The sequence below is a fragment of the Apis laboriosa genome, unplaced genomic scaffold (assembly GCF_014066325.1).
Source record: "Apis laboriosa isolate Shangri-la unplaced genomic scaffold, ASM1406632v1 scaffold38_cov145, whole genome shotgun sequence".
NCBI lineage: Eukaryota > Metazoa > Arthropoda > Insecta > Hymenoptera > Apidae > Apis > Apis laboriosa.
In genome coordinates, this window is record NW_025223092.1 from 2,873,429 (window position 1) to 3,016,421 (window position 142,993).

A 142,993-nucleotide genomic window follows, 5' to 3' on the forward strand; every position below is an offset into this window, starting at 1 on the left:
AAAATATTCAATTTCATCAAAAAGATTTTTCTCATAATGTATATATATACACACAAGATTTAATTAAAATTATAAAAGAATTTTCTTTTAAGAGTGTAAAGTTAATCGTAATTAATCATACGTATATATAAAATGATTATTGCATATAAAAAATATTTATCAATTTATTTTATTGGTATAATTAATTACGAATCTAAAACAATATATAATATCATGGATTATATTGTGTAATATTCCAATTTATTCTGAAAAAATAAACAGCAATCAGAAATGACCATCATTATAATATAATCCTAATAATTAATAAGGAAAAAATTCCATGTTCCTAAAAATTGAGCAAAAAAAATATGATATGCATATATTAATTTCAAGATGTGAGAAAACGACATTTCATATGCACCAATTTAAATTGACATTAATAAATACTAATTTTAAATCATCGATAAAACATTAGTAGTGAAAAAGTTAATGGTTTTTTTATTAATTCATTTTTCTTCAAAAATATATAGTTTGATGAAGAATATTGAAAAAAGTTTTGTTAATGGAAATGTTAATGTTTGTTATTGGAAAAATTATTTTATATAGGAAAATCGATTAACCATTAACTAATATATTTCATTTTATTAATAAATATTATATAATACCTCTGCCGAAGCCATGTCTTTAGTGAGGAATAAATTCAATGGATTACTGGCCAAAACTTTCGACTCCATTGCTTCAGTAAGTTTATCAGCAGCCCTTGTCAATCGGGATATTCCAATCCTAATACCCTCGTCTCTTGCTTTTAGCGCGCTAAATTTGATAAGCTTAGCTTTTTCAATTCTACCTAACAATTCTTTTTCTCTCGCCTCTAACGCAGAGGCCACTCTTCTGACACATAACATCACATCTGCAGCTGCCTGTCTTGCTTTTTGTTCCAATATTTCTGCAGCTATCTATAAAAATAAAAAATTCCAAAATTTGTAGATACGAATATAGAAATTATTTTGTAATATTAATAAACGTATTAATGTTAAATATTTCTCAAACATTCTAATCTTTTTTTATAACGTGTATCATAAATAATAACGAGTATAATAAATAAATTTTCGAAACAATAATATTATAAAAATAATATTAATAATTGTAATAGTAAAACTTACTTGAATAGCATCTAACTCTTCCCTGAGTATTGTTATTCCAAGTCTAGCTTCTTTTAATACTTGATTCGCTTGAATTCCAGCACCTTCTATAGCATCCATCAAATTTATAGTAACATGTACATGATGGAAATGAAATTCACAATCAACGCAAAAAGGCTTGCTACAAGTTTGGCAATAAAATTTTTGACCATCACGATGAAGATCGCAGTAAAATGGTAATCTTGGAGGAATCACGTTTGGTATGTTCATTATTGGACTCGATATTTCCGGTGTATTATAATTATATTCATTTTCTTGACTTAATTCCGAAGGATTCTGTAATTTATCAGAAAAAAATTGTTGAATTCAATTAATAATATCACGATAAATTCAATTTAAATCTTTTAATATTTTAATATGATCAATGATATAATTTGTCAATAGTTGTGAATTATTTTAAAATGGTCGAAAATTAAATTAAACAATTTAAAAATACAGGAAATATAACAATATCAGAAAAAAATTGTTGAACCGTTTTAAAAATAGTAAGCGTCAGTTTTATTCGGATTTTCTACATTATAATTAAACAATATTAATAAATAAAAGTATACTCACCAAAATTCGATTAGAACATGAATTACAAAGCGTGTCAGTACAATCACTACATTTATTGTTACATTTATTGTTAATTGGCATTCCATTTTGTGATAATTGAATGGCGTTTCCACAAGAATTTGGTGGATTAAAAGTATCACTGTTTACAACTTGTAATAATGTATTAATTAATGAGTCTACATTAAAATTTTCTGGGGATTGACTGCAACATTGAGAGTTACTACTACTTCTGGAGGAAGTGTCTGGTGAACTCGCATTAGAGTAACCAGATTTGGCGAGCGATTGATATTGATTATTCGCCTGAAATAAATCAAATATATATTGTAAATTTAATAAATTTCTTATTATTTAAAAAATAATAAAGTATAAATAAGATTTGTACCTGGTGTTGATCTGCGTTCGTATCTTGTTCCCTTTCTGGCGTGACATAATTTCCAAAGAAACTCATTCCCTGATTATAATTTTGGCTATTATTCATTGTAAATTGTGTAATTAAAAGCCGTACAGAAATTCGATGTTGAGATGTCTCGTTGTGATACTTTCACCTATAACAAAAATTTAAATCATCAATATAACTTTAAAGTTTATTTAATTTAACTCTTCATTTTCTTAAAATTTAGCTATCTATTTTAGATAGAATTCAAATAACTAATTACAAGATTCATAATGCTAAGAATATTTATCGATTTTAAAGATATAAAGCTCTATAAAAAAATTAAATCATATTAAATAATATAATATATATAATATATAATATAAATCATAATATAATAATTGATAAAAATTATTATTCTATAAAATAAATCGATTTTTCACTATTTTATTTTATAAAATGAATACAAAATTACTTGAAATAGTTATTTATAATATAATTCTAGTTTATTTGCAATAAATTAAAAAAAATTTATTATTATAATTGATATATCAATTTTAAAATAATTTTTTAATTTATATTATTTCATCTTTCTCTGAAATATTTACTTTGCAATTTTTGAAAATTATACAACACGAGAAATTAAATAGAAGTTTTATAATTTATTACGAAAAAACGATTTTTTATTATTTACTTTTTGTCAAATTGATAACTATCATATAATTTTATAATTTATTATATTACTATCTAATAATTAATCATCTTTATCCTATTTCAAGAAACTTTCATGATTTCACTATTATGAAAGTACGTTACCCTCAATGCATCCCCCAAAGGTAACCGAACTCTGTCTTACATATACATATATATTTCTATACTCATTCAGCAAATAATTCAAGAAAAATCAATAAGAAGATCATAAAAATAAATCTATAGAATCCTAACATTAATAATATACAAATTACATAATATACAATGATTTTTACATTATTCCTATAAAAATTATAAATATTTCTATAAATATTTTCCTCTTAAAATTATACAATATATATTTATTATATATAAATTTCAATTCTTTAAAAATCATAAAATCTATTAATTATGCCATAAGAAAAAATATTAAACATGTTGCAATGTTATAAATAATGAACTTAAATCAAAACCATTCATAAAAGAGTTAACGGAAAAGCATTTTGAATCGTACGGATGTCCCCTTGTTCCAGTTTCAAAGATGGAACACCCCTGCACAGCTGGTTCAAGGTCATCATACAAGTCCTGAACAGGGAAGAACCGTGATACCCTTTTCAGTTCAGGGATCGAGAAATGGGGTCCCGCTTCCATTGGTGGGACCTCGCAGAAATCAATAACAGTAGGAAATTCGACGTAAGTATACACACGTATGTGTAAGTATACACACGTGTACTATATACATTTCTATATATTTCTAAATGAATGTTTTAGTCTGCTTCTAATCGTAACATTCTTCATCTGTTCGAGTAGTTACTCGAATATCAAGACTTTTATAGAAGAGCAAGAATTTTGTTTGGAATGGAATTTTTTACTTTATACAATTCTCTACAAATCTATTTATACAATTCTAAATACGAATTTATTTTATTCTTAATTTGTAATATATATTTAAAAAATCTTCAAAATTTTTTTTTAATTCCTGTTATGAGTATTTTGTTAAACGAAATTAATAATAAGTATGGTGATGAAAAAGAAAAAAAATGAAATATTTTTATACGATACAATTTTTATCGATCTTTCAGGAAAGTATATAAAAATAATTCTATGGTAATCATTATTTTATATATATTTGTTGTTAAAGTGAAGCAACTGATATAAAAAAGAAATTTTACTTAGTTTTACACAATTGTTACGTGCCCCATAGTTTACCATTTAATTACTTAAGGATAGAATTTAAAAAATGTGAATTTAAAAAAAAACTAAAATACACATATAATTTATTCTTGTTTCAGTTTTAGAAATTAATATTAAAATTTCCTGAAACATACATACTATTTTTCATGTATAACTCAACATAGATAATTATTAAAACATTATAAAACAATTATTTTTATTATCATAAAAGCTAGTAATTAAATTTTAAAATATTAAATAATAAATTAATATAAAATATTAATTTATAATAATAAAAAATGTAATTCATTTAAATTGCGTTTAAAAATTTATTTCATTTTTATTTTAAATTTATATATGAGGAGAAATCTTTAATGAGATATAATAATATCATTTAAACAAAAATTTAACACACGCAAGCGTTTCCAGTTTTTTAATTTAATGTGCATTTCAAATTCAATATTAATATGGAAAGGAAATGACTCGTGTTGTCTTCATAAATGTGAAATCTCATATAACGAGCTCAATACTGACTGTGTGAATGAAACTTCACCGCTTGATAGATAGAACTTTATTAATTAGCTTTCAATTGTACATCTGTTTCCTTTATTATACACCCATATAACACTCATTAATTGATATATTATTTTTTCATCAAATATTTATATTATTTAATCATCAAAGTATTTTTTAGAAAATATATCTTAGATATAATGTACATTATTATAATTATAATTATTATAATTATAATTTAAGAATTTGTTAATGCATGTTGCGTGCATTTATTTTAAGTTATATTTTTAAATTTTTCACATAATGTAAATGTATCGATAGATTTTTCTTTTTAATTATTTAAAATTTATATTTATTCTACAATTGAAAAAAAAATTAAATATTTGATATAACAATCGACACAAAAAAAATATTTTATTTTAATATATAATTTGATTTTGAAATTATGATAAAAATTTAATTAATCAAAAATGTAAATTGCTATGCAAATGAAATAGATATATACGCATGTTTATATATTAGATATTTTTAATATATTATATATTAAATATTTTTTATATATTAAATATATCATATATGTAAAAAATTAAATTTATCAATATTTTATCTGTATATCAGAATAAATTTTTATTGCATTTCATATATTTTTCGTTATTTTTATATATATTTTTGTTTATATTATTGAATGTTTGGCAGAAAAGAGATCAATCACTTTCAAATATTAATGATTTATTAATAACTTACTCGATAATTTATAGAAAATTTGAATAAACAATAAAATGCATAATAAATTAAAAAGGTTATTAATATGCAAATATCTATATTATTTTATATTAAAAAAATAAAAGAATATTATATTAAAAATAAATTAATAAAAATTATTTTTGTATCATACAAAAAGTTTGATTAAAAAAATAAGAAATTATTTTTTTATTCTAAATGTATTAATAAATATTTAAGATTAAATAGAAAACAATATTTTTGAAAATTCAATTTTCAAAGTTTTAAATTGTAAAATTGGTCTTTAGATTATTATTAATGTACAATAATATTTTATTTCAATAAATTAATAACATGTCAATAAATTATAATAAATTAAAAAAATAAATAAATAAAATATCTTTAGATAAAATAAGAAAAATTATAAGAAATAAAAAGAAATAGAGAAGAATTGAGTAATTTAAAAATAGACACATGTTATGTCAACATCAATATATAAATATATTTAAATATATTTAATTATTATATTAGATTATATAAACAAAAATTTAAAAATATACTTCTAAATATAAAAAAAGAAATCAATAATGAATCAGATATAAAAATAACATATCAATTATAGAAAAAAATGAATTTAAAATAAATAATATTTACTAAATATTTTTTTAAATTATTATATGACTAATTTGAAACTTTGATGCAATATTAAAAATAATGTGAGTTTCTTGAAATTAAAAATTCGAAACTATTATTTTTATTAATTGTAATGAAATATTTGTATATTTAAATTTCAAAGATATTTCAAATACACGAAGAAATTCTTATGTAAATAAATTTTTTTTTCTCAAATATCCAATAACAAAATTTTAATTTCAATTATTGATATTTATATAATATTATGAAAATTAAATTTTAAATACAGAAATATAAATTTAAATTTTTTTTATTAATAAATGAAAATATTATATGACCTATATATGTTCTAATGTTTATATAATTAAATAGTTATATACTGAAATCTGAACTATTATTGAACTATTGTAAATAATATCGGATAAACAAATATCTTCGTTAAACTTTTCATTACATTTTAAAATTTAATTAGAGATTCAAAATATGAAGGCAAAAATAATAAACAATATTTATAAAAAATATATAATAAATAAATATATATATAATAATGAAAATAAAAAGTATATTAAAATAATATAGAAAGAAATTATTTTAAAATAATAATAATATTAAAAGTAAAACCATTTATCCTAAGCCTGCACAAATTTATCAACGTCCAAATGTCGGTTGGATCTTGTAACTATAGTATAGTAAGAATCACGGTTGGGTTTTTTACAATGGGATAAAGGCGTCTATCTTTACAGGCAGTTTCGAACGAAAATGCTACATTGGCCTGCAAACTTTTCCTTTTTCCGTTTTTCCAGCAGCTGGCCTGCAGCAGTTAGAGGGTGCTATCCTTGAAATCGCCATGGCGACCAAGGTTAGACCTGCTATTCTTTCCGAGGGTCAAAAAGAAAGAGAAAGTGAAGTATCTGTCATCCACCAATAATGTCTAACGTCTAGAAAAATCCTGAGGAAAAGCAGATAAGTAGCTGCTTGTCGCTATACCAAGAATTTGAAAAATTTGTTTGTGTAAGATTTGAATTTTAAACTGATATTTGAAACAATATAGAGGAAAGAAAATAGAAACAAGATTACCAAAATATTTTCTATTTGGGCTATTAAAAATATATATATAAAATATTTATTTTATGGAAAATATATCTATGAAAATATTTTATTTTTCTTATTTCGTGCAATTAACTTTTTTCTTTTAATTTTAATTAAATATAATTTTGTTATTTGTTAATAAAATCAGCTTATGAACATGTATTATTTATTTTTAATAATTAATAATAAAAATATAATACAAAAAATTTATTTTTGCTAAATTTTAATTTTTGATTTTAATTTTAAACTTATGTTTTCCTATTTTTATTACAATTTTCTATACGCATCGTATAGAATTTCTAGAAATGCTTAGAGTATAGCAAAAAGTAACTAGATATAGATATAGATAACATTTAGTTATCTACATAAATTCCGTGTTTTGTATTTTCGTTTCTGTGTATTTTTGATTTTGTTTAAGCAAAGTATATATTAAACATAATCCAATTTACAAATTTTTATTTAAATATGAAATATTATTTTTAACATATATTAAAAATTAAAATAGAAAAGGAATAAAACGAAAATATAATCGAAAAATATATAAATCGAAAAATTCCTACAGTAAAAAAGAGATTTAATATTTAGGTAAAGAAAAACTTATGGACATGCGTACCTATGAAATATTGTATGAATATATATAATTAAAATAAAAATTTTATGCAATTTCAAAATTTATCAAATTTCCAAGAATTTTTTATTTTATAAAATTTTGATACTTATACTTTAACATGCTTATACTTAAACATATAATTTTACTTTATTTAAAAAATAAAAATATAATAAATTTTAAAATTTTTAACAATTCATCTTGGACTTTTCTTCAAATTAAATATTATAGAAATTTCATTTATACATTATGTCTAAGTACTTTAAAATAAATAAATTGGATATGTATAAAATTGAAATATTCGATCAAAAAAAAATTAACGGTTAAATATTAGAAAGAAAATATCTACATAAATCGAGTGGCGTACTTGATGAACCGATGAAATGAACAAACTTTCCAAATTTCGTTTTCATCGTCGTCGGGCAACGCCGTCATAGATACTTTCCCTCTCGTTCGAATTTCAATGTCGTCCGAAAAGAGCACTTTACGACACAAATATACAAAAATGTAAACGAATATACGGTTTCGAACTGAGTGACAAGCGACCCACGATCTGCCTAATTATTGTCCTCTGTCGTTCTATTCTAGCTATCATAATATTTATAATAATACATTTAAACTGACCGGGAATCAAGAAATCGATGGGATCGTTTTCACTTTCGTTTCATTGCGAGCGTACGCTTTCTCATTTATTTTCAGCTATAGAGTGTATATCGTATTCATTTTATTCTGTTTAACGATCCAAAATAAATAAAGAAATAAATAAATAAAAACAAAAAAAAGAAAAAGATAATTATAATATAATAATAAAAAAAATTATATATATTTGATATAAAATATAAATACCTTTAATACGATGAAACTTCTTAGAAGATGTGTCGATCAAGAAAGCCAATTGGTTCTGGTATCGATAACAATTTACAAAAAGGGAAGAAAAGAAATGGAGAGCACGTGTTACGTAGACAAAATAAATTAATCTTTTGAAAAATTGTCCACTCGTTACATACCAATCAAATTCCCGTATCAGAATTCGATTAGATGTGTAGAAGCACTAGAGATATTATAGTTGGATAGTTGTGCTACTACACACGTGCTCTCCAAGATGGTAAACGAAATTGCTTAGAACGCGTCAAACTACTGATCCCTTGAAATTTAACCATCCAACTGAATCCCGTTTCAAACTCGAATCCCCAAGCACCCTTTGCCCCTCTCCTTCGCATCCTCCGCCGCCCCGCTCAGCCCCCGGCCGCTGGGTTTCGCCAGGCAAGCGAGCTTTCCTCGACCAATCGAGGGAATGCATTTTTACCCCCCAGATTCGAATCGGTGATTCACACCCCCGCGCACTATACTTTCCACGTTCGAATACGACCGATACACAAGAGTTTTCCTCCATTCTACCTACACGTTCTCCCTACCACCCCTTCTTTCTATTTTCACCGAATTCAACGTCTCTGCATTGAACAATTTGTGGACACAAGCAATTCTTAGAAGAATTCACAATGTATCGAGTTCACAGAATGAATAATTATCATTATGGTGATAATTTTCATCGAAATTTCTAATATTGAACATTATGTAGTGATAAATATGATAACTCACTGATTACGATAAATCAAATTTCAATGATTCCACGGGATGAATGATATCGTCATCGTGAAAATTTGTGAATTGATTTCATTTGGAATTAGAAATAGATCGGCGTTGTGGCTCTTTCCGGTGTCAACGTGACTACGCGGAAGTACTAGCGCGCAACAATATGTATCCATATGCAATGAGGATTGGGATCCAGTCGAACGTGTTATTCACCAGGTGCGGAATAAATGAATGAGCAAACAACGAGGAAGAATAAAATCCAGTTTCCTCCCTATAGATGATTCTAACGCGAGAATGATATATGTACTCGTGTGCGAACGAGATATGAAGGAAAAGTTAGAAGCACTATCACCAAAGCATGATCACTTATTCATATGGTTTATAACGATCAACTCGTGTATTATACGTACGTGCATTGGTAGATCGGTTATTCCCTGATGCGTTTTCTCTTACGAGGGATGAAGCTTATCCCCGTGCCGGCATTCCAGGAACGAGGATAGATCGTAGGCCACCTTTCTTCAGAGCGTACGTGTGCATGCAGCTACCGTAGTCCAGCAGCTACATAGTGGGCAGAGTTTTCCATGTTAAGGGGTGTAAGGGCGCGTGCGCCGCGAAATCATGAATGGAACCCACCGCTCAATGCGAGAGGAGTCCAGCTACACAGTCATACAGCCACTCTACTTTTATTTATATCCCTCCAACGACGACCTTCAGCCAAGGTAGGGTTGATCAGACAAATCAGGTTCCCCGTTCTACGGAGAAACAGGTGTCACTACGATTGTTTACGATGATCTTGAGATAATCATTATTTTGATTAAATGATGGGGGATGATTGTTAACGATTCATCTATGACTGATAGATGACTACAGAATCAAAGACTTAGAGTATATTTGAATGAAATCTCGTATAAATGATGCTTGGGATAAAAATAAAGGTAATAAATTGATAGTAAATTGTAAATAATTTCTAATTGGAATACAATTTTCTAATTTTCTAAAAGAAAATGATTCTTTGATTCTAAGAGAAAAAAATTTGGTTGATGACAATGATTTCTTTGTTATATATTACATTATATTAGATATTTTTATAATCTTTCAAATGTTTTTGAAATCATAATAAAAAAGAAATTTAAAAATCTGCTATAAAGGTCGAAAAATTGATCGTGTTTTAATTAAAAATTTTCGATATATAGATCAATGAGGATATATATAATAAAGAAATCATAATTATAATTATATGTATTTTTAAAAATGTACTATAAATCATAAAGATTCATATTTAAGATTCATATTTAATAAAGAAAATATGAAATCAAAAATTTAATTCAATCTATTATTTAACATAGTTTTATAAGATGTTATTTATAAAATTTTATTCATTTAGTAAATAAATGAATGATGAATGAAATGTTTACGATATGTTTTCATTTTCTTAATTTGATTTATCCAATGATCAATTAACAGAATGATAAATTACTAGTATAATAAAAATACTAATAATTAAATTTAAATAATTAAATTTACAAATTTTTTCATGAAAAATCAAAAAATCAAAAAAATAATTCCCATATATAATAAAATTATTTGTAGAGCTTGTTAAGTATCAAATTAATAATAGATAAAAATTAATAAATTTTATTTTTGATCAAATAAATAAATAAATTTTGAATTTAATAATTTTTTTTAATACTTATATTAATTATTAATTTATTTAAATAAAATAATAATAAACCAAATAATAAAAAAAAATACATAAAAAATATAAAAATCATTTATAAACTATCGCTAACAACGAATCAATAAAACAATAATATTCATATTTATAGTATTGTTAAATGAATAAAACTGTTGCATTTTTCTTATTCGAAACGAAAATTTATAATTAATTTAAAATAATTCTAATTAATTTAAATTAATTTAAAAAAATAATAAATATCGTAATTCATTTATTTAATATAATATCTTAATTCAAAATAAAAAATTTCTCTTATGACTTCACATTTGTAATCATATATATTAATGTATAAATGAAAATAGATATGAAAGTAATATGAGTGGAAAAGTATTTTAAGAGATTATTGCTATGATCAACTTACTCATTGATCGTGTTTTTTAAAAACTCGCCATTAATAATAAGTACATATATTGTTTGACGTATGAAGAATTAGTGCAGCCTCAGATTTATGAATGAGTACTTTGGGCGTGAGGATCACGTGGCGGGGCGCTGTGGCGCTTTAACGATCGAGAACATCCTGTCCCCTCCCTTCCTTGAGCTTTATCACACACCCCTCCTTTCTCCCCTCCTTTGATATGATCAAACTATACAGGATGTATCATTTATAGGATCTAGGTCGAACCAGGATTCAAGGAATGTGAAATATACTAAAGTTGTTCTGTAAATGAAACATGATATTTTTTAAGATTTGCATAATAAATAACTTCTGAAGAGTTAAAAGAATATTTTTTGTGAATCAAATTGTACAAAACATTAAATTCATATTATTTCTTTCTTATAGAATTTTTTGAATTTTTAATTATCTGTAACATTTTTAAATCTATTTGGATATAAGCAAAATTTTGAATGTTATTATTTTCAATGATTGAGATGTTACTAGTTTTGAATTTTTTTCAAAACTTTTAAAAAATTATATATAGAAAAAAATAAGATGTTAAAATTTAGCGACTTAATTAAAAAAAAAATTATTGCTTAAAAATTTACTAATTAAAAATTTTTTGTATCATTTATCAATTTTAAATTTTTATAAACTTCCTTATTTTTTTTTTTTTAATATAATATAATTCATATTATATCGTAGAATAGTTAACCGATGACATCTTAGATGTCGTCATCGCGTAATATCATTAATGGCTACGTATTATAGTCTATTGTTGGAAAGAAAATTCACATTTATGAATATAAATAACAATTACAATATATTTAAAAATTGCATTTAGTTAATATATTATGAAATATATGAAAATATTTTAAATTAAATAAATATTATTTTGTAAAAAAGAATAATCATTTATAAGTTTTTGCTATAAATTTTTTTCTCTTGAATAGCAAAGACAATATATTATATTATATTTGAAAAATTATACATTTATTGATTTATTTTATAATTCATTTTATAATTATTGATTTTAAATATAAAAAATAATTATACTTAAGATTAATTATTCTTAAAAGATAGAAATTATTGAATAATTTTAATTAATTCTCATAATAATCCATAATCTTGTTCATTTTTTATAATTCTTCGATTAATCTCAAGCATCAAAAGAAGATTTGATCAAAATTTTTTAGTAAAGGATGCAGAATAATACGTGGGTGTATGTATATAAGTACTTGAATGTAGGTGTAAATGTGGGCGGGCTAGAGAAGAATGGATTGGCTCATTTTTTTTTGGCAAATATATATATTCACAAAAATTTAATTTCTATATAACAAAATAATATAAAACTTATTATTATATTAATTATATATATATTTAAATGAACCGCGTCAATAAATGAATCATAATAAAATTCAATATCACAAATTTTTCTTTAAATACTGAACTTTCCATCAATAGACATCATTCTAAACCTCGATACAATGAAAAATATAATTTTTTGTTAATGATCAGTCACAACAAAATTCAATACTTCGATTTTTTTACGAGAAAAATTCAAAAAATTTTGGTTGACGAAGCGTACAATGACATTCAATGGATTATGAAATTTGAAGGCAAGAAAAATCGAAAAATTCTCGTGAATGGAGTAATTCGATGAATTGAAACGGCATGTAGCGATAGCTAAGTATACACATATATGTGTATTCTCCACCCACGCTTTATGCGCGGGCGTCGCGACGAAGGCGTCGTAGCAGTTTCGCTCTTCCGATGACCTTGGAAGCACCCACGCGCCAAAAGAGACCACACTGTGCGGGGGTGGTTCGTTCATCGACGTTCCTGCCACTCTTCTCGATTTTCCTCCCCATTCTCTCTCTATGTATTTCCTATACGCAATATAGAACGCGCGTGCGCAACTCAAGCGCGTAAATGCAATAGTTTACGTTAAATTCACAATTTTCATTTATGTAAATATTTTATTATTTTTCTTTCTCTCAAATTTATTCGTTTAAATTATTTCAAGTCTACTTGATAATGTTTTCAAAAATTGAATTATAAATTAATTAAATATCATGATTCAAAAAACTAAAATCAGTTGCAACTTTCCTATAAAAAAAAAAAAATGTAATATTTTGCAATAAAAATATTTGTTTTTGTGAAAAGAAATTAAATTATAAATTGTAAATTGAATGTAAAAAAGATTGTAATTGTTTCTATAATATATAAAATTATATAGCAAAATATGAAATTTAAAAAAAAATAATATTAAACAAATTAAACAAAATTTTTATAAATATAATTATATATAATTAAATTTTGTTATATATCTATTTATATTTATATTTATTATTACAATTAAAATTTATATTGCTATTTTGGAAATAAACATATTATTAAAAATATATATATAAATACAAAATTAAAAATTTATTATTTTATTACAATTTACAATATAACAATTTATTTTTCTTTTTAAAAATAAGTTTAATTTTATGTAAAAATTATTTTAAGGAATAAGTATAGCATTGTGACAGCTATGGAATAGTTTCTCTCTATGGTCTGCTTAATGGTTATCTACTGTCAGCCTGGCAATACAAAGAAAAAGGGCACAGTGGATGGTTAATTCGATAAGTGGTGGGGACAGGTAGTAAAGAAAGTTTGCTGATATTATTCGTAAACAGTTCTGAACTCATTCGTTAAGAAATGTTAGTTACTTACTATACATCGTTTCCAACAGGTTATTTCGAAATTTTTTTTTAAATATTACAAAAAAATAAATATTCTTTCTTCTTCATGAATATTTTTCATAAATATTCATAATCAATCATCAAGAATTTCTTTCTAAAAAAGACATTGAGTGATATTATTTAAAAATTTAAAAATAATTTTAAATATTAATTAAAAATTTAATTTATATTTAATATTATATAAATTAATAATAAAATTAAAAAAAAAAGTATAACTTTATATGATTAATATATGTATATGCATATATTATATATTTAAAAATTATTTTTTACTATGATTAAATTATATTTTAAAAAAACAAATTGAAAAATTATATAAATATTATATATAATATAATATCAAATAAATTTTTTTTCTAATTGAAAAAGAAAATTTTACAAATTTCTCACAAATTTATTATTAATAGATGCAAAAACATTTTAAGAGAAAAAAACTTTAGTAGAATTTTCACAAAATCAAGATTTTCACTAGATGCAGATGTGGATATTGTGCTTAATGCTATATCTATGGTGTAGGATTAGAAATTCTTATTTTCGTGAATGCATATATATCAAACTTCAAGAAAAAGATTTTTATAATTATAGAAATATTATGATTTTGTATTTCAATAATACATATTAATATAAATATGTTGAATTATATATATAATAAATAATAATATTTAAATTATATATAATAATTATAATTACAATAAATTAAAAATATGAATTTCAATTATGAATTTGAAATAAAATTATATTAATAAATATTGTTTCATTTATTATTAATTAATAAAATTTATAATATTGGATTCTATTTCAATTTTAATAAAATTATTTCATTTAAATAAAAACTAAATAATAAAATATAACAAAACTAAAATATCATCTTTTTTTTATCAAAGATATATAAATAAAAATTTACATATATATTATATTTATATATATATATAGCAATATATTGTATAGCAATATAATATATATATATAGCAATCGATTTATCATTCTGAATTGATCATTTTAAATAAATAAATAAATATATATATATTTGTACAATTGAGGTAGTAACTATAATATAAAAATTGAAACAAAAGAAATTAAAGTATATATTAAATGATAGTACATATATAAGTATATATATTAAATAAAAAATTATATAATCAATTTATTTAAATATATAATTCTATTTGAAAGGATCTTACTATGGTTTAAGCAATATATTAAATGCTAAGAAAGTATTTATTTTTACGATTATTGAATGTTGTGCATTTTTCTTAAGACATTCTTCTTTGAACTTTCCTTATACCTGTACATCTTTGTTCTCCTTTTATACTTATATTTCTTTATACCTCGTTGTATCTTTTTGTTCAAGAAAAAGAATTTTCCTGAAAATTCAACAAAAAATATCCTCAAAATTAAAAAAAATCTGTAAAATTCCTTTAAGTAAAAGTAAAATATAATTCTTAGGTTTGAAATATATTTTTTTTCAAAAGTGTCATAAATCATTTAAATATTATATTTCATTATTATTTATTTTCACTCAAAAATATTAAAAAATAATAATAAATTAAAAGTAATACTTAATTTTTTAAAAATTAATCTTGATATTACTAATTCATTAATTTACTTTGTACTGTTCAAACTATAGTTAAAATTATACTTTCTATCACGTGATTTGATTTGTTTCTAGTGATTTGTCTCAAATAATCTAGTACATAACTAGTTGTTAGTAAAAAAAAATATCCCTATATGGAATGTTTATATCTTCTGATTAGTTAAATCAAGTTTTTGACGAAAAACATATTGAACAATGATAATAAAATAAAGTATATTAAAATAATTTATTAAAAATTTATTAAATAATTATTATTTATATTAATTATAATTATAATATAATAATAATTTATTAAATAATTTACTTTTATATATATTACAACATATATGATATATAAGAAAACAATTAATTTTTATGTTATTATATATATTTTTTTAACTTATGTGTTATTTTTTTATATAAATAATAATAATATTTTGTTTTTAATAATACCGTATTATAAGTAATATTATAAAGAATTAGACTAAAATTTTAATATTTATTTAAATTTTTCATTAATTTAATTGTTATTGCTACTATATATTCTTTTTAAATGATATTATTTTTTAAAAAAATATTTTTATAAATACGTAAATTAAATTTATCATAAATTTATGGTAAATTTATGATAAATAATAAATGAACAAATCACAAATAAAATAATGATTTTAATGTATTTTATGCAATTTATGTCTAAAAAAATATAAATATTTAAAAAATATATAGATAAGAAATATAAAATTTAATATTCTATATATTATTATTCATGGAATGAATTTTAAAATTATGGAAACAACTGGAGAATTTGTTTTAAAAATGGTAAAACTAATATTTAATATTTATTAATAAATTTTTACTTTTATATAAAAAAAAAATTTTTTTATATAAAAAAATTATAAAATAATATTATATTTTAGACAAAATCATTGACAGTAGAAGAATTATCAAATTCACAAAATATAAATACAAATGTTTTACAAGATTCCGAAAAAGATAAAATTATATTAGAAGAAATAAAGAAAAATATACAAAAAATATCAGAAGTAAATGAAAATTACAATGAAAATTTGTTAAACATAATGAATGAAAATAAAGTTGTAAAAGAAAAAATAACAGAAGTACAAAATAATGCAAATTTATTAAATGTAATACAGGAAAATGAATCTGTAAAAGAAAAAATATTAGAAATACAAAACAATGAAAATTTACTAGATATAGTACAAGAAAATGAATCTATAAAAGAGAAAATATCAGACATTCAAAACAATGTAAAATCAATTAATATAGAACATGAAAATAAAGGGATGAAAGACAAAGAAATGACACAATCAAATCAATTTTATTGTAATTGGAATAATTCTCCAAGATTATTATGCGAAGCAACTGAGGAATATCAGTCAACAGAATCATATGAAAATTTTACAAAAGGCTGTCAATGGTCTCCAGATGGAACATGTTTATTAGTACCTTCTGAAGATTTTAGAATTCGAATTTATGAGCTTCCCAGAGAATTTTATTCTGAAAAATTTCCTTTAAATTTGTTATCCAAAAAATTTTCAGCAGCATTAACTGTAAAAGAAGGAGGACTTATATATGATACTTGTTGGTATCCTTTTATGAATTCATGGGAACCTGCAACTTGTTGTTTTTTAAGTACAAGTAGAGAAAGTCCTATACATTTATGGGATGCATTTAATGGTGAATTACGAGCAACATATCGTGCTTATAATCAGTTAGTAATATAAATATATATTAATAGTATAAATATATATTAATAGCATTATATTATAATATGTTACAATATTATAAATTATTATTTTCTATTTTATTATAATAGAGTTGATGAAGTAGAAGCTGCACTTAGTATTCAATTTATTGACTCTGCCAAGGAAATATGGGCTGGTTTTAAAAATACTTTAAGAATTTTTGATCTAGAACAACCAGGTCGTCAAATAAATACTATTCAATTTAAAAAAGATTTTCCAAATGTAATAGGATTAGTTTCTTGTATTCGAGAAAATCCAATTATGCCAAGATTAGTTGCTTTTGGTACTTATTCTAAATATATTGGTAAGTAAATATTATATAATAAATAATATATAACTATGAAAATAATGATAATATTAAAATATTAATAATTTAATTATGTGTTTATTTTGTCAGGTTTATATAAAGATGGTCCATTATGTACTTTCAAGACAGGAAATGGTGTAACTCAAATTGAATTTAGTCCATGTGGAACAAAATTATTTTCAGTAGTTAGACGTAGTAATGAATTTTTATGTTGGGATCTTCGTAATCCTGGTATTGTACTCTATTCCCTTGAAGGACGTCAATCCGACACAAATCAAAGAATTCAATTTGATATTAAACCTAATGGAAAGGAAATACTCTCAGGTATGTATGAATAATTATTAAGTATACTATATTGTTAAAAATATGATTTATTTATTATTTTTAATTGTTTAGGTAGTACAAATGGAGATCTTATAGTTTGGGAATTATCAGATTGTGAAAATCTTAATGCAAGATATAAAATAAAGTTATCTTGTGATTGTATAAATGGAATTAATTTACATAAAAATTTACCATTAGTTGCTACTAGTACCGGCCAAAGAATATATGATAGTACAATACAAAATAGAGATAATAGCGTTCGATTATGGTCATTTTTTTAATTGAATCATATAATAAATTATTGTAAATAAAGATGCAATTATTATTTTATAAGAGAAATTTATAAATAAATTATAAATTTTATATAATCATTTTTTATGATTCAATATACATATGATGTACATATGATGTTAAGAAGCATTTTTGAAATAAGTTTTGATTATAGATATCAAAATAAAATTTAATATGCAAAAATATGTGTTTTATATGTCTATCACAATTAATATAATTTTGTATGAAATGAAAGTTCTTTTAAACAAAAAGTTTAAAAAGAATGGACTTATTATTTTATATATATGAAAAGTTTTTAAATTTTTATATAATATGTACTTACATTATATATTAAGATGTATGCATCATTATAAAAAAAATGTCTTTTTATTTTTTATTTTATACATTTAATATAGTATAAATATAATTATACTCACTTTAAATATTTCATTGAAAGACTCACTTAGATAAAATTAGATATTATGGTATAATATTATTATAATATGTATATCAATCAAAACAAATCAAAACGAACAAAATTAATTCATTATATTTACATAATTAAATTCATTATATTTCGAAAAATAAATTTAAAATTTTGCATATTTTTTTTTTTAAAATCAATTATTTAAAGATATTTCATATATTTCTTAATATATACTAATATAAATATTTTGAAATAACATATTTACACTAATGAAAATAATTAATGAAAATAACACTATATGAAAATAAAAAAGTCAATAATATAATTAATATATAAACTATATTTCTAGTAAAAACGATATTTTTTTACGTCTTATATATTTTATATTTTTTATAATATATTTCTTTAATTTATGAATAGATTAGTATATTTATTTAATCTAATACAATCTAATATAAAAAATAGGAAATTTATTAAAATTTTAAATAATAACATATATTTATAAATAATCTATTATAAATAATATTAAAAAAACGATTAAGAAACATTTATAAACTTAATATAATTCTTGATTATTTAAAGAATAAATTAAATTTGAAATGTGTAATTTTATTTTATAAATATTTTATTTATATATATAAATATTTAAATTTAATTTTATTATTTCGAATTTTTTATTGACATTTAATTTAATTAATCTTAATTTATCGATATTATTAATAAATTATACATAATTATGTATATTTATAGTTCATAGTACATATCAAAAAGATATTCCCGCGTTTTATAATTTCATTATTATTAGATTATTACTAGATTAATTAATAAATAATTTATTAATAATTAAATTTTTCGTAATATTTTAAAAATGTTTTTAATTTGTTTAAATAAATAATTTATTATTAATAATTATAATTATTTAAAAAATATTTTTAATTAATGCAATGATATATAATTCATCTAAATGAAAAATCTATGATAGAAGAAAAATATTTACAATAAAAATAATTTTTAAAATTAATTTATATTGAAAAAATATAAAAATAAATATAAATATAAACAACAATAACTATAATTTAATGTATATTATACATATACACTAGGAAAAAGTTTTTCTTTTTCATTTTTATAATAATATATCTTTAAAAAATATAAATTAATATTCTAAAAATATTTTTTATAAATACGAAGTTAATTAAATTTTACATAATTTTTTATTTAATTTTTTATCTTTATTATAAATTAATGTAATTAAATTTTTAAAAAATTTGATAATATTTAAATGAATAATTTTAAATAATTTAATAATATTATTTATATGAATGAAAAATTATAATATTTCTAAACAAATTCAAATAAATATACAATATATACATAATTTATTCTTCATTTTGTTATTAAAATGTATATCATTAGTCACAGTATAGTTACAATCAAGTAGTCAACTTCAATTCAGCATTGAAATAACACATAATAGGAGTATATATTTTAAAAGATAAACAATTTATATTAATATATATTTTTCGAATTATATCATATAACAAATAAACTATATCTATAATTGAAATATGTGATAAACTAAATGTGAGAAAATAAATATTTTTATTTTTGTAATTAATATAATTATTTGATTAATAGTATTTTAAATTCATTGAAAACGGTATCTGAAGTTATATATGCACTTTGCAAACTCGCCGGGAATGTAAAACGTTAAACTGTTATATGATTATACTTCCAGTTGTATGTATCTCTTTTTAAAACAAACTCACTTTTGTTGCTTGCGTTGTGATATCTTGGCGGCAATAGAAAGGAGAGAGGGAAAAGAAGGTAGGAGAAAGGTAAAAGTAAACAGTGAAATGAAGAAAGAATTAAAGTAGAAGGTGTGTGCGAATATTTACTATATATTAATGCGTGCTAATACTTAATTATTGTTACTACAACCTGTTTTCTCGGTTGTTTGTAGGAGGATAGTTTTTAAAGATATTAAAACGTCTGTAAAAGACGATTTCCAAAAGGAATCAGTAAACGATTCCATTTTAATGTTCATGTAAAATATTAATAGTAAGGTTGTTGAAGACCTTATTGTAAATTTAAGATTTTCGCGAAAATTTTCTTTGTAGACACATTTGTGATGTGATGAACGAGATTTTATTGATGTAATTCTTTGCAATACAAAGACTTGCAGAATGGCTTCTAATATGCAATCTTTCCCGCGAATGCTGAAAATGTTGCGGGAAAATAGCAATATCAAGGAAAAACGTGAAGCTTTAACCTATATTCGCAGGTACTATTGTTGATATTTTTGCTTATAAATCGATATATATATATATATATATATATGTACGTGTATATATAAATTATTTAATAAAAACTAGACATTTCTATATTAAATTATGGATTCTTTTCAAAATATTTTTTAATTACATTAATATTATTCTTTAATTTCTATTCTTTAATGATGAATATATTATTGATTTCTTTATAAGAAAAAATTTTACTTAAATTTTATAATAATTATGTTTTTTTAGTAACAGCAAGAAATTAGAATCTACACAAATTATTAAAGAAGAACAATATAAAGAATTATGTAAACTAATTGTAGATGCATTTGCAAATGGAAATAATGATATACAAAATGAAGCATATGAAACATTAAATGTAGTTATCCAAGAGTTTAAAGACCATACTCTGAATCTATTTGAAGCTATATCACAGATAAGTCGAAAACATAGGTTTGTTCATATAAAATATTTAAATATTACAATTTTATTATTGATAAATTATAATTTTTTCATAAATTAATTTTTCATTCATAAATTATATTAGAAATATTATATTAAAATATTTATTAAAATATGTCTATTATATTTAGATATATATTATTTTCATTTTAAGATTATTTGTTAATGTTAAAATAATTTTTATTAATATTTCTACAATATTTCTCATATTTTATCTAGTTATAACACTTTTATTGTAATTTCAGATTAAAAATTCTAAAATTATTAGAAGTAGTTGAAGAAAATGCTATATCAACATTTGTACATGATCCACATGCTGTAAATTTTTTTAATAATTGTATGTGTGCAGTACAAACAAATACAATGCCATGGATTGCACCAACTGCATGTGTAGATAATCTTCAAGCATTAATAGATGCTGAAAGTAAACCATTATCAGATGACCAAAGATTAGAAGAAGAAACAGTTAATTATTGCATAACTTTTTTAAGAAGATTATATAAAGTGGCTGCAGTAACATCAGATATTAAAGTTCAAAGGGTATATTAAAATAATATTTGTAATAATATAAAAATTTAAAAATATTAAATTAGATATTTTTACAGTTTAATGCAATATTAATAGATAAAGTAATGGTATTAGCTTATATGGGACATAAACGACAACGAGGTCCTGCTTTAAAACTTTTACAACAAGCTCTAACTGCAAATATATTACCACATGTTCGTACCAAACTAGCATCTGCATGGACTCGATATATAGAAGCATTACAGTCTACATACTGCAAACGTATGTTACTTTTAGTATCTGCATGTGAATTAGATTGGGCTACACAGTGGAATGTTAGCATCCAGTTTCTTGGTGTGGATCTTCACCGTGGTGCTGGTTTAATAAATAATTTATTAAGTGTAGAAGAAAAGGCATTTAAATCTACTGATACAATTATACGCAGGTATGAATAAATGATTATATAAAAAGTGATACTATAAAAAGAAATGAAAAATAATAAAATATTTTATATTCTTTTAGACAAGCATTCCTTTCATGGAAATTATTGGTGGACAATTTCGCCTTAGATCCACATGAACTTGCTAGTGCTAGAAGAATAAAGTTATTATGTATTCCATTGAATGCTAAAAATAGTAAGACTGAATTAATAGCATTGACAAAATTGGAAGTCTGGTGGCATGTGATTATTAAACTTTATAAAGATATTTCTAAATTTGTTAATCCTGTAATCACACAATTCTTAAACTTTTGTTTTGGACCTCTTGGAGATACACCATTATTATCTTCGAAATTTGACATAGTAGCTTCTCCAGGAAAGAGATTCTTTAAAACAAAAGTTGTTGCAGTAGATGCTTTATATCAATTTCTTGTTTCAAAGCAAGAAAATCATACTGCTCCAGTATTGGAAGAAAGACTCCCATATCCTATATCTGATGCTATTTTTCAAGAATGTTATAAAAGTATAATTCACAGTGTAGGAGAAGTTTTACTTGTTTTTAGTCAACTTACAGATGAAGAAATGAAAAACAGATATCAAGTTGGTAAAATATTATGGAAAAGTTTAGTCAATTATATACGCGAATCAAAATTGGAAGATAAGGTTAGTTTAAATATTATTTGAAAGAATACTTCACAATTTAATATGTATAAATGATAAACAATATTATTTTACAGTCTATTATGTACAAGGATATAACATTAGTTATTACAGAATTAACAAATTATGCTAAAAATAAACCAATGATTAGAAATTTAATTCTTGATACAATTTTATTTGAAATTGCTGATTTAAGTACAGATTTTAATTTTCAAGATGATACATTATCAAAGTTAGTATTTAAACTTCTACAAATTCCAATTTTAAATGAAGCTAAAAAGTAAGTACTCATAAAATACATAAAAATATTTCAGATTTTAATTACGAATATATTGTGATTTTAAATAAGAAAAAAATGTTATATAAATCTAGATTGTTAAAAACTTAATTTTATTTTGTTTATAATTAATTATTTTATTTTCTTAATATAAAATGCATTAAAATGTTTTTTTAAGGGATCATTATAATGCATTAAAATGTCTTTTCTGGCAATGTATTAAATCTCAAAAGGAAAATATCTATTATTCACATGCATTTAATTGCTTAAAAGAAATGTATGAAAAATTACATGCACTATTAAATATAGCAAATAAAAACGAGTAAGTTTAAAATAATTTAAAATAATAATTAATATCAATTATAAAGTTAATTTTATTCTATATTTTTTTTAATTATATTATATTTTTCAGATCTATCATTTTTGAATTATGGCTTATGTTAGGAGATGTGTTAGGAAAATATATGAGTGATATTCAAGAAATTAATGAAGGAACTACTACAGAACATAATTTAAAAACTGTTCAATCTATTGTAGTATTTCCATTTATGTATATACATTTACAAGATCAAAAACAAGTTAGTTTTATTATGTTAAATAAGTTTCAATTCTTAAGTATTATGTATAGATTTTTTAATTATGATAAATTTAATAAATAATATGTATATCTTTATTTTAATTTTCATTATTATTATGACAGATTCAAGAATTGGCAAAAGCTTGGAAATATTTATATAAACATTTTGAAATGCGAACAGATCTTATAACAACTGTAAAATCTAACGAAATTTTATTAAATATTGCAAGTATTATGCAACATTCTATAACAAAAAACAAAGAATCTCCTTATCTTACTATATACTGTTTGGATATTTTGTTAAGTACTATCAATTATAAGTTATTGCTGGGTATGTCAATATTAATCAAAGAAATAATTATAATAAATATATAAGGTAATTATTTAATTTTTAATCTTCAGTAAATACAGAAATTCCATCTGTTATACATCTTATTGTGGATCTTGTATTATATTTTTTATCTGAAAAAGAAGCTAAAGAATGTGAACTTGCTCTTAAAGCAATGTCAGCCACAATTATTACTATTTATGGACATAATCCAGAAAAAATAACACCATATTTGCAAGTTTGTAAATCTGTAATCGAACTTATACTTCAATCTGAATTAGAAATGTTAAACAAAGAAGTATGTATCCTTTTTAATATATTTTAATTATATAACAAAAATATAATTAATTTTAAAATATTTCACTTATAGGTAGCAAATACATGGGAAAGTATAATTAGCATTTTTAAAGAACTTGGTAAAGTGATAAATTATGATCTTTTTTCATCTTATAAAAAACTTATTATTCAAGCTTTAAATCATTCAAATGTTGATATACAAATTCAAACTGCATCTCTCTTTGAATCAAAAAATGTATTCAGTGATAGCATTAAATTATTGTTGGAAGAGATAGAAAAAGAAATAGGGAAAGATAAAGTATTAAACATATCAGAAATCATAAAAAAGGAACATGCTCAAATTGAGAAATTACCAAACCAAATAAAAATAGTTGGTAGTTTTTTAAAAGGATCTAATAGCCCAAAGTTGATAGTTAAAGAATCAGATAAAAATGTGGATAAAAATATAGGAAAGAAAGCATCAATTGATTCTGATTCACAGGTACATATATATACATATATATATATATATATATATAATTTTAAAATTTTTATGCATACATTTTCCCTGTGCGCATAGTACATATAAGGCAATTTGATTATATATTCATTATTTGATTATAAATATATTTCGTTTATTTAACATTTAATATTTTTCAATTGTAGGATTATGTCTTTATTAAAACAGATTTAAAATTTGATGTTAATCGCTTAACGGAACATCAAAAAGAATCTTTAAAACGTAGAAGAGAAGATATACCAGCATTATATAATGATTTGTCGCAATCTTCTTCACAAGATACTCAAAATTTACAAGAATGGTTTGACAAAAAAAATAAAATTTTTGAAGAAACAGAAAAAGAACATAATAAAAAAGATAATATATCAAAAAATATCTTGGATGATGATGCAAATAAAGAAAACAAAATTGAAATACAAGAATTAGAAACAATTAATAAATCATTTATTGAAACAGATACAAAATCGATGGATAGTGTTGAACGAAATATAGCATTAGAATCTGTACAAAAAACAAAAGTTAATGTAGACAATAATGAAATTTTACTTATAGAAAAACAAACGGCAATAGTAGAAAATGCTTATGACAATGCGGAAGCAAAAACTTCAGCAGATTTTGTATCGAAAAACTTAGATACTAATATCCAAGAAGAATTGTTAAAAAATAAAGATGACCAAAGACTATCTCCGTCTGTGTTAGATAATAGTAAGCGGCGCAATCGTTTCAATATTACTGTAAAATCTACTTTGCCAAAATCGGAAGAAATTGTTAGTAATCAACCAGAACAATATTCAAGTACTACTGAAGTTTTGCAAAGAACATTAAGGACAAAAATAATTCAAAGTAAATCTGAAACAATCACTAAACAAAAAGCTTCGGAAAATATGGAAAATAAATCGACCAAAGAGGATAAAAGAGGTATTAAACGTAAATTGGATAATGAAAACGAAGGAACTAATCTGCGTCAACGGAGAAAATTGATGGATACGACTAGTGATGTTGATAGCTGTAAATCTTCAGAAAATGATAAAATTTCGATAGATGAAGCGAATTTGAGTCAACGTACAAGAAATGAGATATCTCGTTTACGTATAAATATGGTATTTGATAGTCCTTTATCAACTAGTCGTCGATCAAAGAGTCACGAAGATACTAATAAAGAATTCATTGCTAAAAAATATTCAATAGAAAATAAAGGTGCTAAATTAAAGGCTGGAGATATAAAAGTAAGTGATGTAAAGAAAATTCAAAAACTTAATGACAAAGAATTAAAAGTTAAAGCCAAACCAGGAAGAAAAAGATCTGATGAAAAATATTTAATAAAAAAGGATAAAAAAAATGAATCAGAAGAGCAAAAAAAAGTGGAAGAAAAGAAAAAAGAAGAAATTAAACATGTAGAAGTTATTTCCAAAAATATAACAGATAATAAATGCGATTCATTTGATATCGAAAAATCTATTGAATCTAATGATGATAAACTTAATGAAAGTAAAGGTCACACTCAGGATGATATGGAAGACATAATAGAAGATTCACAAGGATTATCAAAATTAGGCAGAAATAGATTGTTAAAAGTAAAACTTGAAATTAATAAAATTGAAGATATAAAAAAAATTTCACAGGATAATAAGAATGAATTAAAAGAAGATAAAGAAATAGATGAAAAAAAACAGAAAGAAACTATACAGACAGAAATTATTTCAAAAAATATAGATAATAAATGTGATTTACTTGATACAAAAAAATCTATTAAAATTAATGTTGAAATAGTTAATAATAATAACAATAACAACAACAACAACAATAACAACCATAATAATAACAATAATAATCATAATAATAATAATAATAATAATAATAATAATAATCATAATAATATAAATAATGATGATATTAAATCAGATAGTAATATACAAACTATGAATCAAGATCATGAATCCATTGAAGGAAAAAGTCAAATTCAGGATGATATGGAAGATATAATAGAGAATTCACAAGAATTATCTGAATTAGAGAAAAAATATGATGAAAAGCAATATTTCATAAAAATAAATAGAATTGAAGATATTTCTTCTTCAGTGAAATGTCATGAAATTACAATTGAAGATGAGGAAGTATCTGAAATTATTTTAAATAATTGTGATAATGACAATATTGAAGTTCCTAAAGATAATATTAAGGAATTTGAAGAAACCAATGAAATTAATATGATTGAACCAAAGATTTCCTCTTCTGTTATTGAAAATAATTTATGTGATAATGAAAAAGATACTACAGTTGATGTGCAAAAAGTAAATGATGGATTAGTATCTAAATCTTTGCTCGAATTTTCCTCACCTAAAAGTACTATGAAACGTCAGGCAAAATTTAAATCCTATTCATCTTATTCAACACAAGGACGTGCTGCTCATATGATAGGATTAGTAACAAAACAAGCTAGAATGGAAACTGAATCCTGTGTTATAAATTTAGATGATGAACTAGTAGGTAAAAAAATAAAATCCAAAGATACAGATAATGATATATTGCTTGGAAAGAAAGAACAAGGATCCGTATTGAAAGAGGCTGATAAAATAACAGCATTATGTAGTAGCAGACAAGAAAAAATTTTTAGTAATATGAGATCAACAGATTATTGTCCTTCACCTCCAATAAAATTATTTTCTAATTTGAAAAATGATGGAGAAAAAATTTTCTCAAAAACAGACAAATCAATAGATAATGTACTTATACAAAATGATATACAAACTGATAAAATAGGAGAAGAAACTCTTGAAGCAGATGAATTACCAATTTTGGAATGGTCAAATGCAAATCCACCTTCATTAAATGCAAGTCCAAGTGCAAGTATATTGAAACGTCAACGGCAATATTTTCCAGAATCTGATTCAGATATAACTCCTAATAAGGTAATTTTTTAAAATATTTTATATAAAATAATTTAATAAAATATAAAATAATTGTTTTGTTTCATATATTTTTTATAATATTTGATTTTTATATATTTAAATAATTTTTAATATAATTCAACTTTAATAAAATATACTAATTATAATATATTACATTTTATTATAGAGAAAAAGAGTAAGTTTTGCGGATCCTCCGGTTTCGAAAGAAATGGGATATGAGATTACATCTACTGATTCACCTCATAAAATTAATAAATTTACATCACGTGGATTATTAACACGTAAGGATTCGTCACTAAGATTAAAACAAATTAAACAAAAATTAACATCAGTTGATTCAGATAAATTAGAAAAAAGTGAAGAAATTGATATGACAAGTGTATCTGAAGTTGACTTACAATGTGAAAGAGAAAATGAATTATTAACAAAAATAGCTGAAGAATTAGAATATTCAGAGAATGTCACAATAGATAGTGATGTACAAACATCATGTGATTCTGTAGAAAATGAATCAATAAATACTGTTCCTATAATAGTTAATAAAGATAATAATATTAAAATTAATAATTTAAATGTTGAATTTGAAATTACTCAACATATAGAATCAACATCTATGAATAAAATAGATCAAAATAAAGAAGATAAAATTTTAGAAAAATCAAAAAATAGTATTAATTTAGAAAATAATGAGTTTAATGATTCAGCAACACAAACAGATATATTTGGAGTAGATGCAAAAGAAAGTAGTACAGAGACTTCTATTAATATTGACATAAGTGCTATACAAAACACATCTATTAAAAATAATACATTAGATCTGCTTAAATTCAATGTTGGGAATGATTCTATAATAGAACATTCATCAGAAAAATGTATAAATTCTGAAAATTTAGAAGATACAGCAGATGCAGCAAATCTTACTGAATTGAATTCTTCTGCAAATTTAGATGAAATCTTTTGTGGAAAATTAATAAGAACCAGTACACAATCAACAGAAAATTTACATGAACAAGATACTTTACCAGTCACAGATTCAGTATTTGGTAGTTTACCTTTGAGTCAAGATAGTCAATGTACAAACGAATTTAATGTAGAAATTCCACATCCAGAATTATTAGATTCAATTCAACCTATATATCCTACATTAATATCGTGTAAGGAACCTATAACATCTATCATTGAGCATTTGACTAATCCTCTTTGGGTGCAACATTTATCTACATATTTTATAAATAGAAATATTCAATCTATTGGTGATTTTGCACAATTATCTGAACGTGAAATAAATAGAATACCAGTTAAAGGTAATTCAAAAATTGAATTTGTAAAAAGTATATTAAAATACTTCGAAAAAAAATATATTTCAAAAGAATTAAATAATACAGTGGAAAATGTAGATAACGTTTTAAACAATGAAATATCACGTTCTGTAAATATTAATGTACTTTCATGTTCTACACTGAAAGTATCTCAAGATCAAGTATTAAAAGACATTACAACAAATATTGATGAAACACATAATAAAGTAAATCATAATGTAACATTAAATCAACCAAGTTCTAGTAGAACTTGTGACGTTGTTATAACCGACAAGAATACAGAAACGACTGTATCAAAATCAGATATAACATCTTCAGATATAATGTATGTTGATAATATTATATATTTTATTTTTTATCTTTTGACTTTAATATTAAAATATTATTATTATTTAAATTTAATATTTTTATTCAAAATATATTTTGTATTATATTATTTATTTTTATCTTTATATTTATTACTTTTTTAATATCAATATTTTTATTCGTTATATATTCAATTTTTTTTATAAATAATTTGAGAGTCACCAGGACTTAGTTAAAGTAGTACTAATATTGAGTTTATATTTTTCAGTCCTTTATCTTTCATCATGAATAGATTTAAAGCAATGAGCTTATAAATACTATAATCTATTTTTTGCTTATATAATAGAATGCATTTATATCACAAATTTATTAAATTTATTATAAAAATAAAATTATTTACATAGGAATATTTCTGTGAAGATAGAATTTATATGAAACACAAGTAACATTATTTAATATTTATATATTGTATAATAATAGCTTATTTTTTTTTAGACAAATTATAAATATACCAATATCACCTAAAATAGTTACTTCTACATCAGAAAGTATTATTGGAAATTCTACCCCTTTCATTAGAAGTGCAATATCATCTATACAAACAACAAAAACTGTTGGAACTTGTACTAGTAGTGATTCTATTTATCTATCTAAGACAGGAGTGAATAAAGCAACAAAATCGGTCGCAGCACAAATGGCTTTGGAAGATTTGTTAGATGAAATAGATGTTAATTTAGTGCTAGAAAGTGCAGCAAGAAGATGCACACCAGATAAACTTCTTATCCAATATAAGGTAACTTTAAAGTTTCATTTTAGCACATTTATATTTCAAATGTTGTTTTTAATTATTGTTAATGTAAATATATATTATTTGTTTTTTATTTTTTATCATATGAACTATAAAATTGTTACAGAGTATAGAACATAAATTTGATATTTTTTTTCCTGTAAATTTATAATAGAAAATTTTTTTTATTTTCAAATTATATTATTACTTATTAGTTTATAATTTATTAATAAAAAATTTTATAATTTTTATCTTTATCTAATAATAGAGATATGTGATAATTAATTTTTGAATTTTTATATTTTAACTAACATTTAATATTAAGAAAAAATTGGTTATGAATGCATTAATAAGTTATTATAGGCACAAATTATAAATATACTGGATTTATTTTTACTAATTATCCGATAATATATATATATATATATATATATATATATATATTATCGGATAAGAATGATAGAAAATATAGGAAAAATTATTATAGAAAAAATAAAATATTTGCAAAAATGATTGTTTGATAATAGGTTAACGTTTCATACGTATAAAAAATATTGGTGTATTAGTTTACATATATATTTAACTTTTTCAGTTTTGTATTATAGTAAAAAATTAGTATAAATATTGAAATAATGGTGAATTAAAAAGAAATTTCATTTCAATAATAATAATATATTTAATAATATGTTCAATAATTGTTATAGATTGACGTAGTTTGTTCGCGTATATAATTTATACAATTTTTCAATCATGTTTATTTTTTAATATCATAAAAGTATATGCATCATTCATCCAAAAAAGATATATAATAAAATATATTATAATAAAAAAGTTAAGATAGAAATTGAAATCAGATTATTTTCAAATATATTATAGAATTTTGACGGATGATGTAAAAAAAATTCTTTTAAACATATAAAATTTTAAATATAAAAGACATTCATTTATTTATTTGTTTTTTTGTTTCTATTTTTTTTATCTTAGAATTATATATCTAATCCAAAATTTATAAAATTAATATAATATCTTCAGATTTAAAAACAGTGGTTTTTAGATACAAAAAAATAATGTTGTATTAAATTTATATTTCTGAATTCATATTCTTTTTTATATTGTGCAATAAAACTATATATATTTTACCTGTATCAGTGCTTTTTCAATGTGTCGTTTTACTTTATATTAAAAAATAATTAAGATACTTGGCGATAAAATGGAATAATAAACATTTCGATATTAATTCTCATCGATCGAGATAAACTCTCGAAATTGATGATTAGACCATTGAATTAATTCATTGAATAAGAATTAAGTGCTATAGTTAGAATATTAATAAATTATAAGTTGATTGTTGTTAAATATATTGTTATTATTATTAATTATTAAGATAAAATTTGATTTTAGTTTTTTATTTTTTTATTTTTTTAATAGAAGAATTGAAAAAAATTACAAATAAATATTCATAAATATCGATATTTTCACATATTTTTATATTTTCTTTGCAATACGTAAATAATCAAAGAAAATTATAAACTTTCATAAATAAAAGTTATTTTATGAATTTTAAATTTTTAAATTAGTTCTTTTTTATAATTTTGTTATATATTAACTTTATTATAAAAATTCATCATCAAATATTTTAACAATTTTTTTGATTAATAAACGTTCTGAAACATCATCTATTTGTTAATAGATATTTTAAATTTATTTATTTATTGAAACTCTGATTATAAGGATTAAAAAATATCAATATCGATTAATTGTCAATGTTCGACTTGTGATTATTTCGATTTGTTTCGAGTAGAGAGTTCAGTCTTTCAGAATTAATAGATTATAATATATATATTAAATAAAAATATAATTTTTTTTTTTTTTACAGGATAAAATGAGACATGTATCGCAGGTAGAACTGGAAACTGAAACTATCAAAATACTTGGCGCTGAAAATAGAAAGAATTGTAATGAAATAACATTGAAAGCAGCATGTCGCGCTTGTGGAATAAACAAAGTTTTACTTCGACTTCCTGATATTTTCAGTACTGACAAACAATTTTTCGTAAAAGTATTAAATGCTTATAAAAAAAAGATAAAGACTAGTGATTGTATGGATATTCTTGATTTTAACGAAGTTAAGGACGCTGTTTGTCAAAAATGTACATCTTCAGAATTTGCTGAAATGTTATCCAAAAAATTAAAAGAAGAAGAGCAAGAAGGAATAAGAAAACCTATGACAGAGTTATCTAGTTTAGATGCAATGTTGAAAAGAATGCCAATGGATGTAATCATTAGTCATACAGTGGCAAATGATGAATTAATACCGTCACGTGTCGTTTTAGATATAGCTTTACAAAATAATAGTCCAACTGATATAATACAAGCTTTGGAATCTCAATCCTCTGTAGTTACTCAGAATGTTTTCAACAAACTTTGGTCTTCCCAATTTGCAGTCGAATATATTAATCAATGTAAATCTAAGGAGGATTTATTAAAGATTTTCAAAGCAATTAGTTTAAAACTCAGTCAGCAAGATCTTCTTCAAGCATTTTATGAATCTATGAATGTTAAATTAATGGTAAAGCAGGAAAATGATTAAAGTTCACATTTACATTTACAGATCCTTCTGTATAATAATTTTTATCATTAATATTGTTTATAAACGTAAGTTGATTCTCAATAATATGATCCTCGACATTAAAATGTATTATATACTATTTTTTTCTTCTCAAACTAAGTTTCATGAAGAAATCTTTTAGTGATATTATATTACAGTATAATGACAAATAATATGACATTTGTTAACAAGTACTAAAATGTAGAAGATATTTATTTAAAAAATGATTATTTTTTTTCATTATGATTTAACATTTTTAAATCTTAATTAAAATTATGTCGAATTTTGTTAATGTTCGACTTGATTAACTGTGTTCATTATATATTTATTATATTCTCATGTAAAGTTTATTACACAAAAAAAAATATCTAGTTTCATTTATATCAATTTGCATATGATTTATTTCATATAAAGATATAATATGTTTATAATTTGCTATCATTCTTACTTTTATTTTATAAAATATTATTGAAAAATTTTCCATCCAATGATATAATATATAATAGTCCCAATCATAATTAAAATTCACTTTTTATTAATGATTTTTGACTACAATTTTACAAGTGAAATAAAATAGTTATTCTTAATTATGTAATTATTAGTTCACTTATATAGAAAAGCACTTAATTACACATATAAATATATATACATGTGTAACAAATATTTTATTTGTTTTTTCTTTTATCCTTTGACGGATACATTATAAACAATTTAACGTTTATAATTGAATTAATAATTAGTAATTCTATTGAATAAAAATTCCTAGTAAAAAAATTGTATTCAATAAATTAAAATAATTTATTATGACTCAGAATATATATGCTTTCGCCGATGGATAAATATAAAAACATTTCTTATTTTAACTAATCATCATATCATTAGTTTATTTTTGACATTTTGAAATAAAAAATATTTTATTATATATTAATATTAATTGAAAAATTAAAATATTATTTCTGCAAAAATAAATTTTTTTAAATATACTATATATATATGTAACGTTTAGCAGATAATATTGTAAATATTACACATGTATATTAAAATAATTATTGAAAAATATCAATAATCATTTTGCTATGTATTGATTACTATATTATTAGATAATAATTTGTTCAAAATAGATATAGTCGAGGATCGGATATAAATGATTGTCATTTGATAATTGTTTTTCAATTGAGATATAATTTTCAAAATTAAATTTTTATTTCTTACAGAATTCTTGCTCTATCTTTTGTTTTGAATTAAAAAGAAAAAAAAGGTTAAAACAAAGTTAAAAAAAGGAAACTTATTATTTAATGTTTACTAATTTTTGCTTTAATGTAAAAAATTTCTTATGCAAATTATAAAATATTTTGCATAAACTGGTACAGATTATATATTTAAAATTTTTTTTTGCCTAAAGATAAAAATGTACCTTGTAAGTAATATTTTGCAATCATTTGTGTTGAAAATAAAAAACCATAAGATAATTCAAATATTTTCAAAAATGAATAGAGTCAAATAAGTTTATACTTTCTATTGAAATCTTGTTTGTAAAATATACTAAATTCATTTCTTCAATTATTATTGCTAATATTAAAATTATTTTATATATTGAATTTTATGTCTCTCATCATTAATTGTATTAAAATTTCCACTGGTTATAATAAGGGCCAGTTTTTTCATTGAATATTATATTATTTCTTAGGATGTTTAGTTTGTGTATACATATGTATAACACCTCAACATTATATAATATGTAAACAAGAAAATTATTATTTTTATATTATTATTGATTGCCAGTTATTTCTCAGTTCATTGTATGAATATGATAAATTTATTTCTTAAAATTTTTTTTATCGATACTTTGTTCGTTTACTATTGAATGATGAACAAGTACTTATTATTCATTGATTAAATTTTTATGTTGGGATGTTATATAATTTAAAAAAAAAAAATTTTTGTACATACGATATTTAATATTCATCATATCGCTATAAGAATATAAGAAAAATTATATATATAAAAAGAAAAATAAATAAAAAAAAAGGAATGTTAAATACACAATAGTAAATGGTTATTGTAAGTGGAACATTGAGTTATTATTAATTGTAAGAAATGATAAGCTTTAAATATTAGAAATAAGCATTTTTACAATGTTCTCGAGATATGGTGACTACATGTCAATCGTTATACATAAGTGAATGTTACGATCGATGTGAAATGTACGAGTGCCTCGAACGAACAAATATCTGTGCATTTTTGACTATCAAAGTTTCAAATTTAACTTTCATTTCATGAAGAATAAAATATAATAATAATTATTACAATAACACAATAATAATAATAATAATATCATAATGATAATAATTTCCATTAGCGAACGTAGCAAATTATGTGTTCATGATTAATCGCCATTTTTATATATGTGTTATAAATTAATTGTCTAATTCTAAGTAAATGTTTAAACAGCATAGTATGTTTTTTTAACACGAAGAATAATATTTCTTTCTTCATTTTTATTAATTAAGTTTTAAAATTAATTTCTTTGAACCTTTTGAATTTTTTAAATGAAAATATAAAAAAAAATTAGATATTAGTCAAATATTGTGTTTATTTTGGAAAAATAGTTCTTTTCAGTTAAAATTAGGAGAATAAATTTGCTTCATTTATTTTTTTAAAGAATTTTGATTTATTTAATAATTTTGCTGTTTTTAATCGTTTGATACGATATTGTTGATTAGAAAAATCTTATTTGTAATAAGAATATCTGTCTATGTATTTATTCGTGTGAATTTTAAATTTAAATTATTCGTAAATCGTACTTTTCTATTTAATCTGATTCAAAAAAGATATGAATACATATTTGCTAATTCATTAATATATAGATACATATACATATACGTATATAAATAATTTTAGTTAAATGACAGTATATAGATTTTCTTGGGTCTTAAATAACATAATACGCGTAGTAATAAGAAATTATGCAATAGCTTGTACACGTATCCATTGTGTGACCTGTAATGATAAATCAATATTTTATACAAAATTGATAAGATATAATAAATAAGTTTTATAGTCATTTTTTGCGTATTTTAACTCCTTTTTTAAAGTTTTTTCTAGTTATTTTATAAACAATTTTCAATTTATTTTCATTCTTATATTTTATCATAACAAAAATATATTAAATAGTTTTAAAAAATTAAGTTCACCTACAAAATTCAAATAGTAGTTGTTTTATTAATTGATGAATCAATTAAAATTAGGATTAATATTATTAGAATTAATATATTAGATATATTAATATGTTAGAATTATTATATTCTTTAGCCTAAATAGCGAATTCCAGATTTATTATTTTTGTTTATTAAACAAATTATTTTAATTATAATTAAAGAAATTATATTTTATTTTCTATATATGATATTTCTTAATATGTATATATATATATATATTTTCATATAATTATATTTATTAGATTATATTTATAGATATTTTGATAAATTTTGAATTAATAATTTGTCAAATTTTTGTTTAGCAGAATTTTTATATTTAAATATAGTTATTCATTTATTTTCATATAAAAATAATTGCATATTCGTCTTATTTGAGATGTTACGCTTATTGGATCGAAATCAGAGATGCTTTCAATTATATTTGAAATTGTATATTCCCAAAGAAACTTGTATCAAAATACGATGCCCGCTTTTCGACGTCAGGGATGCGCACCATATTCTGGTTTTTACAGCACGTGTAATCGATACACGAAATCTAAAGACTCCTGTATTTATTATTCACATTCTATTTTTCAATAAATTAATAGAAAAAAAAACTTTGATATTTAATTATAAAAATTGCTTAATCAAATGTATGATAAATTGTATTGATAATTTAGTATTTTTTTCTTAATTAATTATTTCTTTACGTTTTTAGCAATTTAAATTTTTCTGCTATTTTAGATTTTTAGATGGTATTCATTATAATTTTGTCAAAAAAATATAAAATTTTAAACATAAAATATTATTAATGATATTTATTTCATCATATTTATTGTATTTCATTCAATATATATCAGAAATTATTTTAATATCTCATATTTTTAAATATATTAGATTAAATATTTAATTTTTAATATAAATTATAATATAGAAACATAATTTTTTAAATTTTATATTTGCAGAAATGATTGAAAAAAAGTAAAGATTTTAAAAATTATTAAAAAAAAAATTAATTTTTTAATTGATATAAAAATATAGATAAATTATTATTATTACGAATATCAGTTTTGATTAATTATGATTTATTAATTTATTATTAATAAATAAACGTGATAAAAGAAAATTTTATGCATATAGCGAGTATAAATTTCAGAACTAAAAATTTATTCTGTAAACAGAATTCATTAAGAAAATTTAGTAGATTTAATTATTAAAATATTCACGTTTTTTTTATTTAAAATTACGTTTTTCATAAAATTATCGATATTTTTAGAATTCAATTTCCAATATCGAATAAGTGACCACGATAACCTCGGTATTTTTAATATATTACCATTGTATCGAGTTATATTTTTTATTATTAATTATTTATTATTTCATCAAATGATCATTAAATGATAAGAAAAGCAATAAGCAATTTAATTATGTAACATATTATATTTCAAAAAATAATGTCGTTTTATGAATAGAATATATCTTAAAACTTGTAATGAAAAAGCTTGTTTTATAAAAAAATTTTAATTTTTTACATTTTAATATTATTAAATGAATAAAAAGTAAAATAGTTAAGGATATATATAAAAAAAAATAGATATCCTTTTTACGTGAAACGTGAAATTTCAAGATTTGAGGAAAAGCATTTTCAAACTATTTTTAAAAGTATAGCACTACATTTGGATACTGCATCGATCCGTATAGTTTTGCACAGGTCAACATCGATGTAGCATGATTGCTTCTTTTTATGATTTTTTATTTTTTTTTTTTAACAATATTATTTCTGATAATCTAAATTTTTCAAAAAATATATTTATGTATTGTGCTATATTTTTTAATTTATCTTATTATTTTGTATTTTAATAAAAAAATTCTAAAATTTTTTGATGCAAAAAAAAATTTAAGCTTTTATGAATTGATATAATATTAAAATTAAATACATATATATGTGTGTGGAATATTATGATAAAATATTTAAATATTTAATAAAATACTATTCTGAAAATAAATAAACATATTAATGAATAATGAAAAAAATTTTATTAAAAGTTTTTTTTTATATTTTTATATTTTTTACACATTTTCATTCAAATAATTCTAATCTATTTATTATATACTTTGAAATTCTTAACAAATACAAAAATTTTTAAAAAATTTTTCCATTCTTACTAATTATGCAGAAGAATGAAATAAAATGCAAGATATAAAATATTATTATTATTTTATGTTATTTGTAATGAACACAAAAGTTTTCTTCTATAATGATCTTTAAATTATTAAAATTCGAATTTTTTATAAAAATTAATATTTTCATTAATTTGATGATTATTACAAAAATTCATAGTAAGTATGTTGTTTTTGGGAAATAATGTTTCATATTATATGATATATGATAATTTTAAATAAAACTTAGATATATTAGATTATTGAAAATTATAAAAAGTATTATTTTCCATATCTATATTGTATAATAATATACAATAAAATTATAATATAAAAATAAGCAATAAGAAATTATAATTAATATAACAAAAATTAAACAAAATTTTAAAATTTCAGAATCTTTGCAATATCTCTAATAAAATACTAAATGTCAATGCAAAATGGATAGAAAATGCAATGTAAATGGAAATGTAAAATGACAAATGTCAAATTTGTTTGGAACTCATCTGTATGCAAAATATAGAAGAATAGAAAAACATAGATAGATTTTCTTCATTGTTACAAAATAATCACATAATTTTAATTTCTTCTATTTTACCTTATTACGTAACCATTTCGCAACCAATTCCTTTTCCTTCGCCATCCATTCCCATTTTCCTCTGGAATAAGCATTACAAGCTAATTTTAGCCACTTTCAATCTCGATCCAGCTCAAAAATAAAACCGCGAAAAGTTACCGCGACAGCATTCGCATGCACACGTCTCTCGGTAACACCTCACCGGTATGATATATATCCCTCTATCCCCAACACGCTGCCTCAAATAAAGTCGCACAGAAGGTCTTTGTCCTCGATTCAATTATCAAGTGTCGGTGACAATGCGACTCCCTACAATGTCTCTGCTTCTTCAACTGGAGGGAGAATCAATGAGCTATCTTTCTCCGAGGGAGAACAAAAAGAAAAAAGAGGCGGGAATAAAAATAAACAGAACTAAAAAAAGAAACGAGAAAGGGAAGTTAAAAGTGCCAATAAAAAACGAGCAACCGAGTCATCCAGTTTTCCTCAATGGACACGCAATAATCCACGGGTATATTAACCGAGTCCTGCTTAAAAAATAGCCTGTCTCTCTCCTCTCTCTTTCTCTTCATCCACCTCGATCACTCTATTGCCCTTCTTCCTTTTTCCCCCCCCTCATTCTCTGTTTCTCTCTTTCTCTTTTTCTGTTCTTCTTTTTCAAAGTGGTCCATCGGATGAAGACGAGTTTTGCAGCATGGGTTCCTCGCATATTGCGTGGTTATCATCAACAGGAACCCTCATCGATGGTGTATATACAGCGTGTACCATTTGGTGTAGGTGTGCTCTATGGGGGTTGGAACGCCTGCGCATGGTTGAAATGGCCTATATAAGGAAGCTTACGCGTACACAGCCGGTACTCAGATTTGGAGAACTGCATTGCGAGGACATTAGTGATTTAGTTTGCGAAATGAGCCTGACTGGAAACCATCTCGTCACCCTTTTGCTCTACGTTGCAGTAATCAACGAGATACGGTTACCTTTGGTGAGTAGTTTTCTCTTAGTTTACGACCCTTTTCATCTTACCGCGTTTCATTCAATTGTTTCGTGCTACGACCTTGTTTCGCGGCAATTTTCCTTCTCATACGTGTTAGGAGTGAGGAAAGTTTGAAGGGTAGATTTTAAGATAGTCTTCCTGTTGCGACAACTTTTGTTGCGAATAGGATAGGTTGGTAGTTTCTTCGATAGATTATGCTAGAATCGGATGAATAGAGTAGGTTTTTGAATTATATTTTAAAATGTAAGTTAGCAGAATGACATTTAATTAATATTCATTAATTTTAACATTCGTTAAAAGAATACATAAATTTTATACAATTTTCATTTAAAAAAAGAAATATTTTAAGGGATGATAATATGATAATATGAAAGGATTATAGAAAGAATTTTATCGTTTTTTACATTTGATAAAATATTCATTAATTTATATTTATGTAATTTTTTTTTATCATTCATAAACATAATTTTTTTTATCTATTTTATTTTTAACATTTCTAAAAATATTAATTTTTTTTATTTTTAATAGTTTTATATATTAATAGTTTTATATATTTCTAATAAAAAAAATATTTAAATTCTACTATATTATAATATAATATAAAAAAATTGAGTATAAAAAAAGGATTATTATATAAACTATTTTCTCTTTTAAATTATAACAATTTTTTATATAATAAACTTTTATAAAATTCTATTTGTTCTTTGGCTAATAAGACAATTAAATTGTATAAATACGTATGTATTCTATTATTTGTTTTTAATAACTGATCCAAGAATATTAAGTTTTTTTCTGAAAGTATATTGATGATCATATTTTCTGAAACGGTGCTTATTAAAAATTTTTAAAGAATTTGATCATTAGAATTTGATCATTCAGTTATTAACGGCCTTAAAATTTCAAACCCGAGGAACAAAGGGAATTCTCTGATCAAATGGATTAGTTTGAAATTCGAGATACTTCGAACCGTACATACTAGTAATAATCAAGTTTCACAATTGAAAATTGACGATTTATTTATGATAAAAAATTTTTTTAAATGAATTAATTTAAAAATTTTTTTTTAATTTATTATAAATAAGTATATCATTCTTTAAACAAATTACTATTTAGATAAAAATAATTGTATTTATCTAATGAATCTCTGACAATATTTGATAATAAATTTGGTACATTTAATTATCCTAGTGAATATTATTTAAAATAAATTAAATATAGATTTAGATTATATTTAGTTTAGAATTTAAACTTTTGTATTTTTCTTTTAAAATATTTTTTTCAATCACTATAAATTTAGTTCTAAATTTTATTATTAGAAAATTATTAAAATTAAATTGAATTTCAACTAATATTTTATATATAGATATAATATTTGCATAATCAACTTTTATATTTGTTTGTTCTTTAAAATTGTCTTTCTGAAAGTATTTCACGAATATATTAATATTTTATACATATGTACATCGATGTAAATAAGTATGATCTATATTACACATACGTTAATAGAAAATTTAATAATTATTTTCTTTGAAAAACTTTAAAAATTAGAATGTTTCGTCAAAGAATTTAATTCGAAATATTTCTTTAAATCCGCATTTAACGAGAGTAATATAAGACACATTTTAAAGATCTAAAGATAAAATATAATAATATAAATTACATGTTTCAATAGTAATAATTTAAAACTAATTAAATTTTCACTAAGAAAAATTTATAAACACAAAAATATTATTTAAAAAAATATATCAATCTTAATAATTAATTTAATTGAAGGAACTTTTTACTTGAAAGAAAAAAAAAAATTGTTTCATTCGAAAAGTTGACATTTTTGTAATTACGATAGGAATTATTATTCTATGCTTTGAGGCGTAAATTATAGCTATTGATATATGACTAGCATACAATAAAAATCAGATAATTGAAACGATCAATCATGAAGGACATGGATATCAGTTATTGTGAAAGCTTATTCATATATATATATATACACTTTATTGTTTTTTTTCAATAGTGTATCTATATTTTGGATATAATGAAACACATGCTACTATATTGGTAAAAAAAAAATGAATCAAAATATTTTTTCATTAATTTTTTTTAATTCAAATATTTTTTTATAATCCTGCTTTTTTTTTATTAACTAATTATTTTATATTATTATATTTTATTAGAATATAAATGAAGTTGTAATCTGATATAAAATTAATCAAAATATAATAATCGTAATTTATTTTTTTTTAGAAGAATTTATATTAGAAATTCTTAAACTTAGGGACATTTAATTTTAATATTAAATTTTTAACATCAAAAAAAATAAATTTTTAACAATTTATATGATTCATTTATTTAATATTTCGTACTAAATATTTAATTATAAATATCGTAAAAATATTTAAAAATTTTATTTTAATTAATACCTAAATTAAATTGATTTAATTAAATTGATTAATAAATTTATAATATCTTGAATAATGTAATTCGTAAAAAAATATTTATAATCTAATAATAAAAAAATATTCTTCATTTATACACGAATGATTTTTATCATAGGAAACAAATAATTTTGTTAAATTTTAAAAAATTGAGAAAAATATTCTTTAAAAAAATATATCAATCTTAATAATTAATTTAATTGAAGGAACTTTTTGTAGTAATTATTTAGTTTATTTTGAAAAAAAAAACAATATTTCGATTCTATTAAAAATATTTAATCTTTGCTTTAAGAAGAAATTAAAAATATGATATTTTTTTATGCCATCACAAAATAAAGAAATAAGAACCAATCGATTTTCTGAGGGTGGTTGATAAGATGTTATTATTCTTTATACCAGCAGTTCCTACTTCCATTCATTGTTAAGTTTTATTTGTTGTCGCAAAACTTCACCAAGATCGCGACAACTTTTCAAATATGATAAGTTTTTTAATTTCACACTATAAATTTACCCAGAACACGGTTTACTCCCACTGGTTCATCAGAAAGTTTCATAATGCCATCGGCATCTTTATTTTTGCATCCATTACAATATTGTTTATTGATTTTTTTCTTTTATTCATGAAATTTTTTTTGAAAATTGTTTTTGAAAGTTTATATTCCTTATATTTATATTATTTATATTATTTATGTTAATCATATCACAGAAAAGATTATTTTTGTGAACTATGTTAATTTAAAATATTAATAAAATTGTTTTCTATTTCAAAATAATAATTTTTAACTAAAATAAATTTTATAATTGCATTCGTGTATGATAAATGAGGACTGAATATATGAAAGGATCCGTATATCAATCGCATGATATATGATATATGATAAAAAGATACGATTAAAATATTTTTATAATACAAAAAATTATTAAACAAATTTTCCATATTTTATTAGTAATTTTTTATTTTAGTATTATTTAATAAATATAAAATTTTATATTTATATCTATGTGTCTTGATAAATTCAATAAATCTAAATTATATTTCTTCTCGAATAAAAATATCAAAGATTCAATCTTTTCTATTTTTAAAACTTGTTGAAACTTTTTACGTATTAAAAAATGTAGATTTCCTATACACATTCTTTCTTTCTTATATGTTGTAGAATAAATTGAAAGAAAAAATTTCTATAATGCATATTTATTAGACAATTAACAAGGATAGTGCAAATGGATATTTCTGAAGGTGATTTCACTGCCTCGATTGTTTCACGGGATAATTTCCATCAAGGATATCCTTGCAGAAAATTTAATTAGTTCTCAAGGATGATTCCGTATTGTCTCTTTTATTCACTGCGATCTGTGGATGACACGTGCCAAACTTCATTTATATTCCATTTTCGAATATTATTTGGAAATAATCGAGACAATACATTCATGAACTATTCGATCATTACTAATAAATCGTTTGTTGAAATAAATATGTTTTTTATACAATTATTTTTATACAATTGACGATATTATACGATATTATTCAATGTTAGATAAAATTAGGAAAATTTGAAAAAGTTACTTGTTCAATTTTCACAATGACAATATAATATCTATTGCTTATATATCAATAAACATTTTGAAAATTCAAGTTCATGATATTAGAAATTGATATTTAGTAACAATTCAAAACTCTCTTAAGGAATAGTAAAGCGTGCAAAGTTTATCAAAGTGCGAATTCAAATACGATCTGCGATGAGGACCTTCTTTGAAACATCATGATTGCTTTTATCGTTGATCAGTAATTTCCGTTTCGAGAGAGAGAACATGACTTAAGAAAGTCGAATACATATTTGAAAACACTTATAATATATACGATATGTTCTTTGATATTTGAATAATAATTTGACTACTTAATCACATGTTGAATTATTGGCAAGAATATAAATAGAGAAATTTTTAATTTATATTATATAATATTATTTAGAAAAATTTAATTAGTAGATACAATTGAGAATGAAAAGATATTTTTTGTTGTATTGAATTAAATATAATTTTTATTTCGATTAATATGTAAATTTTCTTATTTATTAAAATGACATCTTTTTAAAAATAATATTAATGAATTTGTCAAAGAAATTAATAAAAACTAATAAAATAATATAATCATATTAAAAAATTTATTTTTATTGCTAATATTTATTTAATAGTTGATTAAATTAATATTTTATAATTTTTATAATTATTTTGTGATTTTTTCAATAGTTGCTCAAAATTATAATAATTTTTATTAATTTTTTAATTTTAAAATAATTAAAATATTAAAATATTAAATATAATTTGTATTTGTAATAATTTTCAGATTAAAATTAAAATTAGAATTAAAATGAAGCTTTTTAAATTTATTTTACGTTATTATCTTATGTCTTATATATATATCAAAATTAAAAAAAATTACTTTCATTTAATCAAATCATAAAGACTAACTGAAATTAATTAGAAATTATTTTTCTTATGAAACTTTCAATCCAAACTAAAATCCAAACTTTCTTTTTTTCATATATATATATATACATAAAAAACTATTACAAATAGATTTGCACATTTTTTGCAATAGGATCTTCAATTTTTTTGAACTAAAATACAAAAAACACAACAATTAAATTTATATTATTACACATATATAGAAATTTACATTCACAAAAGGAGTAAAAGAAGTTTTAAATAATCTTTTCACTCGATTTAATTCTACTCACGCAAAGTCTGTTATAGTTAATTCAAAATCATTTACAGCTAATCATTTCGTTAAAATCACGAAATATATATTCCTTGAACAACTCGATTTACAATTTCCAATGAACAGAAATATTTTCTGCGAAGCAACCCACCCGATGTCCTCAATCGTTCAAAACATTTCTAGCTGTTCAGATTCTCGTAGATTCGTGTCATCCTTCCGGAAATCAAATGATAACCAAAGGTCACGTCTTTCCCCGGATTATATTTGAGACTGATTCGTTGAGCTTTTCGTACGCGAAATTTTCGCATGAACGAGCAACCATTGAAGGTCTGCATATCCTATATCAATCCTTTCCTTTCAACCGATTTTCTTTTTCTTCTCTTTTTTATTCCTTTTTCTCCTTTTAAAAAAATTTCTGACAGTTTACACGTGATAAATAGAAATAAGAAATATATATAATTATGTATAATTCATATAGAAACAATATGCTAATAGTAGAGATCAAATATATCGGAAGTTAAAATATTGATAGATTTTATAATAATATTGATAAGTTTTTATAAATGAATTTAATAATTATATATATATAATAATAATAATAATATATAATAATAATAATATAATATAATAATTATATATTATTATATATATTTATATTATATTTTTATATTTTTTAATGGAAATATAATATATTGTAAATCTGTAAGTCAAATATTATTTTTGAAGATTTACAAATGGAAAAATGTTATTAAAACATGCTCAGAAAATAGAGAAAATCATACCATTGAAGTCTCTTTTTGATTTATTCCGATATCTCAATTGGTTGCCGAGATATAAGGATTCAAAGTTTCCATAATACTTAATACGGTACGAAGATTATGAATGGATCCGCCAGTCATTGACCTACATTTTTTCTTGGAAATGCGTACTACGTTCTTCTTGGAATCGCGCATTACGTTCTTCCAAGAATCGCGTCTGTCACTTGTCTGGAATTTGCGATAGATCAGTTAGAGGAGGTGCGAGTGAAAAGTTCGTATAAGTAACAAGGATAGTGATAGCGAACGATTAAAAATTATCTTTCTCTTTACACGACGATATCTCGGGAACCGGATGTCGTATCGAGATAAATGAAAAAACATTTTAAAGGGCAAGATTCCGCGTTTCCAACGATCATTCATTCGATGACCGGAAATCATTATCTTTGGAGTTATAGTCATTTAAAGTTTTTCGGATTTTAATAGAATTTAATCGGGTTTAAAGTAAATTTAAAAAATTACTCTTTTCTTTAAATGAAAATATCTCCGGAACCGGAAGTCACATTCGGATAAATGAAAAAACGTTTTAAAATGAAAGATTCCGCGTTTCTAATGGTTGTTTATTGGTTATTCAGAAGTTGTTATCTTTAGAATTATAACGATTCAAAGTTTTCTTAATTTTAATATGCTTTTAATCAAATTTTGAAACAAATTATGTGATAATTATTTATATTCAGAGGTATTTTTGTTGATTTTTAATTAATAATAATTAAAAATAATGTGAAAAACATTTTATTTTCTTCTTCTTTGATTTCTTTGATTTATTTTGAAATCTTTCTTTAAAGTTTTAGATACTTAGCATTATGTCGTTTATATAAAATATGTAAAATATATGTAATATAAAAAATATGCATTTGCATAAAAATTTGCAGTTTATTTATAATTTTTATATATTTATAAATTTTTTTATAAGAATTTTACAGGCGCATTTTTTAAATTTTCTTTTAATTTGATTATTATATATAAAAAGTTTTAATCATTCTGATATTCTGATATCTATTCTGATATAGGAATTTATAAAATAATCTCTTGTGAATTTTAAATAAATGAATTTGATTTGGATTTATAATATATTAAGCTTAATTCCATCACATCATATTCGATATTTACGGTTGAAAGATTTGGAAAATAATTTAAGAACAAATGGATTAGTTTATAATAAAATTAGTGAGAAAATTACAGAAGATTCGATTTGGGCGATAAATTTTTCATAGATTTTTTTTATTCTTTGTTATATTCTTATTTAAAGACTGAAAATGAAAGAAAATTAAAAAAAAAAATTAATGCTTTGTTTTGTTTCTTTGATATTAATTATTTAATTACTGATTGAAATTTTTTTAAAAAATTAATTATTATATAGATACATAATATAATAAATTTTTTAACTATAATTTGGCTATAGTTTAACTATAGTTTATAAAATTTTAATCCAGATTTTTGATTCATCTTTTTCACAAAGCATTGCATCTTTCTTTTGTAGATACTGTGCATATCTAAATTATTAAATATATCTGAAATAAAATTTTTTTACAAGTTAACAAAAAGTTTATTATTAATTAAAATTGTTTTTAAGATATATTAATCATAGTTATAGAATATATTAATTGCTTCTTGTTACTTATAACTCAATTTACGATTCGTACATATTACTATATGTATCGTGATTTATTCTTGTCATTTGCACCAACTTCACTACATATGCAACTAACGATGAAAATACCGACAAAATTGCTTAATGAACGGTAACACATGTCCCCTCGTGTAATTATCAGTGACCTACGTTTTGAATCTACATCCCAATAGATATTCTGAATAAGATAATATTCTGTGAAAATACCAAAGATATAAAGCTATATACAAACATATAGAAATTCATACTCGTTTTCTAACAGAAATTGAACTTTAGTTAATTAATCAATTACTAAAATAAATAATTAAATAATTTAAATAATTAAATAATTTTTTTTTTTTATTAACGATATATTGAAATTGAATTTGATTAGAAAAAAAATATCGAATAATTTAATTTCGTTATAAAAACTATGAAATCATCATTATATTAAATTATATAAAATATTGCATATTCTCTACGTATTTATTAAATATTCAAATACGCTTTAAAGTCTGTAGGATTTTTTCTTCTTAAAATGTTATTGTCAATCTTTCTTCAATTTTTTCTACATTTTTTTATAAATTTATTTTATCACTCATCAAAAAAAGATTTATTTTAAAATAATTAATAACTCGTTCTTTATATGTCATTGATGTCAATCTCATTTTGTCGATCTTATATCTAAAATATTAATACACTTCAGTTGCAGATTTAGAGGAGTATTAAATCAATTTGTATCTTTCGAATGATTTGTTAAAGGGATCATGCTATACGGTGTACAAGAAAGGTTATAAAATAAGAGGACAGATTACAGGCGAGAGAATTGGGTGGGTAATTGTATACGAAGGAAATAAAATACGTTGGTAGAATGCGAAATGTGTGGAACTTGGAAACTCTGTATCTCTCGAGTGACTGCTATCGAAACTTGTTCCGGCAAATTGGAAAACGCTTTGTCACTTGTCGTTACATTTTGTCTAGGCGATTTCCTTTGTCAATATATTGTATAGTAGAATTGTGGAAATTTCATATCGAGGAAGTCTTTATCGAATTCTGAATCAATTTTACGAATGGATAAACTTATAATATGATGTACTTGCAGATTATGGTATAATTTAATGTTTCAATGATTATTTTGAAATAGATTATATTTTAAAGTTAGTTAGATAGTTAATTTTATTTATATAGTATATCATATATTATTTATTTATTATAGTTTATTATTATTATTATTTAATGAAGAAAAAAATTTTTTAAATAATTAATTAATAAAATTTAGATGTATTATAATAATATGATAAAATCTTGTTATATATCTTGTTGTATGTATTATTTTGTTAACAAAAATATAATAAATCTAGATATATAAATATTTATAATACTAATTTTAAATATAATAAGAATTTTTGATTATTGTATTCATGGAACATATCATTTATAAATGTATTATATTTTCTGTTATCATTATTTATATTTCGATATAATTATTTCTTTATATATAAAAAAATTAGAAATATAAGTGATTATATATAAAGAAATTAGAATATAAAGTGAAATAGAACTTAATTTTACGAAAAAAGTAAAAAAAAAAAAAAAATAGAAATATCAAGATTCAATTGATGAAATTGGTTGTTTCCTTTGAGAGGAATATTTCCGCTCCATTAATTTTGTTCGAGTTTCCATCTGAGATGATTTTTGATTTATAACGAAACAAGAAACTCGATGAGAGAAGTAACTCCAAGGTAAACCACGAAATTACAACTTTGCTCTGACGAGCATCAAAAGGAACGAAGTCATCCGTCTTTTGGATTTTGGTATTCAAAGAACGTGGTATGGAATCTCATCTCTTTCGACGAATTGATATTCCTTTCGTCTTTAAATACACGTGATATTAGGCTTGTAAAGAATCTTATTCATTTTGGAAAGATGAGTAGGAAGTATATTTGTGATAGACAAGTTTGTACATTTTGTGTACAGGATATGAATTTTTTTTTTTTTGATATTTTTTTATTACATTGGCAATATAACACATGGAGAAAGAAAATTAATATTTATTTTTCTTAATAATTAAATTTTTGTTTATATTTTCACAGTTAAACTTATATTAAATTTATGAAATGAAAAATGGAAAATTTAATATTTAATATTTTAATAATAGTTAAATTCTTATATGTATGTATGTACTAATAGAAAATTTAATATGAAATTTTTAATTTTAATTTTTAATTAAAGAGACTTGTTAGTAATACTATTGAAATTGATTTTTTATTGAGTATTTTATGTAATTTTTTATATAATTTAATTAATAAATTTTTGCAAACAATAATTTTTACATAAAATTTATTTTTCAGAAATTAATATATAATTATATTAAAATACAATATAAGTCATTTAGTTGATCAATTAAGAAATAAAAATTAATATTAAAACTTCTCAGAAATCAAATAATCAGACAAGTTGATCAGTTTAGTTTCCCTAAAATTCAACTATACGTTCATGATGAATATATATTTATAGTAATGAACATAAAATTAAAAAATATTACAACTTATACAATTTTTAATCAAAATAATTAAATTAAATTTGATTAAACGAAGTTACTTTCAATTTGCAGAATAAATTGCTATGTCTATAGAGACAATTACTTATTCTTAAAATGAAGTGACAAGGTGAATAAGTGAGCTTAGCTTATTACACGGTGGCTTGATTAGGTAATTCGTTGAAATATTCGTTTAGCTTCTAATTTCGCTTTAGGAATGCAATTTAATCTACGTGGCCAAGGGCAACGTTGTTAAACCTGTACGAAGAAAAGGGGGTGAGTTGGGGATAGTTTAATGAGACAAGCTCTTGATTATCGATGACAATATTGCAAACAAAGATCTCTGTTAAAATTATAGAAATGATATATATATGATATGCATGTAATATTTTGCAATTAACAAAAATGTAAATTGCTTTCTGTTTTCAGAAAAATATTTTAAATTCTCCATTTCTTTGCCATTTTAATGTAAATTTTTTCAATGGGACAAAAATATAATATTTCTTATTTATATATATATTTCTTATTCGTATAACGAATATTTTAATTATAATATATATATCCATTTCTTTGCCATTTTAATGTAAATTTTTTCAATGGGACAAAAATATAATATTTCTTATTTATATATATATTTCTTATTCGTATAACGAATATTTTAATTATAATATGAAAATATAAAGTATTAAAAAAAATAATGCAAAATAAAATAAAGAAAATGTAAAACTATCTGTAATATAATTTGTATATTTCTGATCAAATATAATCATACATTTTTTATTTTGTGTAAAAATAAATTCTATTAATTTATGTAAAATATTTTGCTTATTATTTATTTATTATTAAACTCTTTTTAAGATTTCAGAAAAAAATATTCAAAAACATTTTATTTGTTTTTACAACAAAAAAATTAGATCTTATAGAATAATGATAGAGTATTAATGATGTTAAAGATTTTGTATCTTATCTAAAATCACTTAACTTGAATCATTCTGTATCTTAATTCGAATCGAATTTAAAAATCTAAAATTTTTAATTCGAATGATCTATGATCTATAAATCTGTTATCTTACACAAATTCATGTTTACCGATGAAAATTGATTATGAAATGCGACCAATACAATACTCTGTTCAGGTTAATTATGTTAAATGTCACGTACAAATCAACATTTCAATAGTATGATGTGACATGCGTATATACACCGCGTTTACGTACTATGCATTGAACTCGATGATATGCATTATTTATCAAGCTTTGTAAAATATTTATGAACTTTCGAGTTCGATTTAACTTTTCGTTTATTATTCAATCTTAATACATTATCAATCAAATTATATTAAAGAAACATTACTATAATCTCTATAATTTTTTAGAAATTTCGAAATTCTTAGGAATCTTGAAATTCTTGATTTCAAAATGTATTCGAGAATGTTTCTATTCTAAATTTTCGATTCGAAATTTTTGAGTTGTTGTTAAACTTATTTACATAATGCACGATATTTTTTTATTGATAAAAAAATGATACACTATAAACGTGTTAATTTATTCCAAATTAACTGTGATATAAATTATCATCTTGTTGTCGATATCTCATAATTTCGTGATAAATTCTCGTGTTTTGTTGTGGGTTCACGTACAATGAAGTTAATATAATTTATTGAGCAAGTCATCTGCACGCAACTGTTGTTCAGTTTTACGAGACGCAATTAACGTTCTCGATATTTGTTCAAGCATCATAAAATGTTCACACCCACAAAAGAATATAAACGCTGCGTAGCGTTTATTTCACCTCTTGGTTTTCTAATTAAATATATTTTATTATACACTTCATAATAAAAACTTTTTTAAGTAAATATATTATCATCACATTGATCTTTTTGCAAAATTAAATTTTACATTTGGTATTTTTTTGCATGTCATGTATAGATTTTTATTATATCTCAAATTTTGTATAAGTGCATAAACATATTTGCATATGTTACATAATAAATATCTTATACGTATTAATTCTTTGATACGTTAAAAAATATAAAATTTTATTTTTCTTATATTATTTTATGTTGTTATTAAAATGTTTCTTTCATTCATAATTTTCTTATTACTATTTCCATAAAACACTTGAATTTTTACATTCATTTTTCAACATTTCTCTGTAATTATTCATTTATCTTAAATTTTATGCAAATATAACAACGATTAATCAAAGCTAATTACATAGGTATATCATTAATATCATAGCAGTGTAATAATTTACGATAAAATTTTTGTTCAAATATTTCTCTATCGCGAATAAACCAAATTAATTTTTAATGACACGTTTAATTACGAAACAGCTGTCAACCATTTCACTATTACGCGCCGATTAATTTCCCTGTTGGCCGTGAATTTGAATCGAAAAATTTCTCTTCAATTTCTCGTCTCTTTCTCGGAAATATTTCGAATTAAACCTCGAAATATGACATTTAACACGCCAACGTATTTTCACTGTATACAAATTCTTTTCTGATTAATTTATTTTATAACTTCCAAAATGTTTTTTTCGTAAAAATTTTAATTGAGCGATTTATACAATTTAAATTAAATTTATAAAATTAGAAAAATATAGTTATTTTTAATTTTTTTAAGGAAAAAGAAAAATGTATGTGCACAAATGTAATTATTAAATGTTAAGATTAATTAAAAATTTTATTTTATACAATAAGAAATATTTATTCACAATAATATCTATTTTATTTTTTAAATTATAAAAAATTAAATATAAAAATTCTTGTTAAATCGATAATTTTTTAATTTGAATTTTAAGAATCTTTTTTAAATTTAAATATAATGTAAAATATATAAAATTAAGAAAAGTTTAAATCTTGATTTTATTAATTTGTTCTAATTTGTTTAAAAAATACAAGCTTTGAATTTTGCAATTTTTTCAGTTAATAATCAATTAAAAATTACATATTATATTATGTAATCCCTTTGAAATATATTTTGTATTTTTTTAATTAAAAAGTTTCAGTTCTTTTTACTTACTTAAATAATCTCAAAGTTTTGAACGGTAGTGTATAAAACATGAAATTTTCTTTCCTAATTTTTATGCATGGTGGATATCCGTTATCCAATAAGAAATTATACGATATTTTTCAAGGTAAATCATGTGACACGAAGCGTAAAATAAGTTTTCAGTGATCGATTATGTATCTTATTATGCAGTCTTACAATGAACTTCCAATATCTTCTAAAATAATTATTAATTTTCGGTTCTGTCGATGCGTCATATTAAAATATTCTGAAAAAATTGAACGATCGTTTATAACTATTTTAAACATAATTTACTTCGTTACTTTGACTTTTTATAATACTTTTTAGTTTGTAATTTTTTATATTATCATTTCGGTATAAGAAAATTTAAATATAATTTTTAATTGAAAAATATTTAATTATTAAAAAAACTTTTCAATAGTTCTATGAAATAAAGCATTTAAGTGTGATATTCCTTTAACACTTTATGATATTTCTTTAAAAAACGATACTTTGGAATCGAATTGGTATCGATATTGAAACAATTACACCTATTTAGAACCGATATAAATGTAAATGATATAATTAAAATCGTAAAAGGTGGTTTCCCAACTAAAGCTAATACTCATTAAAAAAATCGATTTCCAAGAATTAGCATAGAAATTTAAATGCTTTACGAAAAATCTTTCCAATATATTTAAGTAATGACAAATAAAACGACATTTATACATACATTTCTTTTTTGTTTGATTATATAATCTTAATAAATTTTTAAACTTTATTAAACTTTATTAAATTTTATTAATGAAATAAAATAAAATAAATTTACCAATTTAGACTAATTGTGAAGAAAAGCAAAAAAAGATCAATGCAATAAATCCAATCAACACTTACTTAAGAAATTACATTATGTTGCAGGTAACATGTCAAGACGAAGACAGCACTCAATGCATGCCTAAAACAGCTTTCTTGGCCCTCTTACGTCATCCGGAAGTGAGTTCGAGTTTGGCCGCCTACTCCAGAGCGGCAAGGGTGACTCAAGATACGAAAAGTCGTAACGACATGGCGCATCTGAGGGCTTTGACCGAAGAGGGCGACGACACCGAGATCTGTGTTCCTGGTCGTGTTTATTTGCAATTGTTGAAGGATCCTGTCGTACGTGGTGACCTCAGCGCAATCCTCAACGGAAGAACGCAGAAGGTGCCGGATCTTCTGGGACGTTTGATCGACGACACCGACGAGATGGATGCGAGGGAATATCCGTTTGAATATCAGAAAAGAAGCATCGCGACGCTGGCCAAGAACGATGATTTGCCGATTAACCTTCATGATCGAATGGCAGAAAATGAGGATGACGAAGAAAAGAGGACAGTAATTTCCAGGTATGAAAGATGTTATAATTTATTATTAATTATTCTTACTCGACACTTCTTATAGTTCCATTTTATACAAGATCTTATTTTACTTTTTAATAATCTTAATAATTTAAAAGGACGGACAAATCTTATTTTTTATCAATTTAAAAAATTTCTTATACTTTTAAAAAAAAATATACTTTCTTTCGCTAAGAAAGAAAAATCTTTCGATAAAAAAAATCTTCCGCAATTAAACCAAATTAAATTCTCCTTTTTAAATTTTCCAAGTTCTTCCATCTAATTCCCTTCCAAACTTCTTTCCAACAGCGATCATTCAATTCTCCGCGACTACCTTCCACCCAACGGCCGATCAGACGAGCAAGCCTTAAGGGATTTCTCGATGGAGAAGCGAAACGTCGGCACCCTGGCCCGCGATTTCGCCTTACCACCCGGTAGACGCAACATCGCTTCCCTGATCCGTGATTACGACCAGAGCAGAGAAAATCGCGTGTCGTTCCCTGGGAAAAGGAACGTCGCGTCCCTGGCAAGAACGTACACCCTGCCACAAAACGCTGGAAAAAGGAATGTGGGATCCGTGGCAAGAGAGCATGGACTGCCTTATGGGAAACGATACGTCGCCTCGTTGGCGAGAACGGGCGATCTTCCTATCCGTGGTCAAAGGAGCGTCTCCTCTTTGGCCAGAACGGGCGATCTTCCTGTCCGCGAGCAAAGGAGCGTCTCATCTTTGGCTAAGAATTCCGCTTGGCCTGTGTCGTTGAAGAGAGGAATCTTTCTGCCCGGGAGCGTGATCCTCAGGGCGCTCTCCCGCCAAGGTAGATCGTTCGACGCAGACACGAATGCGAGAAACGATCTGTTGGATCTTCAGGCGCTTGGCAACTTGCGACAGAGTCAGGAGAACGATTACGAAAGCGAGGAGAAGGTGAACGATTCGTTGAAGGTCGACTCGAATATTAGGAGATCCAAGAGGGAGATTGCTTTCTCCGATGAGTATCCGCTTCCTGTGATGCAGAACGCGAATATGTTCGATTACGAAGAGATGATGGAGGCGCTTGGTGGACAGTATCCTAATGCTGAGAAGAGGTTCATGGGTGAGTAACTTTGATTCGTTTTTTTATGGGTTTAATTAATTTGGAAGTTTTGGGAAAAGTAATATGACAAAGAAACGAAGAAAGAAGTTTATTTGATGATGGATATATATATGTTTACAAGTAAATTTCAAAATCTTGTTTAAGGAATGTTCAAACGATACGATTATTTCATATTTAATTCGTATAGTGTAATATTTGCGAAATCTTAAATTAGAAAGCTACAAATTCCTAATAATTAAGACAAGAATAATCGTTAATTTATACTTATATAATAAGTGTTTTATTATATTTTATGTAACGAAATATGGAATGATACAATTACTTCTTCTCTTCTTCAAGACATCGACAATTATTAATTAAAATGTATTAATATTTATATCACACGCGAGTGCAGTTCAAAGAAAAGAACGATTCAAGAATCGAGATAGAACTTTAGAAACTATTCCTTTTCCAAGAAATGTTCTTCGTAAATGTGATTACAGTCGAAAGCAAATCCAAAGAAATACTCAAAACACACATGGATCGAAGCCGTGAAATATCCCTTTTCCCCTTTCAAAAACGGTACTCTTCCATGCTTGAAACGCGAGGCGAGATTAATTAACTTTTCAACCGAATGACAGCGATACGGCACGCTATACCCTTCCGTAAGCACCCTCGATACCCGAGATCCGATAAAAGTAGACCTCGTTCGAGTTTGTGTATTTCATGTCGGCGGGAATGGACATGTCAACCGCGTAGTAATTGAACACGAAAGTCAGAGATCGAGCGTAAATCGAGCGAGTGTATCTGTGAATGTCAGGAACAGGTTCTGCACCGGAGATGCAGCCGGAGGTAGACCAGTTCGGCTACCCGGAAACGTTTCAAGCGAATAAAAGGCACATCGGGGCCCTGGCACGCCTTGGTTGGCTTCCATCTTTGAGGACCGCCAGATTTTCGCGGTCACCTCGGTATTTGGTTGACAGGTCAGACCATTAGGTTCTCACCTGTCATTTTATGTTCGATTGAACGGAAAGTTGTTGCCGTTTTTCTTGTCGATATATTTTATATATGTGTCATAAGTGATAATTTTTTTAATATTCAAATTTATACGAATTTAATCTTTTGATATTTATGGCTCGTCATTGAGTGAAATGTATTATGTAAAATAGAGTGAATTTTTTCATTGATATTATACATATTTCTTTAATTCATAGTTATAATTTTCTAAGTGAATAAGATGTTTCCATAATTTCTTGGTTAAATTAAAATTTTGTTGCATTAGATAATATATTATATATTTCTTGAAATGATGTATCTGATATGAAATAATTAAATTCTTTTTTAAAGTTGTGAATAGTTATTAACAAATTAAATATAGTAATACGAAATTTTATAGTAATATCATATAGAAAATGCAAAAACTTTCCATCTAATTTAACGATATGTATCATTCGTATGTCTCTTTGTGCCTCTTTTTCTTTCTTCTTTCTTTTTGTATATCGTCCGTCACTCTCTCATCATGCTAAAAATGTAGAAAAAAAAAAAAAAAAAAAAAAAAAGAAAACAGTATTGTCGATTCATCGAAAAATATATTCGAACAATTGGAGAGGAAGATTTTCGTAGTGGAAGCATTATTTAAAACGTCACCAATATTCATACTCCACTTTTATTTCTTCTATTTCTATGTGGACAATTCACGGTAGTTAGTAATTGTAAACTGGTAATAGGTGTCTCGATGTGGTGTTCTTACTTCTCGATGTTATAGAACTGATCTAATCCTGTTATCGATTTAGAGCATTGATGTGGTAGATTCATTGGCTGGCTGAAATATACAGGGTGTCTCGCAATTTAAGAAAAAAATTGTTAGGAACAAAATTTCTAAGTTTAGATTTTGAAAAAGAATATTACATATGTATATAATTGATAAATTATTTTTGGAAAATTTTTAATTATGATATAATTTATGCTTTTATATTATATTTATAGCAAAATGATTTCTCAAAATCATTTTTATAAAGATTTTTTAAGATTATTAATGTTTTTTTTAAACAGTACTATATATTTTTTTATTTAGTTACATTGTATGTTTGAGCTTGAAAATTTAGGATATTACTTTAAATAAGGATTTCATTTATTTTTCAGTTTACAGGACACCCTGTATAAATATAGATATTCTAGCGCGAATAATCGATAGCCAATAGATAGATTATACTTCTAGAGTTGTTCATTGTTAGATTATTGTGTGTTGATTCAACTTACAGGGTTATCTAATCGGAAAATTGTTACAATTGACCTTTCTTTCATTGTACTATAATTCGTCATTCTAATTGATATATCGATTTTGAAGAAAGATGAAAGAAATTATAACTTCTTTCATGAAGTATTTTATAACATTTTATCCAAATTTGTTAAAGAAAATATCTGATTTATTATTTGTAATCGTTTTAGATTCTCATTTTCTCAAATGGTGAAGTGTAAGTAATTTTGTATCTGTCATGTCGAAATTTGTTTTTATTCCAGAAAAATTGAATATTATAGATTACCCTGTTTTCCGTCTTTTAATCTATGGCAGACAATGTTTTATTTGTTAAATAAAGAATTCGTATTAGTATCACATTTTATTTAAATTTCTTAAAAAAGTGTTCTTAAAATGTATTATAATTATTATGTAGCAAAATCTATTTAAGATTTTCTCTATATTATTTAATATTTCGTCTATTTTTATAATTGAAGATTTTAACATTGTTAAAACATTGTACTGTCTTTAATGTTAAGTAGTTATTAAATGTTGAATATTAGATATGTGCTATATTTTCAAAATCATCGAATCTTCATTTCTATCAAAAAATAACATAAATGTCTTTATGCGCTTATATCTGTACAATTTTTTATGCGGCGATATCAATTATATATATGGTACAAGCTGCGAATACAATTATAGCGTTTGTTTTTTTCTTAGCGATAATGTCAGTGTTTAAAAATAATAAATCTATGTAGAAAAAAAATATATATATATATAAATTCTATGTGCTAAATAGACTAGTAACTTGCACTGTACAATTAGATGAAATTTTATTTCGTTATCTGACAAAAATTTAAATGATATATTTTAGGGAGAATCCCGCAGATGGGCCCTCGCCCAACTACTCCTCCAACTCGTCGACAAGGTCGTTAAGGCCTAATCTCAATCCAAGGACACGCTACATTCAAGCCTTACACGGGGATTGTCGACACGGCTTCAAAAGGTTTCTTCTATTACCGGCTACGGATAATAATTATTTTCATCAAAAACTTCCTAGCTCGTTGCGATCCAAATCGTTATAAATCGTTTTATCCAGAACACGATAAATATCGATAAAATAATCATTTTGTTAATAACTTTTGCTCATATATCTTTGAAATTGAATAGCATTTATAATATTTTGTTTTTAAAATTTGAATTTATTTAGGGATTTACGGAAGAATTTTTGATATTTATCTATAACTGATATAAAGTTATTTTTTTCTTGATATTATCTATAATAGATAAAACAATTTTAGTGAATTATATGTGGCTTTCTTATAATTATGTCATTGCTTTCTTTTAGATAAATTTTCAATTGATATTTTTGGATCTTATATAAATGATTCATTAGAATTTAAATCATTTAATTTTTAGAATATTTTAATTTAAAATATATTAAAATATATTGCATATTATTATTAATAATAATTCTTATTTAAATAATATACAATACAAATTTGAAAAAAAGATAAATGAAATTTAATAGAAAAAATGATATATGTTTATTTGTAATTATATATGACTTAATTAATCAAGGGTTAAATTATGAAACTCTTTCTTAACTCTTTCTTACCATTTAGAAAGATTTATAAAAATTGTTATATGTAATGGATTTTCCAATTAAGTATGATATTTTCGTATTTTAGCAGTTATTAATGTTCGATTTAATATATTGACTATTCTATCGTTAATTTTCACGGATCTATGCTACTAAATTTTTATCACTAACTGAAAATTTTATATGGTGAATTATTTACGCTTTCTATCGATGTACAATTTGACTCGTACTATTTTATATATATACATTTTAACGACTTTATACATATATTGTATTTAATTCAGTGCTTACTATCCTAATATTGTAAATGTATGTTTAAGGAAAATAACAGTCAATGCGAATTCTGAGCGACGTTCAATTTTTTATGAAATTTTAAGATTAGAAATCGATAATTATTTTAGTAATTTATATTTTATAATTTATATCAATTTACTATTAATTTAATTTCTTTTTGGTTTAACGAATATCATTTATAATCCAATTTTATAAATTTAATTTATTTTCATTTGAATTGACAAAATAGAAGTATAATTATTATAAATTTTTGACAAAATTGTACGCTGCTCGAACAATATTCATTCAATCTTAAATTAATAATTTTTCAAATTTAATCAAAATATTTTTATAATTTTAAGCGATTTCTATTAATGTTAAGAGACATTTTCGGAAATTATTATTTTTTTCCATAATTAATGTAATTAGACAATAATCAGCGACAATAATATTAAGAATAATAATTCTAACAATTCTATACTAATAATATCAAACATCCGATTCATATATCTATTTTGCATTATAACACGCGTTTTAAATTTAAATGCAGAAAAATCCTAACTAATGTTCCAAAGTCTTTCAAATTAATTTTGAAATTTTATATCTATTTATCTGATATTTTTAACACATTGTATTCTTTCTTGAATAGACATACAGTGGCGAGAATAGAAGCAGGGAAATTACTTTTAAATTACTTACTTCTAAATTCAATTCATTAATATTATAAAATATAATTCCAAAATGCAAACAATTTTATGCCTTTTAAATAGAATAATAATATAAGTTAATAAAATTTTCATTTCTATTTATTTATTTTAACACAATTAAAAATATATATATTGCTACATAATCTCAAAATAAAAACACTTTGCATAAGAATTTTCCCTATTTATATACTTGCTACTGTAACGTGCAAATATACTATTTATTCTAAATGTAAATGTAATTATTATATTATAAGCAACGTTAACAATCAAATAGTCTGAATAATCTGAATTTCTTCTGTATTCGAGTTTAAGAGTTCATCTTTCGATTGATGAGATTGTTCATCAAGATAATAGAAAATTTTTCGACAAATTTTCGATATTTCTATAGCCGCGATTCTAAGGATGAAACAAGATGGAGGAAGCCGTGAAGCGATCTTCGTATAGCAGTAGTCGGTGTAAAATTTTAGTGCTCAGGGCTTGCAGGCTCCGATAGTAATAAACGCAAAAATTCAGCTTTCTTTTGTCCATGATACATGTTTCAGTACTTATCGATAGATCATTGTGTAATAAGTGTAATATTAAATGTAACAAAAGATCGGGAAGAATAATTGCGAATAATTATGAATCGATCGATAATCATCGATTTGTCATTGATGCGAATGGCGTATACACTGTCTGTTCGATCGCCTTCGATTTTATGAGGATATATTGATGTTTTTGTCTAGACAATAACGAGTAAACGAGACGACAATAAAGCGATAATAATGAACGATGAAATAAATACCTTGTTTGTCATATTATCGATTCCAATAGTGGTTTTTATTCTCTTCTACGTTCCTGTAATTGAATGGAAGATTTTCTGAGATTTCTTTTCTTAACTTAATTGATAAACATAGATAGACATATTTTTTATACGTATTTTTTTTTCTATACGTTGCATAATGAGATTACATACAGATTTTATATATTATATATTTTTTATATTTTTATATTAATCATTATCAATATTAATGTTCAATACATCTTTTATTTTTATTATCTTCATTTTTCATGTGAAATAATCAGTTCGATATAAAAAACGATTATACTTTTAATGATAATTAATTGAAATTAAAGCTTAATTTTACACAAATATTCATTATTTATTAGTTAATATAAATTAACAATAAATGGTATTAATTATAGAGATATTCATAATATTTATATGATTCAATTATAGTTAGAAAAACTAAGTAATATAAATTAAGAATACGATTACATTTCTAAATCCTTTAAAATTAAAAAAAGAAATAGTTCAGAATTAAAAAAAGAAGAATATTTTAATTAATATTAATGTTATTTTACATATATTGATTCTACATATATTGATTTTACATATATTTTCATATAAAATTACAAATAAAAATTAAAACAAAAATTTTGTACAGAAATCATTGCTTATAAATTATTTTTAAACCGAGAATATATCTTTATTTGTTATATTAAAGATTAAAACGTAGTGTAGTTTTGAAAGAAAAATGATAAAAGTGCATCCAATTGATACTTTGTACTTCGTCTGTGATTACGCGCCAAGAATAAGTATAGACAAAGAGAGCAAATAGTGGGAAAAGGATAGAGATAGAGTAAAAATTGTGGAATCAGCGCCATCTTCAGAGTGCCGCAAATGAAACACATATAAACAAGGAGAGAAAATAATAGAAAAGGATAGAAATAGAATAAGAATTAACAATTAGCGCCATCTCTCATCATATCAACGAAACTCTTCGAAGAATCGTTTCTATCGTTTCTAAGAATATTTAAGAGATGGCGCTAGTCCTTCATTCTTACTCTACTTTATCTTACCTTTGACATCCAAGAGATGGCAGCACAAGTCTATTTCTACCCTATCTCTATCCTTTTCTTACTATTTGCTCTCTTTATTTATATGTGTTTCATTTGCGGCACTCTGAAGATGGCGCTGATTCCCGAATTTTTATCCTATCTCTGTCCTTTTTCCATTATTTGCTTTCCTTGTCTATACTAACTCTAGAATTGATGAGTTTAAGAAATGTTACCGATATTTAATCAACTTTATTATCTTCTTTGAATAATCTATCGATTAAAAATCTTAATAAAACTTATATTATAGAATTTAAATAAAAAAATATTCTTCAAGTATTGGAAGTTTTAAATAATTTATTAATATTATACTACTTAATAAATTTTTTTTTTTATTTTTTTTTTAATATTTTATATTTGTTTAGTATTCAATGTACAGTATTTCAAATTTTTCTTGATTAAAAAGATATATTCTATCTTTAAATAATCTTATTATAAACGAGATTAACTTATCTTATTATATATTCGCGAATATACATCTAATAAATAATACATATCATTTTTATTAAATTATATCTTGTTCTCGTATTGTGTTACTTCCGTATTTAATCATTGTTAAATTATGTCATGTGAAAAACGATATGATCCATTTCTACCGTACATGTGATTCACGACCTACCTGAATAGGAGATTAAAGATAATGTAATAATAGAATAGAGTAAGGTAAAGTTACATTTCCTCTCTTTCTCTTTCTCTTTCTTTCTTTTATTTTGTAAAGAGAGTTCTACAAAATGGGTTCATTTTATGAAGACATGTATATAGTATAATTTATGCAAGTATATTAATCATAAAGATTTATTTAGCACAGATTTAATATATAGATAATACTTTGATAAAGAACTTACCTTATTTGTAATTATTAAACAATCCATCTTACTTCATCTTCTTTCTTGAAGAAAATTATCAAAATTTTATAAGGGGATAATGAAGTGAAATGTTTTTAGAAAAGAATAAGATCAATAAAAATTAATAAAATATTTTCTTTGTATATCTACTTATAAAAAATATTCCTTACATCGATCAATGTTATTTATAATATTAAAAATATAAAAATATATTTATGTACATTGATTTATTTACAAAAATAGATAGTTACAATAGACAAAACTCGTGCGATCTGTAAATCTTCTCCTTTACCTAATTAATGAGCAATGAGGAAAATTTCTAGAGTTTCTACATTCACATATTTTCTCACCAAAAATTTATCTCCAACTAAATCTATTAACTAAAAATATAAAAATTAATTTCACGTTCAATATTCATTTCCTGAATAAAAACAATTAATAATTTAATAAATAATATCTCTCTATATCCTATACATTACTCTTTGATTCTAAAACATTATCAATTGAACCATTAGAAAATACGTCGTTATTCGAATCGTATTGCATCGAATTTTATAATTATTTACATTAAAAAATTTAATTATCCTCACATCGAATATTTTCCACGGAAAATAATTGCGCAAATAAAAATACATGCGGCCATCGTTCAAGAATTAGGTACTTTCCTTAGTCTGACTCACCGATTGGAAATCCACGAATTACATCCATCGAAGACCATCGAAAATGTTTACGCATTAAAATATAAGAAATAAAAAAAAAAAAAAAAAAAGAAAAAAATTCCACAAAATGTTTCGTCGACACGATAAAACCTATCACTTCTTTCTTAATTCCGTTTATATATAAAAATTCACATTTGCATAAACATCCACGATCCACTTGCCTATCATTCCCGTTACCATGACGATACTCCACTTCCACTTCCAAAGAAAACGGGATCGAAAGACGATATTAATTGTCGAAAGAATTGGAACCTGGCTAACTTACGAAAGATGAGTGGCGGAGAGGGATGGTGGAACCGTAAGTGAATTCATGAAACGAACGAGACGGGGATCGACCGATACCCCTGACTGACTTTTACTAATGCCCGTGCAATCATCGCCCCGTTAAAATATGCCGCCCACGCTTCGATGATAGTTGAGCTGAGCGTGTTGGGAATAATCGTAGCCCTGATCGTACCATTCCGCCGCCGATGCAGAATTCCCGGTACCAGAAGACGGTGTACCAGCATGACTCGCGTGCGAGGAATGCTGATGACTCGAATGACTCGACGTGTATTCACCTTGGAAGTGATTGAACTGTCCCCAACCGAGTTGCGCCCTGGACCAATCGGTGTTCCCTGTAATTGGGTCGAAATTCGGCCCGCGTTCAACATTAACACGCCTCGAAAACGAGAGAATCACCAGAGATGATTCGTTTGAGGTCGTCGTCGGGGTTGAGGTCGATAACATTTCATTCGAAGCAAAGATGATGAAAGAAGGAATGATCATATATGAACGTGCTCACCGAAGTTGCGTTCGTTTGCAATTCGATGAATTCTTTCTTTAAAAATTTTTATTTCAAAAATGGTGTCTAGAAGGATCGAGAGAAAAGATAAAAGTTTTCGTAGAAAAATATTGGTTCGTATAAATTTCTCGACACAGAAGAGACAAAAACTAATATATCTATGAAAAGGATTAATTAATTTGGACGATGGAAGAGAAAGATCGTGACTCAGGTTTGACTCTTCCTATCTAAAAATAATAAATTAATCCACATCTTATACAAATAATGAGAACGCAACTCACCTGGATTGTGAGAAAGGGTCGTGGGTGCCCCGTGAGCGGCAGGAGGTTGAATCGTTGGTACCTGTCCAAGCTGCATCGCGTGTCCCTGCAACGAGCTCAGGTGGCCGGAGATTGACACCGCGTGCCCTTGAAGAGCGCTACTGATCGTGGAGGGCACCTGGGCGGCTGAGGTCGTGGCCGACATCTGCGCGTTGCTTCCTGGCACTTGGTGAACACCGCCGCTCGTTTGTTGCAACGTGGTCGGGCTGTGGTGCAACGTGGTCGGTATTTGCGCTATTCCAGACGGTATTTGAGGTACCTGAGGTAATTGAGCGAGCTCGTGACTGGCGGCGTATTGGCAGGGTGTTAGAGGTAGGCTCGCCACCGAGTGAGCTATGCTTCCAGCGTGTTTTCGCAATCGTGCTCTGCGATTGCTGAACCATACCTGGAACAACGAAAAACGTTTTGTGTTTCAGTGTCAATTCACTTGTCATTTCATCGTTGTTTAATTGTCGTCGTAACCTTTTCCGCTTCGACGAAAAGAAAGGTTCGAGTCGTTTTCATCATTCACGAGTACAAAGATAGTTTTTATTAGCGATAGTTCTCTTTCTTTTTCAGGCCTTCGACATTTCATATAGGATGAAAAAGAAAAGGAAAGGAAAACAAGATTCGAAAATCTATGATTATTGTTAATCTACATTAATAAATGTAGAAGAGGAACGAAATATTTTAATTACTTGGATCCTTGCTTCCGTGAGACCTGTCCTCTGGGCCAATTCTTCCCTGGCGTAGACGTCCGGATACTGAGCACGTTGAAACGCTGTCTCCAGTTGCTCCAGTTGCTCTCCTGTAAACGTTGTCCTGCTTCTGCGTTGTTTTCGTTTCAAAGGAATACCCGGCTCGCTTTCGGTATCGGATTCATCGCCACACCGGCCTGCGGATCATGGAATTTATTATCATTATACTCGCCTCGTTATATCGATTTGTTCCACTTTCAACATCGAACAATTGATAAACTTTCACGGATGATTAATTTATTTTTCGTATTCCATGGAATTTTAATTTTAAATGGATTACACTTTCATAATTGGTTAATTTAAGAATTATATAGTAAATATTTCTTGAAATTTATCCATTCTTTTAACTCTTAGCATTGAAAAAAGAGGCATTAATCAAGAAAATATGTATTTCCTTTTTTCCACGTAGAGCCTTCGATTCTCTTTTACCGACGCACAACGTGAACAATAAGAAAAGTGATCAAATAACAAATCTGTCTCTCCCCTATCTCCACGAGATTCCTCCAATTCCTCCCTCATAAATCGATCGTATCACTATCAACTGATCGTATCCTCAGCCAAGACACTCGAACAGCCTTTCCTCGTCCGTTTAATTCCGCTCGACGAGACAAATCCGCAGGTAGCCAAACATCATAGTAATCTCCATCGAATGGAGGCAACAGCTCCTTGTCATAACAGACTTCCTCCTCTTCCATTTTCCCCGGCGTTCTCGCCGGCGAAAAGAGCACGCGAGCCACCAACCACGTTTGAAACGAAACGAAAACGCCTGAATTTCCACCGATATCCTTTCACGATGGAATCGTCGAACGTGTTCGAAACGAGCCTCTCTTCGCACAGAGAAATCGAGGATACAATAGAGCGTTGTGGACGCTCGATTGGACGATAATGGTGGACAATCGGCGGGACAATGGAGGAAGAGACTCGACTTAGGGGAGAAACTGTTCAAACTCGAGCGATCATTTCGAGATGGTCATCCCTTATTGGCTTATTTCGTGAGCCTGTTTATATTGTTGTTGCTGTGTCTTTTACAACAACGCAGATTGCAGAGAGTTGTGGACGCACGAGCTCTCTCGACCGAGTAAACACGAAACGGGGATGATTTGGCGAATCGAGACGCAACAATGAGCGGCGTATGTAAGAGGATATAAAAATTATAAAGAAGAGTGTTGTTGAATGGGAGACACATTTTTGTTAAACGCTCTTCTGTGTTTGGCTCGAAGGAAAATGTTTTGGGGATGGGTTTGGGAGAAAAGAAATTTTTACGCGATTAGAAATTGTTGGTTAACGATGGATCTTCTGGCTTCGTGGCCTGCCTTTGTTCTGGCGTGGTTCTGAGAAAAATGTAATGTAAAATGTAAGATTATTTTTGAATAAGTTGTTCATTCGAGCCGAGCCTTTTAAGTTTATTTATCAATATAATCAAAAGTTACGTTTTTATAATAATAAAGATACTGAAATATTTTAAAAAATTGTGCGACTATTATTAGGTGATCCTCATTTTCATTACAAATTGCATTAAAATTTTTACGGTATATAAAATTTGTATGGTTTTCTTTGGACGAAAAGAATACGTATCAATGAATTTTTAAAAAATTTTTTTATATATAAAGAAGCAAAAGATACGTCAAACACGAAAAATTTTAGGGCGTTATTCGATACACAGAAAGAATAAAACGCATGATTGCTCGTTAATAAATTGCAAGATTAATATCATGTAATATTTTATATTAAATCAACAATTTTTTATTAACAAAGGTTACTATAATTTACAAACTTTTATCGTGAATTCTCTCAAATATATGTTCTTTATCTCAATAAATCTTTGAATCTATGAAAACGCGGAAAAACCACAAAGGTACCGACATTGTGTCATTTGAGAAAAGAGGGAATTCTTCTTCTTCTTTTTCTTTCTTTCTTTTTTTTTTTTTTTTTTTTGTAAGAACGGCAACGGAGTCATGTTTTGCCTTTTCGACAGTAGAACCTGCCTCGAATCGTTGCCACGCAATGAACAATACCCCTCTTTTCCTGCGGTTTTTCACTTTGTGCCAAAGAAACGTCCAAGGATGCGACAGAAGTGTGCAATTTGCTTGCCGTATTCCCAGCGGCGGTCTTTTGAAGTGCCTCCACTTTCTAGGAGCCGCATCACATTTGTCAAAACTTGATCCCCTCTCCTCTCATATAGCCCAACAAGTTTTAAAATCTCTGATCAACAACAATTTTTCATTTCACATACTTATATAAATATAATAAATTAATTTCAAATATCAATCATTAAACGATCAATAAACACGCTCGTTCCTTAATTTTTCTAATTTTAAAAACCTTTTTAAAATTGATACACATTAAGATTATCACATCGACGTTCGTTTCTTCGTCGAATAAAACCGAGCAAACCTTCCACTTTTATTAATTTAAACTTAACCATCGAGTTTAAACAATTTAAACAATTGATTTATCGAAGAAAGTTCACTCTACGGTGTGTCATCACGAAAAATTTCGAGAGCAAGCCGTGGTAAGGTGATTATTATCGTTGCTAGTCATTGGCCAGGTGTCATCGTGATGCACGGGACGTGGCAACGGCTTCGATGATCGGTGGTGGTAGCTGTTTAATGGGTCGACGTGAAATATCGACGAGGATTTTTCGTGGCCCGTCCAAGTCTGGTCCGCGGTTCACCCGCGACGAGGTGACAGGAATTTAAACCGGGTGTCCGTCGGCTTTATTGTAAATGCAACTTGTCTCCGAGGCATTCTTCCATTCTTCCGTTTGTCATAGGAGAAATGCGTACGGTACGGCAAAGGTGCCGCCAAAGGGATCACCGTGGTCATCCTCTTGTCATTCGTGTTCAACGCGAGAACATTTTTTTTTTCTTCTTCTTCTTCTTCTTCTTCCTCCTTTTTTTTTTTTCTTCATCGCCCGACCGGTAGCCTTCGAATCGAATCACACATTTTCTTCTTCGACCGACTTGTCGAACGCGGATACGTATCTATTGTCTTCATCTATTCTCGATGTTATTCAAATTTTTGTTAAATCTTCTGTTATTCTAAGAGAATATTCATATTTGATCCATATCGTTCGTTTGTTGGAATCTTTTGTATCAAGGTAGTGCAAAACTTTTAATTTTTGTTAAGTTCGTTATTGCAATAATTATTAATTATATTAATGGTGCTTGGGTTGGTGAATTTATTTTAAACATAAAATTTGTTCGTTTTTCATTTATTAGTTTTATGATAAATCATAAGATATATCAATCGCAATTAATAATGGAAATTATTTTGGTTAAATAGCGAAGATATTGAGGATTTTAATTTCAAAAAACTACAGCTATATCTATTTCATATGTTTCGTTTCTTCTTTTGTCGTTAGAGCAACATCGAATCACAAAGATTTCCTCTTTGCTAACTTTTTTTTAAAATTTTGTTTCAGATGAGCTGGAAGCAAAAGGAGAAGGACGATTTCCTATCAAGAGATCGATTAATTGTATCCCATATGTTAAAGTTTTAACGAGAACTCGTTGATGAATCTCGTTTTATAAATTATCTTCGTTCCATTGTTCTAACATTCTAATTGTGGTTTGAATGTATCGGTGAATTGCGACTTTTGACGTTGACTGTCTCATCCTTCTATTAAATATTCAAATTTCTTTCTTGGGGATTAAATAAATAAACGCGCGTATAAAGATTTTCTTCTATTGTCTCGTTAAAGTATAATAATATTTTTAAACGATAATGTAATTTTCGAAATGATAATATAATTCAATAAAGATTGACTTAAAGAAATAATAATATATTACAAATACAATAAAATCTCCTATATATGTTTCGTATATAATAAAATAAAAGAGATACAACGGATAATAGAATAATCAAAAAAATTATTCAAATGCGATTCAGCAATATAAATATAAGTTTATTTATATGGAAATGCTATATCTATTTAGTAATTAACATGAATTTCTAAGCATGAATAATGTAAATAATTAAATAAAATACTTATTATCGTTTTCTACAACGACATTATAAATATCTAATTATTAAAAATCGTATTTCTTTTTTAATTTCGTTTTAATCAACGATTAACACGGTGATCCAAAAAAAAAAAAAAAAAAAAAAATACAAAAATACAAAAATCCAATTCCTTTTAGAAGCCTTCGTTTAACTCACGTTCCTCCCGTTTATCAAGGAATTTTATCAATTAATCCATCCTGCATCGTGTTTATTTTTCTTTCCTCTTCAAGGCAAACAGAGACGGAATATTCGATGTTGCACGATCAGAAGCTGATGTACGACGCTGGTTGACGCACGACAAATGCCTTGACCGGTGAATTACCCGGTTCATAGAGGGCGATCATTGGCTGTCGGTCGGGTTTACTCGTTGATAGGCACAATCAATATCGAGATGAAAAGAGAGGCGATTGGTTGAATAGAACGCGTGAAAAGATGCGTGTAATCAATTAGAGAGGGCCCGCGGTGTCGAGAGCAAATATCTCTTTCGAAGCAACGTCATCCTGAAATGTGCTGGTCAGCATCCCCGCTGAGCAAAGTTCTGTACGTTTACATATGAACGTAGGCTCTGTATATGTAACGAACCTCGTCGGTGCACACCAACTCTTGGAACACTTGTAAATGGCTAGATACCTAGACGTAGATCCGTGTACAGATTGTCTTGGATAATTTCGTTTCGACTTTAATCCTCGTTCTTCTCTCGTTCCAAAGGACAAAATTTTTATATAATATCGTTACTTGTAAAATGATAATTCGTCATTTCGTTTGTAGAAGAGATATTATTATTTTTCTTTTTTTTTTACATATATCTTGATGCATTGGATTTAATTCGATCGATATTTTTCTGTCAGAGATCCGAATTTAGTTACTCAATACTTGTATATCGGATGGATAAAAGTTAGAATTTCTGTTCTGATCAAATAGGTAAAAATAACTTGTAATATTCGCAGATTTATTGAAAACAAACAGTAAGCAGTCGTATAATTTCCTATAATACTTCATATACTCACATGCATTTCATATATTGTATCTGGAATTATAAATATTATAGGTACCTATTAAAATCCTCCGTTGAATAGATTTAATACTTGTTACTTCTTCTCAACAAGTTAAAATAACAGAATCAAACGAATCTTGTTTCGTTTCTCTTTCTTTAATAAATATACCTACCGATTTTCAAGAATGGATTCCCCTTTTAACGTCGTTTCTTAAATAATATACTACTCTACAACTGTGCATCTGTTACAACTACTCACTAACCTTGAATACAAATAAAATTTACATCACATCCGATCAACAATCCTTTTTTAGAATCTAAAAAAAAAAAAATAGAAATAGGAAATCGTATCGTTGAAATTGGCCAATATAATTTAATAATACCCAATAATAATTTTCCTCAACGAATTCGAATCTGATCAGAATCGAGATCGCGATGGAGGATTCGATCCGGAAAAACGGGGAGGAAACGTATCGTGGGCAAACAACATTGGTTCCTGTTCTGCATCCTGTTGTGTCGTAGGGGAGAGAGTGGCCGCTTTCCTGCGCCTCCCTTTTGCTTTCCGCGTGTCGAATCGCGGCCTGAATGGTGGAAAAGGTGCCGCACCTTCGTAGGTTATAAATCTAGCCGGTCCCTCCCTATCCCACCTTTCTCTCTTGGCGAGGTCCTAGGGGGTCTTAGTGCCGTGTGTGAGGTCCCCTAAATGGTAACAAATGTCTTCGAAATGCCAACAATGAGCCGCGAAGCGGTTGACATCCGAGAGCGCATTTTATTTTCCTGTCAACGGCTCTCCTCTCCCTCTCCCTCTTGCGGGACGAGGAGGGAAACAGGGGCTGTCATGGCAGCCTTGTATACGATTGTTTAATAGGGAACGCGATGTCTGATTATGGCGTATGGGGGTTGGTTGCCTGTGAGCTTTTGGATTTTTCTGTTCTGAAGCGAGAGTTTTAGTTCTATCTTTGCTTTTTGTGTCTGGCATTCATTTTGATAATTGTAGTTTTTCTTGGTTTATAGGCATTTACTTTATAAAATAAATTTATCGCAGGCAATGGTTTATCGGGTATTTAAAATCGTTTTATTTTTCTAATATTTATTCAATTATAATTATCGGATGGGAAATCATCAAATCACAAAATTTAAAGAATCCTACGAATCGCAAAAATTATACTTGATTTCGTAATAAATCAATTCTTTCTTCTCGCTCAAAATTGATTTTCACACCATGAAATCATTGATATAAAATAAAAATGTGTAAATAATTATCACTTCACCTCGAATAATAGTTGTAAAATATCGCAAAAATAACGAAAAATAATATTCCCGAGAAATCACACTAAACTCTCGAAATGGCATATAACCGCATGGAACGCTATAATTTGTCTTGTCAGCGTTCTTGCAAAGGAAGAAAGAAGAGGTCCAAATGGGACCAAACTGTCAACACGAACGATGATTCTTCTCGACGTATCGACCTGGCCGACCGTTTGCTACTTCTTCAAGTACAAATCAGAGCACGTAAGATATTCTTTGGAATTGTAAAGGAGTCACCGCCCAAGGATCATTAACCGCGAGCACGGTGGTCTGTCCACGGTGGAAATCGCACGAAGGAATTTTAAGCTCAGATCTTAGGATTATGCAGGGTCGTTTCCGTCTTTTGCCAGGAAAAAAGGGAAAAAATAACGAAACGAACTTTTTTTTTCTTTCTTTTTTCATTTACGTATCTTTTTAATATATATTTCTTAAGTTGTGAAATTATAAAGGTTCGGAGAAATAGAACGACGAAATTAGAAAAGTTTAAAAAATTATAATATGACTTAGTTATGTATTAAAAAATATTTTGAATATGCGAATATTATTTTATGTATAATACGATAAATTTCTTTTTATAATGATTGTATATTTGATTTTAAATAAACGAAGAAATTTTGTATTTATATATAGATACATCAAAATAGTCGTGTCAGTTTAATAATTGGTCAGTAATTGAGAAAAGAAAAAATGATTTATAAAAATTTTCACCTCTTTAGAAATTTTACAGGCAATTAATAGGTTGAAAAAAATTTTTTTTCTTTTAACATTAAAACACATCTACTATAAGTAAAAAGTCCAAGTATTAATTTCATATTAATATGTGTTTAATTAATAAATACAAAAATTAAATCTGTTAAATCATTAAAACGTAATAATAATTTTAATATTATGAATAATTTACGATTCTGTTTCCAAGAGAACAATTAAATAAATATTAAACCATTTCATAGTAAAAAGAATCATCTGATTATCTGGTTATTATTACTAGAGACTTACATTTGTACTCATCTAAGTTTTTTATCAATATCTCAATAGTTTCAATAATTTCATCATATAATTAGCATATATTACCAAGCAAAGAGAATTGAAAATTTTAATTAAATGGCGTTTTAATGAAAGAGAAGTTTAGTTAGCGAACTGTGAAAATGCGAAACAAAGGAGTTAAGTCGAGTTAAGTGAAGACATTGAACACAGAATGGACGAAGAAGAAGTATAGAAAGGAAGATGAGTATAACTGTCAAACTTCATTTCATACTGTCACTCGACTTCGCCGATGTTGCCTCGTGTGCAATCTTTGATGTCACGAAAACTTTTATACTTCGACATAATAGAGTACTAAATCTAATGTGCTTTAACCAAATATTCTTTATTTTCTCCTTTGTCATTATACCTCATAGAATTAATAATTCGTAAGTTATTACAGTGCATTAACTTGCTAAATTATTGATCCTTGCGAATTATTATGCAGTTTGCAAATTGCCAATTCCTAGAAAGTGTGCCTCCTAATCAAAGATAGCGGCGCACGAGGTTTATGTACCGTAATGATTTATCACTATCATTTTCTTTCACTGGTGGTGCAATGCCTAAGCAACGTTTATTGTGAAATTTTAAGTCAAAACTTGGTTATTATTAGTAGATACCTATATATTTATATTTCTGATTCGTAAACTCGATAAAATGATAACAATATTGGATTAATATTCAAATCTGAATACTATATTAAATCGTTACATAAATATTGATAATCGAGTTTATCAAGGATACTAACAAAAATATTAGATCACGTTCTTCGAAATTATTTCATTTTTAACTTTCACACTTTTGAAACTTTTATTCGCAATAATTACCTTTATTACATTTACACTTTTCAATTTCAAAAGGAAATGAAACATCAAAATCGTTCAAAAAATTCCAAAATAGACAACATCTTTACCCCTTTATAATTTGACGTTTCTCTTTCGAGTCAAGTGGATTTCATTAAATCCATAAATTCTCACAGTGTCACACCTTGACGTAATCTCGACTACTCTTCATCCGGTTGGCTCAATCTCTGGCCGCTTGCATTAATGTTTTCACAGATTACAATCAAACGTGAACCATTACACGGATCGGGCCAGTGTATTCTCGATATGAAAAGGATTACGTGCTCACGTGACAAGGAGCGCAACAGCGTAACGTATTAGATGCACGGCTTGATATCGTGTCTGACAGGTTGCTCCTTTTCTTTGACATTGCTCCTTTTTTCCCATTCTTGACACGCTCGACCCGCGCCCTCCTTCTCATTTTCTCCCATTCTTTTTCAATCCGGACGCCTCATTGCGCCAACCGTCTCGTGCGTGTCCCTCCCGATGATCATTTTGATCAAGTTCGTTCCGATCACCGTCCACGTTTCATATTTTTCCCCTATGAAATTTTGCGTTATTTACATATACGTTTGTTTTGCATCCATTATCTATTATTCGATGATGCATTTTAATCCGTAAATGAAGACGAATACGAATTTGATCGTAGTGAAGAATAAGAATCGTGTTTAAGGTGTTTATTATTTGGAAGGTAATATTGTGTTTCGTGGATGAAACGTAATGAATAGAACGAAAATATTAAGCTAAGAAACATTGTATGTTTTTGGTTTGTTTATATTGTGAGAAATTAAATTGCTTATAATAGTTCGCGAAATTTTCATGTACTTTCATGTTTAATCTCTTTAATCTTGTTTGGTAACAGAGATATCACTCGATGATATGATATAACTATGATTACAAGGTGGAAATATATGTACAAACGTATATACACTTAATTTTGTCTATCTAAAGACACACAGACATTTACAAGTTTGATATTTTATTCAATTTTATTATTTTAATATGATAGTTTCCACGAGATATATTTTCAATCAAATATTTTCAACGTATAAAGAAAATGACAATATAGAACTACGAAACTACGTATTTGAGATCGAGCAAGTGAGATCGCTAAGTATGCGGGTTAAAGAGCATAGAAATAAGTTAAATCAATGTCTTGGATTCTCAGCGGCGCGTCGATCATCGATACAATCAATAAACCTGATTGTGAATCACTTAGCGGCGTTGCTCATCGTGTCGGCTGGTTCCGATTACGTAGGAGGTCGGAGTTGGTGTAAAGGATCAGAATGAATATATATATATATAACACATATGAAATAAGAAAGAGAAAGAGAGAAACAGAAAGATAGGAAAAGGGAGAGAGAAAGAGAGAGAGAGAGAGAAGGAGGGGTTGGTCAGGACCCATTAGGCTAATCCCTCGTCGGCGGCCTCGGCCAAAGGAATGAGAAGGAATGAGAAAGCCACAGGCTACGTGTCATTCCTGCTCGCTTGCCGACACCTATACTCGACCGACACCTTCGTGGCCGAGCTGTACGAGTATATCCGCTCAGAGGTGCTCCCTATCACGACCGTTCTCTCGTATTTCTTCAACGTCCACGGTTGAAATTCGTTCGTTCGTTGTCCTTTCTGTTCTTTAGAACGAGACACTTTATTCGATCTTGAGACAGAGTGGTTATAGATGATATATAAATTTTTAATTTGAGAAAAATTAAGTTTCTTTGCTGAGTTGTAGTAAAGCTTTAGATGATAATCTAATCGAATTCATTGTGAAGGAAAAGTAGATTTAATTGAATTTTTAATTAAACAGAGTAAAATTTCTTCCTGTCAAACATGCTGTGTTAGAGATGATAGTTTTAGGTCTTGTGTGATGGTTTAAATGAGGAATTAATTAGTAAAAAGAAAAATTAAGGATCAATTGGAATTTCTTTATTTGAAACTCGAAACTATTTGTGGTAGTTTTAGATAAAGGATTGATTATTAAAACAAAAGTGAAAAAATTATCTTTAAATTTGACAAACTAAAAAATTTTATAGTTTGTATTACTTTTGTTTTGACAACATTTATATTTATATATTATATATAAATATTTGTTATAATATAAAACTTATTAATGTTGGTACATGATCTTATTTCATCTTTAATTCATCTTTTAATAATAATAAGCATATTTTTATTGATATTTTAAAAATTATTTTCAACTCGTGATATATATACGAAAAGCAACGGGTAAGATTTGATCCTTGGGCCATAGTTTGCCGATATATGCTTCTTGAAACCTATCATCAGAGGAAATCACCTTAAAACAACATTTGCTTCAAAATGTTTGAAGTTTTGCTTATAATAGCTTTTAAAGATTAAAAATAATATTTTAAAGAAATTTCAATATTATTCCAAATTCCACATTATTAGACACAATTTTTCCATAAATTTATATTAGAAAACAAACAAACAACTTAACATTTTGCATTAAAAATTGTTTGGAAAATTGTGAATCGAATAAATTCAATTATTCTCGTCATATATTTATTTAAAATCAGATGTGTAATGATTGTTCCAACCCCAGTTACTATTATAATAATTACAATCTTGTGCTCTTGTAAGATCTCGATCCACGATGAAAAATGTTTGATGGATTAACTTTTAATTAAAAGATATTAAGCATTAACGACGATCGTTATGCGGGGTCGATGAATGCTTGAGCACGGTCTATGCCGATGGATATCTCTAATTGAGGGGTTCAGTTTTAAAACGGCCGGCAACACTTGGGGAATGCTTTAAGAACAGCCCTCGACTTTACACCTGTCCCGTTTCACATTTTATTAATATTCTGTTGTTATCTTGATATTCTTGAATCTAATTATCATACTTTGGCATTGATTGTAACATATTTTTGTAAAATATTCGTGTCATTTAGATAATCGATAAGTATTATCCGTATCACAATATTACATCATTTCACTCGTTGATATTCCGAAAAAATTATGAACGAATAATAAATCTGAATATATGGGAAATTCAATCAAATTTTTCCAAAATAACAACGATCAATTACAATTTCTTACAATGACGATTAAAATTTGTTAAACTTTTCAACAAGCATCTTTCAATTACATAATTTAACGTATACTTTAATTTATCGTGTAAAATTTAATCTACATTTCTTAGATGTCCCCTGCTTCCAACAATAATACTATGGTGACAATCTCATTCAAATTCCTTAATGCCAGGATTACGAGTCTTACCATTATCACGATGGAATAGCACATACATTTTCATGTTGGCATAAAATATACGAAAAGTCACTACTTTGAAGACATTCGTGAGTCATTATGTAAAATTACTTTCTATTTAAACTCATCACTACCATATTAACAAGTTTACTATCAAGCATAATAGATAATGCAAGAACCTATAGAACTTTTCCATTTGTCCATCGTCTAATTTTCATCCATATATTCACCCTTCCCCAAATACCTCCTTCACACCCACACAATAGATAATTCGACGATAAAAATCCCATTGTCTTTCCATTTCGTATCAAAAGTAAAAAAAAAAAAAAAAAAAAGAAAAAAAAAACCTTAAAGTTACTCATCAATAGACCTCAACGTGTCACGATGCAATGGGGGGGTCCATAAATGAGCACCACTGTCGACGTGTGGCAGGCGGCCCGTTTGATCTCCGCGGGACCCTTGCAGGGCCCACGGTCCCTTTGCCTCCTCGCCTCTTTCCTCGCATTCCCCGAGATCCACGATCGAAGGATCTATCCGTCCTCCTCCCACTCCCTCCCCCTTGGGCCCACTTCCCCTCTCTCCCTCCCTCTCTAAAAATAAACGCGCGTCTCACCAATATATTCCCATCTCCGTCAGTTTCGTCGACCGCCTTTCGTTTCTCTCATCCTCTTCCCGTTTCCTCCCCCGCTCGCGCAGACTATTTTTATTTATGAGACCCCTCATCCCCCTCCTCATCGAATTCTCTCTCTCTCTCTCTCTCTCTCTCTCTCTCTCTCTCTCTCACTCTCTCTTTCTCTGCCCCCTTCTTGACCGCGGCAACGCGCCAGAACGGTCAGACTTTTTAAGACTTCGGAACACCTGTACCGCTAATTCCTCCTTGTCTACCTGTATCACTCACGAAAACAAATTCCCGCCTCGTGTCAACGGGCAGTGACTCGTTGTCGCTTAGCAATCGGGATCGTGTTGTTCGATGGTTGTTGAGGAATTTTTATCGACGGGGAATGGTGAATTGTTTAGATAAATTTTAACGATTTTTCAGGATTAATAGTGACTTTTTTCGACACTTGAAATTTTTATCGAACGAATATTGAATGTTGTATCGGATTTGTTGGTGATAGATATTATTTATTTCTTTTTTTGAAATAGAATTTTTGGTTGATTAGGAAATAGAGTAGATAGTTTCTAGCTCTTCTTGATGATTAGTAATTGATCTTTCTAGTAATGGTAGATTCATGAATTTATTCTAATATTAGATTGTTTAATAATAATATGTTTAGAAATTGATATTAGCTTTTTTAATATAGACTGGTTTTTTGATAGCTATTCAGAAAGAAATTTTTGTTATTATCGTATTGGGGAATATTTGTTTGGATAATTTTTTTATTTTATTTCATAAATGATGTTATATAACCTCTTTGATGTAGGTTATTTTTTATGACAGCATATAAAACCATCAATGGCTCCATGATGTTATATAATTTAACCTTTAGAGAACGCTATTTATCCTATTGTTATTTTTTTCCTCGGAATTGAACACGGCAATTTAAAATTAGATAATTTTCAATTAATTTAAATTCAACGTATAACACAAATTTCTTCTCTAGAGATACTATAAATAAACTGATAATAATGATAATAATAAAAAATAAATTTCACTTGTCCATTCCTCATCATTTTATCATCTCATTCACCGAATACTCTCTGTTCCATTTAAAAAACAAAAAAGAAAGAAAAAAAAAAAAAATAAATTCTTCGCAAGAATTCAAGAAGGAAGTCACTAAAAAGGGAGGGTCCATTCCGATGCCCGCGGAATGAAATGAGAAAAAGGGAAACGAGAAGACTAAGGAAACGAGAACAACAAGACAAGAAGGAGAAGAAGAAGGAGAAGAGGGATAATGCGTGCCCCGTAAGATATTGACACTCCTGTAATCCGTTTGTCGGACGTGTGGGCAACCTGGCTAATCCTGCTCACGCCCACCGAAGATTAAATCCTGAAGGCTTCCCGGCTCATTCGGACTAACGTTCGCCTAACCGACGATGTAGGATCGGACTTAAAGTCCCGTACACACGCTCGCGTACGTCAAACTTCGTTCTCAGATACGAGAGGTTAAAAGCTCTTGCCTCCCCGACGATGGATCCCTTCCTCTTCTTTCCTTTTTTTTTTTTTTTTCCGTCTTTCGCTCGCGATATCGCCTTTCTTTTTCTTTTGCCGCACTCGTGATCGTTTCTTGGCCTTCGTTTCTATTCACTCGCGTTTTTTCACCCCCGTGGGAATGAATAATTAAGGCGATGATGCGAAGACGTCGTGCGACGTCGTCGAAGAGATGAAGAAGAGAACGGTGACGTTTGGGTTTCTCAGTTATGTGTTTTGGGACGCTGTGGAATTTTTAAGGTACGTTTTTGTTTGAGTGAGAAATTTTTCGTTTTATTGTTATAATAAGATGTTTTTCTAAAAGTTAATTTGAAAATTTTTGGAAAAGTATGTTAAAATTTTTGATAATTGTTTTATGTTTCTTTTTTATACAGATTGTTGAAGTGTAGAATAAAAAATGGTGAGACTAATTGTTGGGATTCAATGGTTTGGAAGTTGTTCATATGTGAAATTACGAATTTTTGAGGCCATGTTAGATTTTTATTCAACTGGACGATGGAGATTCGATTGGACGATGAAATGCGCGCCAAATTTAAATCATTTTTCGGATAATTTTTTGTATTATTATAGGATTAAATTAAATCATATATCAGAATAACTAATCGATAGTTTTAATAACAGAAGTTTGAAAAAATACTAGGCAATAAATTTGTGGAGAAACATTAACAAAAAGTTTTCTCGTTGTCTTAATCAAGATATTAATTGTCGAATAATGGTTCGATATTAATTTGTAAAATTATAATTTGTAAAATTTGTCATTCTGTACTCACCCCCGCCTAATATTCCATCGATGGTGTAATCTTTTTTTCCATCGTCACCAGGTCGTCCACCACGAAGTAATCTGCTGATGGAACTGACACTTGGAGGATCCGTGAAACCTTCCTGTTCAAACGAAATATCCATGTAAAAAGAATTCTATAACTCTTTCAAAACTCATTTTTTGGATTAACGTTTATTTAACTGGATCAGAAATATATCTGGCCAAAAATAAATTTTTAAAAAACCAAAGGATGCTTCTTTCACTTTCCTACTTAATAACGTTGTTCAAATTTTCTTGCTTATTAATTAGAAAAATTCAAAGCAATATTAGAAAAGTATATAAAATAATTAATAATTAATATTAATCTTCCTGCTTTCGTCTTTAAACAGGTGTTATTTTTTTAAACTATTAAATCTCTTTTAGAAATAGAAGAAAAAAACATATGTGGAGACAACACGAGTTCGCTGCCGGCGCATCGTAGGTTGCACTTTGCCTGGCATTTGCGATTTGCAAATGCACCCTACTGCACTACAATTTCGCGCGATCATTTTCAAAGTAAAATATACATTTTGCGCCGCTGAGATTCAGCGTTATTATACATCGTGTTGTGCACCGTTATGCGCAAGTATTTACTACGCTTGAATTCTTCGATAATACGGTTAGGTAGATCGCGAAGTCTTTTTGTCTATTTCCTTTTTCTTTCTTTTATTTTTGCGTGCGAGAAACTGAATAGATTTGCTCGAAAAAGTTGACAACATGAATAGTTTCGAAATTGTATACGCGTCTCGAATTCTGGACAAATTTATTAGCATTTTCTATTGTTGAGTGCAGTTGTTTTGGTTAACAGTGAAGAGAATGAAGAAATCGTTGATATTTAGAAGGAAAGATTATATTTAGGTTTGGAACATAAGTTGATACGTTTGTGAAATTTATAAATTTTTAGATAAGTTTATTGTAGATAGAGTTTTAACATTGAAAGTGTATTGAATTTTATCGAAAAATTTTTCAAAACAAATATTACGTAAAATTTAAAAATTGTAAGAGACTTTTATCTTGGAATTATAAACAAACATTGAATGTTAACTTTGCAGTAGACTTTGAATTAATAGAAAAATATTACGAATAAGGAATTTTCTATATGTTTATTCTTCGTTTTTCATAGTTATTATTCATATTTCAATCTCAAATAATTTAAAATATTCTTGTAAATTATATATATCTATAATTACGTTTATCTATGTTTCGAGATTTGAGAATTTGAAATTTTTCCAAGAATATTTCTTGAAACTGTACAATCATTTGCAAAATAAATGCATTTTTTTTTGTCAATTGCACAACACAAAAGATATTATACTCAATACTGGAATTCAATTAGATCTAATAAATGTTTTACGAGCACCGAGAAAATTAAATGAACTAAAAAAATTCGTAAAAACAAATTAATATTCTAATTGCATCGCTACTGGTCTATATTTCATAAATCATAAATGTCAATAAAGCAAAAATATACATACAATAAAATAGAAACCAATTAAATATGGAACTAATTAATAATAGCAATGAAAAAATCCAAAATCCGCACCTACAGTTAAAAATCTAATCTAATCAATTGTTAATTAAAAAAAAATACCTTCATTTCTTCATCAATGATAAATTTCACAATTCATTATATCACCTGAAAATCTGTGAAAATCTCCAATCTTTACATCTCCTCTTATCCCTCCCCCTTTATCTCATCGACCAATCACTCTTCGATCATCAGATAAATTTTAACATTTTATCCCGATAAAAGAGAGCTCGAGAGAGAATCGAGAAAATCGATGGTGGCAAACTACCTATCAGAAAAGTCAAAAGAAACAAAAAAAAAAAAAACAAAAAAGAAACAAAATATAGAAAAATCCCTCCAGGATGGAGACGAAAGAATCGTGTCTCTACGCGTTCGACGAGGATCAAAGAAAGAAAAAAAAAAAAAAGAAAAAGGAGGCACGCCTGACGAGAGATAAAAGTGGACCAACTCGGGCTACAGTGACTTGAGAGGGGGTGGAAGAAGTGGAAAAAAAAGGGGGTCGTCGGTGTCGATGGCTATCTTTCGGATCGGCGATCTCAGAAACAATAACGATCCTTGTGCCCGTTGGTGGCGGCCGAGGCTTTGGGTCCAGGGCGATGACAGCAGCGAGAAAGACGGACCTCTCTGTCGGTTAACGCGAGGAGAACGGCGCTGGTGTGGTGGATAGAGGAGGATGGATGCCGCCCCGGGTCCTACGGGCCCAGGAACGCCCCCTTCCAACATTAAATGCCGTATTAATGCCGGCCACGACCGCCTTGCTTCCACGACTCTCTCTGCAACGGCGTACGCGTTCACGAAACCGTTTTTCCTCTTTCGTCCTCCGCCTCTCCGCTTGCCTCCACGCGCGGCCTCTTGTGCCCTTCTACGCCCCTCTTTGTCTTTCCCGCGCCTCGAGACGGAGCGTACCTCTCCTCTTCCAGCCTCCAACGATTTATCTCTTTATCGAGGATCGGCTTTGGGGTTGTACCACGTGGATCGGTTCCATCGTGGATCGGTTTTATCGGTTCTATTGGTTTTATTGGATCCCTGTTGATTTTGTTGGGATCGATCGTCGGTGGCCGATCGTTGATACGAATTTCGAAGAGGGTGGAGAGGGTGTGGAGCCAAAATTTTAACATCGAGAATTTATAGGGTTTTCACGAGATGCGCGTATGATTATTTAGATTGATACTATGAACGAATTTTGTTGCTTTATTCATATGTAAATAATGGGGAAATAATGGGACGATGAAAGCAAGACGCAGCTGTCCATTGGTGCAGGACATGTGCCTTTTATTTTTTACTTTATTAAATTTCATGTTGGTACCAAGTATTATAGAATTTTTGTATCAAATATGTAATCTATCTACTGTTGTAAATAAGACTGTACTTTTCACTTTTTTCCCCAATATTCTTATCATTAAATTTTATTAATCATGATTTTAAAGGAATGAAATCCACGATGATCCTTTATTCTTCGTCATGGAAGAGATATATCAAAATTTATTTCGTAACTGTTATCCAAATATCTTGATCAAAGCTTATAGAAATTGGATTTGATTTATAATTAAATTAAAACTGGTGATAACAACAAACAATAACCGCCTTTTGTTCAATAGAAAATTAATAAAATCTACTTCTAAAAATAAAATAAAGTTTTTTAACAATTAGGAAAGTTTAATTAGAAATCTTCAATTTTAATTCTTCAAGTAAAAATTCTTTCAAACAATTTCAATTACAACACGATCTTTACTGTCTCCACTGTCTTCCCCTTTAAGAAGAGATGATTAACAGCTCGTGCATCTTGTTCACGCCTTTCCATTATCACAATTTTTCTAATCGCCTATCGAGCATCCATCCATCCTCAGGAAATTATTATCCTGAGCGAGTGTTTCAGCCGTATCCGTGGTTGTTCCCTTGGCCGATGTTTACGATTTTTCAAGGTGTCGAGATAAAACGGCCGTACACGGAAGAAGGCTATTCTTGGAAAAGTCGTTTTGCATACTCGAAAATCGCGGCACGAACGAGGGAGCGTTACGCCAATGAGGCGTGGGTGTAGGCGGCGGCCAGTAACGTATTAAAGGACACGCGAGTCGCCTCGGGGCGCTCACGTACACCCCTGCCCACCTTGTGCACGCCTCGTGCACAAGATTAAAAAGCCCCACTCACTCGCGATCTTTCGAGAGATATGGGGACCCTGCGGAAACGTCCACCCCCGATCGAGAGGGTGACGACGCCCTTCGATGTTTTCCTCAAATGGAAAACTCCACCCTCGAAATTTATCTGGTTGGAGAGAAAATTACGACAATTTTTTGAATTTGATAAGTACGTGATTAAGAATATTTATGCAAAATTTGAATGTTGTAAAAATTTACGGAGAATGTACATGAGATGGAAGAAGATGTAAGATATTCAAAGGAATCGAAGTGAATATTTTATTTTTGTTTAAAATTTAAGTATCAATGTTAGATTGCAATTGAATGTAATAATATTGAACGATGATATTTTTCGATGTTTCTCTGCAAAGTGAAAAATTAATAACTGGTTAAGAGAGATATGACAGTTTTTGAATTTGGATACTTATGCATTTATATTTTAAAAACGTATAGAGTATGCTTTAAAAATATTTCGATATTTAGAGGCTGAATCAAATTTTTCCTTTCTAATCGTGGCAATGCAATTTTCAGTTTTATCAAATTTTCGCGATTGAATTATATAAATTTCGATTTGATGATGGCACATCAAGATCTTATATCTTTAGTAACATATCTAAATGATTGTAGTGTTTTTTAAAATAGTCTCAAAATAGTTTTATAGTATAAAATAAAATGAAATCAATATAGATCAATGTAGAAATAAATAGTGTTAAAAATATGTTTTTCAAAAATGTACCTATCTTATATTAATTCCCTTATATTAAATTGAAAAGATATTACATGGAATAATAATAATATATATATATAAAGGATTATTATATATATCTACGTAAGATTTCAAGAAAAATCATCAGTTTCTTACCTTCACCAGTTTTTCCCTTATTTCCCATGAGAAAATTCCAGGATTGTCCCTTTTCATCTCCTCTATCCTCGCCTCGATCTCAGGGGTGGCTACCCTCGGCTTACTGCCACCAATCACTCCCGGTCTTATGGAACCGGTCTCCTGGTACCGATTCAAAATTTTCGAAACGCATCCGTGAGAAACGCGAAGCTGCCGCGAGATCACGCAGGGACGAACACCAGCCGCTGCCATTTCGACGATTTTCAGCCGTATGTGATTCGGAAGAGGTCGGCCGTTGATGAAAACGCCTCCCAATTGATTCATACGTCCCTGTCCTGTCGGGAACATTTCATCAGTCTTTATGCATTCGATTCGTGGAACGTGAACGTCTCAATCAGGGATTGGATACAGATCATAGTTTCAAGTTTCGATATTACCTACAGTAGGTAATCGATCATTCGATCGTTGGTTACTTCAATTTTTTTTTTTATTATTATTGAAAAATATTATTTTATTTTTTATTATTGTTCGTATAGTAAGAGAGATATTTGAAGTATCTATGTATCTATATATATTTGAAAAAAGAAATAATGATTATAAGTTTCGTGTCGATGATAACGATCCATCGATCTTTGTAAAATTTACTTTGGAACGTGTTTGTTTGTTACTTTTGAAAGGATTAAAGATATTGGTGATACTATTATGTTTAAATGCAATGTAATTGCTATAAGATATTATTTTAAAAATATCATAGAATTTACATATATCACATTTATATTTATATATATCATTTATAAGTGCAAGTTACTTCCTATCAATGTTTCATAATTTATTATTAGATTACGAGATAATAGCATGGTAGATGGTACTGGCTTTTACTCCTATTATAAAATCATTTTTTTTTCCAATTACTTTTCATTAATAGCGGGATAATAACTTTTCTGAAATAACGGGATTATTTTTATACAGATTAGACTTCAAGCGTTTAAGATCATTTCTAATCAAACAATTTCCTGGTTTATTATAATACGTGTTATTCCAAGTCAAATTAATTAATTAATTTTGCTTTACGTACATGACAATTGTAGTATGTCTTAACTTTTTTTGAGACTACTAAGATATTATAATCTATACATTTGTAACATAGATACTTATATTTAGATTTTAAACTTGTTACAATTTTTTTGATTAGTACAGAAACAGATTTATCGAGACATACTAGATATTCTATTAGAAATGAGATTAATTCCGCTTTGAAAAAAATGATTATACAAAAATTTATAAAAAATATAAAAGCTATAATATGCATTACAATATCTGAAGAATAATGTAAATCTCTGTTTAAACTTCATTTCTTTCAGTTCATAGTCATATTCATAAAAATATATTGATATCCAACAAAAATCATTATATATATATATATATATATTCCAAAAGAAAAATCTGTTTCAAAAGAATTAAGTAAGATTTCAAAATATCTTCTTTGAAGAACACTTATTTATCTTAGAAAGAGAAAAAAAAAATAAAGAAACGAGATTCGAATGCTATTGATCTGAAACTAAATAATTAATTGAAAAACATCGTCACATCTATATTTCAACCGAGATCATTCGAATTTATTTAAAATTCTGGTTCTATCACAGATTCAATTTCATTATCGAGCAGTTTTTCTTGTCAAAAGAGAAAATTAATTGAAAAGTGAAGGCTCGATCATAAACCGTCAATGACAAAAGTTTGATGAACGAGTCTAATAGCTTGAGATCCTATTACAGAGAAGATTAATAGACATACAAATTAATCCGTTCCGATTCCTCATAGAGATCGTGCGTAGATTTCCTCTAAGGTAAAATAATATTCAATTACAACTAAGCAGAGGATAGATCTAAGAGGATTGAGAAAGAGACGAGGAATCGATGAGAAAATAACATGATTTTGTTACAAGAGTGTTCCTGAAATGTCTCAAAATTTTCGAATACTTTGAAATTTTGCTATATAACTCATGCTATAGTTTATAAAAATCAATTATGCATTCAAATGTTTAAAAAAGCTTAAAGCACGTTAACGAGAGGGCAATTGTACTTATCGATAATTACATTTAATTTATATTTAATCAAGAAAGACGAGGCAGAAAGAAAGCGATATAAAACTTCAAATTTGTCAATGATATTACGAAATGTCAGACAATATTATTAATTATCAAATGATGATCAAAATAGGAAGGCATTTAATGTTTTATTTGAGGATAATATTTTCCACTAATCTTTGTATCGTAACAATAAATGCATCGAGAAAAGCTGAAAGATAGGGAAGTATGTGTCTCTTATGTCACAGGATGAAAGTTAGTAGGGTTGTGCAACGGATTGCGCAAATGATGGGTTTCTAATACCCGACGCTGGCGAGTTTACTCTATTCGCATACGTACGAGCGGTGAAAAAGCCTGCTGCTAAAATATTGTTGCTACGAAAGCCTGTGTTGAGAAATCGGACAATTCCTGGAGCAAAGGACTTGCATATCAATCGTGAGATTGTTGGCTATGTGGTTCATTTGAGGAATAAACAATGCCTAGGTGCAATTTTGAATCCCGATGGATAATTTGGATTAGATAATAGGAGAAATTCTGATTTAAAATCGATTATTCTTATCAATTTCGATATATTTTTTTTAAATTGATAACAATGATAAATTTATATAATAAGTTTTATCGATAGTTTTGATTTGGATTTGCAGCTACTTGAAATATATGGGTTTAAAATTTAAGGAAGAATTGAATTGGAAAATGAAAAAAATTCTTTAACATAATTGCATAATCTTATAAATACTATTCTTATATAGACTTTACATACATAGATAGGTAATCTTCAGATATTCAGAATATTAGGTGGATAAATTTAGAAGTTAAATTCTTTTTTTACACACATGAAAAAAATGTGTTTCTATTATGAATAAATTGACGTAAAAAATTGTTTTCCAATGTATTTTTTTTTCGAACATATTGCAAAAAACATATTTTTCCATTAATAATAATTGAAAAGGGAATTTTTTGTATACAGTTTAAAAAAATTTAGTCACGAAAGAATTAAGAAATTCATATTTTCACAAGCATCGTATTATTAAATAAGATAAGTTTAACAGTGGATGCTAAATAGGTAGATAGATTTTGCAATTTTTTTTTTTACAAACTATGAAGAATAATTTATAACTTATAATTATTATTTATAACTTATTTCCGTCAATTGTTACTACAACAACTATTAGATTTCATCACTCTCTAAATACAGGAACAAAGGCAACTAAATATTTTTCCAAACGTAAACAGCATATTTAACAACATTTTTGACATCTGTATTGTACGGTATCCACGAGTAAAGAATCCTAACGAAACAATTAATTAAAATTCTACCATACGAAGAGTTCCTCTAATGATATAATAGAAATGCTAATTAACATTCAGAGAGATCGAATATTGAATATTTATCAAGTGACGAGGGTAAAGTAATCACTGTGGGTACATTAACTTTGCGAACTCTTGCTCTTGCTCTTACCATGTGCAACAAGCAAGGAAATGAATTTATCAAAATTACGATTCATAATGATCAGTATCTTATGCCTATAGTGGGTATTCTGCCTGATTGAATAAAAGAAGTTACGCATGACTGGAGCAACTCTTTATATTGTTGCACGTGTCATGCAAATGTCACATAAATTCCTTTCACTTTTTTCATCGTTGAAACAGGTATTCCCATTTTTTCTTGATTGCGTATGTTTATATTAAAGAACGAATATTTTCTCTGAAAACCATGCAATAAATGATTAAGGAAGATGTTTATAGGCAAGATTTTTCCTTATTGGATTTAATATAACTAGATAAATATCTATCTAGTTATCTAATAATCGGAAGCAAATTAATTAGGTTTTATTGACTCTTTGAAAGTCGATTTTATGCCTTTTGTAAATTATCCTTATACGTTTCAAGATGATTTCTCGTGCAAGGTGAATTAAAGAAAAAAATAAAATTTGTTCGTTTCGAGGTTTGTTTCGTTTTGCAGTAAACTAAATTTGGCTAATTTTTGATGAAATGCAAATGAATTGTCCATATAAAAAATAAACGAGAAATGTAAGATAAAATTTTAATTGAAATTGAAAATTATATATAAATAATTATCTATGTTCAATGATTTTTTTCAATGGGAAAATTTTATTCTACATTTTTTCCTATTTTCATATAAATAACAATTTATCAATAATTTATTTGCTTTGGAAATTATCAAATTTGATTTTCTAAAAAACGAAGTTTTATAGAAATGTTATTTTTTTATCAATTCATATGGAAAATTATTCTGTGACAATCTATATTCTTAATTAGAATTAAGTTATTCTAAAATTTCTTTTTTTCTCTTTTTTTTCCTATTTCTTAACTTATAATTAACATAACAAAAAAATATTTCTTATCTCTTTTATTTATTCAAAGAAAACTTTAAGTATCCGTCACTAGAGAGGCTAAGGGAACATCTTCTACAGAGATCCTGTATTTTTCCGGAGCTTTCATAACTTTATTCTTCTAAAACAATAACCGAAGTGAATCATACTTATACATATTTCAATAATGTATTTAAAAAAACCATTTAAAAAAACCAGTTCTTTTATACAGAATCATCGGGTCAAATTGATTATTCTATTTGTATTTTAATTAAAACAAAATAATCTACGACAGTCAATCAATAGTCATCATAATCTATATACCATAAAATATTTAATCAATTTTATAAAATGATCCAGAACATTTGAAAAATTAAAGAGAAACTGGATCGAATGTTCCAATACCAAAAACTAAACCATGCCTTTTTCTCAAACAATTACAAAACAATTTAAAGAACAGAATCTAACAATTCTCATCGGTTCCAAACAAAAAGATACAATAATAATCTCGAACAAATTTGACAACCGCCAACAGTACCAACCTTGAAACGGATATCCACCGAAAATGGGCCTCATTCCGCTGGTAACGTCCATCTTTCCCTCGTGTCGAACAATCCTCTACACTCCAGCGTTGCCGACTTATCTTCCTTACTTCTTTGTCACTTACTTCGATCCTCACCCGCGAGACGAAACACAAACTATCCGTTTTCACTAACCGCGAAACCGTGCGTGCTACCAGACAGGCAGAAGCACGAGGGCCGTCACCGTTGTTGGCCCGAGGCAAAACGACTGCTTGGACGAAACGGCGGAGGTGGAGGACGAGGAGGAGGACAGACGGGGCACATCGGCCGCTCGCGATGGGGGCAGGGCACGCGCGCGTCAAGATGAAAGGGAACGACGCTCGACACTAGCGCCGGGCTGTGTTGCTTAGGGTGGAAAGGGGGAGGGTGGAAAATGGATGGAAAAACTGGCTCAGCCAAAGGGGGTGATCGTCGACGAATAAGGAAGAAAAGGAACAAGCAGGCTGCACGCGTGGCTTTCGTTACAAGAGGTACCGCTGCAATAACGTGTCAGTTGTGGGGCCACCGGTCCCCTCGTGTCCCTTCAACTGCCTTCCAGAGAGCAATGGGTGGCTCTCTCTTTCTCTTTCTGTTTCCCCCCCGCGGAAAAAGGGGGACTATCGACTCGTTGGGACTGACGGGGGCTCCCAGTGGGGTCCTATCGGTCGGCCACGCCCTTCCTCCTTCATTGGCAAGTCGACGCTTCGCAGTGGGCGTTGCACGTTGGGGACACGCCCACCGGTACTTGGTTCGACGTTCACTGGGTATTCGATCGGCGGGCTTTTCGTTTTTGCGATTGAACGGAGGTTTGGGAGTTTGGTTTTGGGGTAAAGGGATGTCCGTTTGGTGTACGAGGGAGTGGAAATAAAAGTAACGTGGTGGAGTAATGAAATTCGATGGTGATTTTTGGTATTTTTGGTTTGTGGCGCGTTTGGATGTGGCTTTGCAAGATTTTTTGATTGAATGGGAGTGTTTTGGGATACAGGGATGTTTCGTTGGTGATGGTTATGAAGCCTGTAAGAGGAAAAAGTATGGTGTAGTGATTGAATCAATAGAATTTGATATACGAATATGTTTATTTGATATTATATTGGATTTGATTTTGGAGAATTTTGTTTATATATAGAAAATTTTCATTTATTAATATTCTTTTGAGGTATAACCTCTTGGATAAAGATTTCCTAATCTCTTTTTTGTATTACTTCCCATCTTGACGCCTTAAACATTTTAATTTCTTCTAGAACAAATAATAGTCTATTGTTTCTTGACTATATCAGTGATGAAGTGACGCATGCAACATAATTTTTTAATTGCCCACCAAAATATTCATATTGTCCCCTTGTGGAGCATACTGGATAATAAAATTCGTAAACTTGCCTTCCGTTCTAAAATTATCTAATCCAATTTAATTTTACGTTACTCTAATAAATTTTCCTGAGAAATTATTTTTCTACCTTTCAAAACAATTCTGAAAATAGGTTTGCGAATCTTTAGATGATGTTATTCTTAATTTCATTAACGTCATCAAAGAAACCCTTTTTGAAGCTAACAAAATAATTATATCCAGCGATAACTTTATCTCATTTCCAAAGATACAGGAAATATAGAAGTTTTTGCAATATATCTTGCATCCACAGATGAATTGCGCATTATTCATTTCCATAAACTAATTATTACAAATCATCAGGTTGCATCGTAAATTCACCGTCGAGCCAGCACACCGATGTACAGCATTCACGTTGAGAAGTGTCCTTCAAGTTGCCCTTAAAGACGAGGATATTACGCGCGTTCCCTTATTCCACAGGACCTCCCGCTGCCTGTCTGTTTCGCTACCGTGCAGAAAGATTTACAGGCAGAGCAGCGGCCGTTCTCGGTGGAAAGGCCTTCGTAAAAATTTATACCGGTCCATCATACGTTCATTATGATTTTACTTCCAGACAGTGGCGGCAGTAAATATTCCCCAATTTTCGAATAAGTTTTTTCGCTGATCAATCGAACAGGATCAAAATTTGAAATTTTATTCAAGAATAAAACTTTTGAAATTCAGATTAATAAGAAGATTAATAAGAACATTTTAGAATTCTTAAATAATACAAATATATTTTCTCATGATTAATAAAAATCCTCCTCCATCAAATTCCTTTTTTTCATCAAAATAAAAATCCGAATAAAATCCATTTTAGAAACACTTGCTCAATAAAATAAAATTCCAAAAATTCCCTCTTTCAAATAATATATACAAAACGATATATATTAAAGAAGAAGAAAAAAAGAAAACACAGAAGCAACGATGAAGGAGCAAAAATGACTGGACAGATTGAAAATCTGGTTGAAAATGAGCGTGAACGAGGAAGCAACCGGCCAACGAGGGGCAAGCGAGCTTGTCATCCGCGACAATAGGGGGCAATACAAGAAAAACGGATCCTATCGATCCAACGAAATCGGCTAATCAATTTCTTCCGCGTTATAGCGTGTAGCCTGGTCCTCCTCCACTCTTTCGCCCCTTCGACCTTGGCCGCCCTGGATCTGGGAACTTTCTCCTCCTGCCGCGAATAAGAGGTCCTTCCAGGACTACCGGCACTCGACCGCAGTTCACGCCGAATTTACCGGTTCCTAGACAATGCGAAACCACCCCCGACACGGAAACATCGTTTTGTCTACGGTGCATGGACGACTGCACGGAACTAACAAGAGTTCGCAACACCTCTTCCACGGATCCGACGCACCGTCTCCGGTTTGGATAATTTCACAATGGGGGCAGATTTTTCGTGTTAAACGGCGTGCAGGTGTCAAATGGTTGAAGGAAAACGGCTCGTTTCTGCGTTCTCGATGGATGATCCTGATTTTATCTTGTTTCGTGGATTTGATGGATGTGTCGTGGATGACGGATGTTGACCACCGTTAAAGGGAGGTGGAGGAATTTTTGTTTTGTTAATAGGGGGAAAAGTGTTATTGATATTAGCAGAGGGTTGAAAATCGTGCATGTGAATGTACAATGAATTTTACTTTAAAAAAAGATTAGATTATTAGTATATCTTGATATTAATTGATTATCAATCGATCAACTTGAACTTGCGTGTTTAAATTTGTATTCAACGTTTTGAGTATCTAATAAATATCATTAATCGTATTCGTCGCAAAAAATGTAGAGTAGAAATTGAAATGAAGTGTGGATAAGGGTAGAACTAGATAAGGGTAATTCAAACTGAGTATCATCTACCTTATTGTATATTATTAGTCAAATTTTATGATTCGCAATGATAAGTAGGTAATTAAGAATGACATAACAATGACAAGTTTGTAATAAAACAAACAAATTTCTGAGTTATTTGGTAATCCTATTTGAATAAATATTTTTACCAAATTAATAGTTTTTCTACGTGAATTTAATGATGATTAACAAAGTCCATTAACTCCACTGAAAATATTACTTTCTAATGACCAACCTTAAGGTCGTTACAACCTTGTACAGCCTTCGACTTGTATTTAAGATTTCATAATAAGCATAATAACTCTTTTCATGAGGCGCTTTTGACTCTAATCTAATCATCTGAAGTTTATTTCTCATTATAATCTTTGTTTTTTTTATATTTTTTTTTCTTTAACATATAATTATATACTTATATAGTTATTAACGCAAGGAGAATTCTGATAATTCGGTATGCTACTTCGGTATGGACTTCTGCAATGAATTATCAAATATATTATAGGTATTATTGGATCTCTAATACAATTATAAAAATGTAATTTATAATAATATAATAACAAAAAATAAAAGATATGTAATATAGAATATATATATAAAAAAAAATAATAGAAATCTAATATTTAAAATAGATATTGTGACGAGATTATTTTAGAAGCGTAATATAGATATCTAATTAAAAATTCTAGATATCGATGGAAAACAAGCGATTTATCACATTTTGGCCCGTTTCATGCAAATAAAAATATAGATCCTTCTGTCACAGAGAGCGATATTCTGATTGATGAAGCGATAAAAAAAAAATCAGTAAAATATTATATTTTACTGTTTAATCTTGACAAAAAAGGTTCTTATTATTCTTTATATTTTCTGACAATTCCAAATTTTAAATTCAAGATTCAAATTCTTCAAAAAAAAGCAAAGAAGATCTATCTTCTCAATTGTACAAAAACCAATTGTACAAAAATATATCTACATTCAATTTCAATTAATATTTTCTTCTCGCCATCACAAAAGTCTTTTTCTTTTTTTTTTTTTAATTTTCCCTAAACTTATTATAAATGGATCCGCTTCGTTATTTCCACAACACCCTCACAATTTTCTAAGCATCCTCGTCGATGATAATCGGCGGCATTTCGAAGCGGCAGCCGCTAAATGGTCTTATTAAAAATTCTAATGGCGCGTTACCACGTTTCTCACCTGGTTTTAACATAACAACGAACCACCTTCCTTCTATCTCCCCGTGTTTCGTTGCGCGACTCGACAGAACGAAGAAATCCCTTCGTATCTCCTATTTTCGTCCACCGAGCACGGCCGTGGAAACAATGTGGTGTTGGAAATCGGTGTGGCCCTCGCCACAGGCGTCTTTGACAAGCAGACTGATGTCGGCGTATCACTCATCAAGATTTATCGAGACTTAGACTAATTGCCGCTTTTAATAGAAATTCGTGCGGCCTTACAGAGGGTCTACTTAGCGGTTCGACCCTTCCACGATGCCTTTTTTTCTTTCTCTCGGTTTCGGTTCTTCTTTTTTTCCCTTTTTCATTCTTTTTTTTTTTTTTTTTCTTTTTTCTTTTTTTTTTTTTTTACCAAAGTTCCAAGTCAAAATGATGGTGAGAAAAAAGCTGATTCAACGAACGATTATCACGCGAAGAGGAATCACGTGAAAAATTGGCCGACGCATCATTTAGGGAACGATGCTTCTTGTTTCGCGAGGCTTACACGGTGATTAACGCCTCGGATCCGAGGTTTCGACGAGATAAGCTTGTATATGGTCGGTTTAATAAGATGATGAGATTTTGTTTTGTGAGGTCAATTTCAGGAGCAGTTAATGGGCCAATAATGCAAACGTGCTACTTTCAGAATATTATTTTCTTCCCTCTCTCTTTTTTTTTTTTTTAAATAAATTGATTGTTTTCCCTTTTGAAATATCTCTGTTGATTAGAACGGTGAAATTTGATATTAAAACTCGCAATATTCTTTTCTGAAAGTTATAATTTATTTGTAAGAAACCACGATGTTCATTATTCGTTTAATTGACTTGAAATTTCATTCTCTTTTCTTCTTTTCATTAACATTTATTTTTAAATCACCCTTGTTTCTTTTAGTTTCATTTATTCATTCAGTCTTCAATCATTTACTAAGAAATTTATTCGTCGTTTATACGGATAATATTCAACAAATATTTATACTTATTTTATTTCATTCTTCATAGTTGAAATATCATCGAGCAGAAGTTTGAAGAAGTTGAAGAAACCGAAAGATTTTATTTCACATTTTATTTCACATAATTTTCTCAAAAACCAAAAATCAAAATCTCGTTTCTCTTTGATTCTATCTGCAGCTTTACTTACACACACGATTTTTCATCATGCTTAGAGAGGAATAGGACATCAATCTATTTCTAATATTTCTTCCACGTTTGTAGAATCCACTTCACCGCATAATTCTCTGTCAAAAAAAAAAAAAAAAAGGAGAAAAAAGAGGAAAAAAATAGCGCTATCTTGTCAACTCCAAGCGTTATCCTAGGTGAACAGAGAAAGCGTGGACTTGTTTCCTAATTGAAAACCGAACGAGGGGGTTGTCAGTCTGAATAGCGTTCCATCTTCAGTCTCCGACCGCAGCTCTTTCTTAAAACCGTGGTCGCTCCTCGTTAGACTACCAAATGGCCGAAATATCTTCCTGATTACCTTATTGACCGGATGAATGAGTCCTCTTTGCATAACTTTGGAACTGGGACACCGTCAGAAGTCGACCACCCGGTATTTACCCGACGCTGGAGAAAGAGCTGTTTCTCAATGTTTCTCGAACGCGGGTACGCGGCCGGAAATTATGCAAAATCCTCTGTTTGCTGTGCTTCACGCATTGTGCCCGTGCTCTCGTAAATTATTGCTACCTTGTCTTTTTAAAAACGCGTAACCACGAACGGGTATTCACGGCTCGAATAGGTGGTTGGAAGATTCATAGGGAGAATGTTTTCAAGATGGAACAGGATAACGATCGGAATGAGATTCGAGGATAGATTGAAACTTTGAGAATAGGCTTGAAGAATTTTCTGCGTACAATGGCAGGAATATAAATAGGGAAATTCTTAAGTTTTTATACGTATTTGGGTGTAAAAGGTGTAGAAAAAAGATAGTGAGAATTTTTATAATATTAAAATCGAAAGAAATGGCAAATTTTTGTGTTATATTCTTCAAAAAGTTCATTATTATTTTATTATATCTTTTATCTTTATTATATCTCTGCTATGTACTTTTAAAATAAGGCTATTTATTTTTCTGGACAATCTATATTGAGAGATCTGTATTGAAAAATAAAAATTTGAAAGAAAAGACATTTGAAAGAAAGAAAAATATTGTATAAATATTCAATATTTTACATCACAGATTTTTAATATTTTACTAATCTCTGAAGATAAAATTATTACATTTACTTTAGCATTCATTCTATTTAATTACGAGAAAAGAAATATATTAATAAGAGAAGTGAATGTAACTTGTACTATTAATGGAATATATTAGAATAATAAAACGTTCTGATTTTTATTGTAAGATTTTTATTGTAGATATAAGGAAGATTTATCCAATATGATTCCTGTCGAACGAAGAAAATAATTTCTTCCACACGCACTTACCAATTGACATCTCCTTTGGCAAAAATATCTCGCATATCTAAAAAATACATCAACAACAAAATTACATGGGTAAAGACTTGTACGACATTCCCAGGAACGAAACTCGTATACGCATCGTACCATCCCCGATTCCGAAAGGGCGTTTTTTAGAGGAGAAACGGTCGTAAGCTGTAATCCGTGACGTCACATAATTTACATAAAATTAGTCGATAAGTTCTCGCTAGCAAGGTGGCCGTATACCAGACGCGCCGGCACCTTTGAAGGAATTAGTCTTATTGGGCACAAAATTGGAACAGAGGACCCTCTGACCTCGTACGCGGGGCGTATGGCCCATAAGGCCCCATAAGCTTCTCCACCAGGTCCATAAGGCTCGCCTTCACCTCGCTTTGCGTATAACGATCCGAATTATGGTCGGATAGCACATCTTGCTTCTGCAACATTTTCACGTTGCATAGTTCACGACTATGAATGCATCGATAATAGGCCCTCACACGTGGATCTTTCTTCTATTTCATCTTTGATTTTTATAGCTTCGAACTGAAAAATTTAAAGAAAAAAAAAAAAAAAATAGTAGGCGATGAATTTTTTCTCGATCTGTCAAATTTTCATAGTAAAGATCCAGATAGAGTGTTTATGAATTGTGATGTAGATTTGTTATTTGTTCTATATTTAAAATCACAATTTTATGAAATATTTTTCATAAATAGAATTATTCAAAGATCCGAAATTTATCCTTTTCAGGTCTCTATTGATAATTCAAATAATGATAAGAAATTATTTAATATTTATTTAACAAAGTAACGAATAATCTTTAAATATTAATCCAATCTTCCAAAGCCTCTACTTTAGTTAAATTCTAAATATATATATATATATATATATTCGTATTTATTGCTAGTCCATGACGGAATTTTAATAAAAATCTTAGCAAAAAATCTTAAACTCCAAAATTCACATTGAGCTAAATCATATCACGGAATGGAAAGACACGTTTCGAAGAAACACAAAAGTCCATCCTCCATCTTTACACAGTACGAATTCCCGGATTCAACATCAAACTGGTTTCCTATATGACATATAACCCATATTTCTATCGCAAAAGGGAAAGGTAACCAGATATTAATCGTGAAACAGCTCGGTGGTTTCGCGGGTGGTTTCGTCCTGAAGAAACGAGCGGAGAATCCATCTTGCAAATAGAGAATGCGTATGATGCCAAGGGTCGTCACATATCTTACTCCACGGAGCTCCAGTACGTATTGAGTACCGCGAATTTACGTTCAGGACATGGCTACCGCGAGAGGAACGAGTCACTTTGAACACCGTTTCGACCTTCACCACCACGGTCGCATGTCCGCTCATATTATTGCAAAAGATGTCGCGTAAACCACTCTCGTTTCTACATCCTCTCTGATCGCAAAGGGGTAAGCTATACGATCATTTCAGATACGTTTATCCATACGTTGACAAATAACGTCCAAGTTCGATAACGTTGTCAAAGGTTGTTTTCAGGATCGAAGGATTGTGCTTATATATATATATATAAAGATTGTTGTTGTAAAGTCCGTTCTGATCGGGGTTATAACATTGACATTACGATTAATCGAGTACAGATATCGCGCGTTGTGAACACAGATCAGGAAACTTGTGAAGAAAGATGTGAGTAATATGTGAGCGAGTACAAGTTTTATCTGGGTTCTATGAATGTTTAATTTATGACAGTATTTTAAAATAAGTTGTACTAAATAAATGGTACTAGAAAGTAGGTACATACATGTACATACATAATCCATAAGCGTTAGAACTGTTAGTCCCATAATATTTCTTATCATAAATATATGGACATCTCTTTAATTGTACTTAACAGTTATCGAAAAAAAAAAAGTTATGAAATCATGAATAAAATTAAGCGTTAAATTAGAGAATATATTTCACCGGTAACGAATATCCCACCTATATCCATCATTTATTTTTATAACTGCTTATTAATCTTATTAATTTTTTCATTATTTTACAACTATATACTAATATTTTTCTATTCGATTCGTAAATATAATATTATTATTACGTTTATTACATTTTACAATGATATTTGTAACGTTTTACAATATTATATGATTATTACATTTTATAATTTACAATCGGTATAAACGGTTGATTATTAAAATATTTTTTGTTAGCACGGGAGAATTTTAGGAAAAAGATTGATAAATTAAAAATGTCGTATCGTTATAGAAGAATAAACGCGATAAATATTACTACTATTTAAAAAAAATTTTAACTAAACTTTGACGACAAAACCTAGCGGAGAAAAACTTATGGCATGGAAGATCTTTTGTTCATGCACAAAAAGCTTCCGTCGATATTCAAATTAACGCAACTTCGTCGAACGATCACGACACGCTCCTGACGACATAGCAATAATAAGAGGGTGCAATATCGCTTGGCGCGTCCCCGGATTTTCGAATGGGCCGTTTCGCCTGCCGCGAGTTATTTAAATAAAACCCTTTGTCGGCCGGCTGGAGTCCATTACCGAGGTACCTTTATAGCCACGCGTGTACGCCGATATGCTGGATTACCGTTTCCTTTTCTAACTCTTTTTACAACCTTTTGCACCTCCCGCTTTGGTCGCTGCACGCGCACGCGCATACGTTGTCCGCCAATTGAACGGGGAATTTCGTAGTTGGTAACACTGGAATGACAATTTAACGTCGTCTAACCGTGAAAAGTCTATCTTCGAGTCGTTTTTAATGGAAAAGCCGTTGATTGGTCTTAAAAAGAGTTTGGACATTTTTCATTTTCTTCTTATTTTGAAATGCTTACGTTGCAATGGCATGTGTCTAGAAAAGTAGCACGTCTCATTTTGTTTTTTACGAAAAGTATAATACGTATTTTGATTGTTTAAGAGAAAGAGTAGATGTGTATTTCATTATTTGTTACATTGAATTTGACAAAAACGATGAAATTTAAGTAAAAATAGAATCGGATTTAAATCTTTTCGAAAGCATGTTTTTTTTTTTTTTTTAAAGAAACTCGTATCGTAAATCAAATATTGTTTTTTTTATACATTTGCGCAATGTAATCTCTCTCTATAATTTTCTTAAATTTGTTGTAAAAATTCAAAGAGATGCACCTTTCTAATTCTTACAATTCGATTATTCTCGATTTATAAGAGATGTATAATTGAATTCATTTTGATATTATAATTACATTTTCGAAATTTACAATATTCATTTTCGAAACTAATTTACGAACGAATAGATATATATATATAGAAATTGATTTCATTAAAATTTTGATTCTATAAAATATTGGAAATTATTTATACAATTTCATAAAGCTTATCTAATAATAAAACGTACAAGAGGAGAAGCTAGTAATCAAAATAATTTATAGTTTAAGTAATAATTGCGTGGTAGCTATTAAGCGATAACCACAGAATTATTCACTCTTTAAAAGAAAAGTAAGAGAATTTAACATTACATGCAAAGATTTACTAACGATAAATGTAAAACGCTGGTATGACGATATGTTTGAGCTGTGGTGAAGTTCTGCACACGTTTTGACCACCGTAGTACGCTTTTCATTTTTCTTCTTCTTCCGTCTGGTACTCAATTTGCGGTTCTTTCTACTCCCTCGACAAATGAACTTCAGTATAGACATTGCGGTTGAAGATTGCGCAATATTGTAGTGAAAGCTCGAATAAAATATTTCGGAGTCAAAAAAAATTTCATCGAAACGAACGATCAAATTAGTATAACAATTATTTCAAATTTCTTCTTTCATTTTTTATATATTCATAATGTTCATTTTGTTTTTTAATTATATACAAGATATTTACGTATCACAAACAATTTTGAAATATAAAAATTTAAACTTTTTAAATTATTAATTAATAAATTTAATCTTTCTTACAATTGTATAACTTTACGTTAAATAAGATAATAAAGATTGTCAATTCTAATGAATAATATTCACGATATTTAAATAATTTAAAAACTTTATACAACGAACGAATAAAGGAAAAAAATTAATATGGATTAATCATCGTAATGGATCATTCGTATATAATAAAATTCTTTCCTCTTTCAAGAATTGATTAATATTAATTCGTCACAAATAATATTATTCCTAAAAACGATCTCTTTAGTCATAACTACAAATATATTATACATCCATAAAAAAAAATTCAAACACACAAACTTAGACAGAATTCGCATAACACGGAAAAAGAAAAGAAGAAAAAGGAGAAAGAATTAAATCTCTACTTAAATTTCATATCTCTAATTATATTAGTCATAATATAATTCGAATTTGCATAAACATTCTCAGTCTAGTCATAACAATTTGTACGAATAAACACAATCAAGCATCTCAAGAGAGCAAAAGAGGCCGATCGATCACGTGAGGGGAGGGAGAGAGAGAGAGAGGAAGAGTTGGCGAGAGAGGGGCAGCGGCAAGGCCCAAAAGGATCTCCTCGCTAGAAATCGAGCCGGGTCCGAAAGGCAATCGAAAGGGTGTCGTATGCACCGAAACGAAGTAATCCACTAAACGATCGTTGGCTGTGAGGAGGGTATGCGTCGAATGGCCGTAGGAAGTCTAATGAAAGGCACGCGCACTCTGACGGTCCGGCGTGAGAATAAAATAATTAGCTGGTGCTGCCCTCCTCAACGTGGACCATTCCCTCTCTTCCATCTCGCTCGATCGGCCTGGTGAGAACACGAAACGAGAAGTTGTCGAGGAAGATGGAGGACGATGGAAGTGGCAAGGTGGAAGGGGACGACCCGGCTCTGGGCCAGGTGGGTCGTAAAGCCTTAGAATGATGCTCTAATAAATCCCACTGAAAAATTGCGAGGCCTCGGGCTCGTCGAGAACTTTCTTCTACCATCTTCCTCCTTTTCCTCCCTTCGTCTTCTTCGTCCTCTTCATCCTCATCGTTCTTGTCTTTCTCGTGCTCCTCTCTCTCTCCCTCTCTCTCTCTCTCTCTCTCTTTCTCTTCTCGTTCATCTCGTTCAACTCTCCTTCATCTCGTTCGAGATGCTCTTTGGCGAGGGTTGAAGCGATCCAGACGAGAATCTCTCTCTCTCTCCTCTTTAGCCGCTCTGTTCCGTTCCATGTTCGTTCGTGACTTTAATGTCCCGGGAAGAAACGCGTTAGAGATGAGTTGTGCGAACTGAGACATGAATGGATATCGTCTAACCTTCGAAGCGTTAGCTGGAAACAGGCGAACTTTCGATGCGGTGACTTTTTTAAGATGGCGTTCTTAACACCTTCGAGATCACTCATGTATCTTTATGTTTGTATAGTCGAACCTTGATAACTCTTTATGTATATAGTAAAAATTGGATAACTGAAAAGAATTAAAGAATTTCGGGCACTTATTATGAAATGCTTGATTAGAGTTTCTTCTTTTTTTTTTTTAATTAAAAGGTTTGATTAAATTAATATTAATTTCCATACAGATAGAGATATAATATATATTCCAATAACGTTACAATTTTACCTACGTAAATCCACAAACACCTAATATTTATTGGATCCACCGCAACCCGGATCATACATTCCCATTCTCTTCGATCAAAACGCCAACGCCATCCGCATTACTCACACCGGATTAAATAAATCCTGTCGGTTTGACTTTCCCGAAGAAAAGGGAGAGGGGAAAAAAGAAAAAGAAGAAATAGAATAAAAAAAAAAAAAATCGTTCACCACGAAGCTCGTGCCTCCCATATTTTTTCCCTACGAAGGAAGCGGTTAGGTACCAAGCTACGGATCCTTTATGTACACGAGCCAAGTCGCTTGTTCTTTGATTGCGGACCGTGGAAAAAGCTAAAAAGGATCGTTCGATGCCGAGGCGAGGTCTGCTGTGTTTCGTCACAGTCCGCTTGCTACGTGAACGCGGATTGGATTCGGCCCGGTGTCGCTTGCTCGCGACTTCCTCCCATTTACCTATTATTCGCCGTGTCCTCCTGTCCTCGTGCACCTTCCAGGCCTCGCCGTGGCCGCCTGAGAACCACGACTGCATCGTGATTTCTCTTCTCCATCACCTACCAGCTGTCCAAGATGCCCGTTACGAATCCATAGAACCGAGAAAATCGGGGAACGCTCCCGAACTTCTATATTCTGGAAGAGTGCAGCGTCTTCTGGGAGTTCTGCCGAGGAATGGATGATCGAGGACGTTTTTATCGAGGAGAGGAGAGAGGGAGATGGAAAATTTGCGTGCCAGGTTGAGGGGACCCAGGGGAGTTCGATGGATCCGTGCAAGTGGATTATTGGGAGGAGGATTGATCGCTTCGAAGGTTACAACTATTTTGTGAAATGATGGATAGATGGTGATTGGGTGATGAGGATAATTGTTATTAAATTTATTAATGATAATTGAAAATTTTGTTATTAATTGCCATCGTTGTTATATTTCTTATAAATGTTTTAATAAGAGATGAATTTTTCTTAAAAGCGAAAAGAATTTATTGTATAATAGTTATATAACATTTCCTTAAATAGAGAAATGAATTTTGAAAATTATAATGTAAAAAATTTCTTTTCCAATGTTATTAAGATGTTTGAAACACCTGTACATAAATCACCTGTAGTAGAAATAACTTCCTTTGCGAGGGTTGTTTTCTATATAAGCATACTGAATACGTACTACGAAAATATAAATTCATCCTAAAATAACATTCAATGAAGGATTCGACGATTTTCAACAATAGCAGAGGATTATTTAGATTTACAACAAGTGTTACGACACATAAAATTAGATAAATAACAATAAACATTTTATTAACTAACTATATATATATATATATTTTTTAAATTTATCTTAAACTTAATCCATTTATAATGATAATAATATTATACTCTTTATTTGAAATAAAATAGGCATTATTTATTCTTTAAAATGTGTAATTTAAAATATTACTTCTTTATGTAACTACTACTTCAAAGAAAAGTTTATTTGCAATATTCTACGTCAGTTAAAGAAATGGAAATACAGTACTTTGTTATTTATTAAACCAGTGACAGCAGCGACGAAGAACCACTTCATCTCAAAGTATTTACAACTTTAGAAACAGGATTTACAATTAAATAGTCTGTCTGAAGTCTAAAAGCAACATAACGCTACAAAATGCAATCGAAATTTAATTTCCAAAAAAATTGAATTTATATTATCTCAAATATTAATATTGCTTTATTATATGTGCTTTAACACAAGATTCCACTATATTTATCTACTCGTTATTCCGCTAAAAACTTTCCCTTATATCATCCCTTAAAATTTCCACAAAACTAACATTAAATTGATTTAAATTTTTAAATTCACCGCTCACTTCCTCAAATCACAACGAACCAACTCCAAGCAACCCTTATTTTTCTCCTCTCAGCCTCCTGTTCATCGAAGATGTTGAGGATTTCGAGATCGGCTTAGATGGCAAATAAACAACGGTTTAAAAAGTCAGCAGCCACGGAGCTAACGGTTAACGGGGTTAGTGTCAGCTTCGCGGCTTATCCAACGGCTAAGACGAGGCTAAGTCTCGAGGCGAGAGAACGCATTATCTTACTGGGGGGTCCTGTTGCCCATCTCGATGATCTCTTCTTCGTGGTTAAGCCGTAGCCACGGGTCGCTCGTATAATCTGCCCGCTGTTCCGCAAACGTCTTTTTTTTCGCCCGACTCCCTCGCCGCGGCTCGGATGTCGCCTTTGATTTTCCGTGTAAACGGACACCCCTCCCCGCCTCGAAAGAAACATCCGCCCTTGGTCCAGGGAAAACCGATTTGAAGATTTTTCGAAGCCATTGGATGCTGCGACGTATATCGAGAGCGAGTGAAAGATTAATGATGAAATTGGTAAGATACATCTGAAGTTAATTCTTTGAGAATTTTCTGTTTTTAATTATTCTCTGGCAGGGATGTTTGAATTATAAAAATCTACAAAAGTAGATAGCTAAATGATTTTATCTTTCCTTCGTGAATTTATTATTAATACAGTTAATGTAGTTACTTTTGTAGATCTTTATATTAATTATAAATATAATCGAGAAGGAAATCTCTCACAGTCTCTCATTAATGAAAATTAAACAAAATTATATCGTGTTGGTGAAAAACTTTTAATTACGTGAAACTACTCGGTTTATATTTCTTTCGAACGATCGAAAAATTTTCGTTCCACGGCTTAGATCGAGAGGGATGAAATCGTTCAAGAACGTGGTCAATAAACGGTATCCTCGTCCTCGAGGTATCGTTCGATCCGTAAAAAAAGGAGTAAAAACAAGCGAATCAAACCGATTGATTTGGCTGGCTAACACAAACGAGGAACGTCGAATCCCCGTGTCCATGTCTATATCATCGCGTTAACCAAACGAGACTAATCTCGGCGGCCCGTCTTAACTAGCTTAACTAAAGCAACAAACGACCGATGTAACCGTGTCCACGTTTTATCCACGGACCCTTCCACGCATTTTTTCCTCGCGTATCCAACCATGCAGCCTTCTTTCCTGTCCCCGTGCACACACGATCCGTCTATCTATCCGCATCGGTCTTGCCTGCTCCGCCGTTTGTCGAATTCCACCACCACCCCGGGTTTCGCATCAGGGGTTGAAAAGAGTCGACCGTGACTCGACAGGATTCGTTTCTCAACCCCGGTTACTGCACGGTTTCAATTATATTTTGTTACCGCGTTACAGGGCAATGGTGGATCCTTGGAGATCCTTAGCTGCCGTTGCTCTCGAGGATTGTCGAGAGATTTTCATGGTTTCGTTACAGATTGTTACGTTTTCACGCGTTGTTCGACGTTTTGCTGGTGGATCGAGATCGAGGAGTCGATTTTTCGAAGGTGTGTAGTTCGATTTGTAAGTAATGAAAACGATTGATGTTGTGGTTAAGGATTTTGATATTAAATATTCATCAGTAGTTTTTGATTGAAATAGACTTTTTATAGAATAGGAGGATTTTTCATTTAAATTTTATTTAAATAGTTATTATTCTTATTATTCTATTAAAAATATATAATAATAGGATTATTATAATATTTTTCTGCTTATTTTATAAGCTTATAATTATTCCATTAGTAGTTTCAAATTAATTAAAGATACAATTTCGAAATATTTTTATTTAAAAGAATATAGTTTTAAGATGTAAAATAAAGAACGTAGAATTTTTATATTATCATATGAAGAAATAACAATTTTCTTCAAAAAGAGAATCTATATATATGTCTACTTATCATATGAACAGATACAAGATTTGAGAGAAAGAAAGAAGAAGGACTTTAAACTTTAATGAGTTAAATTCAAAGAATATTAAATTCAAGAATTTTAAACGAAAAGAGTATTTGTTATAATCTGTACATATACAAAAAAAACAAAACTTTGAAAGTGAAAAGTAAAATTACAGTGTAGATACGTTAAAGAAAATCAAAGAATATGTTATCATTGACATTATATTCTTAAAGTTCATGAACCTATTAATGTTGATCTGTCAAACTAATTGGAAATTCCACTGAGTAGAACATGGTAGCGTTTTGGAGGAAATGTTTCTTTCGTGGTTGTGGCGTCAATGCCCTTGACAGGCCAGATCCTTTGGTCTTTAGCATTTAGAATCTTTTACATTTACGCTTAAGGCCATGCTTAAAGAAGCTCCATGGTTAAAGAAACGTTAAATGCTTTGGCAGAATTTCAAATTCGAGTGAGAAAGTTACAATAGAATATTTAATGAGAGACATGGTACAGAGTTGAGCATAAATTCTCTTTATGGTGTTTTAAATGTTATATTCTGCGTGTTACGATTTATATTCTAAGAAGAGGGAAGATAAATTATTACTATGTATCTGTAAAATATCTCAAATCAATTGAACCATACCAATTATAAAATGATTTATTATTTTTTAATTTCTTAAATTCTACCAGTCTGTTTCTCTTCAGATAGACAATAAAATAATAACTAATTTATTCAATAATAAATTAAATCATATCTAAATGAAAAATTTATATATAATATATCTAAAAAATATTAATTATAAAAATTAATTTAAGTGTAAAAAATAATACTCTATTAATTGATATATCTAAATTATAACTTTTTCCCAATACTTCTCAATTCAATTTTAAATCAACTCTTCCTAAACAATTCCAATCAAAATACGTATAACGAATATACTAAACTAAACAAAAATATCCTCTTTATTTCTTAATTGATACATCATCATTCTCCAATACTTCTCAATCTACCCTTCGAACCAACTTCTTTCAAACATCCTCACCTATATTCAGAAGCAAACCCGAAAGAGACCAATATTACCTTTGTAAGATAGCCTCTGTCATCCTAGTGCACACAATTTTGACAGGAATCGCGGATAATCTCTGCGAATCTCCAAGCGTGGACGCGACAGAGGGATCCTCTTTCAAAAGGGTTGTAAAATCCTGAGGGCGCTGGCCCACTGGCCCCCTTAAGCTCGGGTCCCGCCCACTCGATGTTTTCACATGCTTACACGACTTTTCGTACCCGGGTCTTCGATTTTTACGGTCCATACCTCCGACCTTCCGTCGTGGAAATCCTCACCGCCGGAGGCAAATCCACGGATGCGACAATATTTTCCAGAGGATTTTACATTGCGCGCCCTCGAGGCGATCGCGCGTTCGGAAATCTGGCTTAAGTGGATTTGCGCATCCACTGGAAAAAGTTTGCAAAACTTGGACAGGTGACTTTTAAACACCCCAAACTGTCGTATGCCGTGAAAATGATGCTTTCAAGCTGTGCAATGAAGATTCGACGTTCCGATTGTATCTTTGCACGGTAATTCCTTCTCTGATAATCTGAAAACATAATCATTCGTTAAAATAGAAGAAATTTTGTAGAGATTGTAAAGTAAAATTGGTTTTTTGATAATTGAAAATGAATAAAGTTACAAATAGATTAAAAATTTTTCGTGTAAAATAATGTATTCGCATATAAGTTGTTGTATATTCGAAATTTGCATAAATATTCGTAGTCTAATTATTATGAAAACGTGTCAAACTTTCATTCGTATATCGTTGTTTTCAACGAAATATATATTTGCTGAATATCAATTGGTTAGATAGAATATATAACAGATATTTTAAATATTTGATTGTCCAATATTTTCTTTCTTCCTCTATTTACAATTTGAAAGATATTTATTAATAGAAAAGAATTTCAATAAATATTTTTTTAATCAGACTCATTCTGCAGTAATTAGTATCGATTATTGTTAGATATTACTCTTATCTTACATTGATTTCTATTAATTTCTAGTTTATATTTAAATTTATAAATAACAAGATGTAAAAATGAAATGTAATAATCATTTCGCCAAGTCAGTAAGTTTTATTTTAAATAAAAATAATTTTAATAATTTGATAATTTCTCATAATTACGTACGATAAAAAAATGTTTTATTTTGCAAATTCATGGATGTGAGTACCTAATAAAGTTAGTACATAAGTGTTAATGGATATTGTTCGATAATGTGAATCCTTTGGCGAACATAATCGCACTTTTTAATTATGTTTCGTGATTATGTTTCCAATCTGTTACAAATAAAACTTTTCATGGCTCCCAGTAAATCCCATTCAGGATATTACAATTTTGCGCGGCATCAAGTTTAAATTTAACCGTGAACTAAGACTCTTTTAAACACCGTTTCTTTTCTTTTCTTCATCTTGGCATGGAATATTTTTTTCATGGAAAAGATAATCATCGTAAAATCTATATCAATTTTAAAAATTTAAGAGCGATGTAAAAAATATTTTACTAATATTATCCAAAATTCAAAATTAAAAAAAACAAAAGTCAAATTAAAATATTTAAATTAATTTTGAAAATTTTCTTGTATTCAAAAATCAATTAATTTGTAATATAATTATATCATATTGATATTTTCTAAATTAATAATAAAATTAGTACAAAATTTGATATAAAAAGAAAAGAATTTCAAGAATTTTTATTCTAATGATGCATAGATAAAATTACTCAAATTCAGAAAATATCTCAAAATCGACTATTTTTCGAATAAATTCATTTTACTAGAATAATGCTTATCTTCTAAGAATAAATTTCTCCGTGCGACGAATATGTATTATAATTTTATTCGAAAATGAGCGTGAAAAAATAACATCTACGAGACGATTATCATATTAAACGATAAATTGAACTGTCGAATTATCACAAAAGAATCGGAAATCTTGGCTTCGTTTCGACAAGCGAGCAAAATGGCCGACGTGTTCGCACGTCGAAAGACGAGGGGGCCGAAAAGTGTTTTGGGCAGAACTAAGTTTGTAACGCTTGATGACATGCTTACTTATGACCGTACACTTTCGTCTATTATCGCCAGTAAAGAATTTGATTAGGCCAATTATGTGGCTCTGATCGAATCTTCACGCGAAATTAAATTACGATGGTGAACCGCCTTTTTATCGATGGGTAATATCGTTACACGCATATTATTATTTTAAAAATAATACAGAAAAATGGCATCGTGACCTGCATGATGCAAAGATTAAATAATTATCATTAAAAGTTAAATAATCCGAATGCATATTAGATTACTCATACCGCGTATCATTTCATCTTTTACACATCACATTTCACGAGTGTGAAAACAAATTAATCCATAAGATAGATACGTAGATAATATTCCTATTTAATTTTTTGCCCAGAACAATCTCTGAAATAATCTGACATTACAACTTTATCGTAAATTAAATAGAATTACTTTATTCCAAAATCAAATTATTATCACTACTTTTCATTCCTATATTTAAGAGACCAATAATTAATAAAAAAATCTCGACGAGTTTTCTTCAAACGACGAGAACAAGGAGAAGTTTATTAATCAATTACACCCCATTCTTTCTACCAAATCTAATCTAAAATCCTAATAACGAAAACTATCCTGCACACCGTTGAAAAATCACAAGAGTACAAAACTCGACGATCGAAGCGAAAACGTCTGAACAGAAGGAGGGGGAGGAGGAGGAGGAATCGAATTCCCGGAAAAATCGAACGGCTGATGATCGGTTGATCGGTTGTCGAGGAACAGGCGGAACAACAGCGATCGGTCTACGGGGGTCCTGGTTGGATACCTACATGCGCGGATCCGCTGGCAAAAGATCCACAAACGCGGCGTGATGCGCGTCTAATCAGCGCGGCGTGGCCAGCTGCCGTGCGGGTCGGTTCATTCATCAGGACCCTGGTTACAGCGCGCACAACGCCACCCGAAAAATCCCTTTTTTCTCCCTTCTCTCCCTCGCTCCTCCGCCGCCTCGTCCGTTTGAAACGTGCGAGGAAAACGACGGGGGCCGCGAGCGGTGTTCACCGTTGATAAGCCCAAGGTTTGAGAATGTTTGGCACGTTCCACGGCCGTGTAACGCGTGAATTGTTCAAGGGGTGGTCGTGTGTGAAGTCGAGTGTTGCTTCGACACGGAAGGTGTTCGGCGTTATTCTTAGGGGGGATGGCGATGGGAGAAAGAGGTGCTCGGATTTATTTAGTTCGTTTAACTTGGAATGTGGGAACCTGTTATTAAGCGGGGAATAAGTTGTTTATACGTAGGGTAGTACAGAAGTCTTCATTTAATTACGAATTATGCCAGAGGATTTTAAAATGTGTAATAAAGTATCGAATATCGAAGTAACATTTAGAAGTTAATTCTAGTAATTGCTTATTGTTTCCAAGAAGTAACTTGAATTTTTTCACAAATGGATATATTTCTATGAAATTTTCCTTACACTTATTGTATAAATATGAATAAAATTATTTTACTATTAAAAAAAATTTGATAAAGTTGATATTAAACGCTGAATATTTTTAATTTATAATTAATACTTTATATAAATGTTTCCTTCGATTCGCATTAATTCGTAAGGAATATCAAGAGTATCGAGTCACGTAACAATAAAACTAGAGAAACCATACTTTCACAGCCAACTATCCTAGACAAATGCTAAACATGTCGTACCTTCATTCTTCCACCCTTTCCCTTCCCAAAGAAACATCCCTCGCCGGGATCCTAGACATCCAATGATCGAATGGCCGATGCGACATCGTTAAACGTCGTTAAATTCGCAACACCACGCGTTCCCATAGCCTCTCTCTCCTCCCCATGGCCCCCATGGTCCCAATTCTCGAAATGTTCACCAACTTTCTCTCTCTCTCTCTCTCTCTCTCTCTCTCTCTCTCTCTCTCTCTCTCTCTCTTCTCTTCCGAGTTGTAACGGGCGAGCGCCAGCATCACTGCGAACTATGCATCCCCCACGCGAGATTTGCACGGCTTTCATTGGCTCAGTTAAGTTTGATTAATCTATTCGAGCGTGCCATTGTTCGAAGTATCGCGGCTCACCCTATTGGAGGATCCGTGGATGGGGAGCCGCGGCTGCTATTAAGGGGAGCAGCCATGGTGTCCGCGTGAACTGGTTTTGTGTGTTTTTCGCTGCGCCCGTTTTATGCCCGCTTCCACGTCTCCTTAAGCCGACGATGATTTGTGCCCGAACCTTTTTTTTTCCCCCCTCCCCTTCTTCGTGCAGGGGACACCGCTTCGTAACGCTCGACCACGCTCGCGATACCATATCGATGGTGAATAATAGATACTTAGGTGCCTAGATACATGGAGGAGATGGAAGAGTTTGTTTTATTTTATTTTATTTTATCTTTGATGGAATTAGGAATTAATAAACGGAAAAGGAAAATTATTTTTGTTGAAATAATAATATTGATAAATGTTTCGATTTTGAACGATGATGATTTGTTTTTCGATTTCGATGAAATGACGATTGGAATTGAGGAGAAGAGAGATTCATTTTTTTGATAAAAGAAAAATTTCTTTGTTATATAATGATTTTTGTTAAGAATGATAGATAGTCTTAAATACTAAGTAAAAATTTTAGATTTTTTTTTTTTTTAGAATTTTTGAAAGCGTGAATATAGAAATATCGCGACGGTAGATGAAGCGAAATAGTAGAACGCATGCGAGCGCAGAGGATTGGCGATGACACCGCCCCTAGTTTTCCGTCGTGAGGGTGCGGCTTAAACCTGGGAGGTCGTCACACCTATCAGCTTTGCCGTTACCGGTACATCTGTCTTGGTTACTGCGACGAAAAACTCACTGCAGGGGAAATAAATAACGCTTTTTATAAAAATGCCGAAAAAATATTCTTGAATTATTGCATAGAAAAATATCAAATAATGTAATTTAATATATTGTTTGCAATTTTTAACAAAATTAAATACATATAAATCTATATATATTGCAATATAAAACAAAACAAAACAATAATATCATATGATATATTAATTATTGCAATTTTAAAATTGAAAATTGTTCTCCAAGAATGAAGCTATTTGTCAATAAACTATATTAATTTTATTGAAAATATTAAACTTCTAGATAGAATCGTACACGTTTGTGAATTAGAATTTGAGCTTTCTCAGACCCCACATACAGCTTTTCATTCGAATCGTGATTCGCCATTGAATGGTCCCCGCCCCATACTCCATCCCCTTTGGGTGTGCCATAGGGTTGCTTAGCCGGCGGCCCCTTTGTGTCTCTGCGTTCTCACCCCCATTGGCAATCGTGGCCGATGTTCCGTTGGCCAATCTGTTGCTCCAAAATTCTTTCATCTACCTCGGATGTAATGCGGTAGGTCAAGGGCGGGGGAAAGTTCTCGTCGGCGAGGGCTCGTTTTAAGTCGAGCGTGAGAATTCAAAAATGGAAATTTCTATATCTTATAACGTGATTTATTAATTCTCAAATATCTCCATTATATTTCAAAGCCGAAATTTTTTTATAAAATATAAGATATAGCAAGAAAAATTTCATTTATCTTAAAAAATTGTCTTAATAAATTTACAACATCAATGTTCTTACATGCATATCTTGTGCATTGGAACAATTAAAATATTTATTTTGGCTGCGAAAAGATGTCATATAAAAAGAAAAATTACATATAATAGACATATATGAAAAGAAAAATTCATGTCAAATAGATCTTGGCTCTTAGAATCTAATAGACGACTACTCAAATCAAATTTTCAATCGAAAGAAAACACGTACAAAAAGATTGGCCCAAGAAACAAACGTATCGATAAAATTAACAGATCTGCAAGCGTGTCGTTCCAGGTCGAAAGTTAAGAAGAATCGAGCGAATAGTTCTGCCACGTTACCTTTGTACAAACGAGGCAAAAAGTGGGAAGGCCGACCACCTACTTCGACTGCACAATGGGCCACAAATGCGTGGCGACAGGAGCAACAGATATACGGCAGGCTGATTGCTCGTTGTCGCTGGAACTCTCGATTGTCGGCTCTCCTTCTGCAGGGAGAAGTATTCCATTGCCGAAAGCTAGTGTCTCTGGCTATACCGAGAGTTGATCAACAATTGGCCTGGACGACCGAATCGGGACCAATCGGGGGCAGGTCGTTTTATTAAATGTAATTTAATGGCTACGCCTACGCTATGGTGAATAAAGTTAAGAAGAATAGAACATTTTGCTTATTCCAAGTTTTTGATACGATTTGTGAACGGATTTGTTGTAATGGTAACTCAAAAATTGTTAATAACAACCGTATTTCTTTTTTCCTGTATTATTACATTTATTGATAAGCTATCACATTTGAAATTTTTAATTTTCTCTATATTCTTGTATAGAGATTGGAAAGATTCTCCTTCTTTTTCACGATTACATAAAAATACAGTAGAGTAAGGTAAATATATCTATTTTGTTTTTTAAGAGTGAATCACAAGCATAAGACGAAAATATTAAATATCTGGTGAATATAAAATATTTAATAATATATGATTTGTCATAACTTTGAAATAATGACGAATAAGTACATATTACATATTACATATTAGAGAATGAAATAGAGGAATCAGGATAAGGATAGTAGTATCAACAAAGTGAAAGTAATAAAATAATGAATCAACAATTCCTTTTAAATGTTCTTTTATTCTGCAACAATGAATTATATATTGGCAATTATAATTAATGAGTACAAGAATATTATGTGCATCGAATAAAGTCGTCTTCGTACATAATAACCGCAATTAACTGGCCAATTAAATCATCTAATCGATAAAGTCGTACTATTCATCGTAATAATCGTTTTCAATAGATATTTGACCATCTTTTAAAATACTTTATCTTATTAAAAAAACAAATTTAATCAGTTTTCGACCATTCTCAATTTTTTCAAAGAGAGAAAAGGCAATTTTAAGGCACCTCGTAGTGACTCGATTAATTACCAATTACCACAATTTTTAACTATACAAAATAAAATCTAAAAATACAAAATTTAGAAATGTATGGAATTATAACAATATTTTATTGCATAATATACGCAATGTTTTTCTCATCGTCTCAGTTTCGAAAATCTTTTCGATTTTTTATAAGCAGTTTATTTACAACTATTTAAGTAATAGTTCAGTAATAGTTCGTATCAATGCTGTCAAATGTCAAACAAAATTTGTATGATAATTTAATTTTTTTTATAATGATGGCTTAACATGTAGAAAGTATAATGTAAATTCCTTCCATTAGGAATTTTTCTTTTTTTTTTTTTCTTTCTTCAAATCCGTGGACAGCAATATGGTTACATAAATGTTAATAACTCTTTAGGATAATTGTTAGTGTCATTGGGCATAGATTTATTAATCATATAATAGGGATACTTAAATATGCACATGTTAATTAATGAAATATGATTTAAACTGTACAGAATAGTGAATATACGTGAACCTTATTTAACAACAATAATAATTATCAACAAATTTTATGACTTCTTAATAACCAGTTCATTAAACAACTATATTTTTAATGATTTCGCAAAAAAAAAAACAATTTAAAGCACAATTGTTAATATACATATTTAAAAATGTAATATTAAGGTATAATCTTCTTAAGTATTTTATTAACGCCAAAAAATAATATGAATGACTTTCTATCATCCGTAACATTCGAGTATTAATGAATAAATACAAGCCTCCAAAAATTAACGTTTTAAAATTCTTCTTCCGAAGAAAACAATAACTTTAAGGATCTAAAAGAAATTAAGATACCTTAAAATATAATTAACAGAAATTATACATACGCTTCATCTCTACAAGAAAAAAAAAAAAAAAAGAAACGATAAAAACTTACAATAGATATACAATGAAATATTCATGCTATATACACATATTTGCATCTCATGGCAGCTTTAAAATTATAACTTTAAAAATTTTATAACTTTAAAAAAAGGAGCTTTTCAATTTCTCCAGAAACAATTTATAAATATAATATTTATATCATTCTATGTTAGATAGATAGCTCTTTATACCACCATTTCAAAGAAGCATTACTTATTATATCTTTTTTCATGGTGTTTTATTGCTTCAATTTTAAAAGGATTGCAATACTTGTGAGATTTTGTGAGATCTGATAAAATTATATTTCTTCATTTATAAATATCAATAAATGAATAAAGTACGTCTACTTTATTTATCCATCGTTTCATAGAAAAATCATAAATAATTTCTCTTATTTTTCTTCAAAATAAGATTTTGATTTTAAAAATTATTTCTAAAATTATTTAAAAAAATATCTCAATTTTTTTTAAATAATATTCGAACGAGAGTATCTCATAAATATCGCGATCATAATCTTCATAGAATTATAAATAAAAAAGAATTAAATCAATGGTTTTCAACCTGTCTTTCAGAAAAATCACCGTTCTGATTCTTAATTAATTAATAATTTTTAGCGCTTCTTCATATCAATATAATTATTTACATATTGTCATATTCCACAGAAAGTGTCAAGCTCATCATCCCCTTGCTATATAAATTTTTTGTTAACCCAAAGACAATAATGCTGTTAGTCATATCATTGACATTAATCGAAATCTTTGTTAATTTTTCAAATTTTCCTTACCTTATACCACAAGAGAAAAGAGTCACAAATTACTCATAAATATTGACAAAAGAATATCGCAACTCGAAAAAGTTTGAAAAACACTTTAAGCTAGATACTAAACATCGATCTCGCCTTTCCCCCTCCGCCATCTTTTTAACTGTGAACTCCACGGTTCAGTGAACTCTGCCACAGACTTGGGACTCTATACCACCCAAATAGGGATAACCACTCTTCGCCTCGCTGGGACTGTGAGGCGTCACGTGATGGTTTATCGCTGCAGGGGTAGGCACCCCCGAGGACGCGCCCTGAACCATACACGCGCTCATATTCGACGCCGTGGGGCTGACGCTGCCGCTCAGGCTGCCCAAATTCAAGTTGCTGGAAGTTAAATTGGAAGCCAGATTGCTGCTACCGTAGTGAGACGCGTTGAACAATCTGCAACAAGAAAAGAGGAGGTATGCAATGGACGTTTCATCGGATTCGTTCAAGGATAAACAGAGGTAGAGTCAATTCTATTATTCTGTTACGAAAAAGGAAAAAATATAAAAATTGTTGTAAAGTTAAATTAAATAAAGATATAATAAAAATATTTGCATAATCGATTAATAATATAACAACAAATCCTCAAATTACATAATTTCATTTCAACCATCTTCGATTCTTTTTCCTTGTAATAGACCTTGCATCGTCGTATTAAAAGAATCGTCTGGACGATGACTCTCTCGAAATAGTTTCCAAGTAGGATCCAAGACGAGGTCGATTCATCGAGAGATCACCGATGCGGAAAGCAAGCGTTTTACACCGAATGTAAAGCAACTACGACGAGACGAGGCGACGTTCGAGCAGGGAGCAGGGGGCAACCGTATCAAAGTATTAAAAACGCGGTGCAGTTCTGGCCGCGCATAACCTCAGGATGAAATTCTCTTTTCGTTTCTCGCGACGTTTCAAAGTAACCGCCGCGGCCACTTCTCCCTCGTTTCGCAGTGCAATCAAACCTCGCTGCTCGTTTGCAAACCGATACCGAGCGGGCACAAGCTTCACGCTCGCACACGTATACGCGGAGTACGAATCGTTTAGGGCGTGTCGAGGCTGCCAACAACCGATTTCAAAACGGAGTAGCGGCCCTTTTGACCGTTTCGGCACAGCAGCACCGGTTAAGGACCCCTAAAGCGTGCCGATGTTGGAACCATTTAATTCCTCTCCTCTTTCTTTCTCTCTCTCCTCCTCCCTCATCCTCCCTTATCCTCGTGCACCCCCTCTCCGCGTACCTCCTTCTTTTTTTTCCTTTCCCCCGTCCTTTCTCGTCCTCCCTTAATTCCTTCTTCGAAACCTTCCTTCTTGGCATCGTGGTGTGGCGGAAGCTCGAGGATTTATCGACTGTCCCCGTGCCCCGGTCTACGAATCTATTTTCCCCTTGGCCAACCATCATCCCACAAATCATGTTTATTTCTATGGAAGTGTTAATGAATTCCGACGAGGCTTAGCGGGAATGAATAATTTATAATCGACGATTGGTGAAATTAAGGGAGGTTTCTTAGGGGGGTGGGGAGGTTTTTGATCGGAGGAGGAATATGGGATATTTATACTGGTGAGTTGAATCAGGGCTGGTTATCAGAGAGCAATAATTATCTCGAATATTTCTTTTCCAAGGATTGAACATTTTTATTTGTGAAATAAAAATAATTAATATCTACTCTCGAATGGAATGAAAAATGAACTTATTTGAGAAATGGATTATTTTCACAAGTTGATTTATTCGATTTGTTACGATAAACGTGAAATTATTTATTTGTAATGAGTATATAATTTAACATTTCTTTGTAATAATTAATTTATTGGTATCTTTGAATTTAATACTTGGTGATTACATATAAATTACATATAATTTTATTACATATAATTACATATAAATTTATCTCATTTAGCCATTAATAACTCTGGCAAATTGTAAATTTTGGTATATGTAAATTATCATAGAAATGTAATTCGTGTTACAAGTTGCATAGAAGTTTTTTATAGTATATAAAATAGAATTTTCCATTGTTATGAAATGAAATATCTCATTTATTTAAACGAAATTAAATAAAAAAGTGAAACTTCAATTATTAATAATATCTTACCAAATCAATACCTTCGCTATCAAAACTCATACCTTTCCTTAAAAAAAAGAATAAAAAAATAAAAAATCTCGAAAATTTTAAGTGGTCCTAATTCGACGACCAGGGACCACATCATTTCCTTTTCCTTTTTTTCCCGAATCTCCCCGAAACCTATTACACGATTAATATTCATTTCATGCCTCGCCGTTCTTTCGCTCTTTAAACATCCCAATTTCCTTTAAATTTCGCCAGAATTTCATCCCACATCATTGTCGCATAAAAATCCCTTCCAATCTTTTTCCAATCGGTAAATTAACCACCAAAATTTCCCACTTATACCTTCAATCCCACCGACACGACACAACAAGGACGATCAAATTTATCGTAAAAAAAACCCGCTGATGATTATTGCGCGCGTAAGAACGGAATCCATAAAACGCATGCGCGTTAAGCGCGCCGCGCCTCGCCGCGAAATTCAAACGACGGTAATATCGTCCGAGTCGAATCGCGTGGCGCAATCTCGCCCAATGAGATTTTCATGCCTGTGCAAGTATCGAGAAGCCAATAAAATGGATGAGAAACGTTCGTTGTAATGAAAGAATTTGTAGCAACCGAAAATCCATGTCGAGGTATGTATTCCGCTTCCGGGGTGAAGGAGAAGGCCACGAAATCTCCTGCCCGGTTAAAGCTGGATCATCGGCGAAGATCAAGACCCGCGTTGGATTATTAGCCGGTAGCGTTTCATTACGGGGGCCGAAGAAGCAACATAATTGAGGACCACACAGAAAACGTGTTGGTGGGGTCTCGACTGCCTCACCGCGCCGACCAAACGGCTCTCTCTCTCTCTCTCTCTCTCTCTCTCTCTCTTTTTCTCCTTTCTTTCTTCTTTTTTACTCTTTCGTCTCACCTGTTCCATCTTTTCAAGCTTTCTCTTTATCCTCACTGCTTTTTCCTGCTTTTTCTGGAGAGATATATCTCTTTCGGGATTCGTTGAGAAGACTTAAAATTCGCATAGTTGGAAAGAAATGGAATTCGATGAAATTTTTTTGTAGAGATATTTCTTCAACACGTATCGCGATCAAATGGAGAACGAAAAAATTATTGTAATAAACAGTTATGTACAACAGAAATGACGAATATATTGGCATTATAAAATTAATATGATAATATGTAGAGTATTTCTTTAATGAAAAGTAAAATAGAAAAAAAAGAAATGATGGTAATATATCTCAGTGATTAATTATAATATTTTTATATTCGTTTCAATTTATTTTAAACAGATTAATTTGATAAAAATTAAATGATGACAATTTTAACTTAATCTAATTTATATATATTCAATGGAAATTTTTCTTAAAGTTTCTATTATCGTAATAAATTATTACACATGCTCATAAAGTTTTCGAAATTTTTCATTAATTCTTTTAGAAAAATGCATTTAAATCACGATATGTGAAAAGATAATTCGTCGATTCTCTAAAATTTAACAAAAAAAAAAATTTGAAAAGCAATCGCTCAGTTCAATTTTCATTTCTCTCTATTTCCCAGATTCCACTTTCAATTTCTCACTACTTCTCCTAAGACTTTCGTCGTTTGCGGTCTGCGTTGCAGCGAATTGGCCTCTGCACTCGGCGTGTAACAGCACGCTGCAGCAGGCGAGCATTTCGCCAACCTGTTATTACGCCACAATGGCTGAATTAATTGTTCGAAACACCCCGTGAGCACAAGCTGCTCCGCTCTTTCTCCCGGATTTCTTCCCTTTTTTCTGCTACGCTTTCCCCTCTGCCAGTTTTAAACGTCCGGGATAATGTATCTTTACCCCGACAACGTGTACTTTGCTTCGATAGTGGACCTCGTGGGGGGTCCTTCTTCCTCTTTAGCTTTTAAGTTTTGCAAAATGAGAATTAGCGGAATGACGCGAAATTTCACGAAATCAGGATCTCTTTATTAAAGTTATTCGCGAGTTAAAAAAAGTTTCAAATCCATATTTTTGAAGTTAGAAAATTTAACAATACATAAATTGTATCCTCTCATCGATGATTATTCAAAAATTTTTAATTTGAATTCACATGTTTAACAAAAAAAAAAAAAAAAATGGTAGAATTAAGATTCGTTTCCATCTAGAAAATCGCGTGATTATTTTGATTGAATATAGAAATTATTTCGAGCAAACTACACTAAATCACAGGATGAATAATTACATAAATGATTGATTCAATGAGAATTCAAGTTGGCAGGATTTCAGCCTCGTTTTGATCTTTGATAAAAATCTTTGATAAATATTAACTCACCCATAATTCTCGGCAGTCGGTCTTGGCCACTGTTGCTGAGCAGCGTAGTAATTCTCGCTATAGTTGTAATGCTGAGGATAGCCAGCCGTGGTTGCTGCGGCCGCAGCCACCGATGCTTGCCCATAGCTCTGATAACTTTCAGCACTGCTACCGTAGTGCTGTGTTTGAAAGGATTGCAAGCTCATTGTGTTGAAAGCGTTTAATTGTTGACTGTTCAATTGTTTGCGAAGCCTGGCTCGCCTGTTGCTGAACCACACTTGAACACGTGCTTCGGTCAAATTTGTTCTGGAAATAACAATAATATCGAGATTCTAGATTAAAATCACTTTATTAAATTAATTAAATTTATTAAATTGTTAAAGGAAACAAATTGGACAAATATATTTTGCATTCTTGTCTTCTCTCTCTCTTCCCCCCACCCCCTTTTTTTTTTATTAAATCTTTAAGAAATTCTCTTGTTCGACGTTTACATTTTAAAATGCAAAAAAATATAATTACTTTTGCGCCAATTCTTCCCTGGTGTACACATCGGGATACTGCGTTCGATGAAAAGCTGCTTCGAGTTGCTCCAATTGTTCACCGGTGAACGTAGTCCTGCTTCTACGTTGCTTCCTCTTCAAAGCTATCCCCGGTTCACTCTCTGTATCCGAATCGTCACCGCTACTTCCACCTGAAAAACAATATATATAACGAACATTATATTACATATATTAAAACCCTATGTGCGAAAAAATCCAATAAATCGAGAATAAAACAATTCCATAAAGCTTTCTATTTAAAACTCTTGAAAAGCTTTTCAAACCGAATATCCGAGAATACTTTAAAGGATTGACTCATCGGAGGGAGGGGGAAAAAAAAAACTTCTCAAATGAGCGCACTCGACAGATGTATATAAACTTTACATCTTTCGCGACGACAATAAACAAATCGTTCCCGCGTTATTATTCGGCCGCCCCCGTCCAAGCGAAATTAATTATAGAAACCGGCTGTGCGTTTCCTTCGCCCGCGCGAGTGCGGAAAGGAGGAATTGGAAATTCCACGGAACAAACGTCCGTGTATCGAAGAACGTATCTCTTATCGACGAGGGGAATCGACAAGTAAGGTAAGGTCGAAGAGATATCGTGGATAGATGTTACGGAGCACGCTTCTTAATAGCGGTAAGATGGTCTCCCAGTCCCAGCACGTGCTGCACGTCAGATACCGAAGATAGGAAGCGAGTCGTTCACGCCCACAGTTCACACGCCGGACTCTGCAACCCACCATTAAGGCCCTCCTGATTACAGCCGTGCCAGCCGAACCTATACTAAACTAAAACACCGGAGAAATTAGGGTCCGCCGCGAAGAAATTAAGTTCTTTGACATGTCCCGTCCCACCCGAGCTAAACGAAAGCCTGTCCAACACGGGGATCCGTTGCCTTGTCTCTTGGCAACGCGGGCACCGTACCGGAAATCTCTTCTTCTTTCGTCCATCCAATCGAGTTTGAGTTTTACGACAACGTAATTGCGAACGCGCCTGCTCTGACGTTAATTTCTTCGTCTTCCTCTGTGCTCCTCGGTTTGGAGGTTAGGTTAGGTTAGAAAACTTAGGGGTAAAAGTCTTTTCGCCACACGTGATTGAAAGGAAAGGAAAGAAGGGAAAGAGAAGTTTAAGATCGTTGGAAATTTGAATTTAATCCTTATAAATATTTTAGTTTTTTAGCCTGTTATATATGAATATAGTTTTGGATGAAAAAGTTGAAATAGATTTGGAATTGATATTATATTCTATAATTAATTGAATTTAAAGATATTATATTTCGATAAATTGAATATGTGATAAAAATTAAATTTGCAAGATAGAAGAATTTATTATTCTAATTTATATTCTATATATTTATCTTAAAGAGTTGACGTAATTTAATATCCCAATTAGAAACGATGTCAATAAAATTGATAAACTTTCAAATAATTCTCTCTTAATGATAAAAATACAGAAATACTCAAAACCTAAATTTCTTTGAGTCATGATTAGAATTTATCGTTGATTATACCCGCATTTTTGCGTAATAATTCCCTCTTGACTCCGCATCGGCAATTTATATGCGTCGATTCCTGAATTAAGTCGATCGATCGACGGGAACGAACGTCTAAATCAATAGCACCTGCGCGAACGTCAGCTCGAATTCATGAAGTTGAACGCCGCGAAGTGCACGGCGGTTTCTTCGAGATTAAAGACCTCGCCGCGGCCGTAAATCCTCGTGACGGTTTGAGCAGAACATCTAACCATTTCTCGAAGCCTTCACGCTTTCCACGACCAGTCAACGCTCGCCTATATCGCGGTTTCGTTCAACAAATAACAGAAAACGTCTTGATTGTTCGCGCTTCATTGTTTGCCCAATCTGTCCGCATCATTTTTTTTTATCATTGATTAAAATTCTCGTCATATGAACAACAAGATCGAATTATATGCATTTTTTTAAATGTTCCTTTATTGCTATATAGAATTCAATTATTTATCACGATATAATCATGATATAATTAGAAATTAATAATCTAGATTATGTTATATACGTTATATTCATTTTCAAAATCCATGATCAAAAATCTGTTTGATCAATCGAAATTGAATTTATACGTAAAATCATAAAAAAGAAAATCTACTCTAAAATTGCATAACATTCCACGAAATCAATTAATACCATCCATTACTCTCGATTCATTTCCATTAAACACACGAAGAAAGAACCAAAATTCTCGTCACACGTTCCAAAATTCGTCCATTCGTATACGAAAGAAATATCGTTACGAGATTTACGACAACCGACTGTCAGACAATGCACAATGCACAGACGAGGGAACCGCAAAGGGTGAATCGTCCAAAAAACCATGTAAACAATTACTGGTCGAGATGGACAGTTATTATCATTATCCCTGACAGTTTCGCCCGACTACCAAGATCAGCGGAACGTCTAAATCAATAGAGGCCGAGCCCCGTTGTTCCTCGAAAGAAAACGGCAGGCTTGCCATGGTGTTGGCGGTTTGTAAGATTAGAGGCAGCCGGATACGGAGCACGAGAGACCACACGCCGCGTGTGTACGCGTTCTTCCACCTCGTGTCCTCTCCTTCCGCTCCTGCGCTCTCCCGCCCGACCTTCTACCTTTTTACCTTCTCTTCTGGCGCGGTTTTTTGCGCGCCCGCCACCTTCTTCCTTTTTTTTTTCTTCTTTTTCTCTTTTTTAGCTTTCGGTTTTGTATTAACTGTTCGTTTCGTTTCTAACGAGGACGACGAGTTAGAAAAAAAGTATTCGAGTCGAGAGTTTGCATATATGATTCCGTTTAAAAGGCATTTGAATCATGGAAATGCGATTGCGAAAAAAAATAGAGGCAGATATTATATACACTTGTAATAAGTTTAATAACGAAAATAATTATTAAGAATTAAGGATTAAGGAAAAGAAATAATCGATGAAAGTATTTTATGTAATTGATAATGATTATTGAGTCGATAAATCTTTATCTCAATGAAAAAAAGATATGATTGTTTCTGCCAAGTGTAAACGATAAAACGTACGATTTATTAGTTTACTTGATGTTTTGTTGATCGAAACATCATAATTTTATTAACTTTTTTTGATTTTTTCGAACTTCAGAGACGAATATCTTTATCAAAAAAAGAAAGAAAGAAAGAAAAAAAGAAAGAAATTATATTTGCATTATCGATCCCATTATCAACCATTCAAATTGAAAATATCACAATTATCATTAGCATCGACAAATTAATTTAATCCACGAGGCGCGGATTATCCAGCACAACGCAAGAGAAGAATTGATTCGCCTGATGAGGAATACACACCGAGATTATTCCTTAATAAGGAAGCGCAATTGTAGCCGGCCCATTATACCTTCTATAATTTTATTCCAAGGAAAATATGATCGTGAGAATACAAACTTCGCTAAATCATGCAACATTTCACTTAGAAGACACCTTATTCCAGATTCCATTTCCAAACTACGAGACTTGTTGTACAACGTAATTTCAGGGACGAAAATGAAGATTTGTTCGTTTGTTACGGGATGGCGCGAACCGATCAACAGGTAGAGAGGTTCCATCCAAGGGGTTCTTGCGTCGGGGTTGCAATTCCAGGCGTACATCTAATCAAAACTAAATCTTCCCGACAAGGTAATAAACTCGACACATCTACGCGCCACGGGACGCCTAATATTTCTTCGTGAGGTTCACCGCGCCAATAAATAAAAAAGGAAGGAACTCCCTTTACGTCCGCCGGCCGGACCTATATTCCTGTTAATAATCTCTTCCTGCCTCCCCCTCCCCTTCCCTCCCCCCCCTCCCTTCGAAACTATTCAAACTTCGAACGAGCAAAAGTTTCGCGATGAATAGATTTATCCAATGATATTCATCACGGTGATTTCCTCCACGGTGTGGATGGGGAAAGTTTTTGATGGTTTTCGCTATTTTTGGTTCAGATAAGATATTTATACGATTGTTATTCACCCTCTATCGTTAAACTTTATATCGTTCGTTTGCATTCGTTTTTTTTTTTTTTTTTTTTTTTTTAATGGACAAGATTGGAATCGTTCTTTCGAAAATGTGTTCTTTCAAAAATCACTCGTCGTGAGCTTTAAGGGTTTTTATCGTGCAATTTATATACGTAAGAAGTATATCGTAATAATTACGAAAAAAAATTACAACTTGCTCGAATCGCGTTACTTTTTTCACCCAATCAAAAATATTACCAATAAGTATACCCGTGCGTGTCATTTATCGTTCCGGTCACATTAACTCGATTAATATAGAGGCGCAGTGTAATCACGCTTATCGCTTCAACTCGCCTCAAACGTTTCATTTACGTCGATCTACTGGTTTACGCGGTGCTAAAAACGATGAGTTTTACACGTATCAATCGTGAACATCTCTATCGGTTTCCCTGAGTTAATCATTTCCTATCGATCTTTTTCTTTGAGAAAAATTCTATGGAGAGCGTTAAAAGGACTCGAGATCGAAAAAAGTTAGAAATATCGATACGAATTTTTCTATCAATATAAATCGTATAATGGTAAAATTATGAAAATAAATTTGTGAAAATTTAATTTTAGAGAAAGATGATAAGAAGACTCACCGAGTATCCCGTCGATGGAATGATTTCGTCGAGGATCATCCCCGGGGCGTGTCTGATTCGTGGGGCCACGAAGAAGCCTCGAGATACTGGAAACTGACGGTGCTGACGCTTTGTCACAGATACCATCCTGCTGGCAGAACCACGTTGGACTAGTTAGTATACTAATGGAAATTAATCAAACTTTATTTTCTTATTTTTCATTCAATCTCCAATGATCACACTTTAAAATTTAATTTAATTTAATTTATAATTTAATTATTTAATTACTATAAGAAAATTGAAGTTTTATATAAATTGAAGTATATATCTTCAAAAGGAATATTATTATTATTAAACTCAATGTATGAGAAAAGCAGAAGTGGAAGACCCCTTTTTGAAAATTTCTAGCTTCTAGTATTACTTATATGATTAATGCTAACTTTTGATTTATCACAAGTGATTTATCTTGTAGTTGCTTAATCCAGCTCAATATATTTACATGTCATTATGATTTCTCCTGTCCAAAAGTTCCATTAAATCATTAGACAATGCAGATGCTTACGCAAAATTTAAATATCTATGTGATAATCTAATATGCAAAAAAAAAAATAAGACAAATTGGAGCTTCGTTTCTTTTCGTAGGATTCATACGAATTTCTGATCAATTTGCATAAACATTTGCAATCCATCTATCATACAGACATTATCAACAGACCTTTATCAATTTCTCACGAATCTCCCAGCTGAATATCCCAGGATTTTGTCTCTTCATATCCTCGATTCTCGCCTCGACTTCCGGCGTGGCGACCCGTGGTTTGCTACCACCTATCACACCGGGCCTTATCGATCCTGTCTCTTGATAACGATTCAAGATCTTCGACACACACCCATGCGAGACTCTCAATTGTCTAGAGATCACGCACGGTCTAACCCCGGCTGCCGCCATTTCTACGATTTTTAAACGAATGTGATTTGGCAATGGACGCCCATTGATGAAAACCCCTCCAAGTTGATTCACACGACCTTGTCCTGGAAGAAGAAGGAAGATAATGTAGAATTCACATTGATATTGAGAAGCGTGAGAATTAACGTGGATGGAAAGTGTATTAACCTTACGTAAGTGTATTTACTACCCACGAATTATGAAATCATATATGACTTTCAAAAGGAAATTGTTGTGAATTAATGCGCGTGTTAGATACACGGGATTACATTTTCTTAAATTTTTGAATTCGATATTAAAAATTATTTAACACGCATAATTGAATGTGGAAAAAATGGATTTTCTCTCGTGCAAGATTTCTGGTGATTCTTGGAAGGCATTTAAAATAATTTAACTTTAAGGATTTTTAGTTAAGACATCGTTACGAGTTTCTTAAGAGACTTAAAGATGTCTTACAAACAGGTAATTATTTTTGTGTTGTATAATTATTATTAATTATATTGCTATATGTCTTCATGTATATAGTCAATAGGATAGTCTCTCTTGTTTGAAATATTCTGATTTGTGATACGACATATTTAAAATGTCCATATAATGTCCCCATGCCTACCTACCTCCGTGTAAATTATTGCATCTCTTCTCTTAAGTATTGAAAAGAGAGAAAAGAACTTCCAAGAATCAATAAAGAACAAATATTTTGATATATAATAGTTAGCACATTAAAGGTGAATGCTTATTTAATAAAATGATGTGCTAATTTTTTTTTTGCTTTACATCAATCAAAACTTTAATGCAAAAAATTCTTTTTTGCTCGTGCGAAAGAAAACTAAAGAATAATAATTAAACTTCGAGATTAATTAAATTTAATATCCTAATAACTCATTTAGGATTATATTCTTATATTCTTTCGATATTTCATTTCGAAGAAGCGAAAAGATTAAAATTGAATCGATGTTCCGTTAATTAGAGTATGGAAAGGCTCGTACAAGTAGCACCATTCGAAAATCATCCGGCGTACGTTTCTGTAACATGTGTTAATTAATTTCCCTCACGGTCCTCGTCAATTTGTATATTCACCGTAAATTTGCATTAAAACGAAAAACGACTGTCGCCGCAACAAGCAAATGGCCACGACTTACTACATCGCGATATAAAGTTTACGACGCGCTCCGGTAATTGGATGCGATAAAGAACCATTGTTTCAAACGCATTGCTCGAGGGGGTGCAAGAGTTCTCGTAAGTCTTCCCGTCTATAACGTCTTATTTCTTAGAGTAATCCTAGACGAAACGTTGAACTCTATGTCCGTGTCCGTGGATATTTTATCCGCTATCCGTCTCTCCAATCCTGTGATAAGAAAAGATGGATATTGCAAGTGATTAACTTAACGATTCGAAACCTACAATAGCATAGTTACTAGGGTGGAACGAACTGGCAAAATTCTTTTTTTCCTAATCACTACTTTTCCAAGTCTCTTTTGTACATTTAAATCGGAATTTGATCTATAGATTTCTTTTCAAGAATTATTGCAAAATAATTTACAAAATTTCATTGATTTTATTAAATTTTTTTATTAGTAGCTCAAAATAACTTAACTTCAATTTTCAACGAATAATGTTTTTTATTGCTCAAAATTAGCAAGTGGTATTTTTATAGTTAAAATCAAGCAAAAAGTCAATTCAATCAAAAGTATGATTTAGAGATATATACGATGAAGATTATTCTACAAACTATAAATAATCCAATAAGTCGAAATCAGATTCATTCCATATAACTCGCAAAAGTATCTTGCACAATCACTAGAAGACATAATAATAGATCAATATCTACCATCGATCTGAAAAAAAAACCTCTCTTTCCAATTTCAATGGTGGAAAAAGAGAAAAAGAAATAGGCAATCGTGGTGAGAGAGAGCGAGGCTAACGACTCGCTAAAAATTGATAATCATCGTAGTAATGGGCCTGTCGTTACACCGAGGTCCACCATCGGTAACACCTGCTACGAAAAACTTCTGCTAATTACCACGGCATAATTCAAAAAGGCAGCACCCCACCAGCGCCTCCATCGGCCGTTTCGTGGTGCCGCCAAAGTAGTCCCGTTTCGTCATTCATCAACTCCGCGAGATTTACATCCCCCACCCCTTCGGGCCCCGTATGGCCCGTAAGGACATATCCACAAGCGCGTGCAACGCACACACCGCACACTTAGGCGGTATCGTCGCGTACGTACCGGCCCTCGGACACCTCTCATGACGTCAGTCAGGCCGCGGGGCCCGACGGGATTACAGGCAAGATCAAAAGGCGCCGACCGCCGCCGCCGACTCGATCTCTCTCTCCCTCTCTTTCTCGCTCTTCGCTCGCTTCTCCTCTTCGTCGAGTCGTGAGCTCAGGCCCAAAACGGGCTCGAAGCCCTGGTCACGGGTTGGGTCTCCTTCCCCTTGGGCCCTACTCGTGCGACAATACGTGAAATTTTCTGCATAACCAACCTCCGTGACCTCCGTTACGAAACGTAGTGGATATTGTATATCTTGAATCGATGGATTAACTTGTAATCGGTGATCTGGCTTGGTGTGTGGGATGAAGATGTAGAATTGTGAGATGGATGTGCGTGTTGAAATTTGTGTTTGGAAGAGAATTTTAAATTTTAAATATCTGACTTAATATTTGATTAATACTTGATTAATGGAATTTGAAAAAATTTCGATTCGAAAATTATTTTTGATAAAAAATTGATATGATATTTTGTTAATTTTAATTTGGAATAATGGAAAAATGATCTTTATATTGATCGATTATATTTCTTGATTAATTTTTGGTATATTTGGTGACATGACTCGTAATGTGAATAGTGAGATGAAGATAGATTAAGATGGATTAATTGTTTGATGATAGATGATAATATTTTTGTTCAATTTTTACATTTTCTGATAATGTTTTGCACGAATGTAGTTGAATCAAGAAACTTTTGATCCAAGGATTATTATTTTTGAAAAATTGATGCGGTATCTCTTTTAAAGAATTTTATTAATTTGATGAAAATTTAATTTAACTTAAAATAAAAATAAATCTAACCTAATCTAACTTCTAATCTCAAATCCAATAATACTGATAAAAATACCTTTATTACTCCTGTTCCCATATGTAATAAACTTTGTGATTGATTCTTCTCTGAATTTAAATACATATAATGGGAACAAGATGGACGTAAAATTCTCGTTTGTTTCATAACTAAGCATTGTACGAATCTTTCGTAACTCGTATGATTTTATTTGCGCTTTAATGGACTTTAACACGAGTCACGGATCTGAATGTTCGACAATCAACGGCGTGAACAAGTCTTTTTAGTTCTGTTTTCATTCCTTCCCGTGGTGAATATCGATGAACGTTCATTACAGAATCCCAGCGAAACCCTCGCGAATTATTCTAGGTATACTTAAACGATCATTTTATCTTCATGATCTTCATTTTCTTTTAATTTCTTTAAAATTATTATTTTCCAATATTAGAATAGGATAACTATAATGAAAAAATTATTCATATTAATTGTACGATATTTAATTATTCAGTTTGGAATTTGCTTTAATGTATTTTTTTCTTTCTCGAATCAATCAATTTTAATTAAGATCCAATTAAGATCCAATATTGCACCAATATATAATTAATTTTGAAAGTATTATCTGATTTTTTTTCTATAAAAATTATTCGAACGTTTAAAATTTAAAAATACTTTTTTTTTAATGGAGTCTAACAAGGAGATTTCTGATTTTATTTCCTATTTCTTATTTATGATTTATATCAAATAAATTTCAAGTTTTGTTTAATTCCAAGTAACGAAAGTAACAATTTAAGATTTTTGAACTATGAAAAAAAATTTAATTCAATTTCCTTTCTTACGAATGATCATTAAATCATCAACTTCGATTCTTCTTAAATCCAATTCAACAAGTTAAACGAATCGCAAAAGAAAAAAGAGAAGTTCAATCTTTACAATTAAAAATTAATTCAAACCATAAATCTTCTTTCCACATTGTCCTTATTACATCCACTACGCCCAAAAATCAACTTCGTTCACATCCTAATTTATCCTAATTTATATAATTAAGAGACCTGGCTCCATTCCACGTGTTTTATTTCTAAATCCCGGAACGATGACATTACTTCCTTCAAAGCGATTCAAAAGAAAAAGAAAAACTTTCGACTCATTAACATGCTTGAAAACTTTATATCTCGTCGCGGAGGTAAGACCACCCTGTAGAAAAGATAAAAGAGGGCCGATCGAGTGCGGAATGATCGAGAAAATAATTTCCAACATGAATTATTGATAACAGGTAATTGATTGTGGGCGATCACGCTAATATCCATGATCGTGCCGATATGAAGCGATAGGGGCTTCCCCCGATTTGAATTCGCTCGACGCAACTCGCATTATTAAAATTTACCTTCGGGCATCGCTTGTGTTGGACAATGATGTGCCGGTATTTGTTGGACAACACCTATTTGACTAGGAATAGCCGCGATCAAGTGCTTTAATTTATCAAACTCGAGCCTCGAGAAAAAGACCACTACCGTCTGTCATCAATAACGAAGATTCTTTTTTTTTTTCCTTTCTTTTTTTTTTTTTTTTCGACGTTATTACGCGTCATTGTGCCATAAAATTTTATCTTCGACATGTTACGTGATATCGTAACGACATTTTACTACCCTTATATTATCCCTGTATTACTTATTTTGCAAATTCATTACACTGTCATACACGCGTTTTAAGATTATATCTATTTTATGCAAGATGTCTTTTCTTTGATAGAGAATAATAATCTTTTATGTTCTGAGAGAGCTTCTAATATGTATTAATATGTAGTTAAATGTTAAGTAATGCCTTCCTTAAGAGAAGGATCTTCTAATATGTGTTTTAACGAATGCTTAAAGATTGAAAGATTTAGAAGAGAGTTACAAGATTAGAAAGAAATTTTTTTTTTCTTAAGGTCTTTATTAATGTTACCCGATCATTACCATTAATGTTAATCTTATCAATATTATTTTTCCTTACTTCTCTCATTTTTCCTTATTTCTCATTTGATATTCAAGAGATTCAACGAAGAAAGGAGAAAATTCAATGTTAAATAATTATTTTTAAAGATAATTAGTCGAATGGAGATAATCATTATCAAATTTCCTTCACTTGCGCGAACCAAAACAAAATTATACTCTCTATATCCTCTCTATATATCGAAAACTTCGTAAATAGCTTCCCAAGTTGAACGCATCTTCGAGTACCAAAAAAAAAAAAAAAAAAAAAAAAAAAAAAAACAAAAAATAAAACCAACCTAACGAACCACCTAACCTAAAAATCTATAACCGCATGCCGATACGAACCGATTTTTCATTTGCTCGATGGCAAAACAAACCGCTCGTTAACCGTGTGCTGCTCTCGCGATCGGGAGAATCAATGACCAATTCCAGTTCGTTTCGAATAGCGTTCGTAACCGAATGATAAATGAGGAATTGCGCAAACAATCGGGTCCACGGTTACGAGGGACGTGTCCCGATCGGTAATGTCGGCCTCGATGAAAAGGGGAAACGTTCCATACCGGCACGAGAGGAGGAAGAGGTGGCCGGTGGTACCTGAGTGGGAGTATACCGCATGTAACCAAGAGGGATGCATGTACTTAACGTTCGGTGTGAGTTCCGAGTTGCAAAGGCTTCAATCAACGTGCCGTCGCCCGAGGCCTATCCGATATCAGACATTAGGTACCCACGGCTCCGGCTACGTACTTTAACTCTTTCACGTTCCGACGCCCACGAGCGTGGCCTGGCGAGGCAGCGGTGCTGCGCTTCTTTCGTTCATGGGTACGACGTAGAACGCGGTCTCGAGGAAACGGCCCCAAACGCGATGTTTAACCCCTCGAAGGTGGCCTTCGCGCGGCTACAATCCGGTAAGACGAATTTTTTGGATAGAAAATCCAAGGGGATCTTATTTAAAAGGATGCGAGTGATCTTTTTTCTTTCTTTTTTTTTTAAGTCGTTTGGACAAGGTTAAATATAATTTTGTGAATAATTTATAAAAGTGTATAGGTATGCTTTGATATTTTTTTCTGAGATATGATACTTCTTTTGATAGTTGTAATAATTTGTTAAAACTCTCTGTTGGGAGTAAGATATTTAAGGGAATGTGATATTTTCGAAATTTAAGTTGAGTAATGTGTAATTTTAATAATGTGTAATTGGATAATTTTAATTCGAGAGATGTCTTGTCTTGGATTTTTGTTAAAAATTCCTGTTTCATGTGAGATATTTGAAGTTAAAGGTAAAATTAATTGGTTAGATCGTTTAAACGTAATAATGTAAATAATTTAAAATTATCATTTGGAGAAATGAATATTAAAATTGCTAAATGAAGGATAAAAATATAATCTTCGAATCTACATAACTTAATATACATGACATTATATTATTTATTACAAGAGAATTTAATATTGATATCTAATAAATGATAAAAATGATATTTTTCATTTTTTTCTAAGTAATTCTAAATTTTAGTATCGTATATTTTGTGCATAAAGATGAATTAAAAGAAAAAAAAAAATGTAATCAGTCTGCATAAGATCTGGAGAAAGTGTGAGTTATGCGTTGAAGAATGTCTCTGAGCACGTATAAGGCTTGGTATGCAAGATAAAGATTTATTGCGTTCGATATTTCATTCTATATCATTATGCTGGAAGTAATGAAAAGTATGTTGCAAGAAAAAATAAAGTAATATATTTCAGATATTTCTTTTAATTAAAGGTTCAATTTCTGATTGCTCGATAAACTTGTAAAAAACGAACATAATTTGCGAAAGGTATTCGGCACTAAATATAAATATAACTATTGGAGAAAAACTTGATAAGTCACGTTCTAATTTTTAAAATTGAACTTGTTGAGTTTGTACCATAGATATATATTTACACTTATGATTCAAAAATTAGATTTAACTCATCATATAATATACATTTCATTTTAATTATTAGACAGACAAAAACGATCAATAAAAATAGATTATTATATCTTTATTTTTTATTGAAATCAAAATTATTTTTCCTATTAGCTTATATGGATAAAAAAACTACTTCCATTATAGATAGATTTTTCACTTATAATTCTAAAATTAATGAGTATTGTTAAATTTGTTATCATTAAAACAGAGATCTATCTATTTAAAATAGACATTTCAAAAATTATATTTTTTCTAGAATAATTATTTGATCAAAATCATATTTATATATCAAAGAATATTATTAATGGAATGTAAATAATCAGTATTCTTCAGGATATATGAATTGCTGAAATTTATCACATTGAATTGCTTTTAAAGTAAGTTACTCAACACTATATTTCAAACGAAGTCTGCATGATTTGCTAAACGGAACCGTTTACATTTTTCAATAATTATATTCCCTCGAAAGAAATAATGCAATTTTCTTCCTATGATACAGCTAATATAACGATTACAAAAATTTGAAAATCAATCAGAGATTATTAATTTGCAAATATTTTTTATTAAAATTTAAAAAGAGACTTTTGTTTCCTATTATTTTCATTTAATATCCTAAAAAAAATATTTTGCCATTCTACTTTTTCCAGCCAATATTTAAAACTATATATAGTAACTTACACTATAGATAGTTATATCAATGCAAAAATACTTTTGTAAATTCAAATAATAAGCAGTTTTTGAAAACATATTATTAATTCAGAGCCAATTGGAATAAAATCTCAAATATTCTTTGCATCAAAAAAGATAAAATTTAAAAAAAAGAAGTATCATCATCTCTAAACGACTTAGTTTGAACTATATTCAAAATAGTAATAAAATAGCAACAACAGCATCTTCTGATTTCCATAATAATAATAATAATAATAATTGAACTCATAATGGAGATGATGTATCGAAGTGATGAACGCGCATGCGCCTACTTCACGCGCGTTTATTCGAAACTTTTGATCACTTCCGATGGAAAATAATGGCCGAAACTCTGGCCCGAATTAATTCACGCTTTCGCGGACTCAAATTAAATGTTTTGCGTAACTCGAAGATGAAATGCGTTCGAAAAAGGTCACTTAAAGCGTGGAAAGGGAAAAAAAGACAAAACGCGCGAGAGGATAATTCACTCAAAGCGCATCGTAAAGCCATTAACATCGGCTGTAAAAGTTCTGTCTGCTCTTTGAAAAGAAGACTGACGTCGATATATTCGCAAAATATAAATGTTAATATTGTTGATCATTGTTTGTGCAATCTATTCCTATTCGTCAAGTAAATAGTTATTTAAAATTATTTTTCAAATTAATTCGATTTAATTCAATTTTAGTAATACGAATATGTTTTAAAAATTAGGCATTTTTAAATAGATCAAAGGATTGTTAAAGAAGAGAAGTATAATTTTTATTGAATCATAAATTTTTGTGTATAGGTACAATATGAATATATAAAATACAGCTATTATGCAAAAAATATATAAAGCAACAACATACAATAGTATGCTCGATAAGTAAAACAAATTTTAATCTAATATTTGTGATATTAAATATATTTAATAATATATTTGTAATATAAAAGTGATAAAAATAAAATAAGAGATGTAAAAATAATAAGATCGCTTTTTATATTTAATTTAGATTTATATACTCTTAAATTATTTAAGAATTAATTTGAATACTTATAAATAATGAATATACATTACGTTGTATAATTTGAATATAGGTATGTAACTAAATATAAAAAAAAATCTTACGTGATGGATATAAGTAACAAAAATTATTTGTCATCTATTAAAATTCAAAAATGAATAATGATTTAATTATTCTTTTATTAAAACTTCATAAATATTCATAACCTTCAACTCATCATATAAATACATTTTATGATTTATTAATTTTATCACTAAAATTTGTATTTTTGATTAGTTTTTAATTGTATATGTATTTTTTTTGTCATTTCTATTTTTATTATAATTTTAATAATTTATACTTTTATATTCTATAGGTACAGTTGCAAAATGCCCATATCAATTTTAAAATATTAGTAAGAAATTTTTTATAGCTAATATATATTAATAATGATACTTTAATAATTAAAATAGTGAATTATTTACTTATTTTCAAATTACATCAATCAAATTATATTTATAGAAAATTCTACAAAATAAATATAAAATTTAGACGTTACACAAAAAATTTATACATCATGTGATTAAATATTTTTGATATTCTTTCTTACTGTTAATACATTATCTCATAAATATAGTTTTTATCATCAAACGATACAAAATATTACCCGCTGAAAATGATGAATGGAGATAAATAGAACGATGAAAGATGGATTTTTCATCTGATTTTCGCATCTCTGATTTTTTATACATTATCATGGTTTTTATATCAAATGCAATAATTTAATCTCACTTCATAAATATTTAATGATTCATAGACTCCATTATTTCATTTTTTTTTATTTGTTTTTCAAAAAAAGTAATACATAATACCTAAATACAATAGACAACTTATAATTTAACAAGAATAAAATATATGAATAAATGATATAATAAATATTTTCTATAATATAAATAATCATTAAATAAAATATAATGCGAAAAATTGTACGTAGTTTTTATACATATTTAGTAATTATAAAACTTTTTCTAAGTTAATAGACAATCTTATCGTTCCAAAAAAGTAATTAATAAATTAAAATTAATAAATATTGTTATAATAAATAATAAATTTTCTATTATTGAACGATAAATTTATATTGAATATCATTATATATTATTAATAATTTCGATAATAAATTTTAAGGAAAAAAATAAACTTGGCTAAAATAAAAAAAAAGAAATACACGAATCAGAAATGTATAAATTAATTCTTACTGTACATGAGTTCAGTAAATAGAATTTTATAAAATTGAATAACAAATATTTGTTCATTAATAGGTGTCTAGCGAGTAAAAAGCCTTTCTACTGATGTTGCGTCGGACAGCCTTCAATCGTAGGCGTTTATCCGACGGTATATTCCACTAGAAACAACATTGCATAAAATACCACGAAACAGACATTAAGAACAGTAATCATAAAAATTTATTTCTTTCAAGTCGATAAACAAAACTGATATTTATTTATTTACAATAACAAGAAATCTTTTATGTTAGATACGAAATACAATGTACACTGAACAAAGATCAGACAGTGATGAATCAAAGATAAATCAACTAGAATCAAAATATCACTCATTGTTAATTCTAAAATAAAATTTTTAACAAGAATAAAATCTAATATAGATATCTATCCTGAATCAATTGTTTCTCAATCTCTATATCGAAGAAATTTTATTAAAATTTGACATAAACATAGAGATATTCGGATAATATTTATTATTATTTACGAATAACGTTGAGAAATTTATGAAACAATTAAAAATCGTTATTAGTTACAAAGTATTAACCAATCAATTCCATCAACGTTAATTCGACTTCAAAAAAGAAAAGTTAAACATCGATCTCATTGATTTTAAAAATCGAAAATTTAAAAAAAAAAAAAAAAAAAGAAACGTGATTAATCGATTCATCTCACCAGAATGCAGAACCTACCTACCTTGAAAAGGGTATCCAGTGAAATAAGGTGCCATGTTCAAAGTGCTGACTGCCATCTAGCTAATCGGTTTCTCCGGGACAATCACCAAGCCACCACAAAACGTCAATCGTGGTTAAGAAAAATCGATATTTAAAAAAAAAAAAAAAAAAAAAAAAAAAAAAAAAAAAAAAAAAAAAAAAATGGAACCAGGATCTATCCTCTTCCCTCGAACCACTTCACACGAACCAACTTATCGGCAAAATAATAACGCGGGGAAACGAGCTCGAGATTGGCCCCCTGCAACGAATTATATAACAACCGTGTTCACGAAACTTGTCAATACCCTGTTATGGACGAAACGGAAACGAATCTTATACCGGATGCAAGGTGGAACGATCGTGGAGAGACCTGTTTGCTTCGGGGTCTCGGCTCGAACTGTTCGGGTGCCGATTCGAACGGAGGCAAAGGAGGCTGAGAGAGTGAAAAAGAAAGGAAAAGAAAGGTGTATAACAGACCGAGGGCGAAGAAGGCTCCGCCTTCGTGCATGGGCCCTGTCGAGGAGGGAACATCTGGGTCCAAAAGCACCTTGATGGCTCTAGTCGAGCGGTGCATTGGTCACCTCGAAGGTGACCCTCTGAAGGTGGAGGTGGTCTCTTGCATGACTCCGCCCGACCTTCTCCTTTCGTACGCGAGCGCAGGCCTGTCCAGCTTGGTCTCCACGAGTCTTCAACCTCCTTTTCGATGCCCGACCGGCCGGTGGAGGAAAGATCGGTAGCTAAACGAAATGTTTGACGACGTTTAGGGAGGTCGTTGTGCGTTTTAACGGCGTGGCGCATGGGCGCATGTTAGGCGGGCATCGATATGCATTGGATCGCGTATGAGCGAGTAGATTGCGGATGTTTGCGGAAAATTTAAATGTACGGAAAAATCCGTGAAAAATAAAGGAATGTAACGTAATCCGAACGACGCGGAAAAACAGGGATGGGACAGAATTTGAAGCAATTTTGGAGAAGATGAATTGAATAAACTCGAATATTTTTAAACAAATGATAATAACAGATTTTGAAAATATCTATTATTTTATACTATGTTATGAATTAAATCAAATATCGATGCTTGAGAACATGTTATTTTATTTTAATGCTCGATTTAAACACTTGTCGAATATTATTGTTTAATGATTAAATGACGAGTAATTATTATTTGTCGAATATCGTAGAAAATGAAAGATATAAATTTTTTTAACTATTAAAATTCCAAAATTGAATATCTTGCATCTAGTTCGTATAAATACGTAGGTACAAAATTCTATCTATAGAATGGTCATGGTATGCAAAAAGATATGAAATATCCAAAGTGAAGTACAATAGAACTCCATTTATATAAACCCGACGGAAGACAAACAATCCATACAACAAGTTAATTTCACATATAATAGGAGCCTATTGATTATTCTCGTTATTTTTAATTTTTCGTTCAAACAACCGAAGTTCAAACAGTATCCTATTAAATCTACTTGCACCCCACTTATTTTATTTATTTAAAAAAAAAATTGCAAAGTTATAACTTTTATTTGCATATATTAATAAATCAAATATTATGAAATAAAAAAATAATTTAAATTTAATTTAAATTTCCTCTAAATAATAAAAAAGTTTTGATTAGATTTTTGTACTCGTATTAATTATTTTTAAGTTCAATTAAACAAACAAACGTATTGAATTAAATTAGAAAATGTAACGAGAAATATTATTCGTATTTGTACAATATTACGATTCAACATCTTACGAAAGATATATAAAACTTTGTCATAATATACAATTTCAATAATAATATATTGAATCCATACCCACACGTTTTCAAACACGTGGATATTCATTATTTATGAAATCTTCTTGTACGTTATAATTTGTACGTTATTAATCTGTATGTTATTATTATGGATATACCTAGTACGATCACATGTAGGTAGTTTCTTATGTACATAAATATTTGTCTGTTTAAAGATATCTATCTTTTAACACAGACATCTCAATAATCTCTCTTTTCCTTTCTAAGATTTATTTTTTACTATTATTTCACTTCGATTCTACTTTTCCAAATTTACGTCTTTGTCGGTTAAGTAATAATAAATGTTTCCACGCAAATATATCAACGAAATATACAAAGAAAGAGAATAAGTCGTTTGTTAATGAAGAAAACAAAGTATCGACAATGTATTCAATGATACATTTAAAAATAAACGAATTTTGCAAAAACACTTTTAATACCATGTAACAATCGATAAATTGCTCGAAAAGTTGGCAAAAGATAATCTTGATCTCACCAAAATTAAATAAGAACGCAATGATGATAATATATAAGAGAATTAAGGTACTTTGAAGGTTCGATTAAAATTTCTATTTTACAAGAAGACAGACACTTTTTATCACTCTCCACGATCAATAAACGTAATATCTACAATTTATCATATTTCTTTTTTATTGCAGCGAATCTAAAAACCAACTCATAGGGGCTAACTTCTTTCAGTCTCTCCAAACACTTTTGCGGACAAACAAAAGGGTTACGATACAAATTTGAAAAGATCACGTGACACGTTTTAATTCGTCAATGATCAATCATCTTCATCCTCTCTTAGAGGCATTAGACATTTCGAGATGATTCCCCGCTGTGGCAAAGGAATCTTCTCTGATTCGCGTGTAATCACCTTGGAGATTAGCCGAAAAGCAAAGGTGGAATCATCTGGAGAAGCGTCATAATCCAACGCACAATGGGCCTTACAACCATGTTAATACGCGGACTCCAGTGCACCGCCATTTACAACTTGATTTTCTCTGAATTCTTCATTAATATTTACGCAGTTAATAACGCATTAATAATCGTGACGCGACAACGATGGACTATAGATATTGTTATTGCATCGATCTAAGTAGAATTAACGTTCTTCAGATTTTATTGTATTTAAAATTTTAATATTTGACAATAACAAATACGAGCAAGGAAAGTGTTGGATTACAATTGAAAATGGAATGGAATTTTGCTCGATGCAATCATTGATTGACGATTAATAATTGATACGAATTAATCTGAATTTTATTTCGACATATTTAGAAGCATTGATTGATAATAGAATTGAGAATTGATTAAACTTTTATCGATATATTTCTTTACAGTTTCTTAATACTGTAGAAGATCAAACATAGATATATATTTCGATTGTATTTAAGAATTTCGATGTTTAACAAGATGAAAAGAAGAAATAATTCCAAGATTTTTAACGAAAAAGGATATTTTATTATTAAAAAAATGTAAAACTATTAATTTTAATCTAACTTTAATTTCAGTTTAATTATAAAAAAAGAAGAAACGAGATTTAATAATTTGCTCAAATAAAAATTATTCGTTCTAATTCTATTACTAATTAAACATTGATCACATATCAGACAGATAAAAGTACAAAATAATACGCGTGAATTATAAATTATCTTACAGAGGATCATCAATCACTCGATGATAATAATCTATAACATATCACGAAAACTATAAGAGTTAAATATTATCCCAAAAAGAATCAGAAATAATAATTCACCTATACAAATATATAGAATGCTTAACTTTAACCTTTAAGATAACTTTATCGAATAGACGCACAAATTTCAAATTTGATCCACAATCGATTTTCTTCGAAAAGAAAAGAAAAAGGAAAATCAAAAATCGCATGGAAAAGATTATCACCATTCCCACAAATAAATTATATATATATATAATCATACTCGAAGTTCATCGAAATCCCGAATGTTAATTACCTAAACGACAGTGCAACACCAGGTTAATCGCTATGCTTTCCAAGATCCATCTCCCTTTAAGATTTAATCCTTCACAGTCTATCGCCTGTTTACCAGGGAGCACGCAGGATCCACCAGTAAGGATAGCACGTGTCGTGATTGTAGTTTATGGGTAGCTGATTGCAGGAGCGTGGGACGGTTACAAGATTGTGGATGGGCCCCAGAGCTGGGGCCAGTCGCCATTCACCGGCGCGCTTACGTATACCAGGCATCGTGTCAGTGTTTCGTTTCGTAATCATTAAGATATGCATTATCCCTCTAATGACGAGCAGCAGTGTGCAACAGCGTGTCCGATTCGTGGTGCTTCGTTCCCCCTTCTCCTTCGGGGGGGTCTACATAAATTTCACGTAAAATGCCTGTACACTTCGGTTGGCTTCGTTCAACCTGATTAAAGTGAAATCCAGTGGTGTAATCCAGTCTCCAGTGGATTAATTGGTTCGGTAACGTACCACCCTTTCGTTCTCTCGTACCGCCCTCTCGTACCACCGTTCAAAATTGGCAAGGGGAGGGTTGGACGCCTTCGAACGAGCGAGAATCAATTTTTCTTTCTTGAGTTAAGTAAGTAGAATGGACTGTGTAAAAATTTTAATTTTCAGTTATTTAGTTGAGTTATTTAGTTTTTAAAGGGGGAAGAAAATACGAAATCAATTGTTTCTTTCGTCGTTATTGACAGGATAATGAATAATTGTTATATTTTTCCTGTGAATTTTGTGAAATGTATCTACGTTTGGTTTTTAAATATTTGTCAATTGATTTCATTAGAGGAAATATTATATATATATGTGAATATTTTTATAATGAATTTCTATCTTTTTAAGTACAATTTTCATTATCAATAGTATGAATATTAATTTATATCCTTTATTAATTTTAGACTAGCTTCTAGATAAAATTACTTTGCAAATAATTCAAAATTTTAATTTTCTTTATAATAATGATAATATTAATTGTAATATTATACGATTTTATAATAAATAAGATTCGAGGTTTTCGACGAAGCTAAAGAACATTATTACAAAAGATCTTAGAATTCTTCTTCCAACAGTGGATATCGAGACAAAAGCACAATTTAGTCGAAAATCAGAATGGAAGTCTCAGGAGCAAGTTCCATCACCAGTGGACGTAGATCTTTCAATTCGAGGTTTGGTCCCAAGAGCGATTTTCAAAGACAGTCTCTTGGATCTGACTTGACGAGACTTTCAGGTATGATCAATTGGTCTATCGGGAATGATTCACACAAAAATTTCCAAGATCTATGAAAATGTCCAAGATCTATATTTTGCGAATCCAGGTAAAGAATTAATATATTATAAATATTTGTAATGAAATATTTAACAAGGATGCTTATTACGAAACATATCCTTTAATTTATACCGATGCATCTGTTACAGATAATTTTAATTTCGTTACTGTTCTGTAAAAAATTATTATAACGAAACAAACTTTATATCTAAGATAAAAGTAGAGTAGTAAAAAGCTAATTTCTAGATTGATGTAATTAAATTAAATTTCTGAAAAGAACTTTTTAAAAAAAGAAATTCTTCTTATTCAAGAATTAGGCACAATTTATAAGAGACGACTTTTCCAAAAATTCTATTCTTCGTAAAATTAATCGTCGTCTAGATCACGCCCATCAGGTTCTCGCGAGCAAATTGTTCAGAACTATGGCCACGCCAGTAGGAGGGTAAACTGTCTCTACTATGCGACACCGAGAGACTTGTCAAAATACGTCAATGCATGAGTAATAGTGCCTGTTTTGTCTCTTTTCACTCGACACAAGAAGAAAGGGATGAACGAGCCGCGCCCAGACACGAGAGAAAAGGGGTGAATGGATAACAATTAGGTGGATCTTTGTCCTCGGAGAATATTTCCACGAGAGCAGCAATCTTTGATATTTCCTCGAGATCCAAGATATTTCAATGAAAAACTCTGTTCTCGAGGGAGATGCAACAATACCGACGACAAACTAGCAACAGATGTTAAAATATCAACGTAGAGAAGGTATGATGCTCGTTTTTTTTTTCGAAATTATCATGTGTTAACATTTAAATATTTTTCTTAAATTGTGTTACTTAAAAATCTTTAAAGGAATGATAATAAAGTTTATGTATTATTTATTTTATTATATAATGTATTTAATATTTTTCCACTTTGTATGAAAAATCGCTAAGTGTTTTTAAATAATCTTTAGAATTTAGCAATGAACATCATTTCGTAATTTACATTATATCGATCGTTAAACTTGAAAATTTCCATTTACTTATAGATAAGATTATAGATATATCCAATTTTACCTGTTATATCGTTAAAAATTACTATTTTACCATTTACAAACTCATCTATATTATTCTTTGATATGTAATCCCACGTAAAGAATACAATAGAATTTAGATATCCCGATAAATTTATTTATATCCTGACAAATTCGTGCAAACGAAATTCCATTCTCCACCAACCAACTACCAAAAACGTATTCTTATATCAAACATCCTTCGTTTCCAATCAATATATCACCCATGAAGCGAAGCTCAACACGAGCAGAAGAGAACAGATAGGAAAGACAGAGCAAAAGATTGAACAAAACTATGATCCGAGCCGGTTGAAACACGACTTGTTCCGCGATCCTCGTTCCATCCTCTTCCCTCGCACACCGTGGCCAGCTAATATCTCAATCGTTTAAGTGGTTTTCGTCGGTGCCTGAGCATCCATGGGCGCCTATGCAACCCGACGTGCACGAGCGTGGCACTCGATAATACGCGGCCATTTTCATTTACCGGCCACGCAAACCGCGTACGGTTAGTAGAAGGCAGAGAGAAACGCACATTGGCAGCCCGAGAACTGGTACATCGTCGTGCACATGGTGGAGAGAAAAGGAGAAGAGTCGTGGAGGGCAGTCGTCAGAAAAGCACCGGCCATTACGAGTGTTACAGCGGCGGTTCGCGCGGCGCGTCAAAGAGCGCTCATTAAATGCTGGCAATTAACTGCGGGCCACAAGCTCTCTCCGAGCCTCTCTCCTCTTAGGAGAGCTTCGCTCTTTCCGCCCGTTC

General features: G+C 29.1%; 6 protein-coding genes across 6 annotated transcripts in view; 3 read left to right on the top strand and 3 right to left on the bottom strand.

The window, feature by feature from the left end:
- LOC122715568 (E3 ubiquitin-protein ligase TRIM71-like) overlaps positions 1-2,240 on the bottom strand; it is a 4,836-nt gene extending 2,596 nt beyond the window's left edge. The window contains exons 1-4 of the mRNA XM_043937845.1: positions 2,119-2,240; positions 1,737-2,036; positions 1,143-1,457; positions 645-935 (exon numbers count right to left, since the gene is read on the bottom strand). Coding sequence (XP_043793780.1) covers positions 645-935; positions 1,143-1,457; positions 1,737-2,036; positions 2,119-2,214 — 1,002 coding nt within the window. The 5' untranslated portion in view covers positions 2,215-2,240. The remainder of the gene's footprint in view (positions 1-644; positions 936-1,142; positions 1,458-1,736; positions 2,037-2,118) is intronic.
- Positions 2,241-16,325: 14,085 nt separating this feature from the next.
- On the top strand, positions 16,326-18,399 carry LOC122715560 (telomerase Cajal body protein 1). Its single transcript, XM_043937838.1, has 5 exons — positions 16,326-16,380; positions 16,479-17,293; positions 17,399-17,631; positions 17,725-17,958; positions 18,031-18,399. The coding sequence occupies exons 1-5, from the start codon at positions 16,333-16,335 to the stop codon at positions 18,237-18,239; spliced, it is 1,539 nt and encodes a 512-aa protein (XP_043793773.1). The 5' UTR covers positions 16,326-16,332; the 3' UTR covers positions 18,240-18,399.
- Positions 18,400-20,419: 2,020 nt separating this feature from the next.
- Positions 20,420-33,201, top strand: LOC122715554 (telomere-associated protein RIF1-like). Its single transcript, XM_043937825.1, has 17 exons — positions 20,420-20,535; positions 20,619-20,939; positions 21,184-21,387; positions 21,642-21,936; positions 22,002-22,348; positions 22,426-23,005; positions 23,080-23,282; positions 23,458-23,601; positions 23,692-23,857; positions 23,980-24,187; positions 24,259-24,482; positions 24,555-24,962; positions 25,127-26,760; positions 26,875-27,889; positions 28,056-29,533; positions 30,010-30,307; positions 32,178-33,201. The coding sequence occupies exons 2-17, from the start codon at positions 20,842-20,844 to the stop codon at positions 32,889-32,891; spliced, it is 8,016 nt and encodes a 2,671-aa protein (XP_043793760.1). The 5' UTR covers positions 20,420-20,535; positions 20,619-20,841; the 3' UTR covers positions 32,892-33,201.
- Positions 33,202-39,639: 6,438 nt separating this feature from the next.
- LOC122715540 (neuropeptide-like 1) lies at positions 39,640-58,830 on the top strand. Its single transcript, XM_043937808.1, is given in 7 exon segments — positions 39,640-39,658; positions 39,661-39,728; positions 39,730-39,822; positions 53,881-54,344; positions 54,645-55,426; positions 56,226-56,388; positions 58,519-58,830. Coding segments are annotated over 7 exon segments (1,791 nt in total). The 5' UTR covers positions 39,640-39,648; the 3' UTR covers positions 58,730-58,830.
- Positions 58,831-64,053: 5,223 nt separating this feature from the next.
- LOC122715514 (protein gooseberry-neuro-like) lies at positions 64,054-89,374 on the bottom strand. Its single transcript, XM_043937766.1, has 6 exons — positions 89,323-89,374; positions 84,386-84,699; positions 79,832-79,943; positions 65,451-65,647; positions 64,735-65,158; positions 64,054-64,286 (listed from the first exon to the last, which is right to left on the bottom strand). Exons 1-6 carry the CDS (start codon positions 89,372-89,374, stop codon positions 64,054-64,056), a joined length of 1,332 nt encoding a protein of 443 aa, XP_043793701.1.
- A 25,877-nt stretch (positions 89,375-115,251) lies between these two features.
- Positions 115,252-136,177, bottom strand: LOC122715515 (protein gooseberry-like). The gene is made up of 6 exons (XM_043937768.1): positions 136,123-136,177; positions 125,279-125,592; positions 124,585-124,714; positions 119,967-120,138; positions 119,469-119,753; positions 115,252-115,513 (listed from the first exon to the last, which is right to left on the bottom strand). Exons 1-6 carry the CDS (start codon positions 136,175-136,177, stop codon positions 115,252-115,254), a joined length of 1,218 nt encoding a protein of 405 aa, XP_043793703.1.
- Positions 136,178-142,993: the final 6,816 nt, after the last annotated feature.

What these genes read in the sequence shown, in the direction of transcription:
- LOC122715515 (XM_043937768.1), bottom strand. Translation starts at nt 136,177, where the DNA reads ATGGCAGTCAGCACTTTGAACATGGCACCTTATTTCACTGGATACCCT. An exon ending in CACTGGATACCCTTTTCAAG is followed by an intron (nt 125,593 to 136,122) that starts GTAGGTAGGTTC and finishes TTCTTCTTCCAG; the next exon opens with GACAAGGTCGTGTGAATCAA. An exon ending in TTCCATCGACGGGATACTCG is followed by an intron (nt 120,139 to 124,584) that starts GTGAGTCTTCTT and finishes ATTGTTTTTCAG; the next exon opens with GTGGAAGTAGCGGTGACGAT.
- LOC122715554 (XM_043937825.1), top strand. Translation starts at nt 20,842, where the DNA reads ATGGCTTCTAATATGCAATCTTTCCCGCGAATGCTGAAAATGTTGCGG. An exon ending in CAATTGATTCTGATTCACAG is followed by an intron (nt 24,963 to 25,126) that starts GTACATATATAT and finishes TTTCAATTGTAG; the next exon opens with GATTATGTCTTTATTAAAAC. An exon ending in GTTGAAATAGTTAATAATAA is followed by an intron (nt 26,761 to 26,874) that starts TAACAATAACAA and finishes TAATGATGATAT; the next exon opens with TAAATCAGATAGTAATATAC.
- LOC122715560 (XM_043937838.1), top strand. Translation starts at nt 16,333, where the DNA reads ATGAATTTTAAAATTATGGAAACAACTGGAGAATTTGTTTTAAAAATG. An exon ending in ACATATCGTGCTTATAATCA is followed by an intron (nt 17,294 to 17,398) that starts GTTAGTAATATA and finishes TTATTATAATAG; the next exon opens with AGTTGATGAAGTAGAAGCTG. An exon ending in TGGAAAGGAAATACTCTCAG is followed by an intron (nt 17,959 to 18,030) that starts GTATGTATGAAT and finishes TTAATTGTTTAG; the next exon opens with GTAGTACAAATGGAGATCTT.
- LOC122715514 (XM_043937766.1), bottom strand. Translation starts at nt 89,374, where the DNA reads ATGGACGTTACCAGCGGAATGAGGCCCATTTTCGGTGGATATCCGTTT. An exon ending in TCACGGAAGCAAGGATCCAA is followed by an intron (nt 65,159 to 65,450) that starts GTAATTAAAATA and finishes TCGTTGTTCCAG; the next exon opens with GTATGGTTCAGCAATCGCAG. An exon ending in GACCCTTTCTCACAATCCAG is followed by an intron (nt 64,287 to 64,734) that starts GTGAGTTGCGTT and finishes ACCCAATTACAG; the next exon opens with GGAACACCGATTGGTCCAGG.